At 44.3% G+C, this 110,228-nt stretch overlaps 1 protein-coding gene across 4 annotated transcripts; it reads right to left on the reverse strand.

Moving 5' to 3' along the window:
* Window positions 1-59,103: 59,103 nt before the first annotated feature.
* On the reverse strand, window positions 59,104-109,826 carry LOC110493903 (protein CBFA2T2). 4 transcript variants are annotated; one of them, XM_036949892.1, is made up of 12 exons: window positions 74,991-75,276; window positions 74,370-74,435; window positions 71,536-71,688; window positions 70,552-70,793; window positions 69,404-69,493; window positions 66,643-66,833; window positions 66,154-66,407; window positions 63,465-63,550; window positions 62,532-62,739; window positions 61,486-61,554; window positions 61,046-61,236; window positions 59,104-60,613 (listed from the first exon to the last, which is right to left on the reverse strand). In XM_036949892.1, exons 3-12 carry the CDS (start codon window positions 71,660-71,662, stop codon window positions 60,293-60,295), a joined length of 1,779 nt encoding a protein of 592 aa, XP_036805787.1. In that variant the 5' UTR covers window positions 71,663-71,688; window positions 74,370-74,435; window positions 74,991-75,276; the 3' UTR covers window positions 59,104-60,292. The 4 variants fall into 4 exon arrangements, with proteins under 4 accessions (XP_036805787.1, XP_021424164.1, XP_021424165.1 ...); XM_021568489.2 differs by lacking the exons at window positions 74,370-74,435; window positions 74,991-75,276 and adding an exon at window positions 109,610-109,826; XM_021568490.2 differs by lacking the exons at window positions 74,370-74,435; window positions 74,991-75,276 and adding an exon at window positions 92,090-92,431.
* Window positions 109,827-110,228: the final 402 nt, after the last annotated feature.

Below are 110,228 nucleotides of genomic sequence, written 5' to 3' on the forward strand. Positions count from 1 at the left end.
TTTAGTTTATTTTTTAAAAAAAATAGCCACCAGTTCAGGAGGTACAGACAGCATTAGGCATAATGATTATGGCTCTAGATTGCACAAAAAGCTGTTTCAGGTGTTTGAAAAATGCAAAATTCTCCAACCCCCAGCCATGCTCAAGGTGAATGGCGCCCCTGCCATCGACTAAGACTGGCCATTACTGTAATGTGCTGTTTGTTTGAAGAAAAGGGGCAAAGCAAAAGCAGCAGACATGAAAGTGATTCGCAAAAGCCAATGGCGATTTTTTTTTTAAAGCTAGAATTCATCACATGGCTTGAATCAAAAGACACTCTAGTTTAGTCATAGTGCATTTCAACAGCACGAAGATATTATATAGTTACTGCAATATGATGCATGCTTTTTAATGACTTGCTAGATTTAACTTACTTACTCTTCACTATAATTGAAGAGAACAACTGGGGCTAGCAGTTTAAAATGAGTCTCTGAAATGTGTCACTTTGCATTTTCGCTGCATAGCCTGAAGATAATGTCTTTCCTTAGATAGGAACCAAACTGTGATGTTGTGTTTTGAATGCTGAATGGTTCCTACTGTTGGGTGGTGGAGGTATTGATGTTGCACCCCGCTGCTTTGGGTGGGGGAGGTATTGATGTTGCACCCTGCGACGCAATCTTTTTATAGTTAGGTTTTCTCGTGGTTATGTTTGTTTGAGTTATGTTGCCCGTCTTTTTAAAGGAGTTTGTCCCAGATAATTTACCTGTTTAAAGAATGTATGTATCAACATAGATACAGTGGGGCAAAAAAGTATTTAGTCAGCCACCAATTGTGCAAGTTCTCCCACTTAAAAATATGAGAGGCCTGTAATTTTCATCATAGGTACACTTCAACTATGACAGACAAAATGAGAAAAATAAATCCAGAAAATCACATTGTAGGATTTTTAATGAATTTATTTGCAAATTATGGTGGAAAATAAGTATTTGGTCACCTACAAACAAGCAAGATTTCTGGCTCTCACAGACCTGTAACTTCTTCTTTAAGAGGCTCCTCTGTCCTCCACTCGTTACCTGTATTAATGGCACCTGTTTGAACTTGTTATCAGTATAAAAGACACCTGTCCACAACCTCAAACAGTCACACTCCAAAAGCAACTATAGCCAAGACCAAAGAGCTGTCAAAGGACACCAGAAACAAAATTGTAGACCTGCACCAGGCTGGGAAGACTGAATCTGCAATAGGTAAGCAGCTTGGTTTGAAGAAATCAACTGTGGGAGCAATTATTAGGAAATGGAAGACATACAAGACCACTGATAATCTCCCTCGATCTGGGGCTCCACGCAAGATCTCACCCCGTGGGGTCAAAATGATCACAAGAACGGTGAGCAAAAATCCCAGAACCACACGGGGGGACCTAGTGAATAACCTGCAGAGAGCTGGGACCAAAGTAACAAAGCCTACCATCAGTAACACACTACACCGCCAGGGACTCAAATCCTGCAGTGCCAGACGTGTCCCCCTGCTTAAGCCAGTACATGTCCAGGCCCGTCTGAAGTTTGCTAGAGAGCATTTGAATGATCCAGAAGAAGATTGGGAGAATGTCATATGGTCCGATGAAACCAAAATATAACTTTTTGGTAAAAACTCAACTCGTCGTGTTTGGAGGACAAAGAATGCTGAGTTGCATCCAAAGAACACCATACCTACTGTGAAGCATGGGGGTGGAAACATCATGCTTTGGGGCTGTTTTTCTGCAAAGGGACCAGGACGACTGATCCGTGTAAAGGAAAGAATAAATGGGGCCATGTATCGTGAGATTTTGAGTGAAAACCTCCTTCCATCAGCAAGGGCATTGAAGATGAAACGTGGCTGGGTCTTTCAGCATGACAACGATCCCAAACACATCGGCCCAGACAACGAAGGAGTGGCTTCGTAAGAAGCATTTCAAGGTCCTGGAGTGGCCTAGCCAGTCTCCAGATCTCAACCCCATAGAAAATCTTTGGAGGGAGTTGAAAGTCCGTGTTGCCCAGCAACAGCCCCAAAACATCACTGCTCTAGAGGAGATCTGCATGGAGGAATGGGCCAAAATACCAGCAACAGTGTGTGAAAACCTTGTGAAGACTTACAGAAAACATTTGACCTCTGTCATTGCCAACAAAGGGTATATAACAAAGTATTGAGATAAACTTTTGTTATTGACCAAATACTTATTTTCCACCATAATTTGCAAATAAATTCATTAAAAATCCTACAATGTGATTTTCTGGATGTTTTTCCTCATTTTGTCTGTCATAGTTGAAGTGTACCTATGATGAAAATTACAGGCCTCTCTCATCTTTATAAGTGGGAAAACTTGCACAATTGGTGGCTGACTAAATACTTTTTTGCCCCACTGTATATCGTAGTAATACATTTTCCCCAAATTTTTCCATAGTTGAATTTATTTCATTTGGAAGATAATAATAATAAGAGAATCAGGCATATTCATGTGTATATGGATGTGTTGTCATTGTGCTTTTGATGTTAATTAAGTATATTTTTCATGTAGAAATTCAACATATTAATTTTAATAAAAGTCAATGGCCAGTCAGTCTACTCAACTGTTTTGAATTTCTACTTTAGGTTTACAGGTACACTTATTAAAAAATGTTATATCTAGAACCTACAAGTGTTCTTCAAAGTGTTCTCCCATGGGGACAGCAGAAGAACCCTTTTGGAACCCTTTTTTCTAAGAGTGTACTGTCAATAACAGGTTATTACTTCAAACCTTTTCTCGACTAAGTCTTTTAAAGTCCACTGTAGTTGAAAGCGATAACACATTTAGAAACTTCATTTCAAGAGCATTTGGCAGGCTCGCATCGAGCACAGCACTTTCTTTCCATATTGTCAAGACTTCTTGCCAAGAAAAACAATTAATTTTAACCTCATGAATAACGGTTTGTAAGACACGGTGATATGACATAAAAAGAAGCAACTCCCTTTGCATAGAAATGAAGATGGCAGGAACAAGCCCTCGTCTCTCCTTGACAGTGAAATTAGTTTGAGTGTGTCGCTGTTGAAATCATTGTCAAGCACTTCACGCTCAGATGTGGTGTGGTCATTGTGTCGTTTGTATGGTATATGGAGAGAGGCTATTGGAGATGTATTGAGGTCAAACCTGTAGGGCCGGTTTTACTGCATGTTCAATGGAGATTCTCCATTCAAAGTGCTTTTTAGTCCATGACTAGTCTTAATCTGTATCAGGGAAACCGGCCCAAAGAAATACAATACAAATAGGGACACGTTTCCGGGACACAGATTAAGCCTGGTCTTCAACTAAAAAGCAAACTCAATGGAGAATATTGAAAACGCTTTTTAGTCAAGGATAAGGTTTAATATGTGTCCAGGAAACCGCCCCATAGTTCTGTTAATTCTGGTGGCATCATACACTTTGTATCTGTCACGTTCTGACCTTTATTTCCTTTGTTTTGTCATTATTTAGTATGGTCAGGGCGTGAGTTGGGTGGGCAGTCTATGTTTGTTTTTCTATGATTTGGGTATTTCTGTGTTTCGGCCTAGTATGGTTCTCAATCAGAGGCAGGTGTCATTAGTTGTCTCTGATTGAGAATCATACTTAGGTAGCCTGGGTGTCACTGTGTGTTTGTGGGTGATTGTTCCTGTCTCTGTGTTTGCACCAGATAGGACTGTTTTGCGTTTTCACATTTCTTGTTTTTGTTAGTTTGTTCATGTGAAGTGATTTATTAAAACATGAATAACCACCACGCTGCGCTTTGGTCCGCCTCTCGTTCAGATGAAGAAAACCATTACAGAATCACCCACCACAACAGGACCAAGCGGTGTGGTAACGGGCAACGGCAAAAGCAGCAGCAGGAGAAGCAACGGCGGCGCAAAGAGGAATGGACTTGGGACGATGTGTTGGACGGCAAGGGTTGCTACACATGGGAGGAGATCCTGGCGGGAAAGGATCACCTCCCATGGGAACAGGTGGAGGCAGCGAGGAGAGCAGAGGCAGCCAGAGAGAGGAGCCGGCGATATGAGGGAACACGGTTGGCAAGGAAGCCCGGGAGTCAGCCCCAAAAATGTATTGGGGGGGGGCTAACAGGGAGTATTGCTACGCCAGGTAGGAGACCTGCGCAAACTCCCTGTGCTTACCGGGGGGCTAGAGAGACCGGGCAGGCACCGTGTTATGCTGTGGTGTGCACGGTGTCTCCAGTGCGGGTGCATAGCCCGGTGCGGTACATTCCAGCTCCGCGTATCGGCCGGGCTAGAGTGGGCATCGAGCCAAGTGCCATGAAGCCGGCTCTACGCATCTGGTCCCCAGTGCGTCTCCTTGGGCCTGCTTACATGGCACCAGCCTTGCGCACGGTGTCTCCGGTTCGCCTGCATAGCCTAGTGTGGGCTATTCCACCTCGCCGCACTGGCAGGGCGACCGGGACCATTCAACCGGTAAGGTTGGGCAGGCTCGGTGCTCAAGAGCTCCAGTGCGCCTGCATGGTCCGGTCTTTCCAGTACCACCTCCACACCCCAGCCCTCCGGTAGCAGCTCCCCGCACCAGGCTTCCTGTGCGTGACCTCGGCCCACTACCACCAGTGCCAGCACCACGCATCAGGCCTACAGTGCGCCTCGCTTGTCCAGCGCTGCCGGAGTCTCCCTCCTCTCCAGCGCTGCCGGAGTCTCCCGCCTGTTCGGCGCTACGAGAGCTACTCAGTCCAGCGTTGCCGGAGCTTCCCGTCTGCCCAGCGCCATCTGAGCCGCCCGTCTGCCCAGCGCCGCCAGTGCCTCCCGTCTGCCCAGCGCCGCCAGTGCCGCCCGTCTGCCCAGCGCCGCCAGTGCCGCCCGTCTGCCCAGCGCCGCCCGTCTGCCCAGCGCCGCCAGTGCCGCCCGTCTGCCCAGCGCCGCCAGTGCCGCCCGTCTGCCAGGAGCCGCCAGTGCCGCCCGTCTGCCAGGAGCCGCCAGTGCCGCCCGTCTGCCAGGGGCCGCCAGTGCCGCCCGTCAGCAAGGGGCCGCCAGTGCCGCCAGTCAGCCAGGTGCCGCCAGTCAGCCAGGGGCCGCCAGTGCCACCAGTCAGCCAGGGGAAGCCAGTGCCACCAGTCAGCCAGGGGAAGCCAGTGCCGTCAGTCAGCCAGGGGCCGCCAGTCAGCCAGGGGCCGCCAGAGCCCCTCAGCCCAGAGGCGCCAGAGCCCCTCTGCCCAGAGCTGCCGCCCCTCTGTCCCGAGCTGCCGCCCCTCTGTCCCGAGCTTCCGCCCATCTGTCCCGAGCTTCCGCCCATCTGTCCCGAGCTTCCGCCCCTCTGTCCCGAGCTGCCGCCCCTCTGTCCCGAGCTGCCGCCCCTCTGTCCCGAGCTGCCGCCCCTCTGTCCATTGAGAAGAGTGGCCATGGTTAGAAAGCCACGGAGGCGGACAATAAGGCGGACTAAGACAATGGTGAAGTGGGGTCCGCGTCCCGCGCCAGAGCCGCCACCGCGGACAGACGCCCACCAAGACCCTCCCCTATAGGTTAAGGTTTTGCGGCCGGAGTCTGACACCTTTGGGGGTGGGGGGGGGGGGTACTGTCACGTTCTGACCTTTATTTCCTTTGTTTTGTCATTATTTAGTATGGTCAGGGCGTGAGTTGGGTGGGCAGTCTGTTTGTTTTTCTATGATTTGGGTATTTCTATGTTTCGGCCTAGTATGGTTCTCAATCAGAGGCAGGTGTCATTAGTTGTCTCTGATTGAGAATCATACTTAGGTAGCCTGGGTGTCACTGTGTGTTTGGGTGATTGCTCCTGTCTCTGTGTTTACACCAGATAGGACTGTTTTGCGTTTTCACATTTCTTGTTTTTGTTAGTTTGTTCATGTGAAGTGATTTATTAAAACATGAATAACCACCACGCTGCGCTTTGGTCCGCCTCTCGTTCAGATGAAGAAAACCATTACAGTATCATATCTTTTGTAGTGTGTGTATGTGTGTACCAGAAGTCCTCACAATGATAGTGAAAAGGACAAATCTGACAAGTGGAGAAATTTTCCGGTCCCCACAAGAAAAAAAATACTATTTTAGGCTTAATGGTTAGGGTTAGGGTTTGGGTTACAATTAGGGTTAGAATTAGCTTCTGGGTTAAGGGTTAGAGTTAGGGTTAGTTTTAGGGTTAGGGGTTTAGTGTTAAGGTTAGGGTAGCCTCATTGCAAACCAAAAAAGGGAAGCCTGGGGAAGTTCCATGGCAGAAATCAGTTAAAGAGGGGTCGGGAACCCAGTGTAAATCAGCGACACCTCGCAACACGTCAAACCAATCAGATGCCTTGTTTGGGCAGAGCTCCAAAGGTGCATGCTAACCAGATTAGTGCCGTAGGAGCAACAGTGCACGAGAACAATTTATTTTTAACAAAACAAAAAAGCACTATTGACAAAACATTTTAGAACGTTCGCAGCACACTGTTTTTCACAGCCTTTCTCTGTTATTTCTAGATGCGCTAAAGCTTCAGCAAGAGGTGAGAAATGGTCCACAATGCCAGCCATATCAATATCTATATACAGTGCTTGCGAAAGTATTCGGCCCCCTTGAAATTTGCGACCTTTTGCCACATTTCAGGCTTCAAACATAAAGATATAAAACTGTATTTTTTTGTGAAGAATCAACAACAAGTGGGACACAATCATTAAGTGGAACGACATTTATTGGATATTTCAAACTTTTTCAACAAATCAAAAACTGAAAAATTGGGCGTGCAAAATTATTCAGCCCCTTTACTTTCAGTGCAGCAAACTCTCTCCAGAAGTTCAGTGAGGATCTCTGAATGATCCAATGTTGACCTAAATGACTAATGATGATAAATACAATCCACCTGTGTGTAATCAAGTCTCCGTATAAATGCACCTGCACTGTGATAGTCTCAGAGGTCCGTTAAAAGCGCAGAGAGCATCATGAAGAACAAGGAACACACCAGGCAGGTCCGAGATACTGTTGTGAAGAAGTTTAAAGCCGGATTTGGATACAACAAGATTTCCCAAGCTTTAAACATCCCAAGGAGCACTGTGCAAGCGATAATATTGAAATGGAAGGAGTATCAGACCACTGCAAATCTACCAAGACCTGGCCGTCCCTCTAAACTTTCAGCTCATACAAGAAGACTGATCAGAGATGCAGCCAAGAGGCCCATGATCACTCTGGATGAACTGCAGAGATATACAGTTGAGGTGGGAGACTCTGTCCATAGGACAACAATCAGTCGCATATTGCACAAATCTGGCCTTTATGGAAGAGTGGCAAGAAGAAAGCCATTTCTTAAAGATATCCATAAAAAGTGTCGTTTAAAGTTTGCCACAAGCCACCTGGGAGACACACCAAACATGTGGAAGAAGGTGCTCTGGTCAGATGAAAACAAAATTGAACTTTTTGGCAACAATGCAAAACGTTATGTTTGGCGTAAAAGCAACACAGCTGAACACACCATCCCCACTGTCAAACATGGTGGTGGCAGCATCATGGTTTGGGCCTGCTTTTCTTCAGCAGGGACAGGGAAGATGGTTAAAATTGATGGGAAGATGGATGGAGCCAAATACAGGACCATTCTGGAAGAAAACCTGATGGAGTCTGCAAAAGACCTGAGACTGGGACAGAGATGTGTCTTCCAACAAGACAATGATCCAAAACATAAAGCAAAATCTACAATGGAATGGTTCAAAAATAAACATATCCAGGTGTTAGAATGGCCAAGTCAAAGTCCAGACCTGAATCCAATCGAGAATCTGTGGAAAGAACTGAAAACTGCTGTTCACAAATGCTCTCCATCCAACCTCACTGAGCTCGAGCTGTTTTGCAAGGAGGAATGGGAAAAAATTTCAGTCTCTCGATGTGCAAAACTGATAGACATACCCCAAGCGACTTACAGCTGTAATCGCAGCAAAAGGTGGCGCTACAAAGTATTAACTTAAAACCTCTTAGAGCTCTAGGGGCGCAATTTCATTTTTGGAAAAAAAAACGTTCCCGTTTTAAGCGCGATATTTTGTCACGAAAAGATGCTCGACTATGCATATTCTTGACAGTTTTGGAAAGAAAACACTCTGAAGTTTCAGAATCTGCAAAGATTTTGTCTGTAAGTGCCCCAGAACTCATTCTACAGGCGAAACCAAGATGATGCATCACCCAGGAATTAGCAGAATTTCTGAAGCTCTGTTTTCCATTCTCTCCTTATATGGCTGTGATTGCGCAAGGAATGAGCCTACACTTTCTGTCGTTCGCCCAAGGTCTTAGCAGCATTGTGACGTATTTGTAGGCATATCATTGGAAGATTGGCCATAAGAGACTACATTTTCCAGAGGTCCGCCCGGTGTCCTTTGTCTAAATTTGTGCGTAATCTTCAGGTGCGGTCATTTTCTCCTGGGATTCAGGAGAGAAAGCATGTGTCCAAGAACGATGTATCAATGAAGAGATATGTGAAAAACACCTTGAGGCTTGATTCTAAAAAACGTTTGCCATGTTTTCAGTCGATATTATGGAGTTAATTTGGAAAAAAGTTTGCGTTTTGAGGACTGAATTTATGGATTTTTTTTGGTAGCCAAATGTGATGTATAAAACGGAGCTATTTCTAATACACAAGGAATCTTTTTGGAAAAACTGAGCATCTGCTATCTAACTGAGAGTATCCTCATTGAAAACATCAGAAGTTCTTCAAAGGTAAATGATTTTATTTGAAGGCTTTTATGTTTTTGTTAATGTTGCGTGCTGGATGCTAACGCTAATGCTAACGCTAAATGCTAACGCGAAATGCTAACTCTAGCTAGCTACTTTTACACAAATGATTGTTTTCCTATGGTTGAGAAGCATATTTTGAAAATCTGAGATGACAGTGTTGTTTACAAAAGGCTAAGCTTGAGAGATGGCATATTTATTTCATTTCATTTGCGATTTTCATAAATAGTTAACGTTGTGTTATGCTAATGAGCTTGCTGATAGATTTACACAATCCTGGATACAGGGGTTTTTTCATAGCTAAACGTGACGCAGAAAACGGAGCGATTTGTCCTAAACAAATAATCTTTCAGGAAAAACTGAACATTTGCTATCTGAGAGTCTCCTCATTGAAAACATCTGAAGTTCTTCAAAGGTAAATGATTTTTTTGAATGCTTTTCTGTTTTTTTGTGTAAATGTTGCCAGCTGAATGCTAATGCTAAATGCTACGTTAGCCATCAATACTGTTACACAAATGCTTGTTTTGCAATGGTTGAGAAGCATATTTTGAAAATCTGAGATGACAGTGTTGTTAACAAAAGGCTAAGCTTGAGAGATGGCATATTTATTTCATTTCATTTGCGATTTTCATGAATAGTTAACGTTGCGTTATGGTAATGAGCTTGAGTCTGTATTCACGAACCCGGATCCGGGATGGGGAGATCAGAAAGGTTAAGGGGGCTGAATAATTTTGCACGCCCAATTTTTCAGTTTTTGATTTGTTAAAAAAGTTTGAAATATCCAATAAATGTCGTTCCACTTCATGATTGTGTCCCACTTGTTGTTGATTCTTCACAAAAAAATAGTTTTATATCTTTATGTTTGAAGCCTGAAATGTGGCAAAAGGTCGCAAAGTTCAAGGGGGCCGAATACTTTCGCAAGGCACTGTAGAATGCTAGCACAAATGAGGGTTTAGTCAGGAATAGCCATGGACCAAAAGAGAAAAGCAAACTTTTTGGAAGACGAGATCACGGCGATGGTAGAGGAGATTGAAGACAGGCAACACGTATTATTCGGTGGAATAAATAGTAGGTTGACCAACAAAGCCAAACAGGTAGCTTGGGAATGTATCGCTACTGCAGTGAATGAGGTGGGGCAGCAAGACAGAACTGTGGCTTATGTGAAAAATAAATAGTATGACCTTTTATTCCACCTTTATTTTACCAGGTAGGCCAGTTGAGAACAAGTTCTCATTTACAACTGCGACCTAGCCAAGATAAAGCAAAGCAGTATGACATGAACAGCAACACAGTTACACATGGGATAAACAAACGTAGGGTCAATAACACAATACAAAAATCTGTATAGTGTGTGCAAATTAAGGAGGTAAGGCAATAAATAGGCCAATAGTGGCGAAGTAATTACAATTTAGAGATTTACACTCTAGTGATATGTGCAGTAGAGGATGTGCAAGTAGAAATACTGGTGTACAAAAGAGCAGAAAAACATAAACAAATATGGGGATGAGGTAGGTATTTGGTTGGATGGGCTATTTACAGATGGGCTGTGTACAGCTGCAGCGATCGGTGTATGCCAGCGCATACACTGACACATGCTCAGACGTCGACAGTGAATGTTTTTTTTTTTTAAAAGGTGAGTTTCTTCTATTTTGCTTTTTTTTCATATTGTTTAATCCCAACTTTTACATCGTTTAGCAGTAACATCGGAAACGGTGAAGTCGGCAGGCGAAACCCCCATGGTTGCATCACTGGATCACGGTAAGTAATTAAGAGAATGTGAAACTTGGTTGTCAGTAACTTAATATACAAGATATGTACTGATTTATTGTATTATTTTATTCACATAGAAACAGGGGAAGCTGCGTTGCAGCCCGTGTGCCAGGTGAGGGTGCCCCCTCCACCAAGGGATAAAGTGTATGAGGCTCCCAAATCAGCAGGTGCCAGGAGTAAGGGGGAAGTTTTGGCCACAGGTGTCGAGGGTCCGTCTGCGTCTGTGCACCGGGATGAAGTCCGTGAGGCCCCGGTTCCCAAGTGTCGCAGACCCTACAGGTGCCAGGAGTGAGGGGGAATGTTTGGCCACAGGTGTCAAGGGTCCATCCACGTCTGCGTCCACAGTTCGCGTGTTGACCGCCTCAGTCCTGAAAACCCAGAACGACCAGAACGAGTTGAACACATTGGTTGGGCAGATTGTGACTGAACTCTGAAGAATACGCAGGGTTTTAATTAATTTGCAGAATGCAATTGGTGAACTTTTTCCACAACATTAATAAAAAACCTATACTTTGTATATTGTCTGGTATTCTGTTTCTTACCACCAATCTCTCTATGAGCTGCCGGCTCCTTCTCACTGCATCAGCCGGGGCAGGTGCTCCATTGGGTGGTGGGTTAGGAGGCTCTTGAGGGTCCTTTCTATTCTCCGCATCCATTTCAATACCATGCCTCAAGGCTATGTTGTGGAGCACACCACATGTCACCTTTGATTAGGGAGGGAAACCATTCATTCTTAAAACTGGCCAACATGTTTTATTTAAATTTGAAATTGCACACCCCAATGTTCTTGTCAAACAAACTTGCACTACTAATGGGCACTACAGTTACTGAGATGTCCCCTTGAAATCTGTCCGTATTTTGTTGCAATGCAAGTGGAAAGTGGACCGCCCCATTATAGCTGATTATAAATCCATAATAATACATATATTATCACCTAATGTTGTGTTAGATGTTTTTATCAACTTAAGTTCTTGTGAACATTACAAGTTTTGAATTTATATTTGCTATTTATGGCTTGTAGGCCTCATTGACCTGAGCTCATACAACTCATTTTTTGAGTTTAAAAAAAACATATTTTATGGATTATTTTGACTATAACAAATACTCAGATGAAACGTATTGTGCTATTTATAACAGACTACTTTGTGTCAAAGTTTAACAAGGATATTTTTTTTTTTAACATTTCAAATTGTTAAATAGTGGCACAAAATAATATCTGTTATGTTCCTGGTCAAAACTGACCGGTATGATATAATTAGTAAAGAAAGGACATAGGCCCAAAACTACACATTAACTCTTTACCATATTACAAAATGTATGTCTGAACACATTAAAGTACAACAGTAACAATAACAGTATTACTAACAATAACAAAAACATTCAAGTGTTCACAATCTGTCAATCAATGGTGGTTCCATTTTGTGTGTTCTCATGCACATGTTGGACAATCCTTGGTGGTTGTTGCATGTGCCTTGCAAATATATGCCCTGCATTTTTGGCACATAATGCTTGTTTTGACATGTCTTGGTGCACACAGATTGCACCTCTTCCTTTTGTCTCTTCTGTCTCTGGCAGACATAGATCTTACTTCTGGCCCTTGTATATCTCTCACCAATCCAGCCGAGGATGGTGTTCGAGGAAGGTGTTGGTGCCTTTGAATGAGAGGTGCCACCATGGCTTTCCCCAACTCTTCAAGGAATAGTCTCCTCTTGAAGAATTTCCCCTGCTTCCAGCCTGGATTCACCTCCATCCACACCACAAAAGCGTTGTAGGCCGACACGTCTAGGATGTTGAAGAACACCACCATGGGCCAACGTGCCGTCATCTTCTTACAAGAGTATGTGCCAGTAACCCGCAAAAGTGCAACAATCAGTAAATAAAATAATGAGTACATACTAGTGATACTTCATGTCTTGCATAGTGTCATGACGTTGGCCTGGGGGTAGGTTTATGACAGTCATAAATACCTCCCCCCCGTTTTCCTCTCTCTACTCTACTGATGTTACATTTGAAAACCCCTTGGTTAACATAGAGATTCTGGGAACATCAGAAGGTTGGGGGAAATGAACTATATTCTGGTAATCCGACCAATTGAACATATGCAGTGGTACTTAATGAATATGATGTCAGTTCGGTTGTCATCTGAGACATTCTCATCAATGATAAGATTACATAAACTCTTCAGTGTAAAGTCTACACATCAGAGTTATCGGATTCACATGGAATTGTTGTTCAATTTAAATGTTTGAATATGAAATTATTCGTGATGGGATGAAATGTGATTTTAGCTTCTAAAATGTGAGAATTGGGTTTTCATGAGTGAATTAGGCCCGACTCAGTGGCCCGCCCACGTGAAGAGACATAGGTTGTAAACTATGAAACACACCCCTTTTCTCCCTCCACTATATAAGCACTTGACGAAAATGTAACCTCCTGTTCCGAGGATGTGAGGACGACGGTCCGATGTCAGAATGGTTCAGATAATAACTACAGAACGAAGCCAACATCAGCGTGTGCTTTGGTTGCGAATGGTATGAACTTTGAACTCTTATTGACTACAGAAGTGATACCTCCTAGCCGTTGAGTTAGCAACAGCAGCTGCAAACGAGGGTTAGGAAGGAACAGACAGAGTATCCCATCTATCACACAACGGCGTTACTACAACGTATCCAATTAACCACCAGAAACATTCTTCAAAGGACAAAGGACTCGGTTTGGCAACATGGCCTTCTATCTACCACCAACCTACCAAAGCGCAGCTCAGAGTAAATATTTATTGCATTTTCCTTTTCCAAATGGGCGGTAATTTAGAATGCATAAGATACTGTATTTACGATAGCACAGCTTCTTCCTTTGTTACTCAGTCTTCCCGCTCTTTCACTCAAACCCAGACCCTTTTCTTTTGTGTAACAAGCTGTCATATCTGTTCCGCCCGCTAGGGACATTTTCCTTTATGACGTCATTTGTAATCAAGTTACGATTAATTATGTGTATGTGTAATTCTGTGTGATTAGTTAGGTATTTAGTAAATAAATAATTAAACCCAATTTTGTATTGCTGATTCAACTTGTTAGCCAGGGTTCGTGAAGATAACCAAGAATTTACAACTTTCAGATGAGACTGAATTAAGGTGACAATTAATATTGACTCCTATTGATGTAAAATATTACTAGGTCTTTAAGAGTTTATTCAGAAGATAACAGCTCTATAAATATTATTTTGTGGTGCCCTGACTCTCTAGTTAATTACAGAACAGCAATTACTCACCTTGCATTGGATGAAGAATATTTCTATAATGTGTCGAACGAGAAGGATTTACTCCAGACACCCGAACAGGCCCTCATCGCCATCATTTGCAGAAGAAAGAGACGGAGGTTTCGTGGAAAGCGATCAGGGTGACTTGTGAGGATCCGCCTGACGAGTGGCTAATCCGCCTTTGCCATCGGTCCTTTTGGCCAATGTACAATTGCTGGATAATACATTGGATGAACTAAAAGCACGTATATCCTATCAAAGTTACATTAAAAACTGTATTATCTTGTGTTTCACCGAGTCGTGGCTGAACGACGACAAGAATAACATACAGCTGGCGGGTTACACTGTATCGGCAGGATTGAACAGCAGCCTCTGGTAAGACAAGGGGTGGCGGTCTATGTATATTTGTAAATAACAGCTGGTGCATGATATCTAAGGACGTCTCGAGGTTGTGCTCGCCTGAGGTAGAGTATCTCATGATAAGCTGTAGACCACACTATCTACCTAGAGCAGTGGTTCCCAAACTTGAGTGTGACAAAGAGCTCTTATAGGACCAGGGCACAAATAATAATAATCAATACTTTTGCTTTATTTAGCCAACTGACATATAAAATCTTATTTGTTCATAAAATAACGTGAATAACTCGCCACAGGTTAATGAGAAGGGTGTGCTTGAAAGGAAGCACATAACTCTGCAATGTTGGGTTGTATTGGAGAGTCTGTCTTAAATCATTTTCCACACACAGTCTGTGTGTAACGAGTGCGCTGAGAGTCGGGTAGCAAGTTCAGGGAGTGAGTGTTTTAATAAATTAACAGAACTACATATAAAACAAGAAACACAAACAATGCACAGACATGACACTGGAACAGAAACAATACCGCCTGGGGAAGGAACCAACGGGAGTGACATATATAGGGAAGGTAATCAGGGAGGTGATGGAGTCCAGTTGAGTCTGATGACACGCAGATGCGCGTAACGATGGTGACAGGTGTGCCCCATAACGAGCAGCCTGGTGACCTAGAGGCTAGAGAGGGAGTACACATGACACTGTGCCTGTTTTTAGTTTTCATGCTAGTGAGGGCAGAGAATCCACTCTCACATGGGTACGTGGTTGCAAAGGGCATCCGTGTCTTAACAGCGCAATTTGCCAAGACAGAATACTCTGAGCGCAGCCCTATCCAGAAATCTGGCAGTGGCTTTGATTAAATTTAATTTTCACAGAACCGCTTGCTGCAATTTCGATGAGGCTCTGCTGTTCAGATATCGGTAAGTGGACTTGAGGCAGAGCATGAAAGGGATAACGAATCCAATTGTTTGTGTCATCCATTTCGGGAAAGTACCTGTGTAATTGCGTACCCAGCTTACTCAAGTGCTTCGCTATATCACATCCGACTTTGTCCGTAAGCTTGAGTTCATTTGCACACAAAAAATCATACAATGATGGAAATACCTATATGTTGTCCTTGTTAATGCAGAGAGAAAAGATCTCCAACTGCTTGCACGTGTGTTACCACTCCACTATGTCTCCCTGTCATGGCTTTTGCGCCATCAGAACAGATACCAACACATCTTGACCACCAAAGTCCATTTGATGCAACAAAGCTGTCCAGTACTTTAAAAATATCCTCTCATGCTGTCTTGGTTTCCAGTGTTTTGCAGAAGAGGATGTCTTCCTTAATTGACCCCCCCATAAACATAACGGACATATACCAGGAGCTGTGCAAGGCCTGCTACCTCTGTTGATTCATTCAGCAGTAAAGCATTTAATTCACTGGCTTGTATGCATATCCGCTGCAGCAGGAAGAATGAAGTCCTCCACAATAGTATGGGGCTTGCCTGTCCAAGCCATTCGATAGCACACCATATAAGATGCTTCTAGCCCCTTCTTATTAATGGTAACTGTTGCTTTTATACTAGTCTTACTACTCGAAAGTCGTCTTTATTCTCGCTCAAAAAACTCCTGTGGCTTATTTTTCAAATTGTCATGTTTGGTTTCTAATTGTCTGTGCAAGAGTGAAGGTTTCTCACGAGAGAGTAACGGTTAATGTGATTGGATGTTAATTATTTGACTAGGCTACCTGTATTTAACATTGTGTTGTTATTTCGCTGAACACTAGATTGTTTAATTGCATTTTTGGCAGTGAAACGAGGCTACTCAGGCGAGAAAAAAACCTCACCCAAATGTATAGCGCGAACCACTGCTTTTAATCAGGGCAAGGTGTCTGGTAACATGACCGAATACAAACAGTGCAGCTATTCCCTCCGCAAGGCTATCAAACAAGCTAAGCGCCAGTACAGAGACAAAGTAGAATCTCAATTCAACGGCTCAGACACAAGAGGCATGTGGCAGGGTCTACAGTCAATCACGGACTACAGGAAGAAACCCAGCCCAGTCACGGACCAGGATGTCTTGCTCCCAGGCAGACTAAATAACTTTTTTGCCCGCTTTGAGGACAATACAGTGCCACTGACACGGCCTGCAACGAAAACATGCGGTCTCTCCTTCACTGCAGCCGAGGTGAGTAAGACATTTAAACGTGTTAACCCTCGCAAGGCTGCAGGCCCAGATGGCATCCCCAGCCGCGCCCTCAGAGCATGCGCAGACCAGCTGGCCGGTGTGTTTACGGACATATTCAATCAATCCCTATACCAGTCTGCTGTTCCCACATGCTTCAAGAGGGCCACCATTGTTCCTGTTCCCAAGAAAGCTAAGGTAACTGAGCTAAATGACTACCGCCCCGTAGCACTCACATCCGTCATCATGAAGTGCTTTGAGAGACTAGTCAAGGACCATATCACCTCCACCCTACCTGACACCCTAGACCCACTCCAATTTGCTTACCGCCCAAATAGGTCCACAGACGATGCAATCTCAACCACACTGCACACTGCCCTAACCCATCTGGACAAGAGGAATACCTATGTGAGAATGCTGTTCATCGACTACAGCTCGGCATTCAACACCATAGTACCCTCCAAGCTCGTCATCAAGCTCGAGACCCTGGGTCTCGACCCCGCCCTGTGCAACTGGGTACTGGACTTCCTGACGGGCCGCCCCCAGGTGGTGAGGGTAGGCAACAACATCTCCTCCCCGCTGATCCTCAACACTGGGGCCCCACAAGGTTGCGTTCTGAGCCCTCTCCTGTACTCCCTGTTCACCCACGACTGCGTGGCCACGCACGCCTCCAACTCAATCATCAAGTTTGCGGACGACACAACAGTGGTAGGCTTGATTACCAACAACGATGAGACGGCCTACAGGGAGGAGGTGAGGGCCCTCGGAGTGTGGTGTCAGGAAAACAACCTCACACTCAACGTCAACAAAACTAAGGAGATGATTGTGGACTTCAGGAAACAGCAGAGGGAACACCCCCCTATCCACATCGATGGAACAGTAGTGGAGAGGGTAGCAAGTTTTAAGTTCCTCGGCATACACATCACAGACAAACTGAATTGGTCCACTCACACAGACAGCATCGTGAAGAAGGCGCAGCAGCGCCTCTTCAACCTCAGGAGGCTGAAGAAATTCGGCTTGTCACCAAAAGCACTCACAAACTTCTACAGATGCACAATCGAGAGCATCCTGGCGGGCTGTATCACCGCCTGGTATGGCAACTGCACCGCCCTCAACCGTAAGGCTCTCCAGAGGGTAGTGAGGTCTGCACAACGCATCACCGGGGGCAAACTACCTGCCCTCCAGGACACCTACACCACCCGATGTCACAGGAAGGCCATAAAGATCATCAAGGACATCAACCACCCGAGCCACTGCCTGTTCACCCCGCTATCATCCAGAAGGCGAGGTCAGTACAGGTGCATCAAAGCTGGGACCGAGAGACTGAAAAACAGCTTCTATCTCAAGGCCATCAGACTGTTAAACAGCCACCACTAACACTGAGTGGCTGCTGCCAACACACTGACACTGACTCAACTCCAGCCACTTTAATAATGGGAATTGATGGGAAATGATGTAAGTATATCACTAGCCACTTTAAACAATGCTACCTTATATAAATGTTACTTACCCTACATTATTCATCTCATATGCATACGTATATACTGTACTCTATATCATCGACGGTATCCTTATGTAATACATGTATCACTAGCCACTTTATACTATACTATGCCACTTTGTTTACATACTCATCTCATTTGTACATACTGTACCCGATACCATCTACTGTATCTTGCCTATGCTGCTCTGTACCATCACTCATTCATATATCCTTATGTACATATTCTTTATCCCCTTACACTGTGTACAAGACAGTAGTTTTGGAATTGTTAGTTAGATTACTTGTTATTACTGCATTGTCGGAACTAGAAGCACAAGCATTTCGCTACACTCGCATTAACATCTGCTAACCATGTGTATGTGACAAATAAAATTTGATTTGATTTGATTTAGACCCGTTGGAAAATATAAATGTATTGTTTGAAAATGTGAATCATTTTTCATTGCGCGAGACAGCCTATAGGGAGGAGGTCAGAGACCTGACAGTGTGGTGCAAGGACGACAACCTCTCCCTCAATGTGATCAAGACTAAGGAGATGGTTGTGGAATACAGGAGAAGGAGCACCGAGCACGTCCCCATTCTCATCAAGGGGGCTGTAGTGGAGCATGTTGAGAGCTTCAAATTCCTTGGTGTCCACATCAAGAACAAACTAGATTGGTCCAAACACACCAAGACAGTCGTGAAGAGGGCACGACAAACGCCTATTCCACCTCAGGAAACTAAAAAGATTTGGCATGCGTCCAGAGATCTTCAAAAGGTTCTACAGCTGCAACATCAAGAGCATCCTGACCGGTTGCATCACTGCCTGGTATGGCAACTGCTCGGCCTCCGACCGCAAGGCACTTCAGAGGGTAGTGCGTAAGGCCCAGTGCATCATTGGGGCAAAGCTGCCTGCCATCCAGGACCTCTACACCAGGCGGTGTCAGAGAAAGGCATATTACCTCAATTACCTCGACTAACCGGTGCACCCCCCCCCCCCCCCCCCCCCGCACATTGACTGTACCGGTACCCTCTGTATAGAGTCTCGCTATTGTTATTTTACTGCTGCTCTTTAATTATTTGTTACTTTAATTATAGATTTTTTTAGGTATTTTTTCTTAATATCTTTGGGGTAGGGGGCAGTATTGGGAATTTTGGATGAAAAGCATGCCCAAATTAATCTGCCTGCTACTCAACCATAAAAGCTGGAATATGCATAAAATTTGTAGATTTGGATAGAAAACATTCTAAAAGTTGTCAAAGACCCCAGCCACCCCAGTCATAGACTGTTCTGTCTACTACCGCATGGCAAGCGGTACCGGAGTGCCAAGCCTAGGACAAAAAGGCTTCTCAACAGTTTTTACCCCCAAGCCATAAGACTCCTGAACAGGTAACCAAATGGTTACCCGGACTATTTGCATTGTGTGCCCCCGCATCTCATCGAGATTAATAAAACAAAGTATGTCATTGTTCTCTTTTAATATTTTTTTTTTTTGCATGAGTTATCCCTTTTCTATGAATATTAAGCTACACATTTATTTGTTTTCAAATCTGGCAACATAATGGCACATCCACAGATGTAGCACATTGAAAACAGTTGCCTCGTGATTGAAATTTGGTTTGGAAATGAACCTACTCCAGAATCATACAGTATGCCACTTGAATGAATATGCAGTGGATAGCAAGGACATTAGATGTAGATGAGGGCCAGTCATGTGTTAGCACCTCCTGTTCCTCCCTGTCTGTGGTTGAGGCGCAGCATCCACCCACACACACACACACACACACACACCCACACACACACACACCCACCCACACACACACACACACACACACACACACACAAGATGCGGCCACAATAATCAGTTTTGTCTTTTAGAGCACAATTAACAACATTCCATGGACAGGGCGAAAAGTAGATGAGCTCTCATACATTTTTGTAAATGCAGGCCCTGAATCTCCGAAGTGGTTTTAATTTTAAATCGATTTCTTTTCATTTAAATCCAGATACATACATTTGACATAGAATGGGCAGGGGTGCACAGTTTATTTTCAACTGTGAGAGGCAAAATCTAAAACAAAAATCCAGAAAATCACATTGTATGATTTTTAAGTAATTAATTAGCATTTTATTGCATGACATAAGTATTTGATACATCTTAAAAGCAGAACTTAATATTTGTTATAGAAACCTTTTTTTTGCAATTACAGAGATCATACGTTTCCTGTAGTTCTTGACCAGGTTTGCACACACTGCAGCAGGGATTTTGGCCCACTCCTCCATACAGACCTTCTCCAGAACCTTCAGGTTTCGGGGCTGTCACTGGGCAATACGGACTTTCAGCTCCTTCCAAAGATTTTCTATTGGGTTGAGGTCTGGAGACTGGCTAGGCCACTCCAGAACCTTGACATGCTTCTTACGGAGCCACTCCTTAGTTGCCCTGGCTGTGTGTTTCGGGTCGTTGTCATGCTGGAAGACCTAGCCACAACCCATCTTCAATGCTGAGGGAAGGAGGTTGTTGGCCAAGATCTCGCGATACATGGCCCCATCCATCCTCCCTTCAATACGGTGCAGTCGTCCTGTCCCCTTTGCAGAAAAGCATCCCCAAAGAATGATGTTTCCACCTCCATGCTTCACGGTTAGGATGGTGTTCTTGGGGTTGTACTCATCCTTCTTCTTCCTCCAAACACGGCGAGTGGAGTTTAGACCAAAAAGCTCTATTTTTGTCTCATCAGACCACATGACCTCCCATTCCTCCTCTGGATCATCCAGATGGTCATTGGCAAACTTCAGACGGGCCTGGACATGCGCTGGCTTGAGCAGGGAGACCTTGCGTGCGCTGCAGGATTTTAATCCATGACGGCGTAGTGTGTTACTAATGGTTTTCTTTGAGACTGTGGTCCCAGCTCTCTTCAGGTCATTGACCAGGTCCTGCCGTGTAGTTCTGGGCTGATCCCTCACCTTCCTCATGATCATTGATGCCCCACGAGGCGAGATCTTGCATGGAGCCCCAGACTGAGGGTGATTGACCGTCATCTTGAACTTCTTCCATTTTCTAATAATTGCGTCAACAGTTGTTGCCTTCTCACCAAGCTGCTTGCCTATTGTCCTGTAGCCCATCCCAGCCTTGTGCAGGTCTACAATTGTATCCCTGATGTCCACCCTCTCTGGTCTTGGCCATTGTGGAGAGGTTGGAGTCTGTTTGACTGAGTGTGTGGACAGGTGTCTTTTATACAGGTAACGAGTTCAAACAGGTGCAGTTAATACAGGTAATGAGAGGAGAACACTAAAGAAAAACTAACAGGTTTGTGAGAGCCGGAATTCTTACTGGTTGGTAGGTTATCAAATACTTATGTCATGCAATAAAATGCAAATGAATTACTTAAAAATCATACAGTGTGATTTTCTGGATTTTTATTTTAGATTCCGTCTCTCACAGTTTGGCACATAAGTGTACCTATGATAAAAATGATAGACCTCTACATGCTTTGTAAGTAGGAAAACCTGCAAAATCGGCAGTGTGTCAAATACTTGTTCTCCCCACTGTATAAGCACATATGAGCCTTTTCAACTAACTCAACATGGCTGTTATAAAACATAATAAAAATTATAACATACTTACAATGCGTTATAACTGCATTACACTGCATTATAAATTAAGTATTATACAGATTGTTTAAAGTAAATGTACACAATAATTGGTTGTCTATAGAGGGGATTGTTGTCTGTAGAGCTCTTGCCTATAGATGATTCAGTACAATAGGTACATCCATAGTGAGTCATTTCTTAGAACAGCATTGTATACTGTCCTTGCCGTTCACTATCCAAAGTAGTAGGTGGGAGAAAAATACTGAACATTTATCATCCGACACACCGTGCTCCACTTGCTTTATTTTTCATATTACTTCAATTTCTTTCAGTTGTAAATTTAAAGCAAATGACATCGTCAAGGCATCACACTGTGAATACCCATTTACACACACAACAGTGAGAGAGAGAGAGAGAGAGAGAGAGAAGCATTTCCTGTTGTGTGAATTGTTGTACATTAGATTTGTGGAGACATCCAGCATAGGATTCATAAACAAATCAGGGGACTTAACATGTGCCAGGAAAACATCCCCACACCATTACACCACCGCCACCAGCCTGTACCGGGCCATGGACTCATGCTGCTTCTGCCAAATCCTGACTCTTCCATCGGACCAGAATTTTTTTTTCCACTCCTCAATTATCCAGTGTTGGTAAGAGCCATTTCTACTTGTTTTTAGCTAATAGGAGTAGAACCCGGTGTGGTCGTCTGCTGCAATAGTCCATCTGTGACAAGGCCGGCAAGTTAAGCGTTCTGAGATGTCGTTCTTCACACCACTGTTTGCCTGTTTGTGGCCCGTCTGTTAGCTTGCACGATTTTTGCCATTGCTCTTCGACCTCTCTCATCAAAAAGCTGTTTTTGCCCACAGAACTGGATGTTTTTTGTTTATCGGACCATTCTTGGTAGACACTGTTGTGCGTGAAAAGCTCAGGAGGCCGGCCATTTCTGAGATACTGGAACCGGCGCGCCTGGCACTGGTTTGCCCATTCTAACGTTCAATCCAACAGTAACTAAATGCCTCGATCCCTGTCTGCCTGCTTTATATAGTAAGCCACGGCCACGTGACTCAGTGTCTGTTTTCGTGAACAAGGTGGTGTACCTAATAAACTGGCCACTGGGTGTAAGATACACATACTGTATATGTGTTCGGTATATGTATCTGCAGATGCATTTGTTAATAAGTTACTTTTCAAATAGCCTGTCCTGCTGCAACGGTAAATCATTAATGTTACAATCTCTCTTACAGACCGACAAAAAGCACAAAGTTTGTTGGCAATTATCTACAGATGGAGGGCGTGTTCCTCTGCCAATGCTAGATGACTGTCACACCCTGACCTTAGTATTCTTTGTTTCCTTTGTTATTTTGGTTAGGTCAGGGTGTGACATGGGTGATGTATGTGTTTTTTGTCTTGTCTAGGGGTTTTGTATGTTTATGGGTGTGTTCTCCTATCTAGGTGTTTTTGTACGTCTATGGTTGCCTAGATTGGTTCTCAATTAGAGGCAGCTGTCTATCGTTGTCTCTGATTGGGAACCATATTTAGGCAGCCATATTCTGTGGGTATTTTGTGGGTGATTGTTCCTGTTTCCAGTGTTCCAGTGTTAGTGTTCACGTTACGGGACTGTTTCATCTTCGTTCATTTTTGTCGGTTTGTTGTTTTTGTTCATTGTTTAAGTTTCCTATTAAATGTGGATAATCATCACGCTGCATTTTGGTCCTCCTCTCTTTCACCCGAAGACAATCGTTACAATGACACAATAATGAATGGACTTATCCTGCTGGGTCACGCTCTGTTCATAGCCGAAGTGTCCCAACTGTCAACATAAACGCCGCCGCCGCCGGAAGTGGAATCACCGCCTGAGTCTGCGAAAATGCCGCGAATTGAGCTAGAGCGGTGTTTGTCAAACCCTGAGACATCCCGAAAATCGGTCTTCTCACAAAATTGTCTGTAGCTTCCGAATGGTTTGACCCCTCTGTGGAAAAGATGAGTCTCTCACAAACACAATGGTGTTTTGCTCTACGACCCCCATAAGCGTCTTGGGACTCGTCTGAATTTGCTACCGCCGATCTGCCGATCTGCCGATCTGCCTGTCTGTAGCATCCAAACCGTTTCGGCTACACGCTAAAAATGACCCGTCTGTGGAAATGTGAGACTTATTTTGCTATAGAATGCCCACAGGTCTCACAAGACTTGGCTGAAGGTCCCCAGCACCATTTGAAAAAAATGATGGGGAGGTCTTGGAGCGGCACCATGTGAGGATGTTCATTTCTGAGCTCCTCGCCAGAACGTTTAAGTTTTTTATTAGTTTGTTCCAAAACATATGGGCAGATTGTAATTTTGATCAAAATACCACTCTAAAACGTGAGATTCAATTTTAAGGCTTACTGTCACGTTTTTGTCATTTTTGTTGACGATGTCAGGCACCAACCGCAAGAATCAGCCGAATGCTAACAGACCAACTAGCCTAGCCAAGGACCATGAGGCTACACCAACGGCTGGCTGGACAATGCACAGCCGAGGCGACTGGACAAGAAGCTGTTCTGCAGGCATTCATTGAAATGAAGCAGGAATTAATTGACAAAATGGACGATTAGCCAGAGATGCAGTCAGCAGAGCTACAAAACCAGGTAAGCCAGCTGAGAGAGGAGCTGAAAACTGCCACTGAACAAGCTAGATCCAACCATGAGACACTGGCCATCCGCATGACCAGCCTGGAGACGGCAGCTAATGGCTACTCTGACCCAATCACCATACTGGAAAGGAATGGTCTCCAAATTAAAAAGGAAATCAAGGAACTTAGATAGGAAAAAAATCTACATTTGGAGTCTAGATTCCATCGTTTGAATTTATGCATGACGGGTGTGAGAGATAGACAGGAGGATGGCAAGTGCACTACAGAGTTAATCGCAGAGATGCTACAGCTGACACTCAGCCTGGACAAACCCCCGCTGCTAGACAGCGCACATCGCTCTCGTGATAAGAGGCCACTTCTACCAACAGAAAGAAGCAAGCCTCTCTGCAAAGCAGCCGAGGCCAACCGGTGATATCCCGCTTAGAGACCAGACCTGAATCTACCCTGACTACACTCAGGTGGTTACCAAGAGAGAGCTGCCTTCAGGGAGGTGAGGGCCATGCTCAGGGGCTGTGAGGGAATCCGTTATGGCCTGTGGTACCCTGCGGATTTGAAGATAACAACCCCAGATGGTGTTCTTTAAAAGCTTCTCAGAACCACCACTAAGGATTTCATTCTGAAGAATTTGACATGCAAGTGAAGATCGAAAACAACAGTAATTCCTTTCTCTCTTTCCAACTTTGGGTGAAATGCTAGCCTAACAAACCATGTGGCTATCTGGAGGCTAGTTTTGCTTGCCAGTTTAAGGACTGCACCGGTCCATCCAGCTGCATGGACGTTACTTTTGTTGATTTGTAAAACTCTTACGGATCCACCCCTTTTTCCTAAATTTTCGCCTAAAATGACATACCCAAATCTAACTGCCTGTAGCTCAGGCTCTGAAGCAAGGATATGCATATTCTTGGTACCATTTGAAAGGAAACACTTTGAAGTTTGTGGAAATGTGAAAGGAATGTAGGAGATAACATAACACAATAGATCTGGTAAAAGATAATACAAAGAAGAAAAAAAACATTATTTTGTATTTTTTTTGTACCACCATCTTTGAAATGCAAGAGAAAGGCCATAATGTATTATTCCAGCCCAGCTGCAATTTAGATTTTGGCAGTGTATGTGCAAAGTTTTAGACAATCCAATGACAATTGTATTTCTGTTAAAAATGTTGTATCAAGACTGCCCAAATGTGCCTAATTTGTTTTTAAATAACTTTTCATGTTCAAAACTGTGCACTCTCCTCAAACAATAACTTGGTATTCTTTCACTGTAATATATACTGTAAATTGGACAGTGCAGTTAGATTAACAAAAATGTCAGTTTTCTGCCAATATCAGATATGTCTATGTTGTGGGAAATGTTCTTGTTACTTACAACCTCATGCTAATCTTATTAGCCTACGTTAGCTCAACCGTCCCGTGGGTGGGACACCGATCCCATAGTGGAATGGTTACCTGTGCTGCAGACTATAACTCCACCTGGAGAAGATGGGTAACTAGCTGTAACGTTATGTGAATTTTTCCAGTAATCAGCATTTTTGATTATGGCTCATGTTATTGTCAGGTTAGCTAGTTAGCTAACATTTACGTTACAGATCGGAACTCTTTAGCTGACGTTACTTGTTCTCAATCGCAGCTAATTCTGACTAGAGAGGATCTGCACTATTCATGATGCTTAGACCAAAAGTGAAATAATACTTTCTTAATCTTGTTATTTTCCTTAGATGGCTACCTAGTAGAGTGTGTATTACACATTATGTACATCTAAGGATTTCACAATTTTGTTTAGCTCTCATTTTTGTGAGGCAACCATTAGTTTCCTTATAATTTAAAGCAAAGGATTTCCCAGTTTTGGTTTAATGCTAGTTTTTGCTTATGTTTGAGCTAGCTTTGTAGCTAACCCATGTTATCAATCCATGGTAGAAGCGCAACGCAGCCATAGCTGTTATCTTTCTCCACCATAGTTTGTAGTTATACATCTAAGCTATCATTGGAGATCGTGGGATCTCTACTTTCATTGGTTTACTTCGCATTCGTAGTTAACCTCCGTTATCATGTAACTCATTGTAGCCCGTAGACATCGGACATTTATAAAAGTCAGTACATGTCATACCAACTAAATCCACTACAGGGAATACAAGTTAATGGTATGATTATTGACCTGTATAGCCCTGCCATCTTAGCAATAAGAGGGGGTTTATCTGGGTGATTTAAAAGGGGCTATTGTGTATTGTGGCACATCACACTATGCACAAAAATCTGTTTTGTTATGTTTTATTTTTAAGGGAGTTTTGATTCCTTTCCTTTTAATAGCATTTCCTAAATTAATAAACATTATTGAAGTGTTACAAAACACAAAAGTAACAGGGTAACCACACTGAGATATTTACTCTCAGGTTGAGGTAATATAAGTTACATAAACATTTACATTGAAAGGTTGTATGTTATGCTATATGGCAAGGAAGTTACTGATCACTGCATGTGTGTATGTATATATACTGTCATCAAGGCAAAAGGTGGCTACTTTGAAGAATATAAAATGTAACACTTTTTTGGAAGCTACATGATTCCATTTATGTTATTTCATAGTTTTGATGTCTTCAATGTTATTCTACAATGTAGAAAATAGTAAAGATAAAGAAAAACCCTTGAATTAGTAGGTGTGTCCAATCTTCTGACTGGTACTGTATATATTTTTTGGTCCAACAGCTGTTACATGGAATAGTATCAATGTAGCTTGTTGCTTTATTTATGTTGTTACATTATGTTCTATCTGTATATCTTATTTTTGTAACGGTTTTCTTGAGGTGAAGGAGAGGCGGACCAAAATGCAGCGTGGTGGTTATTCATGTTCTTTAATAAAGGAACTATACATGAAATAACTAACAAAACAATAAATGTGTGAAAACCTAAACAGTCCTATCTGGTGCAAACACAGAGACAGGAACAATCACCCACAAAACCCAACACCAAACAGGCTACCTAAATATGGTTCCCAATCAGAGACAATGTCTAACACCTGCCTCCGATTGAGAACCATATCAGGCCAAACATAGAACTAGACAAACTAGACATGTTACATAGAATGCCCACTCAGATCACACCCTGACCAACCAAAACATAGAAACATACAAAGCAAACTATGGTCAGGGTGTGACACTTTTAAAAACCAATAAAAACAATTGCAATAAAAATGAATGGAAGTATAGTGCATTCAGAAAGTATTCAGACCCCTTGACTTTTTCCACATTTTGATACATTACAGCCTTATTCTAAAATGGATTACATTTTTCTTAATCCTCAGCAATCTACACACAACACCCCATTATCACAAAGCTAAAACATATTTTAAGAAATGTTTGTAAATGTATTAAAAACAAAAAACAGAAATACCTTATTTACATAAGTATTTAGACCCTTTGCCATGAGACTCAAAATTGAGCTCAGGTACATCCTGTTTCCATTGATCATCCTTGAGATGGTTCTACAACTTGATTGGATTCCAACTGTGGTAAATTCAATTGATTGGACATGATTTGGAAAGGCACACACCTGTCTTTTTATGCATGTCAGCGCAAAAACCAAGCCATGAGGTCGAAGGTATTGTCCGTAGAACTCCGAGACAGGATTGTTTCGAGGCACAGATCTGGGGAAGGGTACAAAAAACATTCTGCAGCATTGAAGGTCCCCAAGAACACAGTGGCTTCCATCATTCTTAAATGGAAGTTTTGCACCACCAAGTCTCTTCCTAGAGCTGGCCACCCAGCCAAACTGAGCAATCGGGGAAGAAGGGCATTGGTCAGGGAGGTGACACAGAACCTGATAGTCACTCTGACAGAGCTCTAGAGTTCCTCTGTGGAGATGGAAGAACCTCCCTGAAGGACAACCATCTCTGCAGCACGCCACCAATCAAGCCTTTATGGTAGAGTGGCCCGACGGAAGCCATTCCTCAGTAAAATGCACATGACAGCCCGCTTGGAGTTTGCCCAAAGGCACCAAAAGACTCTCAGATCATGAGAAACAAGACTCTCTGGTCTGCTGAAACCAAGATTGAACTCTTTGGCCTGAATGCCAAGCGTCACGTCTGGAGGAAACCTGGCACCATCCCTCCGGTGAAGTATGGTGGTGGTAGTATCATACTGTGGGGATATTTTTCAGCAGCAGAGACTGGGAGACTAGTCAGGATCGAGGCAAAGATGAACAGAGCAAAGTACAGAGAGATCCTCTCCAGAACATGTCTGGAGAGACTTGAAAATAGCTGTGCAGCAACGCTCTCCATCCAACCTGACAGAGCTTGAAAGGATCTGCAGAGAAGAATGGGAGAAACTCCCCAAGTACAGGTGTGTCAAGCTTGTAGCAGCATACCCAAGAAGACTCACAAAGTACTGAGTAAAGGGTCTGAATACTTATACAAATGTGATATTTCAATTTAAAAAATGTTTTACCTGTTTTTGCTTTGTCATTATGGGGTATTGTGTGTAGATTGATATATTTATTTTTCATACTTTAATGGGTCTTCAAATTCAAAATCAAATAGCTAAATGTTCCTTGGTATGACCTTCTTAAAACAATTCCATATAGCTTAGTAGAACCCCCCCTCCCCCAGTTATGGGTTCAAAAACAACTGCAGTCATGTTGTGAACAGCATCGTCGCTATTGTTGCCTTTTGACTGTAGTAAAACAGGAATCTCTGAAGTAGTCCCAGGTGAAGCAACGCTCTGTTGACGTCATTTCCGGTCACAACTTGCAGACTTGTTTTCGAGTTGCTGTGTGTTTTGTTGCCAACCTGTTTTGCTACCTGACAAATTTACGTTTTTTACTTTTTAATTACCGTTTATATATATATATTTTTTTTTTCCTCAACTTTTTCACTCCGGACGCTTTATCTGGACACAATTCGTCAGGACCTCCAACAGCCGAAGCTAAGTAGTAACATTAACATGATGTCTTCTAATTGCAGTCGCTGTACTCGCCTTACGGCGAGGATAGTTGTGCTACAAGCCCAGCTTCAGACGCAATCGTTAGGCAAGGGTAATTTCAGTGTAGGAAAGGATGAAACAGCGTCTGTGCCACCAGTAAGTACAGATAGTAGTATAAATCCCCTGGCACAGTCCCCGCAGCCGGACAACTTTCTCACGGTTTCTGGAAGGAAATGCTGTAGGAATGCTCAACTGGTGTCGCTCATTCAGCCGACAGAAACTTTCAACCGGTTTTCCCCATTAAGCAGCGGGTCGGAGTCAGAGGCCGAGTCTTCTCTGGTCTCTACTCCTCCCGTTACGGGGTCTGAGACGCCGAAGCTTCCCACCATTAGCTCTGACAAATTCAAAACTCTAGTCATTGGCGACTCCATTACCGCAGTATTAGACTTAAAACGAATCATCCAGCGATCATACACTGTTTACCGGGGGGCAAGGCAACCGACGTTAAGGCTAATCTGAAGATGGTGCTGGCTAAAGCTAAAACTGGCGAGTGTAGAGAGTATAGAGATATTGTTATCCACGTCGGCACCAACGATGTTAGGATGAAACAGTCAGAGATCACCAAGCGCAACATAGCTTCTGCGTGTAAATCAGCTAGAAAGATGTGTCGGCATCGAGTAATTGTCTCTGGCCCCCTCCCAGTTAGGGGGAGTGATGAGCTCTACAGCAGAGTCTCACAACTCAATCGCTGGTTGAAAACTGTTTTCTGCCCCTCCCAAAAGATAGAATTTGTAGATAATTGGCCCTCTTTCTGGAACTCACCCACAAACAGGACCAAGCCTGACCTGCTGAGGAGTGACGAACTCCATCCTAGCTGGAGGGGTGCTCTCATTTTATCTACCAACATAGACAGGGCTCTAACTCCTCTAGCTCCACAATGAAATAGGGTGCAGGCCAGGCAGCAGGCTGTTAGCCAGCCTGCCAGCATAGTGGAGTCTGCCACTAGCACAGTCAGTGTAGTCAGCTCAGCTATCACCATTGAGACCGTGTCTGTGCCTCGACCTAGGTTGGGCAAAACTAAACATGGCGGTGTTCGCCTTAGCAATCTCACTAGGATAAAGACCACCTCCATTCCTGTCATTATTGAAAGAGATCATGATACCTCACATCTCAAAATAGGGCTACTTAATGTTAGATCCCTTACTTCAAAGGCAATTATAGTCAATGAACTAATCACTGATCATAATCTTGATGTGATTGGCCTGACTGAAACATGGCTTAAGCCTGATGAATTTACTGTGTTAAATGAGGCCTCACCTCCTGGCTACACTAGTGACCATATCCCCCGTGCATCCCTCAAAGGCGGAGCTGTTGCTAACATTTACGATAGCAAATTTCAATTTACAAAAAAAAATGACGTTTTCGTCTTTTGAGCTTCTAGTCATGAAATCTATGCAGCCTACTCAATCACTTTTTATAGCTACTGTTTACAGGCCTCCTGGGCCATATACAGCGTTCCTCACTGAGTTCCCTAAATTCCTATCGGACCTTGTAGTCATAGCAGATAATATTCTAATCTTTGGTGACTTTAATATTCACATGGAAAAGTCCACAGACCCACTCCAAAAGGCTTTCGGAGCCATCATCGACTCAGTGGGTTTTGTCCAACATGTCTCTGGACCCACTCACTGTTGTGGATCTTAATGTTTTTCCTCATAATCCTGGACTATCGGACCACCATTTTATTACGTTTGCAATTGCAACAAATAATCTGCTCAGACCCCAACCAAGGAACATCAAAAATCGTGCTATAAATTCACAGACAACACAAAGACTCCTTGATGTCCTTCCAGATTCCCTCTGTCTACCCAAGGACGCTAGAGGACAAAAATCAGTTAACCACCTAACTGAGGAACTCAATATAACCTTGCGCAATACCCTAGATGCAGTTGCACCCCTAAAAACTAAAAACATTTCTCATAAGAAACTAGCTCCCTGGTACACAGAAAATACCCGAGCTCTGAAGCAAGCTTCCAGAAAATTGGAACGGAAATGGCGCCACACCAAACTGGAAGTCTTCCGACTAGCTTGGAAAGACAGTACTGTGCAGTACCGAAGAGCCCTTACTGCTGCTCGATCATCCTATTTTTCTAACTTAATTGAGGAAAATAAGAACAATCCGAAATTCCTTTTTGATACTGTCGCAAAGCTAACTAAAAAGCAGCATTCCCCAAAAGAGGATGACTTTCACTTTAGCAGTGATAAATTCATGAACTTCTTTGAGGAAAAGATTATGATTATTAGAAAGCAAATTACGGACTCCTCTTTAAATCTGCGTATTCCTTCAAAGCTCAGTTGTCCTGAGTCTGCACAACTCTGCCAGGACCTAGGATCAAGAGAGACGCTCAAGTGTTTTAGTATATTATCTCTTGACACAATGATGAAAATAATCATGGCCTCTAAACCTTCAAGCTGCATACTGGACCCTATTCCAACTAAACTACTGAAAGAGCTGCTTCCTGTGCTTGGCCCTCCAATTTTGAACATAATAAACGGCTCTCTATCCACCGGATGTGTACCAAACTCACTAAAAGTGGCAGTAATACAGCCTCTCTTGAAAAAGCCAAACCTTGACCCAGAAAATATAAAAAACTATCGGCCTATATCGAATCTTCCATTCCTCTCAAAATTTTTAGAGAAGGCTGTTGCGCAACAACTCACTGCCTTCCTGAAGATGAACAATGTATACGAAATGCTTCAGTCTGGTTTTAGACCCCATCATAGCACTGAGACGGCACTTGTGAAGGTGGTAAATTACATTTTAATGGCATCGGACCGAGGCTCTGCATCTGTCCTCGTGCTCCTAGACCTTAGTGCTGCTTTTGATACCATCGATCACCACATTTTTTTGGAGAGATTGGAAACCCAAATTGGTCTACACGGACAAGTTCTGGCCTGGTTTAGATCTTATCTGTCGGAAAGATATCAGTTTGTCTCTGTGAATGGTTTGTCCTCTGACAAATCAACTGTAAATTTCGGTGTTCCTCAATGTTCCGTTTTAGGACCACTATTGTTTTCACTATATATTTTACCTCTTGGGGATGTTATTCGAAAACATAATGTTAACTTTCACTGCTATGCGGATGACACACAGCTGTACATTTCAATGAAACATGGTGAAGCTCCAAAATTGCCCTTGCTAGAAGCATGTGTTTCAGACATAAGGAAGTGGATGGCTGCAAACTTTCTACTTTTAAACTCGGACAAAACAGAGATGCTTGTTCTAGGTCCCAAGAAACAAAGAGATCTTCTGTTGAATCTGAAATTTAATCTTAATGGTTGTACAGTCGTCTCAAATAAAACTGTGAAGGACCTCGGCGTTACTCTGGACCCTGATCTCTCTTTTGAAGAACATATCAAGACCATTTCAAGGACAGCTTTTTTCCATCTACGTAACATTGCAAAAATTAGAAACTTTCTGTCCAAAAATGATGCAGAAAAATGAAACCATGCTTTTGTCACTTCTAGGTTAGACTACTGCAATGCTCTACTTTCCGGCTACCCGGATAAAGCACTAAATAAACTTTAGTTAGTGCTAAATACGGCTGCTAGAATCCTGACTAGAACCCCAAAATTTGATCATATTACTCCAGTGCTAGCCTCTCTACACTGGCTTCCTGTCAAAGCAAGGGCTGATTTCAAGGTTTTACTGCTAACCTACAAAGCATTACATGGGCTTGCTCCTACCTATCTCTCTGATTTGGTTCTGCCGTACATACCTACACGTACGCTACGGTCACAAGACGCAGGCCTCCTAATTGTCCCTAGAATTTCTAAGCAAACAGCTGGGGGCAGGGCTTTCTCCTATAGAGCTCCATTTTTATGGAACGGTCTGCCTACCCATGTCAGAGACGCAAACTCGGTCTCAACCTTTAAGTCTCTACTGAAGACTCATCTCTTCAGTGGGTCATATGATTGAGTGTAGTCTGGCCCAGGAGTGGGAAGGTGAACGGAAAGGCTCTGGAGCAACGAACCGCCCTTGCTGTTTCTGCCTGGCCGGTTCCCCTCTTTCCACTGGGATTCTCTGCCTCTAACCCTATTACAGGGGCTGAGTCACTGGCTTACTGGGGCTCTCTCATGCCGTCCCTGGAGGGGGTGCGTCACCTGAGTGGGTTGATTCACTGATGTGGTCATCCTGTCTGGGTTGGCGCCCCCCCTTGGATTGTGCCGTGGCGGAGGTCTTCGTGGGCTATACTCAGCCTTGTCTCAGGATGGTAAGTTGGTGGTTGAAGATATCCCTCTAGTGGTGTGGGGGCTGTGCTTTGGCAAAGTGGGTGGGGTTATATCCTTCCTGTTTGGCCCTGTCCGAGGGTGTCCTCGGATGGGACCACAGTGTCTCCTGACCCCTCCTGTCTCAGCCTCCAGTATTTATGCTGCAGTAGTTTGTGTCGGGGGGGCTAGGGTCAGTTTGTTATATCTGGAGTACTTCTCCTGTCCTATTCGGTGTCCTGTGTGAATCTAAGTGTGCGTTCTCTAATTCTCTCCTTCTCTCTTTCTTTCTCTCTCTCGGAGGACCTGAGCCCTAGGACCATGCCCCAGGACTACCTGACAGGATGACTCCTTGCTGTCCCCAGTCCACTTGGCCATGCTGCTGTTCCAGTTTCAACTGACCTGAGCCCTAGGACCATGCCCCAGGACTACCTGACATGATGACTCCTTGCTGTCCCCAGTCCACCTGACCGTGCTGCTACTCCAGTTTTAACTGTTCTGCCTCGACCATGCTGGTCATTTATGAACATTTGAACATCTTGGCCATGTTCTGTTATAATCTCCACCCGGCACAGCCAGAAGAGGACTGGCCATCCCACATAGCCTGGTTCCTCTCTAGGTTTCTTCCTAGGTTTTGGCCTTTCTAGGGAGTTTTTCCTAGCCACCGTGCTTCTACACCTGCATTGCTTGCTGTTTGGGGTTTTAGGCTGGGTTTCTGTACAGCACTTTGAGATATCAGCTGATGTACGAAGGGCTATATAAATAAATTTGATTTGATTTGATTTGAAGCAGGCATGCGAGTGAGGGGCAACTGTGAATGCGCAATGAACCGTCTTAGCAAAGGAACACGGCGGCAGACTTTTTTTTTCAAGCGTCAGAGTACAGCACAGCATACCGCACTCGCCTGGGAAAAAAATATTATACTGCATTAAATTCAATTGAAATAGCATAGATACTACGCCAGTGCAAAATACACTGTAGGCCCGCCTTGCTGTAAGACATTCCATTTGGAAAAAGCTCTGTCAGGTTGATTAGAAGCAAAAATTATGTTGAAAATGCTGAGTCACACTGGGTATGTTCCAAATGGCCCCCTATTTCCTTCATAGTGTACCATTTTTGACCAGGGACAATAGATCTGGTAAAAAGGGCACAATGTAAGGGATAGGGTGCCTTTTGAGACGTAACCACCGTGACCAATTCATCTGGAACCTGGTTGGACGATGTGTGTTGTATTTTGCCGGAAAGGCTGATAACCCTTGAATTTTAGAATCCAAAAGTAAATCCCAATGTGATAGCTTATCCATATCTTGCCTTAGGCTACCATTAATTCCCTAGACTGGCTCCAAAACCCCCCCAGTGCTTTGGAGAACACACGCTGTCTAAATACAGTGCCTTGCGAAAGTATTCGGCCCCCTTGAACTTTGCGACCTTTTGCCACATTTCAGGCTTCAAACATAAAGGTATAAAACTGTATTTTTTTGTGAAGAATCAACAACAAGTGGGACACAATCATAAAGTGGAACGACATTTATTGGATGGTGGCGCTACAAAGTATTAACTTAAGGGGGCTGAATAATTTAGCACGCCCAATTTTTCAGTTTTTGATTTGTTAAAAAAGTTTGAAATATCCAATAAATGTCGTTCCACTTCATGATTGTGTCCCACTTGTTGTTGATTCTTCACAAAAAAATACAGTTTTATATCTTTATGTTTGAAGCCTGAAATGTGGCAAAAGGTCGCAAAGTTCAAGGGGGCCGAATACTTTCGCAAGGCACTGTGTGTCCCTTTGATCGTGTGTTGCACCAAAGCCTTATAATGTCAGGGGGGATTTAACGTGTATTGAAATTATATGATGCATAAAAATACAATTAAAAGTTGGATAATGAATATGTGGGGCTGGCTTTGTGTGCATTTACAAAACGTCCTTGGCCGTAATCCACTGTTAAAGGGACTTGACTTTGATATAAGCATGACATACAGATGCCATAAGGGGTCATAATAGGTGACGTGTCAATACAACTGCATGACCATCCTCATGATATGATGATGATCATTTCAATCAGGATACCTCAATTTGAGGTTATGATCGTTTCTTTAAGATTAGCCTGACAACAAGCCAAAACATTGGTTTGTTCATCCCATGTGACATGACGGTGTTAGATCATTTAACATCCACAGATTATTATGACAGCATTTGAATTGTGTAAACATTTTCACAAAGGGCCGGATCCTTATGCTCACTCAAGTTAAATTTTCAATTGACATCAACATGTGATTGAGTGAAAATTTGACTTACGTGGAAGTTGGGTCAATTTTTGTTGTTGTGTATAACTGGGCTTTATTGTATGCATGGAGATTGTACGGAGCAGTGACCAAATCTAAAGTGATTGGTGTTGTGTGTTTACCCACTCAGGATAACATCTTGCACAGATTTCCCCCTAAAATCTCTGTAGGTTTAGTTTTTGTGCTGTTCTTTCGAATACATTTTTTTTTAGTTAGGTAACAGATTTAAACAGATTCATTTGAATTTTTGTGTGTCAAATTTAGATAAACTAAGGGTCGGTGATGAAATTACAGTTGAAGTATGTCATTTATTATGTAAAGATCCAGCAATTCCAAGTATAATTCAGGCCAAAAAGAGTATACCTTGGAATCTTTTTGGTGTCACTACCTACAGCAATTGCAGTCACTGATGTGGCCAGTATTTGCCGGTTTCCTGTGGACCTATAGATTGGTTGGGTTGTTGTTGCACTACTGTCAGGCAACAAAACCCGTACAGATGCACACACATACAATTAACGGTAAGGTCCCTCAAGTTAAGCAGTGCATTTCAAACACAGATTCAACCACAAAGACCAAAGACCAATGCCTTGCAAAAAAGGGGACCTATTGGTAGATGGGTAAACACAAAAAAAGCAGACATTGAATATCCCTTTGAGCATGGTGACGTTATTAATTACACTTTGGATGTTGTATCAATACACCCAGTCACTATAAAGATACAGGCGTCCTTCCTAACTCAGTTGCCGGAGAGGAAGGAAACCACTCAGGGATTTCACCATGAGGCCAACTGTCACGTTCTGACCTTTATTTCCTTTGTTTTGTCATTATTTAGTATGGTGGGCAGTCTATGTTTGTTTTTCTATGATTTAGGTATTTCTATGTTTCGGCCTAGTATGGTTCTCAATCAGAGGCAGGTGTCATTAGTTGTCTCTGATTGAGAATCATACTTAGGTAGCCTGGGTTTCACTGTGTGTTTGTGGGTGTTTGTTTCCGTGTCTGTGTTTTTCACCACACGGTACTGTTTTGGGTTTCGTTCATTCTACGTTTATTGTTTTTGTATTCAGTTGTTCATGTGTACATTTTCGTATTAAAAGAACCATGGACACTTACCACGCCGCATATTGGTCCTCTGATCCTTTTCTCCTCTCCTCTTCGGAAGAAATCCCTTACACCAACGGTGACTTTAAAACAGTTATAGAGTTGAATTGCTTTGATAGGAGAAAACTGAGGATGGATCAACAACATTGTAGTTACTCACCATACTAACCTAAATTACAGAGTGAAAAGAAGGAAGCCTATACCGAATAAAAATATTCCAAAACAAGCATCCTGTTTGCAGCAAGGCACTAAAGTCAAACTGAAAAAATGTGGCAAAGAAATTAACTTGATGTTCTGAATACAAAGTGTTATGTCTGGGCAAATCCAACACAGCACATCACTGAGTACTACTCTTCATTTTTTCAAGCATGGGGGTGGCTGCATCATGTTATGGGTATGGTTGTCATCGGCAAGGACTAGGGAGTTTTTAGGATACAAATAAATGGAATAGAGCTAAGCACAGGCAAAATCCTAGAGAAAACCTGGTTCAGTCTGCTTTCCAACAGTCACTGGGAGACAAATTCACCTTTCAGTAGGACAATAACCAAAAACAAAAGGCCAAATATACACTGGAGTTGCTTACCAAGATGACATTAAATGTTCCTGAGTGGCCTAGTTACAGTTTTGACTTAAACCAACTTGAAAATCTATGGAAAGATTTAAAAATGGCTGTCTAGCCACGATTAACAACCAACTTGACAGAGCTTGATGAATTTTTAAAAGAATAATGTACAAATATTGTACAATACAGGTATTCAAAGCTCTTAGAGACTTACCCAGAAAGACTCACAGCTGTAATCACTGCCAAAGGTTATTCTAACATGTATTGACTCAGGGGTGTTAATACTTATATAAATGAGCTATTTCTGTATTTAATTTTCCACAAATGTATACGTTTTTTTGTCATTATGGGTTATTGTGTGTAGAGTTTTTTATATACTTAATCCTTTTTGAATTCAGGCTGTAACACAACATAATGTGTCATAAGTCAAGGGGTATGAATACTTTCTGAAGGCGCTGTTGCTAGCTAACTCCTTATACCCAATGTTGAGCCCTACATACTTCTTTTTTATTATTACCTCAGACATATTTACAATTGAGGCAGATTAAGTAGAAATTGCAACCCGACCTACCAACCTACTGTAGCTAGCTAGCTACTGAAGCTAGCCAATGTAATCAAATCAATGCTTGTCTAAAGTTAAATAGATACAATAGCACAATGCCCGACAGTTTCAACAAACACAAGTAGGAACATTTTTATAGGTAAGTCCATATTACCTTGATCGTTGGTATTAGCTACTCCTGGCCATATCTCCAATATTATTTGGACAGTTTCATCACAAAATCATAGTCACGTGTACCGCACTACCCAAGAGCAAGGGGTCAGAGCAGTGTGTGAATGAGACTTGAGCTCCCCTAAATGCAACAAAATGCAAACCAGTGACAGTTGGTTCAGGTTCTTTCAATAACATGAATCTCTCTACTCTGCTTGTCAGCCTCTCTCTCTGTCTATATTGAGCTTTCACTAGCAAACTTGCAACCATTCAACAGGGCAAACAGTTTCCCACACCAAATGTGTATTTGTTTAACCTTTATTTAACTAGGCAAGTCAGTTAAGAACAAATTCTTATTCGGCCTAGGAACAGCAGGTTAACTGCCTTGTTCAGGGGCAGAACAACATATTTGCACCTTGTCAGCTCGGGGATTCGATCCAGCAACTTTTCGGTTACTGGTCCAGCACTCTAACCACTAGGCTACCTGCCACCCCACTTGACAGAGCCAATGAGATCAGAACAGACGCAGCTGTATTTGCATCCCGTATTTCAGCCCCTTTTCAGACTTGATATGAACGTGCGCAGGTAGCCTACTTTTTGAAGGGATGTTTTTGACAATCAGATGAAAACATCAGGACTGGTTGTGTTCATGCCATACTAAAAGGTAATACATTTTTACCTTTAAAATATGTCTTTACTTAGACCCATAAAAAAGTAGCCCCCCGAATGTCTCAAAATAATTCACACTGTGTAGGAGGTCGCTGTCACGCCCTGGTATTTTGTGTTTTCTTTATTATTTTGGTCAGGCCAGGGTGTGTTTTGTCTTGGGGTTTTTGTAGGTATTGGGATTGTGGCTTAGTGGGGTTCTCTAGCAGTCTATGGCTGTCTGGAGTGGTTCTCAATCAGAGGCAGGTGTTTATCGTTGTCTCTGATTGGGAACCATATTTAGGCAGCCATATTCTTTGAGTGTTTCGTGGGTGATTGTTCCTGTCTCTGTGTTTGTTGTCACCAGATAGGCTGTATAGGTTTTCACGTTCCGTTTGTTGTTTTTGTATTGTTCGTTTTTTCATCATTATTAAACATGTATGAAAATTACCACGCTGCATTTTGGTCCGACTCTCCTTCACCTAAAGAAAACCGTAACAGAATCACCCACCACAACAGGACCAAGCGGCGTGGTGACAGGCAGCGGCAGCAGGAGCTACGAAGTCTGGAGTACACGACTTGGGAGGAAATAGACAGGTGGGCGGTCGACCCAGGGAGAGTGCCGGAGCCCGCCTGGGATTCGCTGGAGCAGTGCGAAGAGGGGTATAGGAGAATGGAGTTGGAGAGACAAGCACGGCGGCGCGGACGGAAGCCCGAGAGTCAGCCCCAAAAATGTATTGGGGGGGAGGGGGGGGGGGCTCAGGGAGAGTATGGCAGAGTCAGGAGTCAGACCTGAGCCAACTCTCCCTGTTTATCGTGAGGAGCCAAGGAGGAGACCAGAACCAGAGCCGGTGTTGGCGATGAGCGAAGCAGAGACTGTGAAGGAGTTAATGGGGAAATTGGAGGAGAGAGTTATGAGGGAGTTGCTGTGTTGGTGCTTTAGGTACGGAATTCGCCCGACGGAGCGTGTCGGGGATTTGATGGCACCTGGGTCAGCGCTCCATACTCGTCCTGAGGTGCGTGTTAGTCGGCTGGTGAAGATTGTGCCAGCCTCACGCACTAGGCCTCCTGTGCACCTCCCTAGCCTTGCACGTCCTGTGCCAGCCCTGCTCTCAAGATCTCCAGTAAGCCTTCACGGTCCGGTCCATCCTGTGCCACCTCCACACACCAGCCCTCCGGTGGCAGCTCCCCACACCAGGCTTCCTGTGCGTGTTCTCGGCCCAGTACCACCAGTGCCGGCACCACGCATCAGGCCTACAGTGCGCCTCGCCTATCCAGCGCTGCCAGAGCCTTCCTCCTCTCCAGCGCTGCCGGAGTCTCCCGCCTATCTTGCGCTGCCAGAGCCTTCCTCTCCAGCGCTGCCGGAGTCTCCCCCCTGTTCAGCGCAGTCAGAGCCTTCCTCCTCTCCAGCGCTGTCGGGGGGGGGGTTCTGTCACGCCCTGGTCTTAGTATTTTGTGTTTTCTTTATTATTTTGGTCAGGCCAGGGTGTGACATGGGTTTATTTATGTGGTGCGTTTTGTCTTGGGGTTTTCGTAGGTATTGGGATTGTGGCTTAGTGGGGTTCTCTAGCAAAGTCTATGGCTGTGTGGAGTGGTTCTCAATCAGAGGCAGGTGTTTATCGTTGTCTCTGATTGGGAACCATATTTAGGCAGCCATATTCTTTGTGTTTCGTGGGTGATTCTTCCTGTCTCTGTTTGTTGTCACCAGATAGGCTGTATAGGTTTTCACATTCCGTTTGTTGTTTTTGTATTGTTCGTTTTTTCATCATTATTAAACATGTATGAAAATGACCACGCTGCATTTTGGTCCGACTCTCCTTCACCTAAAGAAAACCGTAACAGTCGCCTTGGACTAGGTGGAGATCCAGATCTTCAGGCGACCTACCCTCCTGTTGGCTTTTGCTCCAACCTGATTCAGCTTATCAACCAGCTAATTATTAGTGATGAGTCGTTCGCAAATGAGTCGGCTCTAAGAGTCGGCTGTTGTAGGTGAACGTTGGGAGCCGGCTCGCATATCAGAAGAGCCAAATCTATTTATAAAAAAAAAACGATTGCCACCGATTTCCAGCCATTTTCGATCGTGGTGGACAGAGGTTTTAGAAATTATAGCAATAGTCTAAATTCAATGTACAAAATTCCAAGCAGGAACACCCTTTCAAAATCACTTATTCCACAACTGTACGAGAGCACACAGGCTTCAGTGCGGGAAAGAGTCCAAAAAGCCACTGCAGTTTGCCTTACCACTGACTGCTGGACATCAAGGGTAACCACTTCTTACATGTCGGTTACATGTCACTTCATTGAAGATTTTTCGATGTCTAGCTGTCTTCTGGACTGCTTTGAGTTCAGCGACAGACACACCTCAGAGAACTTGGCAGAGAAACTGTTGAGAGTGGCCAGAGAATGGCAAGTATATGGAAAAGTGGTCTTTTGTGTTAGCCACAATGCAGCTAACATAACCAAAGCCATGAAAATGTTCAAATGGACCCATCATCCATTTCTTGCCCACACAAACGACTTGATTGTAAGAGATGCTCTGAAGGTGATGAAGCCCACTGTGGACAAAGTGAAAGCAGCTGTGGAATACTTCTACAGAAGCACAGTAGGTGCTGAAAAACTTAAGTCTGCACAACGCCAGATGGGGATGCCTGAGCTGAGGCCTAAACACGACTGCACTACAAGGTGGAATTCAACATTTTATATGTTGGAGCGGTTTCTTGAGTCAAAGGATGCCCTCATCTCTACCCTGGCCATTGTCAATGCACTTGTTGATGCTCTGACCCAAGAGGAAAGGGAGGTGGTGGAGGAGGTGTGCAGTCCTGGAACCCTTTGAGCAGGTCACTGTGGAGATCAGTGGAGAGAGGTACAGTAAGCAGTTATTACTACATCATTATTTAATACAGTATTATATATATGTATATGAGCAGTAGATGAGAATGTAGTATCAGTAGACAAAACATGAGCTTAACTAATAAGTTACTGTTCTCTCTTTTCAGCTATGTGAAAGCCTCAAAAAGGATACTCCTGTGTAAGGGTCTGCAGCGAATCACAGCCAGCCGCCAGAGAGAAGCAAATGTAACCACAGGACATGTGACAGAGTTGATGGACACCCTTTGTTCATCAATGGACAGAAAGTTCCACAGAATGGAATATAATCCCGTGCTATCAGAAACCGCTACACTTGACCCCAGGTTTAAGAAGTTAGCCTTCACTGATGCCAGAGCGATTGATGAGGCTCTTCAAAGAATAACCTCAGCAGCAGGGAGGGACAGCCCCAGCAGTCAGCTGGCTCAGGCACCAGGGCAACAGGAAGAAGAGGGAGCAGATGGAGCAGAAGCACCAGCAGTAGTGCCACAAACGTCTGCTGTTTGGATGCTGTTTGACGAGAGAGCAACTGGGGATGCAGCACGAAGGAATCCCTCAGCAGATGGCATACTGGAGGTCCGATCCTATTGGGAGGACTCATTCAGTGTTAAAGTGTTAAACAAATGTTTATATTTTATATTTTTATATATTTCTTCTTTGCCTTGATGACAGCTTTGCACACTCTTGGCATTCTCTCAAACAGCTTCACCTGTATATGCTTGTGGTCAGCAAAGAAAGCAACTGGGTACAAGTGACAAATACTCATTGTAATATGGCCAATATACTCACAGAGTTGGATCATGTCTACAGAGGATAGCGGGATGCGAATAGTCTAGAACCCTCAAACTCAACTCTGGACCTTGAAGCCAGTGCCCCTGCTTGTTTTACCGGTTACCCTCTAATCAGTGGGTGCAATTCATTATCAGGTAGGACAGAAAACCTGCAGGATCCGGACCTCATAGGGTAAGAGTTGAAGACCCCTGGTCTAGAGCACGTGGTGTAAATTTGGGTCTGTGCACATTTTCAATAGCACACAAAGACACAGATGCAAACCCTCAGCTACAGGAAGGAGAGAAAATGTATATGATTCTATGTGAAAGGTGCCAGTATAAATACAGGTATGTCAGCTGGGAATGAGGTGTTTTGTCGAGGTCAAAACATCAACTAAGCTTTCTTAACACAGGATATGGAGCCGAAGGGATGATACACGTGCACACTTTGTATACATGGAGGCTGGAGTGATAGGAAGACTTGACTCCATGTGTCTTATCGTTGAACTTCAACATCTCACTTAGCATCCCTGCCATAATTAGAATAACAGAGAGAGATACACGGGAATGGCGGTCAGTGTGTGTATGTCAATTTCACCGTGTGTGTGTGTCTGTCACCAGGACGGAGCCCTCTCTGTTTGCCATCTCCTGTTTCCCACCTCCTACAGCACTGTGTTTCCTCCACAGGACTGTGCTTCCTCCACAATTCACCTCCAACAAGCTGATCGCTGTGTCACGCTCGCTTTAATGCTCGAGGCTCGAATGTTTTGTACAATGTTTGGACTCCTCAGTCCACATTCAATTTTCCTCATAATACAGCTCACAGAGACAAGGGGAGAGAGAGAGAGAGAGAGAGAGAGAGAGAGAGAGGTGAAGAGCTGAGAGGAAGTGTAAGTCACCCATACACCAACTACAATGAACAAACCAATCAGTAATTAGGAATTGATGACTCATCATAGTGAGATGGGAAGTGAGTACTGAATGACTTCAACTACTTTGCATCACTGAGGTAGTTGTACAGCAGCATGAGGTGATAATAAAGACAGATGGAGACATTGCTTACTGTGTACGTGCAGTATCATAGTACATACTATTTAGAATGTACTGTTTTGTAAAAAAAAAAAAGGAATGCAGTAAGCGAGAAATGTCATCATACTAAGCTCCTCCGTATTCAGAATGCTTCATTTAATGCGCGATAGTGTTAACTCCCGCCATTCGTTCATTTTGGCACAGCGCGTCAATTTCTCATTATCAGCTGTTGTCCTAAAAGACGATTCTCTTCCTCAATAATGTGCAGCAACTTCTACTCGATCAAATGCCAAAATGTGTATGACGTCCTGGCATTTAACGTAAAGCATACAAACTTTTTCAAAATTTCACATAGTATAATTATTATTATTTTTCACGTATTGAAAATGCCTACTATTTAGAATACAAGTACGGGTATTTGGACATGGACATGTTCACCTCCTCTCTATTGTACCTTGTTGTGCTTCTACCTCATTGTTCCTTTTTTTGCTTTGCTTTTCTGGTGCCCACTCCTGAAGGAGAGGTTTTATTGAAAGAACAAGGCAGGCCGGTCCAGTATATTACCATCCAGCAGTCTCTAATAATGGTCGCATTGTTGGACCATAGAAAGGAGAGGGAGAGTGTGGGTGAATAAGAGATCAGGGCATGACAGAAATGATAAGTGAGAGATGAGATAAAGACCACCCACATCCACACACACACCCTCCTAGTAATAGTCTGACTGCAGGTGTAGCCTACTTCTCATTGCTGCTGACTTATATTGTGGACCATTGCTGATCCTCTTCCTCTCCTCCTCCTGTGATTGGTCAAAGATAGACTCCATGGGGGCGTGCCCAGCCTAGTTCTTTCTGAAGTCCACAATCAGCTCTTTTGTTTTTATGACGTTGAGGGAAAGGTGGTTTACCTGGCACCACACAGTGCCGACCTCCTCCCTGTAGGCCGTCTCGTCGTTGTTGGTAATCAGGCCTACTACTGTCGTGTTGTCAGCGAACATGATGATAGAATAGGAACTGTGTGAGGCCATGTGTAACAGGGTTATATTGGTGATTCCCCTTGCCACTTTATTGTTAAGCCAATGGGTTTTTGGTTTTAGTTTTGTCTTGCCTTCACTTACTCAACATGGCATCTTATTGGCTGGTTTGCGTAGCTTGCTTACGAGGGAGGATGTTTCAGTTAGAATCGTCCCAGTGAACAAGCACCAAACCAACGGTAAGTTGTTGGTTGCAAAGCACTGTACATCAAAAGTGATTTTTATACTCCCTAGTGATGATTTAAATGTACAATTGATATAAATTTGTTTGTAAACTTTATTTGAACATTACACATAAGATGCCGCGTTTTCTGGTGCATATTTGTTATGCATTTTGTTGTAGAGAATTCCAGCTAATACTAGCTAGCAACTTACTGTGTCTGGTGGGGGGGTTCGTATATTTTGTACAGTGCGTCGTCGAGTTGGATGGTGAACTGTGTATTGCATGACGTGCAATTTTGTGCTGTTTCTATTAGGTACATTGTTCAAAATATTATATTTTATATTGTAATTGTTATATTATTTTGTTAACTACATTGCCCAGTGAACAAGCACCAAACCAGTGTGCATCACGTGCAGAGTTGGATGGTGAGCTGTGCATTGCATGACGTGCAAGTTTGTGCTGTTTCTATCAGAATAAAGCTCCATGACTGGTGCTACAAGTTGGAGCTCGTGTCGATGATTGATTGATGACTGGTGCTACAAGTTGGAGCTCGTGTTGATGATTGATTGATGACTGGTGCTACAAGTTGGAGCTCGTGTCGATGATTGATTGTACACAACGTACTGTTACACATGCAGTCGTGGGTATACAGTGAGCACAGGAGGGGACTGAGGATGCACCCTTATGGGGCCCCGGTTCCTGGATCATTGTCGAGGATGTAATGTTGCCTACATTCACCACCTGGCAGAGCCCCTTCAGGAAGTCCAGGACACAGTTGCATAAGGAGGAGTTCCTTCCCAGTGGCGTGAGCTTTGTGGTGAGGCCAAGATTTAGTTTATGAACAGCATCCTCACATATGCATTCCTTTTGTCCTGGTGGGTGAGGGCAGTGTGCAGTGCAATGTCGATTGTGTTGTCCTTGGATCTGTCAGGGCGGTAGGCGGATTGGAGAGGGTCGAGTGTGTCGGGGAGGAGGTAATGAGGTCTTTGACTAGCCTCTCAAAGCACTTCATGATGATAGAAGTGAGTGCTACAGGTCAGTAGTCATTCATGTGGTGGATATTGGTAAAGCTGTAGGGGTTGACACCAGAAATAGACCTGAATCTGCATATCAATTTATGTGGTGAGAAACCAATTAGTTTATAATTTATGAGGATTTATTTCACAAGCTGCATCCCTATAAACATTGATTGGTTCATAGTGGCCATCTTGTTTGAGCTACACTCCTGTAAGTGTAACTGACCATTTGAGTTTGAAATCCTTGTCCATAGATGTTGTATACCAGGTTTTGTAAAGCATGTGGTTGTGGGAAAAGGGAAGTTTAACTGCTTTTCACAAAATAAAATAAAAATCTGAAAATCCATAACGGGGGAAGTTATGTACTGTGGTAAATGTATTCCTTTCACATTGAAATCATTATATAGTTCATGAATTAGATGTTTTTACTGTTGTTCTAGCTAGTGTCTGTAGCTTAAACTGTTAAAGAGCTGTACCATTTTCAAAACCAACCACTAGGCTGCCATTGACAGCCATGTTGTTTTTGCCATCTCAAATAGTTATAATGCACAGTAATAATGTTTGGTGGCAGGACTTCTGTCATTATCAGACCTTCTGGGAAAACTATGTTTTTAAGCGAAATGTTAGCTTTTGACAGGAAATTCAAAAGCAAATTTGAACTATGCACAAACAAGGCTTTTCAGCATAAGCAGCTTGACTACTGCTAGAGTACTGTAGTTTTATTGATCTACTGTACCTCAACAACAGATGTATTCATGTTTGATGGGTTCATTAGGATTGAAACCTTTTCTCAAACAGCCTAATACATATGCTTAGAGTAAGTTTAACCCATTAACCCCCTAGAGTCGATTGACCCACCATTGCATCAACCAAATTAACATAATAAAACAAATCCCCATCATAATCCTTCAGGTTAAGATATAAATAAATGTTATTTTTTTTCCATTGGATGCGTCTCAATCCACCGCATCCGCTGATATCGCACATCCGCATCTGTGGTAGAAGGTGGCAGAACTAGAGCGGTGTTTGTCAGACCATGAGACATCCCCCCCAAAAATCAGTCCTCTAACGAAAACGTCTGTAGCGCCTGAACGGTTTGACAAACTATTATGACTACTCCATGGAAAGGGAAGACTCTCACAAATACACTGGTGGTCAATTGTCAGGGAACTCGTCTGAAGTTGGTGAAGTCGAAGTGCCAACTTCTGTTTGTAGGCTCCGAACCATTTGGGCTACAAACTAATGTGACCACACTGTGGAACACAATGGTGTTCTACGTTTTGCTCTATGACCCCCACAAGTGTCACATGACATGTCTGAAGGTAAGCGGTACCGGTTTCAAAAATGTTATGGAAGTACGAAGGGAGTTTTGTGCCTACTCAAAAAGGGGTTAAATGTGTGTGCATTCAGAAAGTATTCAGACCCCTTGACTTTTTCCACATTGTGTTACATTACAGCCTTATTTTAAAATTGATTAAATGTTTGTTTTTCTCATCAATCTAAACACAATACCCCATAATGACAAAGCGAAAACAGGTTTTTGGATAATAAAAAAACTGAAATATCTTATTTACATAAGTATTCAGACCCTTTGCTATGGAGCTTAAAATTGAGCTCACGTGCATCCTGTCTCCATTGATCATCCTTGAGATGTTTCTACAACTTGATTGGAGCCCACCTGTGGTAAATTCAATTGATTGGACATGATTTGGAAAGGCACACACGCATCTATAGAAGGCCCCACAGTTGACAGTTGTCATGACGCTAGCCCTTTCAGTGAATTGGCTAGCAGAGATGTGAACAACACATCTCTGGGTGGGGCAGTTTTACGACTTTACAACCACATCGTAACTTCCTTGCAGAGACTCTTGTCTCCCTGACCATGTCATGTGGGAGGGAGAGGGTCACAGTAGAACAAAGGAACTCTCTCTCCAAGTTTTACTACATTCCAGAATTTGAGAATTGAACAATATTCCTATTTTGGAGAATGTGTAAACGGTCGGTGGAGAAGTCAGCTACGACCCTTTCCATTTTGCTTCATGTTCGTGACCTCATGAAAGACAATACAGCCACATTACCCAAACTCTTTTTATACAGGTTCCTCAGTTATGAGGCTTGCATCTAATTCTTGTATAAAATGAATAAGTAAAGATGAAACTGTTTGCGAATTTATGTAATGTGAATTTAACCTTTAAAATTAGAGAATTGGCCATCCATGTAAGGTTTAACTAAGTCAGTAGCCACGCCCAAGTGAATAGACATTGGTTGGAAATGATGAACCAACCCCTTTTCCACTCCGTGATGAAAAGTCAACTCAGTTCCAAATAATGGGAGGACTTGTCCTCCACATTGAAAAGGGCTAATTTCAACTATACAGGCCAGGAAATGTGAGAGCTTGCTTCACACGTGAAATGGTATGAACTCTGAACTATTGGTCACCTAAAGAAGAAGTGCATACTAAACTAGCATATATCAGACTGCAGCTGAACATGTGTGCAAATCTAGTACGAGAACACTGACCGACGCGGAATCATCTCCAGAGTGATATGAACCTATCATATGACGACCCGGAAGAATCTACAAAGGACAATGGTGACTGGGAAAACCAGAGCCTCACACCACCAGCTCAACTATCGAAGCCTAGTTGCTTCACGTAAATACAATGCATTACCTTTCTCCGAATGAGCGATCGTTAGTGGCATATGTATTTTTGTGAGAACAGCTTCCCATGTCCGATAGAGACCCATTCCTTAGTCTTCCTTCCAAACCACCCCCCCCCCCTTTTCCCTTTTCCTCTCTGAATCTATCGTGTTATAACCAAACCGTTTTTGATTAGTCCACTAGGGACAGTATTTACTGTATAATGTTATTATCTTTTGTATATTCTGTAATTATTTAATTAGTTAGTAAGTAAATAATTGGGCCAATTGGTGTATGGATGATTCATAGTAGAGGCTGGGTTCGTGCAGATAACCAAGACTTTTACGACGTTCAGATGAGACTGACGGGAGGTAATAATAATAATGAATTAATAGAAGACTAATTGATCAGATATGAAAATATCTGAAGAGTTATACTCAGAAAATGATGACTCTGTAAACCAACATTGTCCGTGGTGCCCCGACATCCTAGTTAATTAATTTTACATGATTAGTTTAATCACGTAATAATAATTACAGAGAATTGATTTGATAAAATAACAGTCATCACATTTAATGACAAGTCAGAGACACGACACAGTGCATGTCAGAGGAAAAACCAAACCATGAGGTCAAAGGAATTGTCCGTAGAGCTCCGAGACAGGATTGTGTCAAAGCACAGATCTGGGGAAGGGTACCAAAAAATGGCTGCAGCATTGAAGGTTCCCAATGACACAGTGGACTCTATCATTCTTAAATGGAAGAAGTTTGGATCCACCAAGACTCTTCCTAGAGCTGGCCACCCAGCCAAACTGAGCAATCGGGGGAGAAGGGCCTTGGTCAGAGAAGTGACCAAGAACCCGATGGTCATGCTGACACAAATCCAGAGTTCCTTATTGGAGATGGGAGAACTAAGTGCAGTCAAAACCTGAAAAAGCTCAACATAATATACCTTCCAGAAGGACAACTATCTCTGCAGCACTCCACCAATCAGGCATTTATGGTAGAGTGGCCAGACGGAAGCCACTCCCCACTTGGAGTTTACCAAAAGTCACCTAAAGGACTCTCAGACCATGAGGAACAAGATTCTCTGGATTGAACTCTTTGGCCTGAATGCCAAGCCAAAGAGATCAGGAGGAAACCTGGAACCATCCCTACGGTGAAGTATGGTGGTGGCAGCATCATGCTGTGAGGATGTTTTTCAGCGGCAGGGACTGGAGGGCTAGTCAGGAATGAGGGAAAGATGAACGGAGCAAAGTACAGAGAAATCCTTGATGAAAACCTGCTCCAAAGCGCTCAGGACCTCAGACTGGGGTTAAGGTTCACCTTCCAAAAGGACAATGACCCTAAGCACACAGCCAAGACAGGAGTAGCTTTGGGACAAGTCTCTGAATGTCCTTGAGTGGCCCAGCCAGAGCCCTGACTTGAACCCGATCGAACATCTCTGGAGAGACCTGAAAATAGCTGTGCAGCGACACTCCCCATCCAACCTGACAGAGCTTGAGAGGATCTGCAGAGAAGATAAGGTGTGCCAAGCTTGTAGCATCATACCCAAGAAGACTTGATGCTGTAATTGCTGACAAAGGTGCTTCAACAAAGTCTGAATACTTAGGTAAATGGGATATTTCTCCTTTTTTTTTGTATAAATGTGCAATCATTTCTTAACCTGTTTATAGTTTGCCATTATGTGGTATTGTGTGTAGATTGATGAGGGGGGGGAAACAATTGAATCCATTTCAGGCTGTAACGTAACAAAATGTACGGAAACCACTCAGTTCTGCCTCCAGGGCAAGACTCATGACAATAAAACATCAACATGCCAGCCATGGGGGCCACAGTCACAGCCAGTGAGAGCTAGGTGGGAGAGCAATTAAAACATTTTTATTCCATGTAGTATAGTTTCATTTTTTCCCCAATATTGAATATGGTCTTTAATCACCAGTGGTAAAGTCATTTGTGCAAAATAAGAATAAGATGTTTTATTGTCACAAACACTGGAAAGTTGCAGTGAAATGTGTTTGTTTTACAGGGTCAGCCGTAGTAGTATGGCGCCCCTGGAGCAAAGTAGGGTTAAGTGCCTTGCTCAGGGGCACATCAACACATTTTTCACCTTGTAACCAGGGACCTTTCGGTTACTGGCCCAACGCTCTAAACGCTAGGCTACCTGAGTCCGTACAATAGTGTGCATTATAACAAAACTCTGTGTCCCTCCCCTATATTCACAGCGAGACCAATTCTCTGCTGGTTTAGGTAAAATAGTGGGACCCTTCAATACCACTGTGGTCTACCCCAAAGTCATCACCAACACTATCCACGCCTACAGCCCAATTTCACATACTGCTCACATACCAATCTACAAAATAAACCACACGTGTCCACAGAGGCCAGAGTAAGAATATGTCAAAGATAAATACACAGCGCAGAGACAGAGGACGAGAGGTCAAAAGGATGAGAAGTCAATGGAGTAATAACGATTAAGGGAAATAGTGTTTTTTCTGTAACAGGGAATAATTGATCAATGGTTCAGAAACCTGGAAGGGATATATGCCTTCTGAAATAGGACACTTGTTATTTGGCCATTGGCTAGTTTTATTGCAAGGAATTCTAATTGGTCAACCACAGGCTAGGGCTGGGTCATAAAACTGCACACTGTCCCTTTGTTCTGGGGAGAGAACCACTGGAGAGAACCACAGGAGAGAATCACTGAGGACAGGGGAGAATGACCATCTACCTCCCCGTATGATTTGTCCTCTTTGAATAAACCTATTTTCCTCCCCCTGATTTGCTTTGGAGTTGATATTATTGAAGAATAACGTAAATTGCCAACACCAGCTATAGGCAATGAGTCCAATATCACTAACAGGCTGCTCCAGTGTCTATGATAGACGTACAGTGCATCGCTCTCTGTTTTTCAGCTGATGCAGGTACATTATCTTCACAGCACCAGTGAGAGAAGTCTACTGGTTCAGATTCAGTGTCGTGGACAACAGCTCATCGCAGTATGTGGTCGTACCCTTGTTCAAGAATGACCAGGGTATAATGAGGCCAGAACAGCACAATAATCACGGAAATGCTGAGATTGTATCCAATGGAATGACTAGAGCTGGAGGATGGAGACTTGGTCGACATGCACCTCCCCTCTAAATATAATAGTGATAAATACAACATGTTCAGTGGTTTCCTGCTCTTCCCGATGTGAGGGGAACACCACAGACACTATGATATCTAAATCAGAATGATATCTGGACTCTGATAGTGTAACAATAAAAAAAACATGTATTTTGTATTATTTACCGTCAGTGTCGCATCTTATTGACGACATCCTTGATGCCAATCGTATTTCTGCAATTCTATCAATTAGATGGATGGTGAGTTTAGGAGGGGTTTTGAGATGATCCGTTTATCTTTTACTGTGTCCTATGTTCTTAGTTCCTGACAGGAAAGGCTGGTGTGCTCGTGACAGAGGTGGGAACCTGCCAGTGGGGCTTGTAACAGCCAACTTGTTTCCAGGGGGAGTGCACTTGTCCTAGCAGACGTCTTCAAACACTCACATAAAGGGAAGCTACCGTCTTAAAGGGATAGTTCACTTCAAAACGTAAAAGGTACATGTGATAAAAGGACTTTGTACTTATCATGGCTGTTGGTAATTGAAGAAATATAGTGGTGATCTCCAAACAGCAATATTATGAAGCTGGGCTGTAACATGAGCCACATGCGTTAAAGAGGAATTACATCAATCAATCTCCAACTATCCCAAAGAGATCAACTTTGTGCATTTTCATGCAAGTGTTTACGCTATATTACCGTACTATATTACTGTAAGTAATGAGGGATATCATTTTTCAACAAAAGCCAAATCATAATTGAAAACAATCGTCAGTATCTTCATACCATGATATGAATTGCAGTTCATTACCTGAAACTGTGTTGAAATGGAATTGGCCCAAACCCTCTCGTGGGGAATGAATTATGTGGAAGTGTTATACTATCACCTACTGGTCTATTATGGTATTACCATTAAGTTCCCCCACCAACCTGTTGATCTCATCCTTTGCATATGAATACCTGATCACAATCAATTTCAAGGACTAGTAAATATTTATGGGCCGGAGAGATGCAAAGTAGACTGCATTATTCATAGCAGAATATGCTATGCACAACTCAATCATCAAGTTTGCCTACAGTGGTAGGCCTGATTACCAACAATGACGAGACAGCCAACAGGGAGGAAGTGCGGTGCCAGGAAAATGACCTCTCTCTCAACGTCAACAAAATTAAGGAGCTGATCGTGGACTTTCGGAAACAGCAGCGTGAGCACGCCCCTATCCACATCGACGGGACCGCAGAGGAGAAGGTGAAATGTTCCTCGGCGTACACATCACTGACAATCTGAAATTCAGACAGTGTGGGAAAGAAGGCGCAACAGCGCCTCTTCAACCTCAGGAGGCTGAAGAAATTTGGCTTGGCCACTCAGACCCTAACAAACTTTTACAGATCCATAATTGAGAGCATCCTGTCGGGCTGTACCGGGGCTCTCCAGAGGGTGGTGCGGTCTGCCCAACGCATCACCGGGGTCACACTGCCTGCCCTCAAGGACACCTACAGCACCCGATGTTATAGGACGGCCAAAAAGATCATCAAAGACATCAACCACGCGAGCCACGGCTTGTTCACCCCACTACCATCGCAAAGGCGAGGTTAGTAAAGGTGCATCAAAACTGGGGACCGAGAGACTTAATAACAGCTTCTATCTCAAGGCCGTCAAACTGTTAAATAGCCATTACTAGCCGGCTACCACCCGGTTCCTCAACCCTGCACCTTAGACTCTGCTGCCCTATATACGTAGACATGGTAACACTAGTCACTTTAATAACGGAACACTGGTCACTTAAATAATGTTTACATACTGCTTTACTCATTTCATATGTACATACTGTATTCTATTCTACTGTATTTTAGTCAGTCACTCCGACATTGCTCGTCCCAATATTTATATATTTCTTAACTCCATCCTTTTACTTTTAGATTTCTGTGTATTGTTGTGAATTGTTAGATGCTACTGCACCTTTGGAGCTTGGAACACAAACATTTCGCTACACCCACAAAAGCATCTGCTACATATGCTTGTGACCAATACAATTTGATTTGGAACCGTTGATTCTCAGGAGAAATGGCCTCGGTCCTTTCCACACCGTTTTGTCCACACCGTTTTGTCCACATCGTTTTGTCCACACCGTTTTGTCCACATCGTTTTGTCCACACCGTTTTGTCCACACCGTTTTGTCCACACCGTTTTGTCCACATCGTTTTGTCCACACCGTTTTGTCCACACCGTTTTGTCCACACCGTTTTGTCCACATCGTTTTGTCCACACCGTTTTGTCCACATCGTTTTGTCCACACCGTTTTGTCCACACCGTTTTGTCCACACTGTTTTGTCCACATCGTTTTGTCCACACCGTTTTGTCCACACCGTTTTGTCCACATCGTTTTGTCCACACCGTTTTGTCCACACCGTTTTGTCCACACCGTTTTGTCCACACCGTTTTGTCCACACCGTTTTGTCCACATCGTTTTGTCCACACCGTTTTGTCCACATCGTTTTGTCCACACCGTTTTGTTCACATCGTTTTGTACCTTTACGCCAAAGGTGCATCTTGCACATTTCATAGAGAGTAGATAAATGGTTCACTGCACTAACAAGACAAATAAGTTCAAATGGACATGCATACTGCATATAACCCAACGGCTTTGATGGGGTAAAGACACACTGAAGCCAACCTTGTGCCCTCTCCTCTTCTCTCTGTTCACCAAGTCACTCGTTTCTGTCATATCCTCACATGATGGAGCTGTTCTTTGAGCGGGCAGAACATCTCTCCATCACGGTTGACAACTCCACACTGTCGCCTTGCCAAAGACAATTGCCGTGACCCTGGGCAACACCCTGTCGTTCTCTGCAAGCATCAAAGCAGTGACTCGCTCCTGCAGGTTCATGGCTCTACAACATCCGTAGAGTAGGACCCTACCTCACACAGGAAGTGGTGCAGGTCCTAATCCATGCACTTGTACTCTCCCGTCGGGATAACTGCAACTCGCTGTTGACTGGGCTCCCCACTTGTGTCATCAAACCCCTGCAACTTATCCAGAATGCCGCAGCCCGCCTGGTTTTCAACCTTCCCAAGTTCTCACATGTCCCCCCGCTCTTCCGCACACTCCCACTGGCTTCCAGTTGAAGCTCGCATCCACTACAAGACCATCTGCTAAATGACTAAAATAGCAAATGTAAATGTAAATATTAAGCCTGTACTTATGTCCTTCCAATTGCCTAGCAACAAAGATGTTTAACAAAGATATACTGAACCAAAAAATATATAAATGCAACATGCAACAATTTCAAAGATTTTACCGAGTTACGGTTCATAGAAGGAAATCAGTCAAGTTAAATACATTCAATAGGCCATAATCTATGGATTTCACATGACTGGGCAGGGGCGCAGTCATGGGTGGGACTTGGAGGGCATCGGCCCACCCAATTGGTAGCCAGGCCCAGCCAATCAGAATTAGTTTTTCTCCACAAAAGGGCTTTATTACAAACAGAAATACTGCTCAGTTTCATCAGCTGTCCGGCTGGCTGGTCTCAGACAATCCCGCAGGTAAAGAAGCCGGATGAGGAAGTCCTGGGCTGGCGTGGTTACATGTGTTCTGTGGTTGTAAGGCCAGTTGGACGCACTGTTAAATTCTCTAAAATGATGTTGGAGACTTCTGGTACGGTATGGTAGAGAAATGAACATTCAATTCATTGGCAACAGCTCTGGTGGACATCCCTGCAGTCAGTCAGCATGCCAATTGCACGCTCCCTCAACTTGAGACGTGTGGCCTTGTGTTGTGTGACAAAACTGCACATTTTATAGTGGCCTTGTATTACACAGGTGCTGTTTATTCAGCTCATTGATATGTCACTCCTGTCAGGTGGATGGATTATTTTAGCAAAGGAGAAATGCTGACTGACAGGGATGTAAACACATTCAAATTTGAGATAAATAAGCTTTTTGTGCATATGGAAGATTTCTGGGATTTTATATTTCAGGTCATGAAACCATTGGAGGTCCTGGGATGGCGTGGTTACACGTGGTCTGCAGTTGTAAGGCCGGTTGGATGTACTGCCAGGTCTCAGGCAAAATGACTGTCAGGTCTCAGGCAAAATGACTGCCAGGTCTCTTTAAAATGACGTTGGAGGTGGCTTATGGTAGGGAAAGAACATTACATTCTCTGGCAACAGGGCTGGTGGGCAATCCTGCAGTCGCATGCCAATTGCACGCTCCCTCAAATCCTGAGACTTCTGTGGCATTGTGGTGTGTGACAAAATGGCACGTTTTAGAGTGGCCTTTTGTCCTCATCACAAGGTGCACCTGTGTAATGATCATGCAGTTTAATCAGCTTCTTGATATGCCACACCTGTCAGGTGGATGGATTATCTTGGCCAATGAAAAATGCCCACTAACAGGGATGTAAACAAATTTGTACACAACATCTTGGAGAAATAAGCTTTTTGTGCGTATGGAACATTTCTGGGATCTTATATTGCAGCTCATGTTCAGTATATCTAAGGTGGAATCATTGTACCATCTAAACCGCTGTGAAATATCTTTCCCACAACCAAAAATGTTCAGCTCTTTGAAGCTAGTGTACAAAACAAATTATAGTCCCACTAAGCCCTAAACCAGATGGGATGGCGTATCGCTGCAGAATGCTGTGGTAGCTATGCTGGTTAAATGTGCCTTGAATTCGAAATAAATCACAGTGTCACCAGCAAAGCACCCCCACCACATAACACCTCCTCCTCCATGCTTTACGGTGGGAAATACACACGCAGAGATCATCCATTCACCCACACCTCTCACAAAAAAATCTCCAATTTGGACTCCAGACCAAAGGACAAATTTCCACCGGTCTAATGTCCATTGCTCGTGTTTCTTGGCCCAAGCAAGTCCTTTCTTCTTATTGGTGTCCTTCAGTAGTAGTTTCTTTGCAGCAATTCGACCACGAAGGCCTGATTTACATAGTCTCCTCTGAACAGCTGATGTTGAAATGTGTCTGTCACTTGAACTCTGTGAAGCATTTATTTGGGCTGCAATTTCTGGCTGGTAACTCAAATTACCTTATCCTCTGCAGCAGAGGTAACTCTGGGTCTTCCTGTCCTCTGGCGGTCCTCATGAGAGTCAGTTATCATAGCGCTTGATGGTTTTTGCAAATGCACTTGAAGAAACTTGAAAAGTTCTTGAAATTATGTGTATTAACGGACCTTCATGTCCTAAAGTAATTATGGACTGTCGTTTCTCTTTGGTTATTTGAGCTGTTCTTGCCATAATATGGACATGGTCTTTTACCAAGTAGGGCTATCTTCTGTATACCACCCCTACCTTGTCACAACACAACTGATTGGCTCAAACGCATTAAGGGAAGATATTCCACAAATTAACTTTTAACAAGGCACACCTGTTAATTGAAATGCATTCCAGGTGACTACCTCATGAAGCTGGTTGAGAGAATGCCAAGAGTGTGCAAAGCTGTCAAGGCAAAGGGTGGCTATTTGAAGAATATCAAATACAAAATATATTATGATTTGTTTAACACTTTTTCAGTTACTACATGATTCCATAGTGGGGCAAAAAAGTATTTAGTCAGCCACCAATTGTGCAAGTTCTCCCACTTAAAAAGATGAGGCCTGTAATTTTCATCATAGGTACACTTCAACTATGACAGACAAAATGAGAAAAAAATCCAGAAAAGTCACATTGTAGGATTTTTTATGAATTTATTTGCAAATTATGGTGGAAAATAAGTATTTGGTCAATAACAAAAGTTTATCTCAATACTTTGTTATATACCCTTTGTTGGCAATGACAGAGGTCAAACATTTTCTGTAAGTCTTCACAAGGTTTTCACACACTGTTGCTGGTATTTTGGCCCATTCCTCCATGCAGATCTCCTCTAGAGAAGTGATGTTTTGGGGCTGTTGCTGGGCAACACAGACTTTCAACTCCCTCCAAAGATTTTCTATGGGGTTGAGATCTGGAGACTGGCTAGGCCACTCCAGGACATTGAAATGCTTCTTACGAAGCCACTCCTTCGTTGCACCCCCCGTGGAGTGTGTTTGGGATCATTGTCATTCTGAAAGACTCAGCCATGTTTCATCTTCAATGCCCTTGCTGATGGAAGGTTTTCACTCAAAATCTCATGTTTCATGGCCCCATTCATTCTTTCCTTTACACGGATCAGTCCTCCTGGTCCCTTTGCAGAAAAACAGCACCAAAGCATGATGTTTCCACCCCCATGCTTCACAGTAGGCATGGTGTTCTTTGGATGCAACTCAGCATTCTTTGTCCTCCAAACACGACGAGTTGAGTTTTTACCAAAAAGTTATATTTTGGCTTCATCTGACCATATGACATTCTCCCAATCTTCTTTGGATCATCCAAATGCTCTCTAGCAAACTTCAGACGGGCCTGGACATGAACTGGCTTAAGCAGGGGGACACGTCTGGCACTGCAGGATTTGAGTCCCTGTTGGCGTAGTGTGTTACTGATGGTAGGCTTTGTTACTTTGGTCCCAGCTCTCTGCAGGTCATTCACTAGGTCCCCCCGTGTGGTTCTGGGATTTTTGCTCACCGTTCTTGTGATAATTTTGACCCCACGGGGTGAGATCTTGCGTGGAGCCCCAGATTGAGGGAGATTATTAGTGGTCTTGTATGTCTTCCATTTCCTAATAATTGCTCCCACAGTTGATTTCTTCAAACCAAGCTGCTTACCTATTTTTTTATTTTTTTTATTTTTTTTATTTTACCTTTATTTAACCAGGCAAGTCAGTTAAGAACAAATTCTTATTTTCAATGACGGCCTGGGAACAGTGGGTTAACTGCCTGTTCAGGGGCAGAACGACAGATTTGTACCTTGTCAGCTCGGGGGTTTGAACTCGCAACCTTCCGGTTACTAGTTCAACGCTCTAACCACTAGGCTACCCTGCCGCCCCTATTGCAGATTCAGTCTTCCCAGCCTGGTGCAGGTCTACAATTTTGTTTCTGGTGTCCTTTGACAGCTCTTTGGTCTTGGCCATAGTGGAGTTTGGAGTGTGACTGTTTGAGGTTGTGGACAGGTGTCTTTTATACTGATAACAAATTCAAACAGGTGCCATTAATACAGGTAACGAGTGGAGAACAAAGAAGAAGTTACAGGTCTGTGAGAGACAGGATTCTTGCTTGTTTGTAGGTGATCAAATACTTATTTTCCACCATAATTTGCAAATAAATTAATTTAAAAAAAATCCTACACTGCGATTTTCTTGATTTTTTTTTCTCATTTTGTGTCATAGTTGAAGTGTACCTATGATGAAAATTACAGACCTCTCATCTTTTTAAGTGGGATAACTTGCACACTTGGTGGCTGACTAAATACTTTTTTGCCCCATTTTTGTGTCTTCCTTATCATTTTACAATGTAGGAAATAGTAAAAAAAACGAAAAACCCTTTAATGAGTAGGTGTTCTAAAACTTTTGACCGGTAGTGTATTTTTACAGATATGTCAATCAACAATCAAAAACCACCAGAAGCATCGTCCATGGTAACAATAAAGAGATAAATGGAAGAAATGGCCGTCTAAATGTTCAATTGAAACAAATGCTGTCAAAGTAATAACTCAATGGTGTGTACACACACACATATACACACACTCCTGAGATTCAAAAAGGAGGCCAGAGGAGTCACTCCTGTTGCACCAGTGTGAACACTCTTCCCCCCCCCCCCCCCCCCAGAGGTAAATAGGGAAGCAAAAAACAAGCAACTTGAATCTGATATTTTAATTCCCGTGTATTATATTTATACTAATGAATTGTAAATAAATGCCCCAGTGGGATAAATTATTAATTAATGAAAAAAATGAAGCACTTTTATTTCCATTAGATAATACTGCACCTAATACAGTACTATAGTCCTGATGGAAACTTCAAATCTGAAGACATCGGACACAGAATTGTACAACAGGTGACATGAAGCTAAGCAGCAAGCAACTGTAGTAGATAACCGCAAACCTCTAGAAGTTTAGCATTCATCTTTACACCTTATACTACTTTCTATCGTACCATCCTATTTATTCTAGAGGCTCGGTGTGGACGAATGGGTGATAACGACAATAGACAACTATGCGCGTCATAGAACAAGACAAGAAACAGTGTTTCTGTATATTTATTCTGTGTACAACAATAGACAGTTACAGGCAAATGACACTTGTTTAGCAAATTGGAAACTTTGGTGATGCATAACAGCTTGTGAATACCTGAACACTTTGTATTTTTTTATATTGCTCTGAAATTCGTAGTAATGTTTTAGTTTACAATATCCACCGACGGCACAACCGTTTTGACACACGTGTACGTACACGCACACACACACACACAAAAAAAAAAGAACCTGACGAGTAACTTGTGCGAGCAAGAAAAGTAGAACAGCTATACTGTACATACAAACAGGATTCCGGAGGTGATTTCGCTATCGTGTCACCTCCCCAAAAAATGTCTTTCCAGAGCGGGAGAGGAACTCTAGAGCTGGTACTGTCACTCAGACCCATAACCCTCTTTTCTCTTAGCTTTATATACACACACACACAACAGGAAACTTGGAAATATGCAGTGAGTACTTCAACCATCACTTTCACCCTTGGGTATAAATGACCATTCCAAATCTCATACATACATCCCCCCCCCCCCCCCCCCCCCCCCAGTCCTCTTAAAACAAAATGACAAAAACATTGTCTGAAGTCAGTCCTTAGTTGTCTCATATCTGTTTGGGATTGCTATTTTGGATGAAGTGAAACAAGTGTCCATCTGCGAGGTGGATTGTCTGTTTGTCCAACTGTTGAAGATGGATCCGCAGAGTACCAAAGCAGAGGAGTCTGTCTTCTGCCCACCATTGCCAAAGCAACCCTTCCCTTCCCCACAGTTTCTCCCTGATGTCTCACATGACCTGTGACATCAGGGACCTCATTTCCTCCCCTGTTCACTCAATGTCTGTGACATCGCTTCTGTCTGACATCACTTCCTTGGCTAGATTAGGGGTTGGTGTCCAGAGCTGAGTGTCATCGTAAGTCTTCAAAGCAGCTTCCTTCCCTCGTCTCCTCTCCCTCACAACCGCCGACCTAAAGTTATTTGTCAGGTGAAAGCCAAACGATGGAACAATGGACACTAGCACCTTTCACCGGTTCGATAGGAACGGGAAACAAAGGAAGGAAGCCATTTTGGGGCGCCCGGTCCTAGTGTCCATTATGAACAGTCACGAACCACAAGAACGGAAAGAAAAGGGGAACGGAGGCCATCTTGAGTGAGAGCCAGTATCACTACCACCCTCCATGGTCCTAGTCTTAGTGCCCGTTGCTCTCTGACACTGATGCAGGAGTGGACGGGGTGGAGGAGCGAGAGGCAATCGACCCCTTGTCCCCCCCAGGGCTGGCAGCGGTTGGTACACTCTCCGGGGCCTTAACCCCTGTGGTAACATCTGCAGCGGCTGCGGCCGCCCTGGCTGCGGTGATGGCGGACACAGGCTTGGGCTGGGCTTGCAGGCCAGGGCTGCAGATGAGGTGGTGGCGCTCCCAGTCCTTGTGTTGGCAGAAGGAGCCGCAGTAGCGCGCCGCATTGCAACCGCTGCACGTCTCACTGGCCTTGCGCCCGCAGTTCCAGCAGCACTGCAGGGAGAGAGAAAGGAGGAGTTTAGTATAGAGATAAATAATCCACTGAAGCGCAGGGGGAGAGGAAGAGTGTGTGTACACACACACACATACATATATACATACATACATGGACAAAGTATACTGGGCAAGTAGTAGGTAAATATCTCATCTACACATCCTGCAGCTTTGACTGTTGCTCCTATGTGCTCACTATGACTCCCTTTACAGTATGCGTTTACACTCTTAGAAAAAAAGGGTTCTTCAGCTGTCCCCATAGGAAAACACTTTTGTTCCAGGCAGAACCCTTTTGGGTTCCTGGAACCAAAAGGGTTTCTTCAAAGGGTTCTCCTATGGGGACAGCCGAAAGAACCCTTAAAAAAAGGTTCTAGATAGCACCTTTCTTTCTAAGAGTGTGTATAGTTATGCAGTGTAACATATCCTCCTAACCTCGCTGGAGTCCTCCTGCTCGTTGATGACCTGTATGGCGTCCTCGGTGGCCTTCCTCTTGGCCTCGGACAGAGTCTTTTCCATCTTGGCGCGCTCGGCCGTGATCATCTCAAAGGCCTTCTGCTCTGCCTCGGCCACAGCCTTCTGCACCTCGTCCATGGCCTGACGCTTCACTTCATTCACTGCCTCTTCTGCGCAGGAGAGGGGACACAGGGTGGAGGGGGGGGGGTCAGGTTTTAGACCACGTTGTGGTTCTATGATAAGTAGTGGTTATAATAGATGGATGGGGGGACTCCTTTATATCAAAATGTTTTTCAATAATATTTTTTTTTAATGAGCGAAAGAAGAAGAGGGATAAAAAAAAGGGGAAAGGGAAGAACACATAAAATGTTGAATGCCCACACACATGGGACATTGAACACTGTTGTACTAGCCCTTACCAGCTTTTCTCCAGATCTCATCCGGCACATAACCCGAGCCAGGCCGCGGCACAAAATCTCTCTGGGATTCTGTGGCACAGAAAGACAAAAAAAAAGAAGAAAAAAAAAAAAGAGTTAGCACCCGGCAGACTTGTGTGAAATAGCATCATCCGCTCTACTTACTTGGGATATACAATCCCCTCACTAACCACACCAATTCAACCTTCCCCAGTTGGCCAAATTAACCGAATAGCCGGGCAGCTTGAAGAGGGAGTACATTGGCTAGGGCAGAGGAGCTGACAACCAAGCTGTAGCTACATTCTGTTTGTTATCACTCTCTTTATCCCCGTCTTCTCCCCCCCTTCTCTCTTTCTGAGCTGCTCCTCTCAATCCAGACCCATGCCCAAGCTCTGTGGTGCCTGGGCTGGGTTTGGACTGTGTACACTGTGCCCAGACACACTGCTGGGCACACAGATGGTACTCGGGCCGGGCGGCAGGCAGCCAGCTCTGGGTCTTAAAGGACGACAGGCTGGCACTGCCAGGGCCTTCTGTGGCAGATCTGGACGGGGGCAGCGTTGGCACCTGTCTGGGGGCCATGGAGCAGCATGGGCCCCGGAGAGAGGAGCAGACGAGCACTGAGAGACAAACACTGCCAGCAAGACTGAGAGTGCGTTCCAAATGGCGCCTTATTCCTTACCAATATACGGAATATGATGACATTTGGAACGCAGGCTATATGTGTAGGTTCGAAATGTGTCAGTAGTGTGTTGATGGGTGTAGTTCTGTAGATGAACACCAGAGGGCGGTGGGTCTATGTGGTGACTGTGTGGGAGCTCAGTAGCTGGCAGATTGCTTCAGCGGCTCACCATCAAGGGGACCACTTGTTTTTAATCCCTTACCAGGAATCCCACCTGACAAGATACATTACATATAGATCTGTCGATCTGGTGTGTATCGATTCATTGAAAAAGGACCAACCCTAAGGTTAGACATGAACTTAACTTCGCACCCATGGATTTGAGCGAGCACGAGCTAGTGATAACGTAAAAAGACAGAGGACCACCCACCATTAGTGAGTCCCTCGGCCGTGTGGGGGCTGTGGGTCTTGGAGAAGGGGGCGGGCATGGTGGCGGCCCCTCCCTTGCGGGGGTCCTCCTGCTCGCTGGAGCGCCGCCGCCAGTAGTTGAGCTCCTCGCGATCTGACTCCTGGCAGCGGCGGAGCACGGCCACCGAGCGCCGCGTCTTCTCCACCATGTCCACGATGCAGTTCAACACCTGGAGGCGTGAGCGGCGGAGATAGAAAGAGGGGACCATTAGAGAGACAAACTTTTTTTTTAAATATATTTATAAAAAAATAAATAAAAAAAGAGTAGGAAGGCTGCAGTTCTGGCTCACCCAATTTTCCAAATGCCCAAACACAAAATACCTCCTATAACTACACTACTGCAGAAAATACGGCCGACCTCTGCAGATACTATACATGTCAGTGGAGGCTGCTGAGGGGAGGACGGCTCATAACAATGTCCGGAACAGAGCGAAAGGTATGGCATCAAACACATGGAAACCGTGTATTTGATACCATTCTACTCCAGTCATTACAATGAGCCCATCCTCCACAATTAAGGTGGCACCAACCTCCTGTGGTACATGTCGTAATGTGGGGGTAAGTAAGAGCTATATATACACAGTAGTGTTACTTGAGAGTACATAATGAGTCTCAATACACAGGAACTACCATTCCAGAATTATGCTTGTGAGATTAAAAAAAATAATAATAATAATCATTTCATTGGGTAGGACTCCTGCTTTGCGCAGTCAATCACTACTGGAGCGCATGGCTCTCGGATGTAGACAGCAGATGGCTTTAGCGCCAGTCCACCACTGTGAAAGGGACACCCAGTCTGACATCGCCTTGATGGCTCCACCAGGCACTGAGAAGTGCTACGCCACTTATAGTTCCAGTGGTGGTGGCGGCGTCTACCGTCAGCAGTGGCACTTACATGATCCAGATGCCTCCACTCGTCGGCCCACTCTCGGTCTGTCAGCCTGTGGTCCACGGGCTCCTCGCGGTAGCCCCCGTTAGTGCCTGATTAGAAAAAAACGAGACAATTGAAAGCTTAAATGCGGTGTGATTTAAAAATTAAAAAAATTAAAAAAGGAACACTGGCCGTCATTACAAATGAATGGCAGGAAGAGAGGCGGAGGGAAGGGGGTGAAAGTGGTGTCCATTAATCATATTAGTCAATACCACAATGAGGCAGTGACACAACGACACTTAGATGGTCTTATTTCACAACAACATTCCATGCCATGACCGGAGCTTAGTGACAAGCCGTGCTTTAGTGTCTCGTTACCGTCGTCACCTCCTCATACACAAGAGAGATGAAGAGGAGGAGTGAAAGACGAAGGACAGAAGGGAGAAAATAAAAAGACAAGAGTTACAGAGACAACGACAAAGCTATAGAGAGAGAAAGATAGAAAAGGAGATATCCTCTACCAAAGAGAAGGGCAATACTGAGTATTAAAGAAAAACATTAGGAACACGTTCCATGAAAGACTGACCAGGTGAATGGTATGACTCCTTATTTATGTCACGTTTTCAATCCACTTCGCTTCAGTGTAGATGAAGGGCAGGAGGCAGGTTAAAGGAGGATGTTTAAGACATGATTGTGCATGTGTGCCATTCAGAGGGGGAAAAAATGGGCAAGACAAAATATTTAAGTGCCTTTGAACTAGGTATGGTAGTAGATGCCAGGCACGCCCGGTTTGGGTCAAGAACTGCAATGCTGGTGGGTCTTTCACACTCAACAGTTTCCTGTGTGTATCAAGAATGGTCCACCACCCAAAGGACATCCAGCCAACTTGACACAACATGGGCCAGCATCCCTGTGGAACGGTTTCAACACCTTGTAGAGTCCATGCCCCAATGAATCAAGGCTGTTCGGAGGGCAAAAGCGGGTGCGATCCAATATTAGGAAGCAGGGGCGTAACTTTCACTAGGGACATGCCGCCCGCCCCGCCCCCCCACTGAAATTGCATTTTTGCCCCCACTAGTTTTATCATTGGAATGTCATACAAAACAAGGCAACAGTGTGCTTCAGGACCATGCGGACATCGCCGAGCGGTCGGGTAGGCTGTTTGGAGTGTTTATCCAACTGGATAAAAAAATTAAAATGCCCCCCCCCGCTTCTAAAACCAAAGTTGCGCCCTTGTTAAGGTGTCCCTAATATTTTGTACACTCAGTGTATATCAGAGTGAGAGACGTAAAAACAGAGTAAAAAAATAAAATAAGAGATTGAAAGAAAGAACAGAGATAAGAGAGAGCGAGTGGTTGAAAGAGAGGGACAGGGCGAGAGAGCGATGTCTTTTGATGAGAACCAGACCCCGAGCCCAGTCACGGCATGCAGCAGCGCTGGGACTCCTCCACATCTGGAGGTCAGCTGTCCGTAAAAAATTTTTTTTTTAAACACCATCCCCACCCCCCTCTCCATTTCTGCCCCTGCGGCTAGGTAACTATCGGGGAGTGGTGGGCATCCCCTCCCCGTGGTCTGAAACTAGCAGAATTCCAGCGCTGGAGCTGTAAAGGCTGCGTGGCGCAGGCCCACTTCTATACACATCTGCCTCCTAGCTAAGCAGCGCTGACACCCACTCTGGTTTGGAGGAGCGCAGAGAAGGGATTACACACACACACACACACACACACACACACACACACACACACAAAGAGGCAAACATACAACACAGCATTCAAAGACGCAAATACACACATGAACGGCAAAAAAGGACAAACACACACACTATCAACCCCACCCACCCTCCTCACTCCTTCTCCACCCCCGGCTGCTGTTTCTCATCAGCACTCCCCAGTTCAAAGCTCTCCGAGATGTAGCGGTGAACAGGCTGGATGGTTCACTGTACCTTGAGACGTACCGCTCGTAAACACCGGCCCGTGCTTCGACTCTCTGAAAGGTGTGCCTCGGCATGAACTACTCTCGTTTCCTTAGGGCACAGTGCGTGTCTCGCTGTTCGCCTCCCGTTTACGGGAGTGCATGTCTACTTCGTTGAATATCTACATCCCATCTGGCCATTGACACTGACAGGGATCAGATGGCACGCAGATTTTACAACGAACTAGATAAAAATCTTCTCTCAAAAAAAAGGTACACTACTTCCCGGGTAGTTTGGCACACTCTAAGCACATGTGGGGTCCATGGATTTATGGTCTTCGGAGAACTTCTATGCCGTTTGCTGTGCATGTCCACACACACACACACTTTTGCGCGCATGGACACCCACACAGACCACCCATTAGCAGCTTTCATATCGACCACACTAAAGGCTGTGGTGGTGTGTGCGAGTGAGAAAGAGTGCCGTTTGATGACGGAATCTCGGTGTTGCTCGAGTCGTCCCTTACGACTGTTGTGGAAAACAGCAGAGGGACCAATGTGAGAGAACAAAGGGCGCCTAACGTCTGTTAATGTCGGGCTAAACCCTCGTGAGTTTGTATATACACGTCTGGGTTGCATTTGTTTGCGCGTGTGTGTCTCTCTCTCCAATTATTTTGTATGGATGGCCCCAGCGGGAATCAAACCCACAATCCCTTGGCGTTGCAAGCACCGTGCTTTACAGAATGAGCCCCCACATGACCACCGGTAGGTGTGTACAGTAGACATGTGTGGATGAATCTACCTGGTAGTCTAGGCCTGTCCTTGAGCTCGCGGAGCTCCAGTATCCGGTGGCTGCTCTCGCGGTGCAGTAGGTGGGGGGTGCTGATGTCCTCGAGGGCGTAGTGTTGCAGTGGGGGCGGCGTGGGATGCAGCTGAGCGCTGAGGGGCAGGGGGTGGGCCGGGCTGTGACGGGGCGCAGGGCTGATGGTGCAGATGCGCTTGGTTGGTGGCTCCAGGGGGGCGGGCGGGCGCTCGTGGAAGCCATTCTCTTTGGCCCTGCAGGAAAGATGGAGGGGAGGAGAGGGAAGACATGAGAGAGAGTGGAAATGTGTACGTATGATATTGGGGAGGGCCGTCTGTTGTGCATCATCGTTTGGGGCTACTTGCAAACTACACATGGATGTGTGTGTGTCTACAGTATATTTCTGTGTGTATATGACAGTCTGTCCCCTACCTGTTGGGACTGTGTCTCTCGGTGTGTGTGTGTACATTTTGTGTGTCTGTCTCCTACCTGTTAGGGCTGTGTCTCTTGGTGGTCATGTCTCTCTCGCTGGGCTCCAGCAGCAGTTCTGAGGAGTCGGGGGGCGAGGCCAGTGTGGTGCTGAGCAGGAGGTGCTCGTGTTGGGACAGGTACTGGGCCGGGGTCTGCTTAGCTGCACGCGCACAGTGGAGCAACTCCCTCTGCAGCAGTGGCAGGTTGGCCTGGGGAGGGGGAGGTAGAGGGAGAAAGGGAGGTGAGTGTCATTTGAAAAAGGCAAGAATGAGATACAGTAGCAGTATTCTTGTGATTTCTTGTAATGTTGTTTTCTCAAAGCCTTAGAAATCTAACTATAGGGATCGCGGCTGTCGAGGAAACGCCACGTAGACGCAGTGGCCCCATGGAGACGATATAGATGCCATACTGTCGCCATAAAAGAGCTGGCTTCCATTTCTTAGTTGACAAAACTAGTTGGGAATATCTTCATTCTCTACACCTTTACTGACCCAACATCTGATCTTGTGCAAATTCAAAAGTGAATTTCCTTTTAAATCCAACTGACATGTCCACAAAATACCAGTACACGTCATTTTTTTTAAAAACATGAACTTCATGAAGTGAAGTTCGAGCAAAAAACATTTTGTTGACTTATTTGCATGTCGCGGTAAGGCCGTGAAGCCTCTGCGGAGACCTCGCGGAAATGCCATGGCAACGCGGCAGAGACATTAGGCAGACACGGTTCACTGAGGAGGCCCAGAGGGAGACACACGACATATAGCAGATCTCTCCTTGAGAGACCAGAGACTCACACACACCCCTCCCCCCTACAGGGGGAGAAAAATGTCTGCCGTCTCGATCTGTCTGCCTAGTGTAAGCCCCGTGACTGTTTCTGCAGCCCACCTTTCAGTAAATCACTGCAAAAACCCAAACACATAGTCCATCGCTCGCCTTTGGACGAACCGCGAAAAAAGAGAAGCAGAGAAGATTAGAGCAGTGTACATAGAAGGAGAAAAACGGGGTCTTCGTGTTGGGGTGTGTGTAGTCGAAGAAGGCCGAGTGGAATGAGAGCATCTGTGGGGGTCAAACGAGACAGACAGAGATAGAGAAAAGAGGGAGGAAAAGAATGATAGAAGCGGAAGACAAACACACGGTGCAATCAGAAAGCAGGCACCCTCGTAGGGACAAGGGAAAGAGAGCAAAAGAGTGACGAGCAGAGGAAGAACAGAATGACCACCAAGCCTGATGAGAGGAGGCAGGCTCCTCCCGCCCTCTCTCCATTCCTCCTTCCATTTCTTAATGAGCAACAGGCCCAAGTGTGCTTATAATTACACAGACTTCCTCGTTCCCCCGTTCGCCACTTAAGACCCTTACCACCCCCCCCCCCAGCGCCAGGGCCACCGCTACATCAGTCCGCCACATATGTTGTCTGTCAGTTAAGCGCCGTTCTCTTTTTCTGCGGGGCGGATGCGAAATTGGCGGCGCCGGGCAAGCCTGAACGACTGCTTTCCTTTAATGCGACACAGAGTCCATATGGCGCGCTGCTGAGCCCCATAAAAGAAGGAAGGGAATGGTTTACAGTCATGTTTCACACTTCCGAGCTCTGTCTCTTCCCTCGCTTTCTTTTTGAGCTATCCACTGCCACGGTGCTAGGGGGGGGATGGAGGGAGGGAGGGGGAGAAGTTGGGGGAGCCTCGTAAATTAAGAAATAGGGAAAACAATATTTTTTCTCTTATCCTCTCAGAAGGTCGGGGTTCTGAAAGGTGAAGGAGAGGTAACCCATGGTGAAAATCAGCGCTTTTTCCATCTGAAGAATGGAGCATTAACACCGCACAATTTGACTGGTTGGAAGATTTATGTTCGGTTCTCATGAGGGTAGCTCTTAAAAAGTATTCTATTTCAGGCCCCCATGTTGCCAATTTACGCAAAGGCCCAATTAAACTTGCGCAACCCCTGTTGCTCGTTTAGTCAACGCATAGAACTATATTGTTACTTGGGAATGACCGAAAGGCAATAAATAAATAAATAAAATACATTCACAACCCCAATTCTCTGTTTATACGACAACAGTCTTGCTGTTGAAAAATCAATTAGAGAAATGATTTTCATGTTTTCCTCATTTTGTATTATGCTACCGTCTACTTGCGGTTTCTCATTATTTATGGCCATATTTGCATTATTATTAGTTCAAGATTTCTGAGAGAAGTGTAATTAGAGTATTCTGTGCCAGAAGCTCCTCTACGCTTCATGAAAGGAATAGGGGTTGCGTCTCAAACGGTACCCTATCGCCTATATAGTGCACTACTTTTGACCAGAGCTAGCATAGATATCACAGGAGGCTGGTGGGACACGGTTTCCATGTGTTTGATGCCATTCCATTTGCTCCGTTCCAGCCATTTTCATGAGCCGTGCTCCTCTCGGCAGCCTCCATTGAGACAGACAGATAAATCCATCAGTGGAGGCTGCTGAGGGGAGGATGGCATTTGGGACGCACACTAGCTGTTACCTTCAATACAAAACATCTGCTTTTTCCAGTCCTGATTTCATTACTAATTATATGCAGTCCTTGAGTCATTGTAAACCTCCCTCGAACATCAAACACCATTTGAAGAGGACAAAGAGGAAAGCGGTCGTCCGCACAGCACAGGCCTGGATTCAGTTCATCAATATTTCCACCACATAGCGAGAGAACAAGACATAGGAAGGGATAGATAGACAGACAGAGAGAGGGGAAATGGAGTGTAACAGAAATAGAGAGAAGGGAGACAGCCCTATAGAGAGAGGAGGTAGGTGCTACCTTGAGGAAGGGAATGACGAAGGGTCTCAGGGGGAAGTTGGTGGCCTCTTGGAGCCGCGAGTGGAACTCCTCGATGGTGACTGTTGAATTCTGGGACACAGGGGAGAGATCAGCCAATCACAGTTCGCCTCAAGGTTTAAAGTCTCCAACACTGAGCTTGACATTGTGCGTGTTTCAAATCAACCACGTTGCAGTCGTCAGCAACTGCAGACTGACTGATCTACAAATCATTTGGCGTCATAAATAGTCCAACTACAGTGGATCAGTCCATTTGTAGATCAGTCAAAATGGATGCTCTCGGACAGGACGATAGACTTTGAAAATCGCTTCGATCACTGAGTGACCAGAGCAAGAACTACAGAGCAGTTTCTCTTTCAACTGTCAACCTGTTGACAGATGAAAGATTTTGTGCACAAATGATAGATAGGTATCAATATTTCGCAGATGGGGCCTGTCAAAACCCAATATTGTGGGTCCACTTAGGCCACATATAGCAAATATATGGGCATGTGCCTCCAAAATAAAACATAATCCTACATAAATAAACACATCATATTTTATACTCAACAAAAATATAAAATGCAACATATAAAGTGTTGGTCCCCATGTTTCATGAGCTGAAAGAAAATGTTCAGAAATGTTCTATACACACACAAAGCTTATTTCTCTCAAATGTTGTGTGTAGATTTGTTAACATCCAAATTTGTGAGCATTTCTCCTTTGCCAAGATATCCACCTGGCAGGTGTGGCATATCAAGAAGCTGATTAAACAGCACGATCACACCACTGGTTCACCTAGTGCTGGGGACAATAGGCCACCCGAAAATGTGCACCCGGACAGCTGATGAAACTGAGGAGAATTTCTGATTTCCTCATATGAACTGTAATTCAGTAAAAATCGGTGAAATTGTTGCATGCTGCGTTTATATTTTTGTTTAGTATACACACACACGTATTGAAATATCTCATTCGATGAAATAAAATTCTCTTGAATAAACTGAATTGAGTTTATCCCAAGGGAAAATTAACATATCGCTTCTCAAATCAAATGCAACACATCGACATAAAAATACAGAACAACGCAAAGTGACAAGGATCTCACGGCCGTCTCCATCCATTGTTCCTAAAACATTATATCAACCACTCACCACGAGGGCCAGCACCAGGTTGCGGACGCTCTCTCCGATTTCAGGCGAGATGTCGTTGCCAAACTGCTGCAGCGTCGTCAGGAAGCGTTTGAGCTTGCTGAGCTGCCTGGCGCCGCACGTGGCCGGGAGCTGCTGATTGGCCAGCGAGGAGGAAGAAGAGGAGCTAGGCCCGTTGCTGTAGCGCTGGGGCGGCGAGGGCACGGCGTTCAGCATGGGTGGGGAGTGGTGGATCCCATTGGTCACTGGGGGAGGGAAGAGGTGGGAGCAGGAGGGAGAAGAGCCAATGAGAGGTCAAAGAAGTTATCGGAGTTGATGGACTGAATGGGTTGACACAATCTTTCATACTGGAATCCTCACCTTTTATCATGTTGAAGATTTAATGCCATTAAGGCCGACAAAGAAATAAAGACATAAATATAGCAAAATCATGTACCACAAAGTTTTTGTTTTCGCCTTTCAATTAAGACCTAGACAACAAGGTGAGGGGAGTTCCTTACTAGTGACCTTAATTCATCAATCAAGTACAAGGGTGGAGCGGAAACCCGCAGACATTCGGCCCTCTGTGGAATGAGTTTTCCACCCTTGGATTAGGGGATTGTGGTACATGAATTTGGTATATTTATATATGTCTTTGTTTCTTTAAGTTTGACACATGTGCCCTAATCAATTTATGGATCACACAGCTCAAATCTGCTGGTTGCTATTAAAGGGTTCAATCATAACTTCAATTTAAGTCACAATTTTCACTTGCAGTTACAATTCACCCCAAAGCATGCAGGTCCTTGGAGGCTCCTCTAGGGGGAGCTAGCGGTGGTGGGCGCTGTCATGGTGGCTGCGAGACTATGGTCAAGTTGCCCCTAGAAGCTCATCATGGGCCAGTTTTGTATTTCCCCCACTACTGTTTTAAGTTTGGGATTGGGGGAGGAGAACGTAATCTTAGATCTGCACCTAAGGGAAACTTCACCCCGGGAACGCGGTACTCACGTGTGGTGGAGGAGAAGGAGGCTGGCCGGGGCCCGCTGGGGTTGATGGAGGGCAGGGGGGGCATGGTGGCACTGCTGCTGGGGGCTGGTTTGGAATGAGTCTTGACATCCACAGGAGAGCCGGGCATGGCAGGGGTCTTCTTCTCTCCACTGTCTGAAGGGGGAGAAAGAGGGGAGGCGTGGTCAATAGGTGCATGTGGGGAGTGGGCATTACATGGTCAAGGCACACACACACACGGCTCAGTTGGTAGAGCATGGTGCTTGCCTTCACCAGAGTTGTGGGTTCAATTCCCACGGGGGGACCAGTATGAAAAAAGAAGTATGAAAATGTATGAACTCAGTACTGTAAGTCACTCTGGATAGGAGCGTCTGCTATATGACAGAAGCATTTCATGTAAGTAGGTTTGAAGTCTAGTTTTGATCATCAGCCACTCAAGTTAAACACACACTATCCTAAGCCTCAGTGTGTGCATGCTATGAAAAGCAATGCAACATTTTCAGATCCAGCTCAATCTTCTCAATGTAGTCTCTTCAAGTCCCTGCCTTTGTCAGAGGGGGGGAGAAAAAAAAAAAAAACACGCAACAGAACTTCCCGCCTCCACACCCACCCCCTTTTTGCCCCTACTAGAGAAACCCAGATGTCTCGAGGTCTAGCCTTGCGATCCTCCACCCCTCCATTGAGATCCATGGCAGAAGCGCTAATGAAGAAAAACCATTGTGTTCGTGGAGAAGAATGGCTTTTCATTGAGCCAGAGGGACAGGGGGCAGAAGAGAGAGGGGGGAAAGAAGGGGGTCCGGGAGCTATTTCACGCTTTGCTAACAAGATCGCAAAAGCTTTTGAATGTTAAACGCATACTTCTCAATATGCCACGGCCAATGAATGAAATGAATGGGACCACCAGATCAGGGGATGGGGAGAGAGAGAGAGAGAGAGAGAGCGAGAAAGATGGTAATAATCTTTGGATCAGAGGGCGTCTTTGTTGGGGCAGATCCCATGAAGGCTGCATCTTGTCTCCATTTGGAGTGGATCAGACGCTTCCAACTGCTTTTAGACGGACGATTAATAGACAAGCGGGGTTTTTAAAGGGTCAAAGGTTGGGTGAAACGGCTCTTTTCAATGGAGTTCCGTGGCTTTAGGGTGGGACTATTGTGCTCTTTTGAAGCTATGAACCGAGTGTCTGTCTCGTCATACTAAAACATTTGAATGCAATAGCCGGTACTGCAGTGACGTTTAAGTGCGTACGCGATATTGCATTTCATTTGCACGCGCCACAGAAACGTGGGTAAGAACTTGGGTGAAATCAAAAGAAGGTACACTGTCGATGTGGCTCCAGTGTGGAGTTATTTGGCACGTGGAAATAAACAATAAGCCTCGCGACTCATTGGCTCGTAGACGTAACCCTCAGAAAAGGGGAAAGAAACAAAAAAAAAGGTATATGCTTGCTTTGTAGTAGTTACTTTTCTTTTTGAGTTATCAAAGCCAGCACACAAGCGTGTACACACACACACACACACACATTCCCACACAACAGCGAGGGTTGACTTGAACTGTCAGGTTTGCAACCGCTGCACCCCACGATTTGACAGCTCCTTCTGCCCGAGCCCCACTTTGACTCTACCCTCCCTTTCTCCCGCTTCTTGTCCTCCTCTCTCTCTATCCATCCATCCCTCTCCCTCCACATCCCGTGGCCTGCCTGCTATCGCTCCACCTGTTCACTAGAGCAGGGGGCAGGAAGGAGGGCTATACACAGCCTTTTGGGCATCCGTCACACACACACACACACACACACGCCGTGCCAGCGCGTCACAGGGAGCAGCATGGAGCACACTCACTCCCTGGTTCCAACGCTCCACACAATCCTTATGGTCAGGAAATGAGGATGACGTCTCAATAGCACAATCCGTGGGACGTATAACTTAATAATAACAATAATATCTGTGCCAACAACACAAATAGTATGCATTCTATTCAGAACTGATATGCAACCCTCCATTGCTTTCAAAATATTCATTTTTATTTCAGTTGATCCCTACCTCCATGTACTGGTAGGCCGTGTGTAAAGTCATGTTACGTTTACTCCATTGTTAATCACTGTGTATTTATTCCCCGTATCACCATTTCTCAATATATATATTTTTTAAATCTTTATCTTAACTCTGCTTTGTGGGATTAGGACTCGTAAGTAAGCATTTCACTGTTAGTCTACACCTGTTGTTTACAAAGCATGTGACAAATACAATTTGATTTGTGCTTCGCTTCAGTACATCCGCCTCAGGTCAGAAGACAACAGTCAGGGTTCACACTCTTTTCAAGAGGTCATTTTCCCAGGATTTTTAAATAACATTTCTACCAGGACATAAAAGGGAACACTTACTGTCTTTACCTACTACTTACTAAAACTTAAAATGCTTAATATTTAGGACTTAGGTATGGGTATTCGGACATGGCCAGTACTTGGAACGGACCGTGTATTACGAGAACGCTTTCTTACGAAGCCAATTTTGTAGCATGATTTACTACAGTACCCCACACCGCTCTAGCATCACGCACTAGTCAAATCAAAAAAAATTGGGAAACCTTGGCTATGACAAAGGTGATCGGGAAGACATTGCATGGCGCCGTTACAGATCATTTAACGTAAACGTTTACATTAGTGGGCCATAGCCGGACGACTTCCATTTTTTTTTTTTTTTGCCTAGCACCGGAGACCCCTCCTACTGTCAGTCTGAAGGACACGTCAAGCAGCTGGCACGTCAGCCCAAACACACACACACACACTATTAGGGTATAAAGAATATGGTTCAGCGTTAGCTCAAAAAGACACCTGTGTTTACCAGTCAATATTTGCCTTGTGCCAGAAGTTTGTCTCGCCGGCCTGAGTGCCACCTGTCACCATATCCCTGATATGGATGGAAGAAAAAACAAAAAGGGGGGAAAAAAAGGACAACCATAGAGAGAACAAAGAAAATAAAAAGTAATGCTGTAGTGTACATAGAAATACAATCTAGAATGACTTGAGGCCCGTTCCATAGCTTCCATTTTTATGGGAATGTGCAGTCCCTGAAGTTGTTTCAAAGAGCTGGTTTATTTATTTTAAAAAATTAAAAAAGATTCATGCAAAAGGGTAATACAATAGATTAGAATAGACTGGAATAGATGGCTTTTAGGTTTTACCCTCCCTACTCAGAACACTCCCAGACAGTCCTCGCAACATTATTGCTTGAGAAATTGCTCTTTGCTAAGAAGCCATTTTTAAAAAAAATGATTTGACTATTGTAATTGAAAACAAATCACAGTAAAGTACTTAATTGTTACCATGAAATTATTTGATATTGAGATAACGGCTGCATTGGTCCTTTAATCTGCCTACTGTGTATTACTACTAATCGTACTACATCCTGTTTAGTACAAACGTATGCCATATGAAACAAATAAACATTACTACTCATCCATACTGAGAAGGCGTCATCAAATTCGGAATCGCACTTGTTCCGCGCCAAATCGTTGATCTTTGTCGAGAATTGTTCCTCTATTCTGATTATCAGCTGTCGAACACACATGGGTGTGAAAAGACAATTATCTTCATCAAGAGTGTGCAGCAAATTCTACTAGATGAAAAGCCGAAATGAGTAGGACATCTGGGCATTTAAAATACTAATTTATCGAAATATTACTTAGGCTGACTAAAACTGAAAAAAATAAAATGTGTGACCTTCAACGGCCCACTACGTAGGATGGAAGTACGCACATTTGGACACAGCCTACCTCTTAAATCGTTCATGTTATTTTCTTATTCTATACAGAGAGATATCTCCTGTGCACCAGGTGTCTCCAATCTCCCACTCTAATAAGCAATCTAACAGCTGTGGAGAGTGTCACTCAGCTGGGGGTAGATCGGTTTTGAGAAACAGATGAAGCAGTGAACTGGAATGGCCGACATCCTCCTTGCTGTGGTCTATTCCCTCATGGCCCGTAAAAGAGTCACTGCATTTAATAACTAGATCAAATGTGACGTGTGTGTCTTGAGGGTAATTGTGTTATATTTGAGTGGGTAATCAGATGACAAATGCAGATAAAAGAAGTTGAAGCATGTTTAGTTGATAAGAGTGACTGAGATAGGAGTGTGGTACAGAAATGTAAATTAGATGTCATCAGATACAAAAGCTTTGAGTCTCATACTGGGATGAAGGAAAGGAAACAAGGATACAAGGAAGGAAATGAAGCATGCTATAGGGTCTCCAACCTCAACTCTGGACCTTGAAGCCAGTTCCACTGCATTTGTTTCATTGTTCCCCTCTAATCAGGGACTGATTTAGACCTGAGACACCAGGTGTGTACAATTCACAATCAAGTAGAACAGCAGGATCCTGACCTCGTAGGGGTCAGAGTTGAATACCCGTTATAGGGTGCCCCGAGTGGATTGAAAACATGCATTGGTGATTACATTTTACATCCTTATGTTATAAACTATACTAAACAAAAATAAAAAAGCAACATGCAACAATTAATGATTTTACTGAGTTACAGTTCATATAAGGAAATCGGTTAATTGAAATAAATTCATTAGGCCCTAATTTATGGGAATACAGATATGCATCTGTTGGTCACAGATACCTAAAAAAAAAAGAAGGTAGGGCGTGGATCAGAAAACGGTCCCTATCTGGTGACCACCATTTGCCTCATGCAGAGCGACACATCTCCTTCGCATAGAGTTGAACAGGCTGTTGATTGTGGCCTGTGGAATGTTGTCCCACTTGTCTTCAATGGCTGTGCAAAGTTGCTGGATACGGGCAGGGAACTGGAACACGCTGTCGTACACATTGATTTAGAGCATCCCAAACATGTTCAATGGGTGACATGTCTGGTGAGCATGAAGAACTGGGACATTTTCAGCATCCAGGAATTGCTTACAGATCCTTGCGGCATGGGGCCATGAGTTATCATGCTGAAACATGAGGTGATGGCGGCGGATGAATGGCACAAAAATGGGCCTCAGGATCTTGACACGGTATCTCTGCGCATTCAAATTTCCATTGATATAATACAATTGTGTTTGTTGTCCATAGCTTATGCCTGCCCATACCATAACCCCACAGCCACCATGGGGCACTCGGTTCCCAACATTGACATCAGCAAACCGCTAGCCCACACAATGCCATACACGTGGTCAGAGGTTGAGGCCGGTTGGACTTACTGCCAAATTCTCTAAAACGACATTGGAGGTGGCTTATGGTGGCCAATTATGGTGAAAATTTAACTCTGGTGGACAATTCTGCAATCAGCATGCCAATTGCACGCTCCCTTAAAATTGGAGACATCTGTGGCATTGTGTTGTGAGACAAAACTGCACATTTTAGAGTGGCCTTTTATTTTCCCCAGCACAAGGTGCACCTGTATAATGATCATGCGGTTTAATCAGCTGCTTGATATGCCACACCTGTCAGGTGGAGAAATGCCTCACTAACAGAGACGTAAACACATTTGTGCACAACATTTGAGAGAAATAAGCTTTTGTGCGCATATGGAACATTTCTGGGATCTTTCATTTCAGCTCATGAAACCAAAACACTTTACATGTTGTGTTTATCTTTTTGTTCATTGGACATTTTACCAAGACAAATCTAATTATTTATGTTCGGAATCGTTCAGTGGGGTCTTTAACATATCATTATATCCCCAAAAAGATTTTGTAACCTAATACATCTGATAATAAGCACAGAGCTCTGTTGACATGTTTCGTGTAACAACTTTTGAGGATTTTATCGGCGTCTTCAAAAAAGGTATTTCCGTGGGTCGCAAAAAAAAGCAAAATTAGCATGACATGAGCTGAATTAAACGGCAATGAAATGAAAATGCTTGGTATACGTTCAGTGCTCCATTGACATTTCACAGAAATATGCTTCTTTTTGTGAGAAATATTAGAGAAAAAAAGAGATTTAGAATTAATCATTAGTATACTAAAATTAAGATCCAGCTTACCTCTATATTGTTTTATGTCCTGCAGATTCGAGAAGAAAGATAATGAGTTGGGGAAAGTGAGCCTTAATTCTAGCACAGAATTTCTCTCTGGCCTCCATTGATTTAGTTATCCTAATTCTGACCATCCTACAAGGGTAAAAACTCCAATAACTTTTGAACAGATAAGAGACGAGGTTTGGACCATTGTTTTGTTTAATAGGATTTTATACATCATTAACATATTTTACCCATTGGTCAAAATATGTATATTTATGGATCTACAACTCATAGCCATGTCTGACATGTATTGGGGTGCACAATCATAGCTTGATTTTAAAAAGCAATAGAAGAATCTTTTTTTTTTAAATTGAATTTGTTCATTTTTTAAAGACACAAGCAGCCAGTGCAGAGACTTTAAATCCGGTGTAATGTCTGCTCTCCATCTCGTCTTGGTCAGTACCCATGCTGCAACATTCAGTGCACAACACATCAAGTCACAACTCTGGGATATTTCCTGGCGTGTGGCCATTCCGACCCAAACATTATGTTGTAAATCAAAGACACCTGACAGACTACGTGACTGTCCCACAACGACGACACCAATGGCTCAAACAACAAAACGGAAAAGAGCTTCTGCATTTTAGTAAATAGTCCAAATGACTCGCCTTTCGCTTCACAAGCGAGACACGTAGAGCGCTTCTAAATGACTAATTCTACTTGTGTTTTTAGAAAGATACATTTCCATCAAAAGGCCTCGGTAGTTCTACGCTCTGAATGCTTAGAAATCCAAATAAAAGAAATTACAAAACAAAAAAAAGGACCATTGCACCCACCTAACCACCTCCCTCGCACTCCAACCGACAAAACTCAGTAGATCGACATATACATAGAGAGAAAGAGTTAGTCAAAACGAGGACAAGAAGAAGGCTGCCCGCAAAGCCAAGGACACCAAAGGGTTTAAGCTGTCGGCCCCTTAGCACCACCACCGCTACTATTGCTGCCTCAATCCCCCCCCCCCGCCATATGGATCTAATCGGGCAAGAGGCTGGCCAGCTGGGACCCCCAACAGTCACCTGTGATGGAGAAAGAGGGGACAGAAGGGCCCCAGCTCCCCCAGCCAAGGGGAGAGACACAATACTGTGTTCCAAGGGAAGGAGGAGGGAGAGAGGGATAGAGGGAGGAGGGGTAAAGACACGAGGCACTGAATGCAGCGGGGTGAGAGTGGACTTAAGGCTGGAAACAAAGCCTGCACCTGGTCTCTGCCCGTCCACACGCACTGACAATACAGCTCACATCTGTTACCCTCTCTGCCTTTCTCTATCTCGGTCTGTCGCCCATACACACACACACACAAACACATGCGCAAAAAACACACAGCACAAACACACAAAAGCACACGCAAAATAACATAGACATTTCACACAAACACCTGCGGCCGGGCCGAGCCATCCTCGTGTCCTCCACAGCTAAGCAACAGGTTTGAACAACTTCCCCCATGACAACTGGGCAAATAAAAGCTTAGGGCTTGCTCCTAAATCGGGGATATGTGTGTGTGTGTGGTGTCAGCTTTCTGATATGCGGGAGGCATATGTTGATAGCTCCATTCAGCTCATTTGAAAAAAACTTTATTTATAGTCTTTGCCTCTCGGCAGCGACAACTCCGATCTGCCAATGGAACATTTTATTGTAACCTACCTAGTGTCCAATCAACTGGGGTTGTTAAAATTATTAATTTACTACCCATGGACAGGTAAATATCATCTAGAATATTCTGTGGGGCCTTGATCCAAGAAAGACTCAAATTAAGTCCTGCCAAAAATGTCAGATATCCAAACTGTATCCCAAATGGCTGCCTATTCCCTATATAGTGGAGCCCTATGGCCTCTGATCAAAACTAGTACACTATTAAGGGAATAGGCAGCCATTTGGGATGTACCCCAAGTCTGTTGGACAAGCAACGTCAGGGAAAAGAAATTGGTCTACACGTTAGAGGCGCCACAGAGGGGAAAAGGCCTCAAACGGCCCGGCTGTGTGTTTGTCTTGGCTCGCCTTACATCTCCAGCCTGCAGCAAACTACATAGCTGGACCCAGGCCCCACGTCAACAGGGTACCTTTGTGTGTGTGTGTGTGTGTGTGCGCGTGCGTCTGTCCGAGTGAGTAAGTAACAGATGTGTCGTCAACGTGGGCCCATCGTGTTTCTCAGAGACGGAGAGATGGGAGAAAAGAGGAGGGGGAGGCTTCTGATCAGTGCACACTTTGGCCCCCAACCCCCCCCCCCCCCCCCCCCCAAAAAAAAAAATCCAGTCTATAACCTCGCCTCTCAGCAGTAATTACAAAAACACAAACGGCTGTCCTGTCTGGTGCCTGTAAAAAATGACTGCGGGGATGGAATAGCACTTACTGGCACAGAAACAGCAGAGAGAGGAGAATGAAAAACGAGAGAGCAAAAGCATAGGACTGTACGGTGGACAAACGCTGGCTAGGAAAAAAAAGAAGGTGTGGCCCCATGACAAAAAAAGTGACATTGAATTCAAAAAGCAGGGAAGGAACGGGGCGATTGGGAGAGAGGACTCATAAATACTGTAGGACCAGAGGGAAGGGAACGGCTTCCACATGGAGATGAGATCAGAACTCTGGGTTTAAATGGCCCTCCACGTGTGTGATAGGGTGCATCCCAAGGCTAAGGCGCTGGTCAAAGTAGTGCACTAAATAGGAAATACGGTGCCTCTACACCCCCCTGGACACTACTCAATCCCAATTGTTAAGAATGGCTGTCACATTCTTCTAGTCACAGAGACAATGGGGGGTTTGCCTTCATATTGTGCATTTTATGTGCGTTTCTGTTCCACACAGAGGATTGTTGCATTTGATGAATGTATGAATCCAAATGGCTTAGGTCAACCTCTAGAAACCTGGTTAACAGATTTGATTGAATACGGTCATTTTAAAATCTCTGGACTGCATCTTCATTTAACACAACAAGTAATAGGGAAGTCTTCTGATATTCTAGTATGTTGGTGACACTTGAAACAGAGTCACACACACACAGTCTGCAACCAATGGCTCGATTGTCACTTTTTGACTGGGAGTATCATCCATTTCAGAGTGTCACTGAGTGTCGCTAGGTGCTGTGTGTTTCCGCGTGGGGTCAGTCACCACGTGAGTGGGAAACGCATACAAAATTCAGTGAACAGACCTGTGCAAAACAAAGGCTTGTCCAAAAACCAAAAATCACACACTGAATGAAGTGACATACCCTCAATTCCCATCCTTCATATATCCCCCTTCTACCCCCCATTCCCACACCAGCAGCACTCCTTCTCATTGCCCAGTAGATTATCTGCTTATAGGGTTACAGCCCTTCTCACCTCTCCGTGCCAAATTGATTTGCTTGCAAACAATCATCCGAGTCCCCACCACCCTGATGTCTCTTTCAACTCCAGCTGCGCCCATGAAAAACGACCACCGACAATTACATGACACATTAAAAACCGGGGAAGCAGCGCGAGTAGTGTTGTCGTCCCGTCGGATTTTACCTCAACTTTCTGCCGCCACTGTTTGATTAACGATCCGGCTCGCAAAACACATTGCTAAAACTCCCTTGACACTGCGCGCGGTCGTAAATCTGAGAGTGGTGCGTGCTTTTGATTTCTTGTGTCTATGGAAGGGTCAGACAAAGCGGCTCCTATTCATTACGAACCGCCTGACATTCCACTTAACCTGCTGGCCTGGACAGCACTCGTTTTTTTTTTATCATGTCAGACAGAGTCAGAGAGAGGCAGCTCCGATGCAAAAGCGTGTGACACTAGTCTACTACAGCAGGCACAGGCAGCGTTAGTCTTATTAATCAGCCTGTAAAACCCAATTAGTTGGTATATACCGCCTGAAACGAATGACTACAAAACCCTGAAAAGTATCCTTACAAGCCAGAATGTTTAATAAAATGACATGTAAAGTAGCCGAGCTGAGTGTCCACTAGTGTACCCATCGGACTGGAGCGCCGAAGTGACATAAAACGAAGTAATCAAAAACAACTTGTTTCTGAACCCCCAAAAATAGCCTGCAATGATACCGAATAATGTGTGTAATTGCTCAAGTCTGCACACACATCGTCGCCGCTCAACTCCATCATAAATGGTGGAGCGGAGTTTAATCGGCTACATTTAAACTTAAAGCGGCAATGTGGTTCGGAGGCTCCGCATAGAGGGTGTGATGGAGCTGTGAAGCTTCCAGAGGTCTGCGGAGGCCAAATCAAGTACCATACAGCATTTTTTTTTGTACGTTGCATAGGCTCGGTATAGCTCCACATTGACATGATTGGTTGTCGGAAGACGCGGTACGTTCTGTATAAACCTGCTCTGTGAAGTGATTGTGTGCAATAACTCAAATTGCCTTTTGCACTCGCTTCCAAACTGCGCGATTTAAAAAATTTAAAAAACTTTTGCAAAGGGTCTACAAAGTCTACAAAACTTGGTCCACTCTGTTCATAACAGATTCTAGTTTGGGAACAAATGTTGAATCGATGATAAAATTTGCAGAATGTAGGCCAAAATCCATCTCGAACCATCTTCTCCCACTGCCCGCCAGTGGGCTTCCTCTCACTACCATATTTGGCAGTGAGAGGAAACGCCAACCGGATGCTTCAGATTTATAAATCTAGTGAAATATCTATCTGTGGCTCTACTCTGCTCCCTGAAGTACAATAAGTATGAATGACCATGCTTCTAGCTTTACTCGGTTGTCTGTGCGGTTTGTCCTTCAGCTGCTCAAAATTTGAATCAAAAATATCCACAGGATAGTAATGTTAACATCACTTAGAGTCGGTAGGTAGCTTATATGGTTTGCTTTGGCACCAAGCTAAAGTTAGTTTTATAATGGATAGGCCTATTTGGTTCTCTCATCAATAGCTATTGAACAAAGCATGCCATGACAATTAAAATATTCTGAATCAGGGGAGGATGGAGAACAATCTATACCTTTAAAAAAATATACATATATATTTAGATGTTTTTGAAGACTGAAAACTTGAATATACCATTTTCATTAATACATTCCTGTAGTTATGTCTAAAATAAGAGTACGTTTAAAATCTGGCTTGTAGTGACCATTTACACGAGTCTGCAGGCATTCGTTTCAGGATGTGTCTATACACCAATTAATTGTGTATTACAGCCTGATTGAACAAACTAAGGCAGTGTTGTCCATAAAATTGGATACGAACTTTCGACAGGAACGAGAGAGGCTAGTAAAGGCAAGCGCGTTTGAGACCAGGTGCAAGGAGGGAGGACTAATATGAACAGCTCCACCAAGGCAAAGAGGAGGGCCAATCAAAGCCAGATGTTCAATACGCCACAGGCTGTGTTCAACGCATTCATAAGCCTTGGTTTTCACAACGCAAATTATGACGGTGGAATACTTGCACGTAGACACAGAGGGAAAACAACAGAAGATGAGTAATACAAGTGATAGTCAGATATGGGAAATGTTCGGAGTATACCCCCCTGAACTCAACATTTTCAAAGTTCTTAAATGGTTGGGCGCAAGCCAGGAGAATAGCCCTAGTGTGTGTGTGTGTGTGTAAAGCATTGCAGTGTAATGTTGGACTTATAACCTACTGTCTTGCATTGACGTGTAGCCTACAGGCCTATTCACGTGCAATGTAGGCTTATCCTTACCCAATTTATTTGCCAATTTACTTGATTCATGAAGCAGCTTTCAAGAGAGTCCACTAATACGCCTAATATTCTCTCTGCAACTTCAACATGAAACCCGTGACCTAGGGAATGAGGGTGGAGTGAATAAAAATACACACGGAGACATAACTATTTCCACATTCATGCAATGCCCCATTAATCATCAGCCAGCCATATGTGCCCATTTCCCAGGTGTGTGCCAGAGTAGGCCCATGTATGTACTAATCCACTGGGGTTGAGATATGGGTTAAGGCGTCCTCATACGACATTCGGTTTTGCTTCTAGCAGAACTCGGCTAGGCATAACCGAACGTCTGTGCTCGCATACTCCCGGATAAGACCTTCGCATGCAAAATGAGAGAAACAATTACTGTCGTTTATCCCTCGAGACACCGTAGCAACAAAATAGCCACAGTACAGTTCAAATCAAATTGTATGTTACACGCGTCAAATACAACAGTGAAATGCTTACTTACAAGCCCTTAACCAACAACGCTTTAAGAAGAAAATAAAAAAACTATTAAACAGCAGCAGTAAAATAACAATAGCGAGGCTATATAAAGGGGGTACCAGTACAGAGTCAATGTGCGAGGGCACAGGTTAGTCGAGGTAATATGTACATGTAGGTAGAGTTAACGTGACCACGCATGGATGATAAACAGAGAGTAGCAGCAGTAAAAGAGAGGTCTGGGCAGCCCTCTGATTAGCTGTTCAGGATTCTTAAGGCTTGGGGGTAGAAGCTGTTAAGAAGCCTTTTGGACCAAGACTTGGTGCTCCGGTACCGCTTGCCGTGCGGTAGCAGAGAGAACAGTCTATGACTAGGGTGGCTGGAGTCTGACAATTTTTAAGGCCTTCCTCTGACACCACCTGTTATAGAGGTCCTGGATGGCGGGAAGCTTGGCCCCAGTGATGTACTAACCGTACGCACTACCCTCTGTAGTGCCTTGCTGTCGAAGGCCAAGCAGTTGCCATACCAGGCAGTGATGCAAACCGTCAGGATGCTCTCGACGGTGCAACTGTACCCATGCCAAATATTTTCTCCTGAGGGGGGAATAGGCTTTGTAGTGCCCTCTTCACAACTGTCTTGGTGATGTGGACCTCCTTTTCCTGTCACCTACAATCATCTCCTTTGTCTTAATCACGTTGAGGGAGAGGTTGTTATCCTGGCACCAAACGGCCAGGTCTCTGAACTCCTCCATATAGGCTGTCTCATCGTTGTTGGTGATCAGGCCTACCACTGTTGTGTCATCTGCAAACTTGATGAAGGTGTTGGAGTCATGCCTGGCCATGGAGTCATGAGTGAACAGGGAGTACAAGAGGGGACTGAGCACACACCCCTGAGGGGCGCCCGTGTTGAGGATCAGCATGGCGGATATGTTGTTACCTATCCTTACCACCTGGGGGCGGCCTGTCAGGAAGTCCAGGATCCAGTTGCAGAGGGAGGTGTTTAGTCCCTGGGTCCCTATCTTAGTGATGAGCTTTGAGGGCACTATGGTGTTGAACGCTGAGCTGTAGTCAATGAATAGCATTCTCACATAGGTATTCCTTTTGTCCAGGAGGGAAAAGGGCAGTGTTGAGTGCAACAGAGACTGCATCAGCTGTGGATCTGTTGGGGTGGTATGCAAATTGGAGTGGGTCTAGGGTTTCTGGGATAATGGTGTTGATGTGAGCCATGACCAGCCTTTCAAAGCACTTCATGGCTACAGATGTGAGTGCTATGGGTCGGTAGTCATTTAGGCAGGTTACCTTAGTGTTCTAGGCAAAGGGGTCGTGGTGGTCGGTTTGCAACATGTTGCTATTACAGACTCAGTCAGGGACAGTTTGAAAATGTCAGTGAGGACACTTGACAGTTGGTCAGGGCATGCTCAGAGTACACATCTGCCTTCTGAAAGTTGACCTGTTTAGAGGTCCTACTCACATCGGCTACGGAGAGCGTGATCACACAGTCGCCCGGGAACAGCTGATGCTCTCAAGCGAGCATAGAAGTAGTTTAGCTCGTCTGGTAGGCTCGTGTCACTGGGCAGCTCCCTTTGTAGTCTAATTGTTTGCAAGCCCTGCCACATCGGATAAGCGGCGGAGCCGGTGTGGTACGATTCAATTTTAGTCCTGTATTGATGCGTTGCCTGTTTGATGGTTTGTTGGAGGGCATAGCCGGGGGAGGGGGGGCGATGTCATCAATGCACTTATTTGTGAAGCCAGTGACCAATGTGGTGTACTCCTCAATGTCATCAGAATATTTTTTATTTAACTAGGCAAGTCAGTGAAGAACAAATACTTATTTACAATGACAGCCTACCCCGGCCAAACCAGAACAACGCTGGGCCAATTGTACACCGCCCTATGAGACTCCCAATCACAGCCAGATGTGATGCAGCCTGGATTCAAACCAGGGACTGTAGTGACCACCGCTGCGCTACTCGGGAGCCCGGAACATATTCCAGTCTGTGCTAGCAAAACAGTTCTGTAGCTTAGCATCTGCTTCATCTGACCATTTTCTTATTGACCGAGTCACTGGTGCTTCCTGCTTTAGTTTTTGTTTGTAAGCAGGAATCAGGAGGTTAGAATTATGGTCAGATTTGCCAAATGGAGGGCGAGGTAGAGCTTTGTACATGTCTCTGTGTGTGGAGTAAAGGTGGTCTAGAGTTTTTTCCCTCTGGTTGCACATGTAACATGTTGGTAGAAAATAGATAAAACGGATTTGAGTTTTCCTGCATTCAAGTCCCCAGCCACTAAGAGCGCCGCCTCTGGATGAGCATTTTCCTGTTTACTTATGGCGGTATACAGCTCATTGAGTGCGGCTCTAGTGCCAGCATCGGTTTGTGGTGGTATGTAGACAGCTACAAAAAAATACAGATGATGAAAACTCTTGGTAAATTCATATCATATCATCATATCATGAGATTTTCTACCCAGGCAAGCAACACCTTGAGACGTCCTTATATTTTGTGCACCAGCTGTTGTTGAGAAATATACATTGACCGCCACCTCTGGTCTTTCCAGAGGCCACTGTTCTATCCCACCAGCTGTATGTTATTCATGTCGTTCGTTCAGGAAGTTCGTTCACGACTCGGTGAAACATAAAGACATTAGTTTTTAATTTCCCGTTGGTAGGATATATGTGATCGCAGTTCATCTATTTTTATTATCAATTGATTGTATTTTGGCTAATAGGACTGATGGTAAAGTTTGATTACCCTCTCGGCAACGGATCCTAACAAAGCACCCGGATCTTCGTCCACGATACCTCCGTCTCTTTCTCCTGCAGATGACGGTGATTGACGGCCTTGTCAGGCGTCTGAAGTAAATCCTTCGCGTCTGACTCGTTGAAGAAAAATGATTCCTCCAGTATGGGGTGAGTAATCACTGTGCTGATATCTAGAAGCTATTTCCGGTCATAAGACAGTGGCAGAAACATTATGTGCAAAATAACTTACAAATAACTCGAAAAAAACCATACAAAATTGCACAATTGGTTACGGGATCGTAAAACAGCAGCAATCTCCTTCGGCACCATTCTAGCGCAGTTCCTCAACATAGTCTGAATTAATTTAAGACAAATCAAGAAATGTGTCATTAATTTTGTCGTTTTTGCCGGGGAGGCCTTTGTCGCTTAATTTTACATCAGGCTAAGATGTTTGGTGCAAGCGAACTTCTACTTGCCTCAAGGAAAAATGTAGTGTGAACAAACATCCGAAGCAAAATCTCTGCCGAACTCCAAAACAAACTAAAACATCACAAAATGTCATCATAATATACAGTGTGCGCGAACAGGCGCGCCAAGTTTCGACTGGATAGCATGCGACAGGCTTTAAGTCAGTCCTAATGTTGGAGCTCCACTTCCTCTGCCAGAGAAAGAGATAAGGACAACAAAGGGACCAGCTGTGCTTAGAACAATGGAGAAAATTAGTGTGTGTGTGGGGGGGGGGGGGGGGGGGGGTGCATATGCATTTGTGCGTTTCAGTGCAGTTGTGTTAGGGCTGTGAAGATACCAGTATCGCAATATTTTTTTTGATAGCCAAAATTAAAACACGAGGCAAATCAAACTCTTTGGTCCTTTCAAAAACCTGCTGTATGCAAAATATTGTGTGCTATAGCTTGATAAATTAATAAAATGTGACTCTGGATGGCAACATAATTATGTTTTCCTAAAGTAGTTATATCCGCTGGTATCGTCCCGGCCCTGATTGTGTGTGGGTGTTCCACACAGTGTGTGTTCGCATGTTTTGGTGTGTGAGCACATGATTGTGCGTTTCTAAAAGCGTGATTGCGCAAGATTGTGTGTTTCTACGTGGGTGTGTAGGGAGTGTACTACTGTTCTTCTATGCTCTATACTACCTACATTCGGGGGCCCAGAGCGGGGGGTGCGTCTCGCTTCTCTGTACAGTCAGTCGCAGGTCCATAACTCACGGCTTAGGAGAGGAAAATAGACAATAGGACAGAGAAGACCGCAGAGAGTTTGTTTGCTCGCCATAATTAATGACATACTTGGTAATGTGAAACAGAAACCTGGGAGTGGAACAGAGGCCGCTAGTGGCAGGAGCTATGGGAGAACATGCTCATTGGGATGGCTGGAATGGAATAAATGGAACAAAAATCAAGCACATCAAACAAATGGCGACCACATGTTTGACTCCGTTCCATTAATTCCATTCCAGCCGTTACAATGAACCCATCCTCTTATAGGTCCTCCCACCAGCCTCCTTTGGAAGGGAGGCATGTGCTGACTTGAGAGGAAAGGGAGGGAGAGTAGGAGGGAGGGAAGGAAGTGAGGAAGGTAAAGAAGGACGAGAGAAAGGAGAGGGATCAATAGGAAGGGAAAGAAGGAGGAAGAGAGAGAGAGAACCTTGAGGAGAGGATAGAGTACAACAGTAAGAAAGAGAGAGAAAACGGGGCTACAGTAAGAAACATAGGAAAAAGAGAGCGGGGGTTCAACAAAAGGGGAGTGAGAGGCGAGTGGATAGTGTAGAGAGGGTAAGGGAGAAAAGGGGGGAGGAGAGACAGGAGTGTTTGTGTTGGATGGTGGCTGTCGTACAGCCTGTGAGGTGGGCCTGAGCCAACACACACACACACACACTCTGTAGAGGTCACGGATGATAGATAGATCACAGAGAGAAAAACAGAGAGAGAGAGCAAGAGAGAGAGAGCGAGGTATACCTCTGGGTGTCTGTGGGCCCTGAGCATGGTTCTGATTGAGGTCATGCATGGGGAAAGGGAAAAAAATACACCAAACAATACAATCTCCTTTAAAGGGATACTGCGTGATGTAGGTTGTTTATCTTTGTCTCTTTGTGCAGTTTATTGAAGTTAGCATATCGTTAGCCTAGCACAATTTCTGGAAGTATTTTACCTTTATTTAAATGGGGAAGTCAGTTAAGACGACCTAGGAACAGTGGGTTAACTGCCATGTTCAGGGGCAGAATGACAGATTTTTACCTTGTCAGCTCTTGCAACCTTCCGGTTAGTAGTCCAACGCTCTAACCACTAGGCTACCTGCCGTCCCATAAAGTATCCTGATACAGTAGCCAGCTCCTCTCAAAAGCAGGGGACTAGACAGATACATTGCGTCTGACTTGGTAAGTAGATAAAACAACCAAAATCTCCCTTTAACACAGCTTCTATCTACGAATCAACCTCTCACTTACACACACCGTGACAAAACAGTGTCTCCCTTGAAAGCAACCCCCTACACACACAGAACCTAATATATACAAATCACACACATACTTTCTCTTACACACAAACACAGAGAGGAGCAGGTTGAGAACTTCAAGTTCCTTGGTGTCCACATCACCAACAAACTATCAAGGTCCAAACACACTAAGACAGTTGTGAAGAGGGCACTACAAAGCCTATTCCCCCTCAGGAGACTGAAAAGATTTGGCATGGGTCCTCAGATCCTCAAAAGGTTCTACAGCTGCACCATCGAGAGCATCCTGATGGGTTGCATCACTGCCTGGTATGGCAACTGCTCAGCCTCCGACCGCAAGGCACTACAGAGTGTAGTGCGTACGGCCAGTACATCACTGGGGCCAAGCTTCCCGCCATCCAGGACCTCTACACCAGGCGGTGTCAGAGGAAGGCCCTAAAAATTGCCAACGACTCCAGCCACCCTAGTCATAGGCTTCTCTCTGCTACCGCACGGCAAGCGGTACCGGAGCGCCAAGTCTAGGTCCAAAATAGTTCTTAACAGCTTCTACGCTCAAGCCATAAGACTTCTGAACAGCTAATCAAAGGGCTGCCCAGACCTCTCTTTTATGCTGCTGCTACACTGTTTATCTATTCATGGTCACTTTAACTCTACCTACAAGTACATATTACATCAATTACCTCGACTAACCGGTGCCCCGCACACTGACTCTGTACTGGTACCCCCTGTATAGCCTCGATGTTGCTATTGCTATTGTTATTTTACTGCCGCTGGTTAATTATTTGCAACTTCTTTTACATTTTACTTTTCTATTTTTTACTTAACACATGTTTCTTCTTAACTTCTTAAAGCATTGTTGGCTAAGGGCTTGTAAGTAGGCATTTCACTGTAAGGTCTACTACACCTGTTGTAAATCGACACGTGAGAAATACAATTTGATTTGTACTCCCTACACACAGAACCAAAAAAAAAAATCACATACGTACTTTCTCTTACACACATACACTACTTTTTCTTATACACACACAACACTCAAAGGACCACTGACACTAAGGGCCATTTCTCAGGGGCTAAACATGTCGTTTAGCCCCCCCCCCCCCCCCAGACGGGAAACATATCTGTTCAAACCAGTACAGTGAACAAAGGCCTGCGGTTCTGGGTCACTGGGCTGGGGCACAAGGCATTACCTTGAGCAGTCTCCACCAGAGTCATAGGCTCCAAGCCAGACCTATGACACTTCTCAAAAGAAGGGGGCCCTCATAGGACCTCAATGGAAAACTGGTTGGGCGGGGGGGGGGGATTCACACACACTCATGAACTTACAAGCTCATACACTTACACGAGCAGTCAAATTTCACAGGCAATATCTTCCCCCAACCACAGACACACACACAAGCACTCTCTCACACACACACTAACTCCTCATATACATATAGACAGTTTGCTCTAAAATTGACATTTGGAGAGAGCAAATTGTTGTGATTGGGGCCTCTTCTGAGGACAAGATGAATGGTCATCCCCAACTCTCCAATTCCTCCCCACCTCTCCCTCCCCAGACACACCTCACCCCTCTTCCTCCCCCAGGCTAGATATCACAGGCCTAATCACTGGAACTATTCGAGAGCTTCCTGCTCCACAATGTTTGAAGCAGCTGCTTGGAACTTCTGTGTGTGTGTGTGTGTGTGTGTGCACACCAAAGAGAGCGATGGAAAGAGGGAGGGGAAAATAAATGTAGCATTGTAAGGATTTAATGCTGAGTGGACAAAGGTTAATGGTGTCGATGACTTCATGAAAGTCTGATCTTTCTCATTCATCTCAGCAATTAATCACTAATAATTGGTATAGACTAGGTATAAATTCATACTTCATAGGTAAGAGAATGTAGGTGGATGAGTGTGTGAATGGATTTTTCAAAACTGTATTGTAAATGTATCATATTTCTATATAAACCAAATGACGACTTTGAAACTGTTGAAAATTCACGTGGAGATGGAAGAAAATGGGGGCCCATCTCTCTCACACACACCTCCTGCTGCTGCTGTCAGGGGTGTGACAACCCCTGACAATGTCCAGCCGGCCCCCAGACTCATGAGACTTCATGGTTTGAGCCTGCCCAGTCCTATCTCCCTACAGGCGTGGAGTCCTGCTCTACTTGGCTGAGACTTGCCAGGTCCCCTCTCTGTCTGTCTGTCTCTCCTTCCATTCCTCCCTCTCCATCCACTCCACCCCAGCAAACACAAATACACAGAGATGAGTCCATTCACTGTACCAATAGGACTAGCCTTCCCCTTCATTGTTTTACCTCAAAACATGCCCAGACATCACCCTTTGATGCAGCAGAGCTCTTCTTGCCCTACACTATAATACATGTACTAGGTATGTACTTGAGTTGCTAACGATTTCAATGCATTATTAGCTATGGAAAAATGTGAGCCTTGCACACAGTGTCAGCAACACGAGTATTCTCTGGACCATGGCTCTCCAACCCTGATCTAGTGCACCTGATTCTAATAATTAGCTGGTTGATAAGATGAATCAAGTTAGTTACAACTGGGGTTGGATTGAACACCTACAGGAGGGTAGCTCTCTAGGAACAGGGCTGGAGTGCCCTACTCTGGATAGTACTCTTCATTAACAACGTGTTGCCAGGTACCAATTTAAGGATAAGGAAAGCATGAAAGATCGCAATATCCTTAAATCGTCACCGACTCGTCATAGTCACCTCAACATACGCGTTCATTTGGTTTACCTCTAAAAAGCATGGAATAGCCCGGCAGTACAGCCCACAAGCAAATTATCACTTGTCACTCAAAACAACTGAAAAAAAAATCTAAAAACAAGACTACCATCCGTCTGGGAAAATACGTGAACGACCAAAGCAACCTCCGATTAGTAAGTAGTCCTGCGTTTACAGTGTCCGTTCCAATTCAAAACCAGACCCAATGCCATAACAAACAGTCATTTGCAACACTGAGCTGACAATTGGTCTCAAACGGCAGCAGTTTTCTGGTGCTAAGCTAACTCTTAGCCATGTGCATCCCTCTCTTCCCTTGGCAGACAATGCTAAAGAGAAGATAAGAAAAGGGGGATGATGCACCATCTGTACAGAGGCTAATTGGGGTAGACAAAGCACACACACTCTCCTTCGCTCAATCACACCCTGAACACGCCGACGCGCATACAGAGACAGATTTAAATACAACAAAAATAGAAAATGCACTTGGCGCACACGAGAAAGTGAAGGAATATGTTTTTACCTCCACCCTAGCAGAGTCGGCTCTTGTCGGTCCTAATTCAGCTGGGGTGCCTTTTGCTTTCTTATCTTTGTCTTCTCTCCCTCTCCACGCCTTCATATGTCAGGCATGTGTTTGCGTTCCCACATATGTGAGCCCCAGTGTGGCCGAGTCCAGAGCCAAAGAAACACAGATGGCTCCCAGATGGAAGAGGATATCCAGGCAGTCCAGCACTGTGCGTTCTCGCTCTTTCTCTTGCTCTGTTCGTTCTCTCTCGCTCTGTGCCTGTTCTCTTGCTCTCTCTTTGTCACTGCTCTCTCTCTGTCACACACACACACACTGTGTGTTCGCGCTCTACCTCTCTCTCTGCTGTGTGAACCTCTCTCTTTCTCTCTCGCCCTCCCTCCGTCCGTCTGTCTGTCTCTCTCTCTCTCTCTCTCTCTCTCTCTCTCTCTCTCTCTCTCTCTCTCTCTGACTCCTCCCCCCTTTTCCCACAGACTCTCTCCTCTTTTTCCAGGCACAGTCTGCTGGGCTGATGTCACCGACAAGGCCACGTCCCCCCTATTTAATGTATTTACCGATGGACCCTCGTGATTAACATAACTAATTGTACTGGCACCTTCAGGCTAAACAAAGGCTGTGACAAGTAAGGGGGGGGGGGAGGCATTACTTTCCTCTATACCCCCCTTCAAGAGTGGGGCTCTCACAATGTTTTATACCCCCTCTGTGGCCCTTTTTCTTTCTTTGGCTCTCTTTTTGTTTCACCACCTTAATGCAGTCTGGTAGGCCATTGAATCCAGTGTGTGGACACTTGAGGGGAGATGAATGCAACCTCTTTTCCTCAAGCTTCACTGAGTTAAATTTAAGCCAGCAACTGATTTATCGACAGTACAAGAGAGAAAGGCAGATAAAAAATCGTAGAAAGTGGATGGTTTTGCTTTTCACCAACATTTTTGGGGGGAATGAAACCTCTAAAAATAGAATTATAATGCAGATTTTAGATTGTCAAGACTGAGTTCCTTCTAATTCTGTGGTGAGTCAATGATTAGGCTCTATAATTGACAACTGGCAAACCACGTACACATAATCAAGGCATTTCAAGGCTCCAGACAGGAGTAGTCTAAATAGCACACAAGTGCTCAAACAAACAAACAAACAAACAAACAGCAGTCCAAGACAAACACTAACAGTTCATTAAGACGTGATATAACCCGCCCTTGTACACACACACACACACACACAGATCCTAATTGCCTCCCAAGGTTCAGCTGATACTGCAGGTTAAAACGAGGCAACTAAGCCAAGAGCAGACACACACACGCACAGCACAGCTTTATTTGATATCCTTGGACTGATACATTTAGAGAGTGCATCTGGCCAAGGGAGAGAGGGCCAGGTGGCCGTGGCAGAGGGAACAGGAGGTGCAGCACTGACTGCGGGTGCTCTGCAGATGATAAACCCAGACGCTACACTCGCTAGCCCTACAGGTCAGTGTGTCCATGCTAGCTAGCCCTTAATTCAGATAACACACACCAACCAACCATTCTTACTTAGCCTTTAGCTTTCTCTTCCACGCATACCGTCTGAACTGTCTATGTATTTGGCCATAATCGATCCCATAGAGGGAGAAAGCAAAGCATACACTTATGTAGTAATTTTTTTAAGGGGGAAAGTCAATATTGAATGTGGTATGGAAGTGCTTTAGCTCCTTCATGCAGTCTCCCACAGCTGTTAACCATTGTGCTAGGCTATGCGGCCGAGACTGAGAAAAAAGGAAAAGGGGACGTTGCTAGCTGCCCACAAAATGAGACACCCCAGTGAACCTCGAGCATCTGTTTCTGTTCACACGCTCTCTCTCTCTCCGAACATCTACTTTTAGAAAAATAAACAGAGTGCTTAAACGACAGCACTGGCACTCTCCTGTAGTCCAGAGGTGGGAGGAACGAGGAGTTTGGGGAGTTTGGATGTTTGGAGGGTCTAAAGGGTAGAGGGAGAAATATATAATCATTACCTCACCCACTCACTAATTATGCCTTGTGATGGATAGCTTGTTGTGTGAGTGAGGGGAATAGGAGGAGGATTGTGGCCTCCACAATGAGCTCATACAATACAGCTACGGGTCGAATGGATACAGATGTGTAGGGCCAATACCTTGACCATTTGGAGCGTGTGTGCCTGTGTGTGTGTGTGTCTCACCTGCTTCGTAAAACAAAAGGTGTAGACTAACAGTGAAGTGAGTTGCTTACTTACGGGCCCTTCACAACAATGCAGAGAGAAACCAATAGAAATACTAGAAAAATAATAACACAAGAAATAAATACACAATGAGTAACGATACACGGGGTATACACGGGGTACCAGTACCGAGTCGATGTGCAGGGATACAAGGTCATTGAGGTAGATATGTACACATAGGTAGGGATACTGTGACTAGGCAACAGGATAGATAAACAGTAGCAGCAGCGTATGTGATGAGTCAAATGAGTTAGTGCAAAAAGGGTCAATGCAGATAGTCCGGGTCGCTATTGGTTAACTATTTAACTAACTAGCAGTCTTATGGCTAGGGGGTATAAGCTGTTCAGGGTCCTGTTGGTTCCAGACTTGGTGGATTGGCACCGCTTGATGTGCGGTAGCAGAGAGAACAGTATGACTTGGGTGTCTGGAGTTTTTGACCATTTTTAAGTCCTTTCTCTGACACCACCTGGTATAGAGATCCTGAATGGCAGGAAGCTTGGCCCAAGTGATGTACCGGGTCGTATGCACTACCCTCTATAAGAATTCGACGCTTATGATTTTTCAATGCCAATACCGATTATTGGAGGACCCAAAAAAGCCGATACCGATTAATCGGCCGATTTAAAAAAAATAAAAAAATATATATGTATTTTTTTATTTGTAATAATGACAATTACAACAATACTGAATGAACACTTATTTTAACTTAATATAATACATGAATACAATCAATTTAGCCTCAAATAAATAATGAAACATGTTCAATTTGGTTTAAATAATGCAAAAACAAAGTGTTGGAGAAGAAAGTAAAAGTGCAATATGTGCCATGTAAGAAAGCTAACGTTTAAGTTCCTTGCTCGGAACATGAGAACATATGAAAGCTGGTGGTTCTTTTTAACAAGAGTCTTCAATGTTCCCATGTAAGAAGTTTTAGGTTGTAGTTATTATAGGAATTATAGAACTATTTCTCTCTATACCATTTGTTTTTCATTAACCTTTGACTATTGTATGTTCTTATAGGCACTTTAGTATTGCCAGTGTAGCTTCCGTCCCTCTCCTCGCTCCTACCTGGGCTCAAACCAGGAACACAACGACAACAGCCACCCTCGAAGCAGCGTTACCCATGCAGAGCAAGGGAAACAACCACTCCAAGTCTCAGAGCGAGTGACGTTTGAAACGCTATTAGCACGCACCCCGCTAACTAGCTAGCCATTTCACATCGGTTTCACCAGCCTAATCTCGGGAGTTGATAGGAGTGAGGTCATAAACAGCTGCTGGCAAACGCACAAAAGTGCTGTTTGAATGTATGCTTACGAGCCTGCTGCTGCCTACCATCGCTCAGACTGCTTTATCAAATCATAGACTTAGTTATAACATGATAATACACACAAATACGAGCCTTTGGTCATTAATATGGCCGAATCCGGAAACTATCATCTCGAAAACAAGACATTTATTCTTTCAGTGAAATACGGAACCGTTCCGTATTTTATCTAACGGGTGGCATCCATAAATCTAAATATTCCTGTTAGATTGCACAACCTTCAATGTTATGTCATAATTACGTAAAATCATGGCAAATTAGGCGGCCCAAACTGTTGCATATACAATGACTCTGCGTGCAATGAATGCAAGAGAAGTGACACAATTTCACCTGGTTAATATTGCCTGCTAACCTGGATTTCTTTAGCTAAATATGCAGGTTTAAAAATATATACTTCTGTGTATTGATTTGATTGATTTTAAGAAAGGCATTGATGTTTATGGTTAGGTACATATTGGAGCAATGATACGCACCGCATCGATTATATGCAACGCAGGACACACTAGATAAACTAGTAATATCATCAACCATGTAGTTAACTAGTGATTATGATTGATTGTTTTTTATAAGATAAGTTTAATGCTAGCTAGCAACTTACGTTGTCTTACTGCATTTGCGTAACAGGCAGTCTCCTCGTGGAGTGCAATGTAATCAGGTGGTTAGAGCGTTGGACGAGTTGACTGAATCCCCCGAGCTGACAAGGTAAAGATCTGTTGTTCTGCCCCTGAACAAGGCAGTTAACCCACTGTTCCTAGACCGTCATTGAAAATAAGAATGTGTTCTTAACTGACTTGCCTAGTTAAATAAAGATTAAATAAAGGTGTAAAAAATAAAAAATATTTTTAAAAATCAGTGTCCAAAAATACAAATTTCCGATTGTTATGAAAACTTGAAATCGGCCCTAATTAATCGTCCATTCCGATTAATCGGTCGACCTCTACCCTCTATAGCGCCTTGCGGTCGGATGCTAAGCAGTTGCCTTACCAAACAGTGATGCAGCCAGTCAAGATGCTCTCAGTGGTGCAGCTGTATAACTCTTTTAGGATCTGAGGGTCCATGCTGAATCTTTTCAGCCTCCTAAGGGGGAACAGGCGTTGTCGTGCCTTCTTCGCGACTGTGTTGGTGTGTGCGGACAATGTTAATTCCTAAGTGATGTGGACACAGAGGAACTTGAAGATCTAGACCCGCTCCACTACAGCCCCATCAATGTGGATGGGGGTGCGCTAGGCCCTCCGTTTCCTGGAATCCACAATCAGCTCCTTTGTCTTGTTGAGGGAGAGGTTGTTGTCCTGGCACCACACAGCCAGGTCACTGACCTCCCCCCTAATAGGCTTTCTCATCGTCATCGGTGGTCAGGCCAACCACCGTTGTGTCTTCAGCAAAATTAATGATGGTGTTGGAGTCGTGCTTGGCCACGCAGTCGTGGGTGAACAGGGAGTACAGGAGGGGACTAAGCACTCACCCCTGAGGGGCCTGTGTTGTTGCCTACCCTCACCATCTGGAGGTGGTCCATCAAGAAGTGCAGGATCCAGTTTCAGAGGGAGGTGTTCAGTCCTAGGGTCCTGAGCTTAGTGATGAGGGTACTATGGTGTTGAACACTGAGCTATAGTCAATGAACAGCATTATCACGTACAGTAGATGTCCCTCTTGTCCAGGTGGGAGAGGGAAAAGGGGACATTGTGGTCACACCTCGGTAAGTGATACTTTTTGGGGGGACCCAATATCAGTGAAAATGACACAATTCCCTTCACTATTGAGCAGAGACTAGGGATTAACACCGGTTCCCGGGACACTCCCGGGACCCCTCTACATTTCCTGATATTTTGATGACAAAACCCGGGAAATTAGCCTACAACATTTCCCCCCAATGTTGCACTAATGCAATTACACAAAATACACAAGATGTGCAGCAGCAGATTGTAAAAAATAAATTAAAAAGCACATTAACAACACATCCAAACTGGTTGTTGCTTAGAAACCTTTAGAATAGAGTATTTACACAAAGTCACCATAAATTCAAAGGACATGAATGATTGACACTGCTGGACTGCAGTTAAGAGTTCTAATCAGAACTGAAAATGACATCCCGGTCCGACTCAAGCCCGGTGATCTGAAGCCTGAGCCCAGGCCTGGTACGAGATCACAGAAATTAAATGAGTCCGAAAAAAAGTCTGTATTGATTTAAACTGGTGTTGAGAACAAGGGGGCAGAGGCGGGCGGCAGTGGAGTGAGGAGACAAGGAAACAGCCATAACTCATAACTCACCTTAGTTATGATCAACTGAATGATGAAAATATTGGAATAAAGTAGGATAATGCAATTGAAGGCATGTATCAAATTTGTGTTTATACTGAAACGCCCAAAGTCATACCCAACCGTTATACTAATTTAAATGTATGTGGTCACCTAGATTATATTTCCCAGCACCGTTTTGATTGGGATTGCGCCATCGCACGGTGTTGAGACGAGCGTGGGAGACTCATCTAGGTAATTCAATATCAGATTTTTTTGTTTGTTTTCACTGTATCTCCGTTTGGATATTTGGTAACAATTAGGCTGAGGAAAGTTGACGTGAGGGCTAATAATCATCTTTATTCTAGTTTGCTCATCTATTAGATGATCAGGAACATTTAGCTAAGCATGTCGTACAAGCTAAGCATGCCGTACAACTTCTACCTGCAAGCTTCATAAGTTAATGATCAATTTCAAGCAATTTGTACATACCTATGACAGTAATTGTTGCCACATTGCTGGTGAGCTTGCAAAGTCAACAGTTAATAATATTCTTGATCTCCATTTAAAAAATAAATAAATAGCTGCATATTTATTATGGTAATCATCTCTCCCTACAATTTGATGTTCGCTCTGCACCCGATCCTATAGCTGTACTGCAAATCAGCAATCTGTTCGCTAGCTCACCTAACCTGTGTTGATTGACAGTCCAATCAGACGGCCGAGTGTGCATTTCACTAGCCAATCTGTTGCAGGTTATTTTGCAAAGGCAAAGCTGTGACTACTGTCTCTGGCTGCATGTAGAGTCATCCAGGTCGACTCTGTGCCACAAAATGACTGACAAAATGTGACAAAAACCCTGTCCAGACAATTACAAGTCATCAGTCTCAAGTCAAAGTCAAGTCCTGAGTCTTGAGGCTCCACGTCCAAGTTATTTTCTATCAAGGTGAGACTCAAGTCATCAAACTTGAGTCCACAACTCTGCTATTTTCCTATCATCCCAATCCCACTGAAACCCCAAATCGTGACTCCCGTCTTGCATGAAAATTCCTAACTTTATTCTGTAATCCATAGGTTATCAAAAGCACGTTTCGCCTATTCATTTCAAAAATACAGCTAATACATTTCCCCCGCCTCTCTGCGCTGTCTTGTATTGCTGCCCATATGAGAGCTTCGGTAGAGAATGTGCGATCAACAAATGGGATGCGATTAGATATGGATTAATTTATTTTATGAGCTGATAAGATATTCTGTCATTTTTTGAGGTTATCTGGCATGTTTAGCAACTTTGGTCATTTTACTTTTGTTTGACTGCCGTTACAAAGTTTGTATGATTCGATGACTCTGTAGCCTACTCGGGTTGCGTCCTGAGCACGCTCTGTGTCGAGATGCCCTAGGCCTACTAGTAAAATGCACTGAATTAATTGAGGAACATAACGCTCAGAATTTGTGAACGGCCTGTTTCGAAATTCACAACAATGTCATTGGCGATCAAAGTTACTCTATCATTACTAAATATCTGTTTCATCTGCTGTTAGATCTTTACATAGTGAAGCAGCCAAGACAGCAATGTGGCCCAGCGCCCCTCTCATTTTGGGAGAACCCTGGCATAGTGACCATATCTTGGATTTAAATGCTTTAAATGGGCACGTACATTTTTTTTTGCGGTATTATATGAATATCCTAGCGGAAAATATGAATCCCTTGCAGAGACGATCAATACCCCATCATGACCATAGTCACATTACCCAAATGTACTTATCGGGGATGAAATATGTTGTGTGGTTCAGTGTCATTCAGTGAAAGACATAGACACAAACAGTTATGCTCCCCTCTTGGAGCGAACCCAAAAGTCTTTACACACAATTTACACTCGCACCACCTTGTGCTAGGAAAACACAGCCAACCCCGGTCAGCTGAGGTGACTACTGAAAGGTGTCATTATCATCACAAAAGGTGGCCACATAGCCTCATGAATGGCTGTGGTAGCGCTGATGGGAGGCTCCATCTCAAAGGGGGGGTGGGGGGGGGTAGAAGAACCTTGCTTCTTAAATGGGCAATTATCTCTAGGCTTTTAACATGCCCCCAAGGGCAACAAAGCTGGGGCTAGCCCAACAGCACTTTGGGCCTGCTCTTATCAGTGCGAGAGAAAGCTACCAAGCAGCACAACGCAACAGCATCCCCAGGAGCCCCATTGTGCTAAGGCGACACACGAATGATCTGAATGCAACCAACGGCTAATGTATTAGCATTAGCGCTACGTATGGTTTACATCTGTGACGGCTTCAGTCAAGTGTCGTGCTGTATTAGCATACGAAGCCATTGAAGAACATTTTAGATAACAAAAGTTTGAGAAGCATGCAGGGGGGATGGCAGCAGCAATTACTTAAATGACATTGGTGATAATGGCGTCATGAACGTTAATGCTTAGTAAACATGCTAATGACAGACAGACAGACAAACAAGGTAGCCTACTCGGGAATTAAACAAACAAGGCAGCTTGAGTGTTTGCAAATGCATTTTCTATAAACCACGCGACTTAAATGATTCATTAACTTCATTTGCAATGCTGCGCAAACATGCTAACGCCAGCCAAATTGAGATCCATGCAGGAAGACAACAACACTGGGATGCTGCAAAGTGTCTTTCTTTCAGCCGTAAATGACCTATCCCCCTCCCCCACACATTGTTTTAAGTAGACACCTGTGAGTATTTGTGTGTGTGTTATTGTGTACGTCTGTTGGAGGCCACGCTTGTCTTTCGTCATTCACAGGCTTGAGAGCCAGCCAAAACAGCTGGCTCCTTGGCTTGCCTCCCACTCACCATATCTCAGCCCACAGGAGTTCCTTTGGAATCAATGAAAGCACAATGCACCTGAATCTCTGAGTCTCACTCTCTCTCCTCTGCTTTTCCCGCAGTCCCGTTTGATCTTTTAATGCCATATTTTCCGTTACATCTGCTGTAGGGACAACTTGACGGGAGACATAATCATTTTCTCCATGTCTGGTAGGGTCATTAGCAGCGAAGGAAAAACATGCAAAATGAATAAGATGCTTGGCAGTGGTATGGTCACACGCTAAATCTAAGGGGACTATTTTATTCGCTGCATACTCAGCACAATAATGGTATAAAATCAGAACAGGCCATGTGAAGTCCTATGGGTGTTCTCTTCTCGGCCTCGTCTCCCCCCCTCTTTGCAGCAACTCAATTCAAAGCTATCGATTCACTCAAAGGCTCGTTCGCATATCATCCTGGGGATATTAAAAACAAATGGGTGGGTGGGGGGGGGGCCGCTCAGAGCGAAAACACAAGAAAACCCATTGACTGCTGCTTTACCCCCCCTCCCCTCCATTACCCCCAAGCTCCACCTTACCCCCCCATGAGCTATTGTACCCTCCTTTTCAGACACTCCTATATCACCAATAACAAATGGGTCCCTTTTTTTCTCTCTCTCACCCCCCCCCCCCCCCTTCTTGTTCCCTCTCTCTCCTTCTCTCCCTTGCTCTCGATGAAAGGCAGGCATTGAGCCGGCAGTGGCATTCCAAAACCTCAGCCCACGGCTCCAGAGTGTCTGGCTATTCAACACTGCTGGGAGCGATTAGTTTAAGTAAGGCCTGACCCGCCTACTCACCCATGGAAAACCGTCAGATCTCTTGTTACACTTTGGTTGGAGAAGGGAGGACTGTGCTTTCGAGTGCCTGTGTGTGCAACTGTGCATGTGGTGTGTTAATGTGCGAGTGTGTGTGTGTGTGGTTGTGAGAGAGAGCGCGTGTGTGTGTGCAATTTATGAGAGGTGGGTCACACGCTCACTTGGCTGCATCTTCCCTAAGTTTCCACAGAGGAAGGCCAAGTGTGGGACAGACGCCAAACCTTTTCTCCAATAACTCTGTTAAACGATATTCAATAACCACCTTCTCCTTTTCTCTCCAGTTAAACCGTGCACCAGATAAACCAATCGGGCTATCCGTGGCTGACTCCATATATAGCTAAAGCCTTACATGCCCTTACTTACAGTATTCTAATCATTAAAGTGTACAAGGCAGCGAGAGATCTCTTGAAGTTTGGCCTGCTCTGCCAACCTTACCAAATTCTCAGCACATAAACAACTGCTTAGAAGCAAAAAATGCCAGACTGACAGTCGGAGTGCAATGTGCATGCTTTCTATGGCGATACTGTTGCTTTCATACATACAGTATGCAGGCATAAAGCCTTTTTTCCATAGTATAGCCTAGTAACATATACAATACGCATACTGCGTTCTTAGTTTCTTATAGTCTACACCTACAGTGTTATGAGTCATTTGAAGTCTACGGTTAACATAAGCACAGTGCATTAATGTACTTAACAGCCACCTTGTAAAACAATGGTGACTTTGCTACTGCTTTTTATAGGGAACAGACATTTTGCAATGGGCACGTCTGACATGGCAGTAGGGCAAGTAAAAAAAAATAAAAAGCACGAACCGCATTCCTCTTAATATTAAATGGTTTAACCCGAACTTCATTCCAAGATGGTGGTTTGTCGTCCATTGTGCTTGCAGGAAGGACCTGACAATAGTGCCACTTTCAGCCCTACAAAGAACTTTATTGTTCCTGTCATGTCAGAAACGAAACAATAGACAGGTGAAATGAAACGTACGTCAACACGGGGGCCCGGGAAAGAGAAAGTCCTCATCTTTTGGATTCAAAGGCGTGCTTTGACATCGCCAGCCAAAGACCTCTCATCTCATTGGGGTGTTCGGTTACTGTGTGTGTGTGTAGATATTTTGTATGTGTGTGTGTGTTTCTTCCTCCACCTGCAGTTGATCCCATAATAACCTTCTAGTTATCCCCCGGGCCGGAGCAGCTGTGTTGTGCTCTTGCCTGGCGACGGCCACACCTGTGTAGTGTGTTATGCAGGTGGCTCATCTGGAGGGTTACATTGGTAACACCTGGCCAAGCAGAGATAGAGCCTGCGGGGGGGATTTGTGAAGGGCTCAATTACAGCTTGGCTAGATAAGGACTCTGGGGTATAGCCCAAACACACACGCATACACACACACACAGACATGCCTTTGCCTTACTCAAGGTTCAGTCGCAGGGATGTTTAGGCTTATTGAAGGTGCGCTCCCCTCCAAGGTGTGTATGTGTGTGTCTGTGTCTGTGTGTGTGTGTTAAAGAGAGCGAGAGAGAACCAAACACCCCAGACTGAGGATGATGAGCCCATCTGCCTCGGCTTTGTGACTATGAGAGGAAAACTAACAAAAACCACTACTAGAGGAAAGAGACATAAACATCACGTACACTACATGACCACAAGTATGTGGACACCTGCTCGTCGAACGTCTCATTCTAAAATCACCTTTCCCAAACTGTTGCCACAAACTTGGAAGCTCAGAATCGTCTAGAATGTCATTGTATGCTGTAGCGTTAAGATTTCCCTTTACTGGAACTAAGGGGCCATGAACCTCGAACCATGAAAACAGACCCAGACCATTAATCCTCCTTCACCAAACTTTACAGTTGGCACTATGCATGTTTTTCTGGCATCCGCCAACACCAGATTTGTCCGTCGGACTGCTAGATGTTGAAGCATGATTCATCCCTCCAGAGAACGCGTTTCCACTGCTCCAGAGTCCAATGGTGTCGAGCTTTACACCACTCCAGCCAACACTTGGCATTGCGCATGGTGAGTTTAGGCTTGTGTGTGGCTGCTCGGCCATGGAAATCCATTTCATGAACCTCCCGACTAAAAGTTATTGTGCTGAAATTGCTTCCAGAGGCAGTTTGGCACTCGGTAGTGAGTGTTGCAACCGAGGAAACAATTTTTACGCACTATGCGCTTCAACACTCGGCGCTCCCGTTCTGTGAGCTTGTGGTCTACCACTTCACGGCTGATCCGTTAATGCTCCTAGAGATTTCCAGTTCACAATAACAGCACTTACAGTTGCCCGGGGCAGCTCTAGCAGGGCAGAAATTTGACGAACTGACTTGTTGGAAAGGTGGCATCCTATGACAGCGCCACGTTGTAAGTCGCTGAGCTCTTCGATAAGGCCATTATACTGCCCATGTTTGTCTATAGAGATTGTATGGCTGTATACTCGATTTTATACACATGTCAGAAATGGGTGTGGCTGAAATAACCAAATCCACTCATTTGAAGGGGTGTATATATAGTATAGGTCTGAATAGATCACATTCCAACAAGAGCAAGTTGGTCTGGTAAATTGGAGATACGTGAATAACGGAACAACAGTAGGGTTTCCTTTCACAACAACAGTATTCATAAAGCATCTCAGAGTATAAGTGCTGATCTAGGATCAGGTATCCCCTGTCCATAAGACCTGATCTACAAAAAGAGTCAACAGAGACTGTGCTTTCTCAAAAAGCTGGGATCTTTAATGTTGACTGTACTATATTGACTCTGTTTTACAAATCTTTCATTGAGAGTATTTTAACTTTTTGTATTGTTTGTTGGTTTGGCAATGCCACTGTCAGCCAGAGAAATACGCTGAGAAGGATTATCACCAAGGCAAGCAAGGTACCTGGAGTCAAACAGACAGGCATGGATGAGATCTTTAAGGTCAGAACCCCACTTCAAGGATCACAAAATAATTTTAGACCCAAGCCACCCCCTGTACCCGGACGTGCTACCTGTCCCAGACCTGCTGTTTTCAACTCTCTAGAGACAGCAGGAGTGGTAGAGATACTCTTAATGATCGGCTATGGAAAGCCAACTGACATTTACTCCTGAGGTGCTGACTTGCTGCACCCTCGACAACTACTGTGATTATTATTATTTGACCATGCTGGTCATTTAGGAACATTTGAACATCTTGGCCATGTTCTGTTATAATCTCCACCCGGTACAGCCAGAAGAGGACTGGCCACCCCTCATAGCCTGGTTCCTGTCTAGGTTTCTTCCTAGGTTTTGGCCTTTCTAGGGAATTTTTCCTAGCCACCGTGCTTCTACACCTGCATTGCTTGCTGTTTGGGGTTTTATGGTGGTTTTCTGTACAGCACTTTGAGATATCAGCTGATGTACGAAGGGCTATATAAATACATTTGATTTGATTTGTACCCGGACTTTGAACTACTCCCCTCTGGGCGCAGGTATAGGGCACACCTCGGCAGGAAAAATAAAACTAGACAATCATTTGTGCCATGTGTCACATCCCTCCTAAATAGCTCAGGCTAAATGTTCCTATCGACCCAGTAAGGCCAGCAGGCTAGTCTCATTTTATTGGTATGTAACTGTTATGAAAGTTGTATTGTCAATTTGTTTTGTATTTAAAACGCCACTTTAAAAATGTACATGACACTGCAACAAAAGTTCCCCGCGGGGACAAAGTCCGTAAAATAAGAACTGCATTCAGTATGATCTAAAAGACTGATCCTGGATCAGGACTTTATGATTACAGACCCTGAACAGACCTCCATCCCTGAGCGGCTCTGAAGCTCAGCAGGACTGGAAACAGAGCAGAGATGGATGGGGTGCAGTTTGATGAGATAGTATGAGGAGTCATAAAGCACTCGTACAACAGAGACACATGGGAAGAGTTGTAAGGGAGACTTTTCCTGAATCTTTCATCAACCGCCTTCATGACGCAAGCCTTGATTTAGGTCAGCCGGTTAGCCAGAAAAGGTTAGCATGAGCTCTAAAGCACATAACAAGACAGACTTGGACAGAGTTACGCATTCTTTGTCATGAGCTGATGTTTTCTTTTACAGCCAATGATGTGTCGCGTCAATATTCCCGATTATGACAATGTAAAGAATGCTTTGCGAGAGAAGGTTCGCAGCAACGTTGTCCAAACTTGAGTTTCTCATTTGAAAACCAGTCCATATTGTACTATCAGTCTTCAATGGGAAACTCATACAAGCATGGATTTGAACTCTCCTCTGGGTGCTGACAAGCCCACTGCAGCTGAGCCCCAACCCCATTGACCAGGAGAGAGAGTAAGCGAGAGGGGTAGAATATCCCCGAAAGCCGTGGAGAATAGGGGGAACCAATCCGAACTAGGCTTTGTCTGGGCTGGAAGAGGGAAGAACGGGTATTAAAAAAGCATAATGTGGTGATAAGTTCCTTTCAGTTCCCTTTTTACACTGTGAGCGCTCTAATTTACTACTGGGTGACTAGTACTTTTGTTCTCTGTCAATGTCCTCCTCTTAAAGTAGGAGACTAAATAAATGCCTGCATATAATAAGGCCCCCACGTCCCACCAGTCAAATGCCCGAAAATACAGCTGGGTAGAAAGGATACACGCATTTCCAATGACGGTTTTGAAAGAAACACTTTTCACAGCCGGCCACAAAGGTCTTATCCATTTTGGGGAACTTTTCAAAAGCACCTAAGAAATATGCTAAACATATTCTGAATCCCCTAGCTGGTTTCAAACACATGAATGTGTCATATAATATCACTGTGTAACGCGGCTACAATGACACTACCTACATTATGAGGCTAGTTAGTAAAACAAAATGAAAGTGTTAACAGCTCTGCGAAGAGAGCCCTGTAGTCAACTCAACGCCATAACAAAAAGCCCCTGAGAAGTAATCATCTTAAGACGGTCTGCTGAAAAACAAACCAAGGGTTTTAACATGGAGAGGGGAGCAGAGGAGCAGAGAGAGGAGAGGAGCGGAGAGAGGAGTGGAGCACGCCCCAGCGCAGGCCCACTAATAGGTCTCGTCTCCTGTAGACTGGCATTCCAGAGGACTGTTATTGGCGGGCGATCCGAAGAGCAGGGCCCACATCTGGATCCAATCCTCCCACCCGGTCCGTGCAGCGCACAGCAACAAGAAACAGCTGTGCGAACCTGGCGTCAATTAGCTTCACATTCTCCTGACAGTTAATCCGTTCCTCTCCCCTTTTTTTTTCTTCCTCCCTCACTCTCTCTTTCTGTCTCTCTCTCCTTCACTTTAGGTTGCCTCACAGGCTGAAGTAATAGGGGTTTGTGAAATAAGGAGCAGTCAATAAGGAGTCGCCGTCCATCCATGCTATCTCATGAAACAACGCAACATGAGGGTCTGTCAAGGGAGAACCATTGAGTCAGTGAGTCGTGTTTAGCCTTGTGGAGGAGATTTAGGGTAGATGTCATGACTATCAAAACATGGGTGAACTTCAAAATGGATGTGAGGGAATAGATTGATTTATTTTGGGTAAAAGGTTTGTTTTCATTTAGACTTTTTGGAGTTGGTATTTAGTAGTTTAGTATAGATTATGACCCTCATTACTGAATAGAAGACTTTGGAACAGAATCATTGTTTTTGTTGTGGCTCTAATTGATGAGGTTATGGAATAGTGAGGCATCCTGATATTATTCAACACTAAGCATGAAAGTGTGCTCAAGTTGTTTCCACTCATAACAACACTTCACAAATGTCTAAGAATGATCTGCCTGTGCACACACATTGAACAAAATGTCATCGCCCATCAGTGATGAGTCAAACCTCAAACCCAATTCAATTCCACCCCGCTCAAATCATCCGCGTTTCTGAATCAAACATAGATTCATCCTCTGATAGTTAATGGGAGCCAGACTTAGAACAAACCTCCTCCAATCTGATGGGCCTGACGACGGAGCTGGATGAGCCCCCAGCCAGAGCAATACCGTGGGGCCCAGTAAAGCATTAACAGGTGTTACTGGTGGAAAAGACCCACTCGGAGACCAGAGAGAGCAGCACATGAGAGGAAATGAGGATGCTGGGCTGACTCACTCCCCGCTACAGGCACCTCTCTCTCCACAGCGCCAGGGAAATTGTCCCACACGACAACACAAAGGGGCCAGATCTGGCAACCCGGATGAGCCACTCGAGCCAAACTCAATTAGGAGCCTAATGCAAACCTGCAGGGCTTTGTAATTTATTTCCCTTTTAAAAGTCAGGGGATTGGAATCTGACTCGCTCACACACACACACACACAAAGAAAAGCGAGAAAGAAAGAAGGAAAAGGGGGGAAATTGTAGGAGCGTCCAACTTGGCCACATGTTTTCAAGTGGATTTAATTTAATCAAGAGACAAAACAGCAACAATTTGGGGGAATGATTGAGAAAGAACATGAGTGATGGTGTACTACTCAGCGATGGTGTACTCCCAGCAAAGACAACGAAGGTCACCACTCTCCCATCCATACTCTAAAACTGTTCATTTCATATAAAAAAAACAACAACTACGTACTAACTAGATGTCATTTAACATGTATCCCGGTCAACGTTTTGGACCAAAATCCCCAAACACTAAGAACCATAAAACATTACAGGTCTAACATGGCTGCCAGAGGAGCTCTGCTGCTCCCTGCTGGTTACTGTAACAAAAATATGATCATCATTATCATCATCATTACTGTCTTGTCTTTGTCAGGCCATCGTTTGTTATTCTGACGTTAGGGGAAAAAGGGAGACGAATTGGTGGCCCCCGGGGTCAAACAATGATACAGTTGTGCCCTGAGGCTCTGGCTAGAACTGGCGACCCCACTTGCATTGCATGACTGTGCCTTTGTCCCACAGGCTAAGTAGACAAGTGGGAGTTCTCTATTGGCAGTCTTTCGACCGCCTGGTGTTATTGTCTTGAAAAGCTGTAAACTCCAGATGGTGCAAAACTTTGCCTGGTGGATTAATTCCAAATCCTCCAATGAAAAGGCACATTTAGAGTGGCGGCCCTGCTATTGAATCAAATTGGAGCATAATAGCAGGATAGTATGAGCTATACGAGGGCAAAGCTCACAACAGAAGGATATGCATGTTATAATTGCCTAAAGTTAGGCTACAAAAATGTCATTATCTAACCACGACATGAATGAAAACGGTTGATTATGTTTACTTACGATGAAAGTTATGAGGTAATAAAACAATGTATTAGTGAAATAATGAGACACATTTGCATTGACACCAAATGTGTGAATATTTTGGTAAATGTTGGTCCCATTGAACGTGTCTGCATACTCAACATCATAACATTACATTAGGCTGCAAAACACCCTGGACAAAAGACTGTTTCCGCATTGTTCCTGAGTGTGAGAGACCCAGGTGTAGGTGACGCAGGTTTATGTGATTTTTGAACTTTTCCTGTTGAAAAGTGATATCCCAAGTATAAATATAGTAAAGTACGCACACTAAAGGGTAAAAAAATATATGTTTTGAGAAAAATCGTGTTTTTGAGAGACAACTGTAAACCTCAAGGAGTAGAGCATTAGATGAGTTGGTTTGATGGGAAGTTGTGATGTCATCGGCCTCCCTCTTGCTTGAGGAACAATAGATAACAAAAGAGGAAAGCACCCCCCCCCCCCCCCCCCCCCCCCCCGACTTACCTGGACTACCTAACTACCTATTGAGATGTGCCTTTTGTTAAATGAGGTGAAAATGAGTCTGACTGCCACTTTAAATTAGCAGAGACGGAAGAGGAAGCCAAACACCCCACTCCCCTGTTTGTTTTCCCTTTTCTCCTGGTTGGCTTTTCTCCTGCCTTTAATTTACGTAGACCAAACCCAGCTGCTATTGCATTGGTGTCTATGGGAGACAGACCCAGTTAAGTAGACCGGAACTGAACAATTATAATCAATGGTAAACGACCTAAGTAATATATCTTCATTTATCCACCATCTTTGATTTTTAGCGCATCTGATCCACACACATTGTCATAGGATAATATACAAATAATCCAAATAATAATACCCCAAAACGCCCACAAACACGTGTTGCGTGTATTTTACAACACCAAAACATATACCACCCCACAGCATTAGCCTACATAGATACTAGTTTAGTTAGGCTACTTACATTGAAAAGCGCCCGGAATCCCGACCATGCTCTTCGCACTTTGAATGACAGTGTGCGCGTTTCAAGGCACAGCCAACTGTAATTAAAATGATATATGCTCGTCGATTGATATCTCGCATTGACTTGTTGTTTCTCAATGAAGATAAAAGCCCGCTGTGATTCGTAACACTGCATCAGGTATCACGGGGCATAGGCTGCTACTGTAGCAAGATTGCGCTGAATATTTGAGTGGGCGGGACTATTTGTAATCCTTTCGCCAAAAAGCAAATACACTGCTGCGTTATTACACCGTCGTAACAGCAGGGAAATACGAACACCAGTGTTTTGGAAATGATTAACGCGAGTCACGACAGAATAGACCACCACTTGCTCACATATCCACGGTTTAGACCAAATATTTTTTTGTTGCTTTGGAGCCATTTCTTTTAAATCAAGATATCCATTAGGTTTTTGGCAATGCATATAGGTCATATACTGTAGTCTTAATGTCATTAGGCTACTTGTCAACATTTTATCCATGGTGAGAATGTTTAGATTGATTCGGTGCTGTATTTTGGTCATGTTGTTGGCTAATTTGAGCATAGATGCACAGCCATCACATGTGCTAATCAATACATTA

This window comes from Oncorhynchus mykiss, chromosome 17 (assembly GCF_013265735.2).
Source record: "Oncorhynchus mykiss isolate Arlee chromosome 17, USDA_OmykA_1.1, whole genome shotgun sequence".
NCBI lineage: Eukaryota > Metazoa > Chordata > Actinopteri > Salmoniformes > Salmonidae > Oncorhynchus > Oncorhynchus mykiss.

What these genes read in the sequence shown, in the direction of transcription:
- LOC110493903 (XM_021568489.2), bottom strand. Translation starts at nt 109,637, where the DNA reads ATGGTCGGGATTCCGGGCGCTTTTCAAT. An exon ending in TCGTCATTCCCTTCCTCAAG is followed by an intron (nt 66,834 to 69,403) that starts GTAGCACCTACC and finishes CCCCCTCCCCAG; the next exon opens with GCCAACCTGCCACTGCTGCA. An exon ending in AGTGGAGGCATCTGGATCAT is followed by an intron (nt 62,740 to 63,464) that starts GTAAGTGCCACT and finishes TCACGCCTCCAG; the next exon opens with GTGTTGAACTGCATCGTGGA.